General features: G+C 46.2%; 1 protein-coding gene across 3 annotated transcripts; it reads left to right on the top strand.

Moving 5' to 3' along the window:
• The first annotated feature begins 840 nt into the window (after window positions 1-840).
• LOC126534455 (uncharacterized) lies at window positions 841-74,908 on the top strand. 3 transcript variants are annotated; one of them, XM_072289190.1, is made up of 12 exons: window positions 848-930; window positions 5,689-5,784; window positions 8,916-9,037; window positions 23,085-23,150; window positions 28,623-28,768; window positions 28,861-28,898; window positions 45,878-45,983; window positions 46,993-47,127; window positions 54,291-54,405; window positions 72,586-72,624; window positions 73,489-73,596; window positions 74,746-74,908. In XM_072289190.1, the coding sequence occupies exons 2-12, from the start codon at window positions 5,712-5,714 to the stop codon at window positions 74,779-74,781; spliced, it is 984 nt and encodes a 327-aa protein (XP_072145291.1). In that variant the 5' UTR covers window positions 848-930; window positions 5,689-5,711; the 3' UTR covers window positions 74,782-74,908. The 3 variants fall into 3 exon arrangements, with proteins under 3 accessions (XP_072145293.1, XP_072145291.1, XP_072145292.1); XM_072289192.1 differs by lacking the exon at window positions 73,489-73,596 and having other exon boundaries at window positions 841-930; XM_072289191.1 differs by lacking the exon at window positions 23,085-23,150 and having other exon boundaries at window positions 849-930.
• Window positions 74,909-144,179: the final 69,271 nt, after the last annotated feature.

The raw sequence follows: 144,179 nt of genomic DNA on the forward strand, positions 1-144,179 counted from the left end.
GTGCAACCATACCGTTAAGACGTGGTTAGAGCATAAGACACCTTTGTCACTAGCGTTAACTGTCATCATTGTAGTGTACCAAAGACAATTAAACATTGTTTTATCAGCTGCGAAGGCGCAATAATATCTTGGGAGTGCGTCCAACGGACATTGAAGAAAAACTTTCAAATCAGTGCTCATACTGTTCGATACCTGGTGCCGACCCCTTATTATAATACACCTTTCGACAGGCATTTTCTTCGTGGGAATACACAGATTGTGGAAAGCACGAATGGTGCACCTCAAGGCCGAACACGTAGTACCTACAAGCGTGCATTTTATTCAGATGCCTGTGCAGCTAAAACATGCTGATGATGGGCTTGATATTTAACGGATCTGGTACCCCACCTTGGTGAAGTGCCAATCCTTACAACATTTGTAATGTGGCACCAACATTTCCACCCAAAGTATAAACGCTGCGTCTTGTGTGTGTGACTATCATTTTGCCCGTAATCCTAAGACTATTCACAACTGGTGAATGTTTTATCGGGCTATATGCTACTGTAATAAATATCATGAATGAAAGAAAGAAAGAAAATCACTTCTTTAGCCCCGTGACTGACTCACTCGAGTTCTGAACGTGGGGTCTTAAGTTCGGAACCCACTACCGACAACGTTTTTCTTTTTCCTTTTATTCAGTTCTTTTGTACTTCATTTTCTTGTACTTCATCTTTGCAGAGGCCAAACTAGAACGTAAGCGAGAGCCTGCGCGGACAAGGAAAGTGCGGATAACAAAGGCTACCGAAAGCGAGAGCAAGGCGGACGTGGCCTTGCGGCAAACCCTCTCCTTTATGGAACACCTGTCGCGCCAGCGAGGCATCAGGTGTTCCCTTTTGCTGTGCGTACACAGCTCGGCTCGTTGGCTGTGAATAGCATTGTGAAACATCGCCGGTGAGTGACAAGCCGGCATTCTTGTTGCTTGCTCTGCTCGTCCGTGTTTACTTGTGCACTGAAACATTGTTTCTTATTGCTGTGCCCTTTCGCCCGTTCTGCTCCGACGAGGCGCGCACGTGACGTGGCCTCATGACCAAAGGAAATTCAAGTGTCCTTTCATTCGCGTAGATGCCGGCTTTTCATCTCACTGGGCCATGTGAGGGTTTGGCATCAATAAACATGACTTCAGAAATTTGATGTTTTGCTACACTGGTCGAACGCTAACTGCATTACGATCAACATTTATCGTGAGATGAGTTCTTGCATTGGTTTCGCCCACAAGGACACCCTTTTATTTTGAAATGCTGTCTATAGGACCAAATACGCATTGACTTAGGTTTTCATATCGTACAATCTGACATTCCTTCTAAAAGCGATGTTGTGCATTGTGACATGCTACCAGTTCATTCACTGCGGCATTTACACAATACTATCATGATAGATCAGGACGTAGAACCAATTGTTCCTTCACAGTATGCTTCATTTACATCATTTGGAAGCTTTTACCACAATTTATTATGTATGTCATTCGACCCGTCGGTTTATCCCCGGCTTCTCGCTGGCTTTTCCAATTGACTCCACCGTATAAGTACCATAAACACAATTCCCACAAATACAGTGTTTTCTATGGAATCCAAGCGGCTCTTGGTAGCTCTCAATGAGTATGTGTAGTTGAAAAGGAAGGCGCTTTTCGTTATGTAACGAGTGCACACAATTGTCGTTCAATTGTCGTTCAACTGCCTATGGCAGTTCCGTGTGAGAGAAAATAAACTTTAGTATAAAACAGCCTATATTCCAAACGTCTTTCACATGGAATGCCGGCCACTTACGAACGTGTGATTTCTGCTATATCTCAAAACTTATTTTATTATGCCCACTAGAGACCATCATCCAAGCTTAGGCTGTGAACCATCTTCGTTTTTGAAGTTTCTTTTCAAGTATATATATATATATATATATATATATATATATAAGAAAAATAACGTTTCTGCATCCAGGCAAATATATGCAGTGAAGTAGACACGCGTATGGAGAGATTTATTGACGTTTCGGCCGGGGTGCGGCCATCGTCAGAATCATATTATCATATTATTCATCATATTATCGATCCTAATATTCCTCACGGCTCTCTTTTGGTTACACTCGATGTGGCATCCTTGCACACCAACATGCCCCATGAAGATCGCACCAGGGCAGTCGTCAATTCTTACGAAGCAGCATTACCCAAGAAACTAATCTACAGCAATATGCTGGTCACTTTGCTGACTCCTAATTTAGAACTAAACAGCTTCCACTTTCAAGATCAACACTATGAACAAGCTAGTGGAACGTCAATGGGTACGCGGACTGGCCTAAACTACACCAATATATTTATGGTTGAGCTAGAAAGTAAATTTTTGATAACACGGGCACTAAAACCTTTGAATTACAAGCGTTACATCAACGATGTTTTTATGATTTGGTCACATGGTGAACAGAAGCTGCTTCCCTTCATTTATGACTTTAACAATGCCCATCCATCCATATCGTTTTCTCAGATGCATTCTGCATCTACAATTCACTTCCTTGATGCCAGCGTTTCAGTGCTAAATGATAAATTTGTGACCCCTACAGTACATAGCTCCACCGGTGGTGCTACAGGCGAGCCTGCTGAGCACCGCCGCAATGTAGTAGACATATCCCAGAGTCTAAGCCCGGATGAAGTTGATCTCCTTAAACGCGGTATGCCTATGGTCCCATCAATAACGCAGTAAACGAGCATGAACTCCACAAAGATATAACAGAGGTTTCAAGAAGCATGCTCATCAACGAGTTCTTTATCGATAGACCAGATGTAGGAAAACAAGATTGAGACTTTCTTAGACCACCTAGCGCGTGGACACCGGAAGCCGAACAGCGTGCATACTTGGATTTATAAATAAAGCTAACCTCAAAGGAAATTGTAGAGTCAGCGTGGCATTGGTGGAAATGCAAAAGTTTGTCCCCCACTCAGCACCAAATCCTTGGAAAACTCGCGGGAAGGAATAACACTGTAGTAAAAGGAGCACACTAAGGTGGTCGTATCGTAATTTGGCGTATAGAAAAGTACACGCATGAGGCCTCCAAACAACTGAGCTACCACGCTCATTATAAAAAACTCGACTCTAACTCGCCTTCATATTACACCAGTACTATACAAAGCACAATAGTGGAGTTCCTGTCCAGGGAACTAATCACACAGTCGAATATCGCTTTAGGATGCCCAAGGACAAAAAAACAGGCTGCTTTTATCTTCTTCCTAAAATACATAAATTTCAGTCAAAGAAATATTTACGGCAGAAATCCCAAGCCAACCAACTGTGTCTAATAAAAGGACACCTACCGAGTCACTACATAAATTCTTATATCACCACCTGTCAAACATCCCCACCACACTCCCATAATTTGTTCAAGACACGCCGTACTTTCTTCGAATTATCGACGGCACCAACGCCAACCAAATTCTTTCCGACCGTGCTATTCTAGTCAATTTGGCTGCTTCTGCCCTTTACACTGACGTACCCATGAGTGAAGGAATTCGTGCCGCATCCAAATCTCTCGCAATTAACACCCAAGCGCAAGCTCCTGAAGATTACCGGTCGCTACTTACATTAGTTCTCCCACTCACCTATTTCAAATTCGATTCTGTTCACTACCTGCAAACTTTCGGCACTAGCATGGCAACACCATTCGCTCCCACGTATACGAACATTTTCATGGAACACCTGCAAACTTTCGGCACTAGCATGGCAACACCATTCGCTCCCACGTATAAGAACATTTTCATGGAACACCTGCAAACTTTCGGCACTAGCATGGCAACACCATTCGCTCCCACGTATACGAACATTTTCATGGAACAGCTTGAGGTATACTTGTTGAAATCCTACCCTTTAAACCCCGACACCTATCTTCGTTACATTGACGACATATTTATAATGTGGGAACGTGGCACAAGCGCGTTAAACAAGTGAATTAGCCATTTCAATAGCTTTCACCCGAGTAAGAAATTTACTGCTCACCACTCACCTAGTTAAATCAACTTCCTCGACCCGACGGTCTACATAGAAAACGGAAAACTGAGAACGACTCTTTGCCGGAAGGCTACGGAGAGCCAACAATATTTAGACTACAACAGCCATCACCAGCGACACTGCCAGCAAGATATATTTTTTGTCGGACAAGCGAAGTGAATAAGAAGAATGTACAGCGAAGAGAACGATGATGTCCCCCACCCAAGTGACCTTGAAATAGCGTGAGCAAAAAGAAACTATCTCCCCAGGTTGCGCCAAGATTGGAGAAACAGTCGGAATTTGGTACAGCAGAATCTGACAGACCGGCAGCCTTTACAACAAAATATTGTAATGCACTCCCAAATCTAAGCAACATCCCACGAAAATACCACTCAATATTAAAAATTAACGAAGGTTGACATAAAGCGTTCCTGGATGTACCAAGGGTGACCAGTCGCCGCAACAGAAACTTTGAAGATATCTTTGTGGACACAAAAGTCAGCCAACACCATTCCCCCGTAATAAAACCATGTCGTCGCCCCAGATGCAAGACCTGCAGGCACCTTCAACGTGACATTAAAATTAAAAGCAGCACAAATAGTTGTACACACGAAGCCAACACAAGCTTTACTTGTACAAGTTCCGATGTGATATTATGTGCTTGAATCTTTCTCTAAGAAATATTATGCGGGTGAAATCGGACTGTCAATGAACATCAGATTGAACGAACATCACGCGGTCACAGCTAAAAATCGTCCCAAAGCCGTCGCCGAGCATTTCAACCAAGCAGGTCGCAACGTTGATGAACATAAAGTCTACATACTCCAGTCAAATTTTAGTTCTGAACGACAAAGAAAATACAGAGGACCATAACTTATCTGTAAGTTCAAGACATTGTAACTAATAGGAATAAACATTTCAAGGGGACCTTTAGAATCTATTCGGTATGCTAAATTTCTACCTGCAGGCAACCACACATAGTTTGGTTGCTTAGTGTCTTTTGTCCTCTTTCCTTTCTTTCTTTCCTATCATTTATTTATTCATTTCATTTCAATAGTTTTGAAATAAAATTAATTTCATTTGAATAGTTTTAGCATATTTTTTCCCAGCACCGGTTTCTGTCGCTCTTTCTATTATCTCATTCAGACACACGATAGCCGACGACCACCAGCAACGCAAGTCATAGAGAGGTGCTGTGCACGCCGTTGACAGGTGGCTGACAGATGGCCGTGTCAACCACCGTGTGTACTGCACTCCTTTATTCTCAATTCTACACTTTCGCCGCTAACACACCTTCCCTCGTTGGTGCTACCCTTTAGGAGAACCCTACCTATATAAACTGTGCTGAGGTAACCATTTGTCGCCTTGAAAAAGACAAGTCCACTTGTCAAAACGTTGGCTCCGGCTTTCACCTTGTTCTTGTTTTGCTCATGGTCTTGAATTTCCATCTGCCGCCTTCCGCCTGTTTTGCTTGAATATTGCGTGCAGCATTCGCGCTATCAATGTAGAAAAAATAGTACTGGTTAGTTTTAAGTGCGGAGAGGCCTGACTTAAACGAAAAGTCTGTATGACTCTCTTTGTACCATCAAAGAAGATTGATGAGGATAAGTGTTGTTTTATTACGAAAACGAATACAAAACACAAAAGACACCATCCACATGCACGCTCTGTTCTGTATGCGCAGAATCACCTAAGGTTTAAGGCAGCATGGCTTCAACACTGTGTTTCTTAAGCTTCCTATCTGTGTTCGTGACATTCTGTGTCCTTGCTCCAGCGACACGTGAGTACAATACGCAAGTTCACTTGTGCTTAGGTTACTCGGTAACTAACCACATGGTTAGCAGCCTCCAAAATGGAGTGATAGGGCCACTGACATTTACGTTACGGTGTGCGTGGGCAAATGTGCAAACTTATTTGCTCAATAGTTTCTTTTTCTTAACTCCTCGTCGTCTCTCATTCTGCCGTTTCATTTAATAAGACAATCTTCTCCGCTCTTGTCTATCAACGGCTTGATGAACACGCTTCGTGTACACCCGTTGAAAGAGTACGCGCAGGCAGGAACAAGAAAACGGAAAATGTTTACTTTTACAAAATGGCGAGCTTCTCGTAAATGTAAAACTCTTTGTTATATGACTTCTCAGAAAATAATATTGCAGAAAATGAATATCATAGTTATGGTAGTCGGCGCATCTACAATTTTATTTATGCTTCAATGTATATGGTATTAAATATTTACCTTAGAAGATCGCATAAAGTAAGAAACGCCATATAGAACCCACATTCTATGCGTCGTCGTGTCGGTGCTTGTGCCTTGTTGTACTGTTTGATATTCTATATGTTAAATCCTAAGCCCAAATTCTGATGGCTTTCTTTATATAGCTATGGATGTATAACAAGACGAATATATCGTAAACATTAACTTTGTTTATGTGAACTTTTTATGGTGCCTTTCAATGAACAGGCGGAAACCAAATATTAAAATCTAACGGCGAGCTTTCATCCAGTAGCTGTACATTTGTGGATAAGTAGGAATACAGGTGGCTTTCAGATACACTGCTGTGCCACTGATTTTTCATTATGGGTGTTATATTTGTTATTAGCAGAGGTCTACATTCAGAACAGTGAAAGATCTAATGCGTCCTATAGTACTTCATATCAAGATCATCACGCCATATACCCCTGTTTTACATCTCCTTCCTTGCCCTACGATTAGAGTATCAGGACGGAGCATACAACTTGAAACAAACATCTCTACGTTTTCTCAATAAATTCTCTCCTCTCTCTCACGTAGTACAATACGCAAGGGATTTGCATAACGAGTCAACGAGTGCTGATTGAGGACGTTCAGATGTGAAACAGAAAATTATCGTTCAAGATTGAGTAAAATTATATGAAACAGTGGTAGCAGTACGAATATGCCGCCGCAATAGGGGGAAAGTCCATTTCGTGCTTTGCTGGTTGATTGTTGCACCATTTTATCTTTGTACACCAAAACATATTAAGCGAACACATGTATGAGGATGCACCAGAAACTTAGGGTAGGTAAATGAAGAGTCACTAGAAACATTTCTCGCAATAGCAAACAGTGCACTTCGATGTGGCATAGTTGCACGGCGCGGGATCGATGGTAACTGCGCGGTGCCACAATTGCGTTTACAGTAAGATATATATAACAAACTGGAGGAATGATTCCGTATTGTTGTGGAGTTTATTCCAAGCGACCGAGACATATGCAAGGTCTGGCGCTGCAGATCGCGCAAAGGCGTTTTATTCAAGTTAATTGCATTAGGCAAATAGTAAAACTTTTCTTGCACAGTCTAGTCAGCCTCCAATAGAGAAATTTGTAAAAATAAGTGTTTCCAATCTTGGAAGCGATGGAAATTTGTTTAGCCATCAGGACGGGCATGACAAATGATGCGCGATTTCGAAACACTTCGAAGTTTCCCCGTTTAAAGAAAGATTGCCTAGGTGATTATCGCTTCAGCGGCAGGGAACTGCTTGAGACATGTGTGCGCATGCAATTATACAAACATGGGGCCTGAGTTCGCGTGATTTATTGTTCGTGTATGACTCGACAAGCGCGCGTCCATTGAATCGACAATGATGAACTAGCTAGCCTATTATAGCACCTGAGGGAATATTTGGGCGTCCGTGTCAAAATGTGAATGCATGGGTTGGGCATTGTTGAACCTCCAAAGGCATCGCTTATATATTGTGCTGCGTGCGCTCCCATTTGCAAATTAGAAGCAGATATTAAAATAATGCGACATTCCTCCTCAGCCTAAATGAATTATTTGCTAATACAGGTATATTATGCATAAATATTGAATAACCAAGTTCAATATTTGTTACAGCGTCGATCGCACAACATTCAGTCCACTATTAAAAGAAACAATATTAGTTACCTTATCTATTTGATTCAAATATGATAGGGCTGATAGGTGCGCTTGGACATTTACTTTAATTTTTCGTTATTAATGAGATATCAATAAATACCCTGGCCAGATGTACCTAACGGTGTTATCCAGTTATTTATTTGATTTCAGCAAATGAAGATGTCTTTGAGTGCCTGTGCTGGTACTCTCAAATTCATACGGCGACATCATTGATATAAATGAAATTTTGTAACCTGCCTAGGAGATGTATTGTGTGACTAAGCATTTTGTGCCACACAGAACGTTAGCTGAATTCCCATTTCATAGATTAAGACGCGCATAAAATATCGTAGAAAGTCAACTAACTTCTCTGATGGATGACGTCGACAAGGTTCCTCGCAGGGTATATTTATTTACAAAACACACACACGTGCAATGAAATTCCGTTTGTAGGCCCGTAGGAAGCTCTGCAACAGTAGGTACCAAAATATTAGGCCTTCTGCTTATTTTTCCTATGCGGCAGTTGCATCATTTTGGCTTTATATTGCGAAAACGAAGTTATGGGTTTAATAACTGGCCCTACAGGGGAATTGTGGCAGTATGACGTCAAAAAAAAAGCGCTCGTGTAGCTTCGTTTTACAAGTCAAGAATAAAGAATGGGTTTTAGCCACATATACTCACTATAGCGACTCTCTCTATTTGCGTCGCTCTCAACCCACGTCTTCCGTGAAACGTAGATGCATTTAAACACTTGAATGGGCAAGATGAGAAACGTAATCTGACAAGCTCCAGTTTTTCTAAATATGAAACACCTGAATCTTTAATATTACATAAGCATAAGTTGCCTTCATTTTTTTTTTTGCTTCATTGTATCTTTTCTGGTATGGTCGTGTTCATCACATCACAGATCTAATCTACATTGGCCAGTAAAGCAGTGTCTTTTTAGAAAATTTGTCTTATAAGTTGCATTTGTTCAATATAGAAGTTCTCTATGCCGGAACAGTAATCAAATGGCGCGGTTGTTTCGATGTTCCAGTGACTGTGCCAAGCCACCATGATTGGGAGGTTAACATAGTTCTCATCGAGGATGGAATAGATCAACACCCGGGAACTAGCGTACATTCGAAAGAAGCATACTACCAGGAGGTGTTTCTATCCGTAAGATCTGAACTGCGTATTGTGTATTGTTCGGTGCTAAGTTCGGGACCATTAGTTTTGATGGGGTAAGGACATCGTGTTGCTGTAATGCTATATATATATATATATATATATATATATATATATATATATATATATATATATATATATATATATATATATATGTATATATATATATACACATGTATGTGTATTCCACGACAGTGCTAGAGTCTATATTAGGCGGAGCTTCAGGGAATCATTTAACTAAAGAATGTGTAATTTACGACTTATGTTTCTCTTCCAATAGGCTCGGCTTTATTGTTCCTGAACTTCCTCTATGCTCTACACAACTCACTGCAGACATCAAACCAGGCAGATAAATGATGTTAGTAATCTGCACAGCAATGCAACAAATACGGATGAAGATGTATGAAGCACCCTGAGGGAACAACGTTGATGGCAGGTTTATTCAGAGACATGCATTAGGGGGCTACACTTCAGAATTGCGTACATCTTGTGCCACAGTGGCACGTAAGTAAAGCGGAGGATTGCGGAAGAAAGGACATACACCCAGCGACACATCGCGAAAGGTTAAGCCAAAGAATATTAGGAATGTAAATTATCCGTTGATAGTATTCCACACTTCAATTAACAGGGCGGTATATTGTAGAAATAACTGTTAGCCCGCATGATAAGTTGAGTTTTTTTTTTTTGTAGGAATCTTTTTGGTTACCCAGTTCAAATGTGCGGTTACTGATACTAATTTGTCGGTCACCATGAAATTTATGAAAAGAAATGCCTATTCATACTTGACTTCGGAGCACATATAATGTTCATACGAAACCTTCACTTATAACCTTCAATCACAAACTTATTGGCCGAGATAATTACCAATGCAGCCGCAGCATTTGCCGTGCCCAACTTAGGAATATTGACTATAAAGCTTTAGCTCAAGATCACAGCGCAGCTGATACGATTCGCTAGTGTTACACTCGCTGTGTAATTTCCAACACAGGAAGCGATCCAACAGTTGGCGAGAACGAGGCTTCTTCTAGAACTTTAGCAGCATGGAGCGTAAACTAGGCATGCTCCGCATCTATACCAAAAAATTTGGCCATACTGAGCACACTTACAGAGAAGAAGAATTTTTTGGTTCATTGTTCTTACTCTGTGCTGGCCCAACATGAGTAGAAGCTAGAACGCCATTCGTTCGCCAATGCTCATAGCAAATCGTCTTTCGTTTTCCGAATGTTCTTCCATTGCATGCTTGCCCTCTTAAGCTAGAAAATTTGGCTCTTAATCCTGGCGTCACCTTGAACGTTCCACGCATGCGTGACGTGGCGCCAACGCACACACTAGAATTTGTATGGTAGTGCTTTCGTTACAGCAGGCATGACAGGCGTGCCAAGTGAAGTAAATAACATTGCTTCATAGTGGTATACAAAATATTGTGTGAGGCCGCGCTGCGTCATTCCTTCATGCGACCAGAATATACTGAAGCCGCATACACCATGGACGCGAAGCAAGAAATACAACGTGCCGTCCACCTGTTGCTCGGAAACACAACATACAAGAACAACGAGATGAAAGAAACCGGCTGTTTTCGAAACAACCACAAGCTGAAAAGCTACAAAAATCGTGCATCAGATAGACAATTCGTCACAGACAATATCTATTCATTTCAAAGCGCCAAGCTGCAAATCGCATATATGAGTCAGAACAATGTGGAACTTCAAGACATATGGAAGATGCGAGGAACATGGTAGATAAAATCTATTCTTGAATCTTTACATAACATGTAGAAAGAGAAAACGCGAACAGGACGGAGAAAGCATCAAAATTATTTTCTTTGCCTTAGCCAAAGCGTTATTCTTTTTTTTTTTGCATTTGCTGCAGGTCAACTTGAAAAACAAGCAATACTTGTACCACTGTTATTATATTACTCTTTTTATTACAAAAGTGTGTTTTTCCTGCGAGCGCTACATTTGTTTGCGTAATATACAATGGTGCACTAAAAACAAAAACAGCTCTGGAATGGGACCTCGAATAAAACACTGCTAAGCTTGAACGGGCTTGTCTTCCGCAGACGAGCGCTGTGAAAATGTTACGTGGCAACTTTCTACTGACAGCTGGAAATTGAACTAACAAGTTACACGGTACAAATTGCAGTCTTACTTCTATCCTTGCGGTCCTGCCTTTTTTGAAGGCTTGTCATTCACAATGACATGGCTAAATAGGGACAGCAGCAGAAAAGAACATGTGAGCCGTATCCTATGCAGATTGTCCTTTTGGAGAAGCTCCGTGCGTACAGTTTTTAATTGGCGATGACGGTGGTGACTAATGAATAATAATTAGTCACCACAGTGCGAGATATACGGAAGAGCAGGCAAACACATACTTTTTGTGTTTCAAGTTCGGGCTGTTTTTATAAATCATGGAATATATTTTTTTACCATAGTAAAAGCCCACTTTCAAATTCTATTATTGTCCATCTCTTCCGTGCTTGTGAGGTACAACTACACCAGCGGCGCTTGTAAGTGCGGTAAAAGCGATGTTGCAGATGAAAGTGAAACTTGTAATGTGCACAAACCTTCGAAATGAAGTGGGTTTAAATAAACCATTTCTGTGTACACCCTCCCTAGGTCCGCATGATTCTACATGTATCGTCCGCCGAATGGCTCGATGTTTTAGCTGAAGAAGCAGACAAAATTATGAAAGTTGGCGACCGAGGCATCGCTGCCGTCCACCTGTTGCCGCCGACACACCATCTCTTGATGACTATCTTGAGAGCATCATTGAGTCGAACGCAAACGTTTCCCGACAGGTCGACAAGCTTGCGACTAAGCTGGCTGGATTTCGTCGACAAGCTGCTCCTTCATTACTCGAGCCGCCATTATATGGGCGCCACTACCGAGTTTCTCCTTCACCACCTCTGTCGTCTTGAATCTGTTGGTACCACGCTCATGACAGCACCCGCGCCAGACAGTGCCGACTGCCTGGCCGTTTCGCGGGAAGCTACTGGGCCTTGGGCTGAGGACGGCTATTGTTGTCGGCCGCGGGACCACTCGTCTCTTCCACGTGACCGCTCGGGTGACGATGGTTAGCTACTTTGCAGACAAAGGTGTCGAAATTTGCGGTATCCCGCCTACGTTGTCAGACCATCGCCGGCGTGACAATTTTACGGCTTCACTCCCCGACGTCAATACCTCAACCGTAAAAACTTAGGCTCAACGATTGGTTACTGTCGACATTGCACTGAAGCAGAAATTTCACTGGTGATTTCTTGTAGCTGACGCCCGAGTACCCCATCACAGGCGCCGCCTTTTTTGGCATATGAAGCTCATCGTCTAGGTCAGAACACATGATCTCATCGAGAAGGAAACTCACTCGATTGTCGAAGGCACCTTATGGCATGTTTCCCCACTACAGCTTCGCCACCGCACTCCAGTATTCCGCCTCGCTAATCAGCAATTCTTGCGGAGTTTCCGGACCTGTTCCTTCCGCACTTCACTGATATACCTGTCGTTAATAAAATAACCCACCATATCGTAGCATCAGACCGCATCAAGATTACTTTCAAAGAATTCGAGCATATACTCGAACTTTGTTTTGTGCGGCCCTCATCCAGCCCATGGTCTTCAGCGCTCGAAATGGTGCCCAAAATGAGTGGCGATTGGGGACATTGCAGTGATCATCGCGCTTTGAATTAGGTAACCATTCCTGACCAATACCCGATTCTGCATATACAGGATTGCACTGCCGCACTCCATGGCTGCACATGTTGCAGTAAAATTAACTGTTTAAAAGCGTATCATGATATCCCGGTCCAGCCATACCGCATACCGAAGATTGCTATCGTCACTCCTTTTGGCATGTTCGGGCACCTGCGTATGCCGTTCGGACTCCGCGACGTGGCCCTGACGTTTCAGCGTTTTGTTGAAGAAGTACATCGGGGCCTCTAATGTTGCTTCATCTGTTTAGCTGATATCATTGTCTTCAGCTGCATTACTTCTGAACACATGACTCACCTGCTTCAAGTTTTCGCGCGAGTGCGGCAGTATGGTCTCGTTGCCAGTGCCACAAACAGCGAGTTCGGTGCGTCTGAGTCATAGATTTCCTTGGCTGTTGTCGACCGTCATGGTACTATTTCTCACTTCTCAGTTGTGTCACTGCCACTCTGTAATTTCCGCCTTTGACAAGAGTGAGAAAACTTTGCGAGTATTTAGGACTCGTGAATTATTACCGCAGGAAGGCTTCGGCCACGCTGCGCCACCATCTTGCACCAACTTCATGACTTGTTGGGCAGGAATATAAGAACAAATCTTCCTTTACCTTGGAAAAAACAGCCACCACAATTTTCAAAAACATTAAAGTGGGACTTGCCAAGGCGGCAATCCTTGCTATTCATATACCCAACGGCCTCACCACCCTTGTGGTCGACGCTTCGAGTGTGGCTGTTCATGCTGTCCTCCAGCAGTTCGTTCTTGGCACATGGTAGCCGCTTTACTTTTTCTCTAAGATGGCAGCACATCAGCGACGCTACAGCACTTTTGGCCCCGAGTTGCTGGCTTTATACCTTGCCGCCAAACACTTCCGCCACTACCTCCAAGGACGTCAGTTGTTCATACTGACAGCCTGTAACGTACGCCCTGAACTTAGCACCTCCTTCACTCCCCATGAGTTTCAGCCCCTGGCGTAAATATCTGAGTTTACGAACGACATTCGCCATGTCAACGAAAAGGACCACGCAGTCGCCGATGCGCTATCCCTGCTGAACGTCGGCTCGACCTCCGCCATCACACCCCGCATCAATTTCACACGCTTGGCCGCAGCACAGCTCGATGACGACTATCTGCGCAAGCTCCGCGCCACTGGTACTTTACTAGTACTTGAAGACGTTTTCAACCCTGGCAGTGACGTACCTATTATCTGTGATACTTCAAATAACCACTGGCGTCCATCTGTGCCACCAGCTTCTTGCCGAACAGTCTGTGTAGCCCAACACTCCATGTCACACCCGCGAACGAGAGAGACGAAACGCCTACTAACCTCTAAATATGTGTGGCCCCGCTTAAAAGCCGATGTTCCGAGATGGACACATGGTTGCTTGAAATGCCAACTGGCTCAACTTTCTAGACATAGAGTTGGCCCAATAAAGGTTTGCCACCTCATCGTGCCCGCTTCAGGCATATCCACATAGCAGAAATTGTTGGCCCTTCTATACATATTCACGTGCGTCGATGGTTTTACTAATTGGCCCGAAGCTGTTGTGCTTACGAACATTACCGCAGAAGCAGTCACACAGGCTGCTGGCGATGTATGAATAAGCCGATGTGGCGAACCCTCCACAATAACAACCGACCGCGGTCGTCAGTTTGAGTTCCCACTTTTCGGTGACATGTCGAAAACATTCGATATCACACACATTAAGGCAATCGCCTTCCAGGCGGCACCTAACGGAATGGTCCGATGTTTTCATCGAAAGTTAAAGGCTGCTCTAATGTGTTCAGACAATACCGTGTCATGGACGGAACGACTTTCTATTGTCCTCCTCAGCCTCCGGATTTCACTGAAAGCTACATGCAGTGCTCTACGTCAGAACTTGTTTTCGGCACAGGTTTTTGTTATGCAGTGATCACCTGTACGCTTTGAAATTACCAAATACGCAAGCCGGCTCCTTGAAGTGATGGACACCATTGTTGCGCCACCGGTTCGCCCCACTCGTCAAAACAGGTTTGTCAATCCGCACCTCACCGACTGAAAACACGTCTACATACGCCGAGACACGATGAGCGCTCCACTACAACCACCCATAGGACGGCCCCTTCAGGCTACTCAACGGTACGCCCAAATACTTTCCAGGGGTGGTAGAGGGCGTAAAGACATTCTATCTACTGACCGTCTTAAACCAGCTCAACCAGACACTGAATCGATAAGCCTATACACCATCGCAAACGCCTTCGAACCTACATATAGCAATTCTAACAGCCGTTTTGCTACAGATAAGACATTCATTTTTTTCCTTACGCACCACTCAGCAGGCCCATAGCTTTAATAAAGGGACAATGAGACGCCCATCCAAACATAGCAATTGCTATAAAGGAACCCCATACGTATTCCTCGAAAGGAAAGCCTCGCAGTTCAAGAAAAAAAATATTTTTTTCTTCAACTGCGAGGTTTTTCTTCCGAGGAACCCGTATGGGTTTCCTTTGTAGCAATACCGACCTTTGGGTTGGTGTTCTCATTTTTCCTTTCTTAATTCTTCTCTCTCCCTTGCGGGTTTCCGCAGAACTATTACGTCAGCCACTTACGTTCCTCACTAGGTGGAGGGTCCTGTCGTGTCTACTTCTTTTTGGTGTGCCGGCACCAAGGGACAAGAGGAAGATGAAGCCGCATGCGCTTAGTGTGCCGCTTGTTCCCCTATCGCCATGTGTTAGGCAGGGTAAGCGGTAAAATATATTACTATGTACCGGGACTGAATGCGTCACTCCATTACCTACACGCTTTTTTACGCCAACTTCAGCAACTATCTATGTGCCATCAGGAATGTTCAAATGTATAATGCAGAAAGATCGCTTAAATTTCCGTAATGCTGAGCGGGATCGAACCCGTCACAAGTGTTCCTCAATGAATAGGCAACCCGACGCTTTCGCAGGCTGCGCCATATATTCACGTGGTAGTCGCAGTGCCTCGAGTTGATGATTAATTCGCCCTCGCTCTGTGATCGGCTAACCTCCTGTTCTGCCCAGATGGTAAAGCGACTGCCCGGGGTAGGTGTTGGTCCCTGGTTCAAGTTACGGACTAAGAAGAATTTTTCATTCAACTGCGAGGCTTTCTTTCTGAGAGACGCACATGGGTTTCCTCGGTAGCTTCGTGCTACAATTCGGATGCATGCCAATTTTTCTTTTTCAAGTAGTTTCCTCCGCCTTGCGGGCTTCCGCAGAACTGATTTGCTATATTCAAGGTCCCAGTGCCTTCAGTTGGCGCCTAGTTCAGCCTCGCTCTGTGATAGACAAGCCTCCTGGATAGCTCAGATGGTAAAGCTGAACTGATTTGCCATATTCAAGTGGTATATGTAGCTGTTCAATGAACGACTTTCATGTCAATGCTTTAGCGTGCTGCGCAATGAATAAACTGGGTATATGGAGCTCGTCAATGAATCTCTCGACGACTTGATTCACTGCTACATAAAAGTCTTTTTTCGAGTGTGAAAGAAACCCGCAAATGCATACTAAATTGCCGCGCGACTGGCCGCTCGAGGCACTTTGCGTGTCTTCGCGGGCTGCTATCACGCAGCGAAAAACACTTTTATGTAGCATGTATTGGCCAACAGAAAGGTGTATCGGGAGTTTTTCATGTTGCTATACAATTTTCTCATTGACTCTTTTCATCTAAATATAATATTCGAGAAGTACATTAATTAATTAGGGCTAGTTACGCAAATATGCAGGGTGAAACAGTGATCTCACTTGATCAAAGCGCTGAAAAACAACATTACATTGGTCTGTCCAGCTACGTGGCATTCGAATATCTTAAATTATGGCTAAAGCTACCTGGGACACCTGGTAGATGAACCGTAAGGCCCGGTTTATGTGCAGGCTATTTGCAGAAAGTATGCATACAAGATTTCCTACTGGAAAAGACGCCCTCAAGAACGAGATGTAGCCTTGAGAAAGACAAGGGACACGGGAGAAAAGGAGATGTGTTGGTCGTTGGGATCACAGTGGTCCGTCCGAGGCCCGTACTTCACAAATGTACGATGAGGAGGTAAATAGACTAGGGGTAATGCGTATTTTGTAGGAACTATTTCCAGGAAAAGGTACCCATAATTACCGCAGAAAAATCACTTCCTCCATCATTGCGACCTTTTTCTGCTTTGTTACTACGTCGAAACGGCTAGAAACGATATCCTTGCTGACAAAAAATCCTCTATAAATAAATTTGAACTTTGGTTCGTGATGTAAGGTATACCGCCGTCCCTGGTTTGATATCGCCAAAATGAAAGCTAATCAGAGATGTGGGACACCTGCAGAATCACTTACAATGAACAATACACGACACTCGGAGAGCAGTCCAACTGCCGAACACATCAGTCATCTAAGCTGCGATCGTTTCATTTAGAATTTGTTTTGCAGCTCTCAGAATGAACAAGAGCTTCTTTCTTTTTGTCTGTGGTGCAGCACGTATTTTAGTCACATCCCTTAGAAGATAGCAATCCCTTGGCATGTGCTTTATTGGCTATTGGCACTGCTTTTATTGGCAGAATATTGAGCCAGTACCATTGTTGCCCCAAACGCGTTTAAAAAGTAATGTATATATAGCGCCTCTGCCTCGGATGAACCAACGTCTTTAACTAGCATTCCGATCAACAAGCCTTTTACTATAATTTTGCGTTGGAGGAGTTATATCGGTGCCACTGTTCTCCAAATATAATAATAACGCTAGCCTCCGTTGAATATAGTCAGTTTAGCTAGCTGATCACACCTGCTTATACCGAATCCCTTTTCGCAGATGATTGCCTTATTTATTGTCCGGTAACATGCAGGGAAGATCAATTTAAAATCAACCAGTGCTTTCAAAACTTAAGCTCATGGTGTCAGAAATGGGGTATGGAAATTAATAAAAAAAAAACCACTTACACACACATAACAAAAAGAAAGGAAGTGATCTCGTTCGCATATAATATTGCTGATACTATACTGGTAAAAGTATGCAGCTTCAAATATTTCAGTATAACCATAACAGATAAATTTAACTGGCGTCCTCATGTTGAAAATATTTGTCAATCAACATGCAAGAAGTTGTGCTACCTGCAAGGGAAATTACGCCAGGTGACGAAAGAAGTCAAGTTGATTGCATACAAGACATATATCCGTCCGAGCCTAGAATACGCTGGTGCTGTGTGGCGCCCCCATCAAAAGGTTTTAAAACATAAACTAGAACAAATTCAAAGAATGTCAGTTCGCTTTATGTGCTCTAAATATCGACGACCTGACTCGGTAACTTAAATGTTAAAAATATGTAACTTGGAATCACTGCAATCAAGAAGGCAGAAGCAGCGATTGAAATTGCTTTTTCAAATACTACACGCAGATGTGAAAATAAGGATGATTATCTGACGCTCTTTCACAAAAGGTTACCACGAACAACACGCAGTACATTCGTGCAACCAATAATAAATAAACCAATAAACAGAACGACGCCTTGAGTGAGCCAAGGCCTGGCGCCTTAACTCGGCTGAGTTGAGAAGAAGCGTTAGGTACGGGAACGCTTAAGAATGCAGTTTTAAGACGCAAATAGTGGCATCGAGTGCACTCTGTATATTAGGCACGTGTGAACGACATGCGTGGTTCTGTAACAGTTTTTGAAGAAAACCGTTGCACTATCAGGATGCGTTACTTTTCTTCAGATAGGTGAAAAAAGCTGCTGATATATTGAGAAAACAGCGCACTCGAGTGCACCCAGTGCCCATATTTGACAATGTTTGCGTTCATAATAACGCTATTTTTTGTGAATAGGGGTGCTCTCACGGGCAAATAGAATTTCTTTAAGAAAAATTGTGTGCACAAATCTTAGGCTACTCTAAATTGTGTTGTGAGGTATTTCTCAAAGTTTCAAATTTACTTATGCCATCAAATAAGTAAATTTATCAAGTTGGCTTGTAGAGGAACTCTTGCACAAGGGAAAACAATCTTCATAATAGTCACCATGAACAACACCCATTAAAGTAAAGTCATGCCTTCTGCTAATTTCTATTTCTTCGCGACCCTCAGTTCGAATACTAGGATACCGAAGAATAAATGTAAGGTTTCTTCTCGCCTCAGTGGGCGTCTGCCACTATTCGACATTTTGCGCGAAAACAGAAACTGATATTTCAAGGGAATTTAAAAAAATGCAGGCTGACTTACCTCTCGCTGTTGTCGCACAATATCTGGTAGATATCGTCAGATGCCCTTCAGGGGCGACACCGGCGATTTTTGACCCTGTCAAGAAGATGAACTATTTAGGCTTCCGTTGCCTCCCGTTACGATTATCATAGTAGAATTGTTCCGAAAACTTGAACATAACTTTAAATGAGCAAAAAAAAGTGCAGAAACAAAACCGAAACCTTGCCAAGCAGCTGAGCGACCGTCTTCCGGTGTCGTCGCGAGTGTCCTCAACGCAGAACGCACGCAAGACATGCCCGTGTAGCCCGCTGGGTGAATGAAACCAGCGAAGAGCAGACGCTCAGCTGATTTGTGACCGCGCCGGACCTTCGTGTGACAACGTCCGCTGCACCAACTCTTCAGATCTGTCAAATATTGACACTTATGATATTGTCGAGTTCAATAGCCACGAATTGCCGCTCGCATTTGACCCGCACCACGAGAGCCAGCGCCCAAGCGCTACATATTGGGGCGCAACACGAAGACTAAGGGTAGCCGTAACGGCTGATTTCATATATGCCGCTGGGTTTGTTAGGTGTTTTGCAAGCTCACTGTGAGATGTGGCCGACGACTTTCCGCAGTTCTACGCCCCAAAAACACCGCTAACAGCCCAAAGCTCCGACCGGTGCATTCGTTTACATCGGCTGGTAGAGCGACCACTCCTCGTTCGCTTGAGATGAAATGCTAGCCGCTCATAGGTGACCTCAATTATTGTCAGAACATATAAATACAGGCATATTTTCTGCAAGTAAGCACCGTTGCATCATTCTGAATCGTGCTGTTATGAGCGACCACACACATTCGAAAACAGCGAGCGAGAGACCCTAGTACGCCATCGTTTCTGTGCTATTTAATATTCTTTGTATTTTCTTCATGTACACACTGTTTTCCGTAGACATAAATTAGGACTTTGCGCGTATGATAGTTTAGTTAGAGAATGTCTAGTTTCCTCGCGGGAACGCCGGTGCCAGTATTGACACCGTTGGTCGCTGAACGAGGTGCTTGTTTTGTAGTTCAGTACAAGGCGTTGGCGGGCTAGTTGGTGCGAATCCATGAATACTTAGTTTACCGCAAAACAACAGACATAAGAAAGACGACTGGACAAGGCGCTGCTCTCAACTGACATCATTTTATTGCATCACTCCTGTATAGACAGCTGAAACTAGAGGAACATGGGCAGTGAGCACCATGTGGTGGAGCCACCTACATCCAATCATAAGAGCGCACTCATGCGACAGAATCCAAAAAATCACATTCAGCGCTGTACAAGGCTAAGGAAGGCACACTAATGCACTGTGACCCCATTGACTTAGTGAAGAATGCTTCCGATAAATCTCGGGCACTGGTCTCACGGCTCTTTTTCAAAATCGTGGTATCACGAAACATGGGTTTGCACTTGCATATTTTTCAATGCTGAGACAAATGGGAACCTGTGCCTGTTGTTATGGATCGCTCATATTCTCTAAGGCGCTCGTTAACACAGCGGCCTGACTGCCCTACATACACTTTGCCACATGACAAGGGAATCTTATATAGCACACCGACGCTGCAATCTACAAACTTCGCATGGTTCTTTTCACAATCTGTTTTTTTTTTAACTGCTTTTTCTGTGTGCACTGGATGGAATGAGGAATGGTTTATTTCAAATCCGTATGGTCAAAAATGAACAGAAGGAGCTTTCTTCGTACTGATGGCGTAAATAGCTCCACGTCTATCGCTCAGGTTCGCACACAGTAGACGCATGAACTACTCGACTGTGACATATAGGCTTAAACTCGGCTCAACTCGATCGACATCGGCTCACATTGTGTTTGCGGATGGCGAGGCCTGAAGTCCTTTGAGTCAACAACGCAACACCACTTGCCTCCCATCTCTTACGTGTCTTCAGGGTACGCACCTTTTCACGGCAGCAACTTCTCACGCCATGCACTATCTCATGGTCGTCGAATTCTCGACGCTTTCGTCGCTGTCGTCTGCGTGATACCGGCATGCTCTGCATGGAACACTCCTAACGTCATAGACAATGTGGTCGGTAACTGAGGAGGACGTAAGGTAGGGTGTTCGAGGCCATAAATTAGGTGAATATCTAAATATATGCGAAACTCTGAAACTTGCTTTATTGAGAAGATAAAAAAAGCGTTCAGATTAACTTACCACGCGAATTTAATTGAGAAAACACCGGAGTTGCCCTTTAAACCTAAAACAAAATGACGAAGAATATTTTGAACGCCAAATGACGGTTTATTAAAAGTTTTGGACTCGATCTGCTCAAGTCACGTCGTCAACATCGTTGTCACGAATGAAATATCGCTCGTTTGCGATTTGCTTAACTTTTACTACCGTAATTTGGTCGCTAACGTTGAGTAAAAAAATTTCGGGTCAAACCATTTATGTGGTGGCGGATTGGGCAGCGAAGCTGTGGATAGCAGACCGATAAACTACGGTCAGACTCCGCATCCAGAAACGTTCTCATCAATTTGGAATTCGCCCCGATTAAACTCGAAGGAGGTGGCAACTAACGCCTCTGCCGCTGGGGCACAGACTCGAACGACCTAGCGTGACGCTTATGAGCTGTCTCCGGTGCGCGATATTCATCGGGAGCTTGTGCTCGACGCTGACGATAAGACTCTCGCATCTGCTCTCGCTGACGTTCTTCGGAGGCTAAGTCACTGGCCGCATTCTCCGCTTTCGCACGGGCACATTGTCGTTGGTTATAGTCGCGTCTATGCTGTCGACACTTCTCCTTCCGTCGTGCGCACAATGCGTGGTCTTCCTATTTTCCCCATTTTTGTTGGAGTTGCAAGTGTTGCTATGCGCTAGCCCTGAAATGCACAAATCGGTTCCTACACACCACGGAGGCTACCACGGCACACATCCCCGTGTTTTCTCGCCACAACTGCTGTGCCATTGCATCGAGGGCACAAGGCAGCAGACGCAGCTGGTAGCAACGGCGGCCAGTGCGAGTGCAGCCCCCCCCCCCCCCGCCACTCTCTTTCAGGTGAGGCGCGCAGTGCAAATCACGTGAACTTTCTTTCTTCCCAGCCGTAATATCGTTTGCCCTCCCCTACTCGGCGTTCGCGCCGCAATCTTTATTATTCACTTTACAGACATTGACCAGCGCAAATACACCCTTCAGAAGACCTCGCACACGGCTCACTTACACAGGTGCGTGAGGCAAACAGCTATACTGTTAAAGCAAGAAAAAAAATTGCTCCTTAGATTGAACACTATGGCGAAAAAGTCTTATTTTTTGTGTGGTCCTATCTACTACGAGAACCTTAGTAAAGAATCGCTGTCCTATGTAATGAAAGGAAACAGAAAGCAACACAATATTTCATAGATAACGGTAGGCATAAATAAGCACTTTTAAATATGTTCTTGGGGTACTACTTGTTGGACTACGTGCTGACACGTAGCTATTAGAGAAGGAGCGAAAATTGACAACACATATACGAAGCAAGAAGACAGGGCGAGGACCGGCCTAATGTTCTTAGAGTGATCAACCGTGGCCGAACAAGCAATGTAAACCATGTATTTTAGAATGGGACTTGTCAAAGGCAAGTCATTGTGTAGAAACATTGGCGAAATCAATATTCCTTGTTCTAGCAGTGTTGATTACTAGAAACCACCATCCTCCTAATAGAATTTACCACAGAATAGCCATGAGCTCCTTCGTAATGTACGATATAAGTGAGTGACCTTTTCATTCTGCGAATTGGCGAGACATCCACACGGTCTGCCTCGGCCGAATAATTTCATCAAGTAGTCGGCCGTAATTGCAGAGGAGGACGTGTGTCTGTGGAAGCTGAAGCGCAGGTTGGGTGACCTTTAGTAAACGAGTTCAAACTGTCTTTTTAAGGGCACGAATCTGCTTGCTTTAATGAGTAGGTGCCGCATAAATTATATCAGAAGGTCAATATAGGAAAATGTTGCATACACACAAAGTTTTAATCAAACAGTCATGTTAAATCAGATTATTTACGTTTTCAGCAAGGTCAGCAGCTGGCAGCCAGCCAGACAATGAGTTGAATACCTTTGCTAAAAACATAACATGTTTGTACGTGCAAACATCATTACATGGCCTTCTTACTTTTTCAGTTCAGGGGTTACGTTCTGTAGTAATGGAATGTTCTATGTAGGTGTCCCGGCGCCTCGAACTCCTTCGTGCCGGAACATTCTATTTCATGAGAAAAAGATTCTTAACGGTGAGTGCCTATAATTGTAAACTTTTCACCTTGTACACATCGTGCTTCAACATGCAACTCCTCATGAAGATCATTCCTACATCGTGTGCCAACGTGTGTCCAATGTATACAGTGGAGACTGTAGCCGCATGCGTTGAAATTGAAATTGAAGTTTATTCAAAGTAGGAAAGTACACAGGAAATGTTGTACGGGACAGGAGTCCACCGTTTTAATCAACCGCTTTCATGAGTTGTTTCAACTGTGATCAAATGTTGAGTGTGAAAGAATGAGGCCATGCCGCAAGAAAGTATTCTTTTGTTTAGGCTAGTGTTTTGGCAAGTTTCCACCTGCCACTGCTATATTTTTCTTTTCTAAATACAATGTCCTTAATTATCTGTTTGCTGTGTGCCTGCAAACGGTTTTGTGTGAGCAGATGTGAGGGAGAGTGTCGTGAAAACATTTTGATAAGGCTTTCCCAGCAGTTTATAGTTGCTCAAGCACCACAAAACGAAAGATGTCTTGGAAGTGATCGTGCATCAGAAATAAAGACAACTTACGGACAAATTTCGGCGCAAGAAAAATCCTACGAAAGAAGCGCAGTCAGAAAGCTGAAGATGTGCGTAAGATCAGCAATGTTGTTATGCCTCCCGCTATAAAGAGGAGCACCGTAGTCAAATATATATATATATATATATATATATATATATATATATATATATATATATATATACATATATATATATATATATATATATATATATATATATATATATATATATATATATATATATACGAGCAGCACAGGTGCGAAATTGAGTACGTCCACCAATAGTAAGCTTAAGTCGATTCACACAGCATCAACTAAAGAAGCAATTTATATTTTAGGGGTGTTGCAGTCTTGGGAACACAATTATTTCCAGCTGCGCTGCTGGAGCTGAAGCCGGCAACCGTTTGGGACACGTCATTGCGGCTGATCGGCCGGAGGCCACATCTGATAGTTGATGATGGTGCCGCTTATGTCATCGTGGCCCACTCAGTATCGCCATTTTTAAATGAATCGAACTGTTTCACTGCATGATGGCATTGAGAGTGCGCTGCTGTGGAATGCAGGAACATTAATGGCCTGCGGCGAACTGCTGCCTAATGTCTCATAGGCTCTGTTTCTGTGTGCGCGCAATAGCCTGAATTTTCATACTCTTCGCGATAGCTCATTGGCTGTTAGCGAACAGAAGTGTAGTGTCCGTCCCTGACAACCGTCAAATTGGTCATTGACGTGGCTTGCGCACATCTGTCATTTATCTTTCTTTATGGTTTCAGCTTTCTCTTGCTCATGGGGCTGCAGATTATTATCTTTTCACAACGCTTTCAGGCTTTAATTCTCCATGCGATGTGAAACAATGAAAAAACGCCTAAACATTTCAAATGATCAGAACTTCTTGCTGTTGCACAATTCGCTGTCGTCTTCTGGGCTGTTAGCCTGAGCCTTCTATTCTATAGCCGACAGTTTCAATTCAGTTACGCTGTGAAGTAAAATATACCTGAAGAACGAGGCGAACAATTCTCGTATGAGTGCACACACGCACAGGCGCGCACACAGACGCACACACGAACGCACATTCATACCGATACAGGGTGTAATACGTAACTTATGCCAAGCATTGAAAAAAAGTGGTTAGTCGCAGCTCAATGACACCAGAGGCATATAGTTTGCCGTCATGTTTGCTTCATATGGTTGTTTGATTTTTTTTTGTTTGCTTTAAATTGGTTGCGTTTGGTTTGCCGTCAATTTTTATATTCTGCTTAGTTAGTGAAATAACTAAGGTGAATTCGCCAACATTTATATTCATTTTAGCATCAAGTGCGTTTCGTTGAATTTTTTGTGGCAACGTACACTCTGCGTAGCGATTTCTTTCGGCGTGTAATGAAAGGCCAAAAATAGGAAATAAAACCACGTGGCTGTGCTCTTGCGTTATCCTACTGGAGCGCTCCCAACTATGCATCGAGCCTATCGCTCATCAGGGACGACGGCGCTTCCTTCCGTGTGCCTCCAGCAAAGATGCTGACGCACTGTGAAGCCGATGCCTATAGCCGCCGCCGCTAACTTCGCCACGGTCCACGCGCATGGTTCCTTCTCGCGAACCACTATTGAGAGCTCTGCAATACAATAGAGCATGGGCGCATCCCCTTGGTTGTATTTCTAATATCACGGGATTCCTTTAAACGCCGTAAAAGATCACCACGCAGCATGTCATTGCCACAAAAAATTGGATCGGTTGTTTCTGACTCCCATTTGCAACTCAACGAAATGTACTTCGCCCTCAAGTTAATATTAAAACTTTGGATAATTCATTTTACTGAATTATCGAATAAAGAGGAATCTAAAAAAAGGTTATTTTAAGGAGCGCCACATGACGGCAAACCATTTTGCGTTGGTTTCATTCATCTTCGGCTTACCACTTTCTTTTCAATCCTTAGCACAAGTTACGTGATACATCCTGTATAGCCACATTGACTACTATCACTGGAGGTGCTCCATTATTGTGGAAGTGCCCAGCATAACGTTCATAAAGAGGCCGCGGAGTTTTTCAGCGGAGCCGCATTAGGCTAGTTTCTAGCGTTTCGTGATGGGTGAGGGGAAAAACGATGGCGGCGTCTATATAGGTAAAATAGCTTAAGCACGACGCAAAATCGTACCTACGTACGTGTCCCAGCTGCATTTGAGGCCAGACGTGTCAAAACGGGTAATGGATGAGGGTATATGCGTTGCGACCTACTCGAACAACGACAGTGTGGCCGTTGTGCCTTATGCCTTGCCGATTACGTGCGAGAGCCTTGGCGTTGATTGTGCCAATTCGTGCACCGCACAGACTGGGGACGGAATCGTTCTCACCACCGTATACGTTTATCCCGGAATGTCAACGCGAGACCTTGAAGACCTTATGATCGACATATTGCGGTGGATCTTCCCGGTGGACTTCAATCACATCGTCATTGTGGTTGACTTTAACGTCGATATGTCTCGTCCCGACCAAAAGTGGATCTTGGCATTGCTCTTGGAAAGGTTCGGCCTTTAGTTTGTCACCAAGGTCAATGCCTCCACGACGCACCATCGGTCGTACATAGACGTAACGTTCCTTAAAAACACCTGCAGTGTCGTCACAAAGCCCATGGTCATACTGGATTACCGTGGCACATACTGAGTTACATAAGCTGCAAGTTGTTCACTGAAGAGCCGCTCATACCCAGCGCAATCGAGGTGCTTCCAGCTAAAAAGACGTTCATTGAAAAAAAAAGTGGAGGAACCGATATCACGATGGCAGTTAACGGCATTGAGTTTAGATTGCATCAACCTAGCAGCACAGCATATTGCCGCTGTTTAAACGAGGCATGTATCGGACAGGTACTGCAGCGGAATTTCTATTTGGTGCTTCCCTAAGAACACTCGCCCGCATATAGCGCCGCCGCCTCGAAGCCTGCGCTGGTCTTCGAAACTCATGACACCCCGGTGCGTGCGAGCGCTACGAAAAGCGTGCGCTCCTCGCTCGCGCTTCTTTCTGGACACGCTACCGAGTAGGTCGTGCGCGGCCGTCCACGCGAGAAGCGTGCCGCGGCGATGGTGGCACAATGCTAATGGTAATCGCACCAACGTCCACATTCACTGCAACATCTCCGCCACATTTATATTGCAATTAGTGCTCTAGAATGCATCACGCACATTCTCAGGGCTAACTGAGTCTCTATCGGTTTATCTAACCGTATTCGAAGTAACCTTGGGGAGGGGTGACGCTGACCTTGCGCATAGTGTGTGAGTCAAACGACCTGTGTTGTTCTTCAATCAGCCTCTTTGATACCAACTTTGGTAGCTAGGTAATGTCCACTGGGAATGTGCCACTCTTATCCGCAAGAACAATAATTTAACTAATCGAACAAGCGCGGAAATTATGGTGGGGGATAGACTGCTTGATTTACCATCAGCATGTCATGGCAGTATGAGATAACATTGTATAAACTGGAGCATTTCATTCATGTTTTTGTACTACCAATTGTATCACTGTTTTTGTAATACCGGAACACTGTATTACTGCACTGCGTGCACCGTAGTTCATTCTATTAACCAGCACTCCAAGAACACTCAGATAACATTGTATAACCAAGAGCCATCTATGTCTGTACTAATAACCATTTTGCTGCACTGTACTTTCTTTTCTTTATTTGATGTAACCACTCCCCTCTTTAATGCCCCTGGCCCTGAGGCACGTGCCCTGAGGGCACACGAAATAAATAAATAAATAAAGCGCATGTAGTCGGAAGCAGCCTGCAGTACCAGCAGCGTAGCTGGAGATGCCAGCAGCAGTATTTGCTCCTGCACGGGAACATACCAACAGTGCACAGTGGACTGTATTCACTGCCGAGAGCAATCTTAGGTAGCGTCAGCTACGTTTTCATGGCTGAGGCCGTAGCCTACCCAGATGAGCTCAGCAGGGACGCTAATGTGCATAAATTGTCTGCGTTTAACCTTCGTGCAAGCAGCGGAGAACAGAACGTGGGCCTTGCTCCCTCATTGAGGCTATTGAGCATGGTGTTGACGGTGCGCCCAGTTCTCTTTGCCGTCCGTTCTTTAGAGAACCTCTAAACCTCCGCGCACGAATCGTGCACACGACGTCCACGAGAGAGCACTACAACGGTTACAGCGGCGACGATTCACTCAATGTGCCTCATGCATGCGTATAATTTCCGTCCGAATAATATTTGTACATGTTTCGTTCACACACAATATAGGGGCGGTAATAAACGCAAATGTTTTTTCTCTAAATAAGGTACATTCTAAATACGCGTGCTTTTCAGTCCCTTAATTACAAACGTATTCTATATGCTACATGGTATCTTGAACTGGAAAACGATGATTTAGGCCTGGAAACTGAAGTGAAAGTTCCCATAGCGTTCTTGATAAGCTTAACGAATTTTTGTTTGTGGACAACTCCCAACACTGAGGTACAAAAATTACAGTTATTAACTTAAAATATCGCTTTATTGTGCTCGTACAAGTGTAGTCTATGTCGCCAAAATGACGCGCACAAGTTGAAATTTTCGTACATGTGGCGATGTATGTGAGCGCTTTATGCTTAACAAGCCAACATTTACTTTTAAGTTATTTATAGTGCTCATATCGAATGAACCGCAACAGGTCACGCATCCATCTTTTTATCAGTCATTTCATTCAAATGTATTTTGTTTTTATATGCTTCGATCAATGTTCGCGTTCGAATTAGGTAATTACTAATGTGAAAAAATTGAGTTTTCTATCACTTTAATAAAGCCTTGTATAGTAATTGACAAATGTTTCACCGAACCAAGCACATTGTATCCTGAATTTTTATTTCGTTTACCTGTAAAGCTGAACCGACACCAATTTAACTATTGGGAATACTTGGAATTATGTCTAAATTGTCTCAATTACTTATGAAAGTCAATGTCTTCTCCTTCATTTGAAAGTTATCACATGATGAAAGTCAAGCTCTGTTTGTGAGAAATGGGAGGCTAGCGAATATAAACCAAGTATTTCTCCAATGGAAGTCAACATTAGCTACGAAGTATAGAAGACATACAGCTGGCAAAGATCTGGTTATATTGCTAACGAGGTAAGCAAACAGTGTCTTTGTATATATCTGCTCACTCATGCTTTTTCTTAACTTCTAGTTAGTGGAAATTGTGATCGTGCATGTTTTTGCAGACGTATGATCACAGCACCTAACGGAGAAGGGGGCTCTGGCAAGTATTGCATGCATAATATTTAAATGTGAAATGTGTTTGTTTCAGACGATCAGTATGCATAGTCGCCTAGGGGATCGGCTTAAAGGCACACAAAGCCTGACAGAGTGCCGATAACTAAAGCAATCATCACAAAGTAATGCAGTGAACACAAGGGCTAATATTAGAGGATGATTTTGTGGCGCTTTTTTTTTAATTTCTTCTCGTTTTGTGCACAGACTGTCTGTAGAATTAAAATTCGCGCTTCGTGGGAACAGCGCTATTTGCAAAACATATCGTGAGTGCGTGTTTATGGCGCTGCAAACCACATCCATCCTACAATTTAACACGCGCCCCCAAAATAACGACGATACCGATGTCGAGGACCGTTGAAGATATATAGAATTGTAAGCGCGGAGTACCAATGTGACGATCCCACCAAACCGATCTACGTTCTCTTCTATCTCGCGGTGTCACAAGTCTCTGGTACAACAACCATCAGACCGGCTTTCCGACGTAGTCCTCCTTCAAGACCTCTATGGTCGCAGTTTTTGGTCGCCCTGCTGTGCGCAAGCTTCGAGCGGCATCGCGTTTGCGAGAGCATGCACAGCAGAAGGGTGAATCATTTACCATCTGCATAAAATATGTGCTGGATTTGTGTAAGTCAATGGGACGGTGTCGGAGTGCGACAAAATCAGAAATGTCCTAAAATAGACAGAAGACGATGAGTTCAACATGCTACTTGCCAAGATGCTCAGTGAGTGACAGACGTAATCAAACTATAACAATACTGCGAGGAGCTACGCAGGCAGCGCTCTTTGACACGTCCCCCTTCCTCGCACGACAACCTCATTGCTAGTTTGGCTACCATCTCCAACCAGTCAACGTTGCTTGTTGAAATGAAAGCGTTCGTTCGGGAGGAAGTTGCACGCCAGGTCTCCTTGATATCCTTCACTCAGCCGCCAAATTTCCTTCAGCATGTATCTAATTTGATGCATCCGCTCCGTCACGCGACCTACCAGGAAATCGATGAAGTCTTGCCAGATCTGACCCAACATCTTCTTGCGGCTGCACCACTAAGCTACGCTGGCGTCGTTGCGCCACGCCAACAGGTCGCGGCGGCTGTAACACAAAGCTTCGTTGCGCCACCCCAACACGTCGGGGCGGCTTCAACACTCAGCTAAGCTGAAGTCGTCGCGAGGAGCCTGCCACTCACTTCAAGTATGGCTCTCTGTTCTGCCGACTTCGTGCCTAGGCCTCGATTGCCGCCCACCGTGCAGTCATGTCATCAGCCGCCCCTAAAACGCGTCCTGTGGCATGGATGGGAGCTGCCCCGGCGAGAACGTGGCGTACTCCCGAACACCTGCCAATATGCTTTGCTTGCGGCTACGCTGGTGGCGTCACACGTTTTAGCAATTGCGGACAGCCACCTGGCGCCGCAGAACCCGTGACAACCCAGTCCAACCGTCCTTATTGCGGCTGCCTGTCGACTAGGTCGCCGACATTGCGCGTGGCCGCAAGCACCCGCCGTTCACCTGCTCCACGACGTCGCTCACTGTCGCCGATGCAACCTCGCCCCGTAAGTCAGGAGAGGAAAACTAATCGTAGCAGTCCAAGAGGCGAGGGCTGCGACAAGGCCAAAATGTGCAACATCTCACCGCAGTCCTTCGAACGTAATCGAAGTTTTTCTTGAAGGTGTTCACGCATATGCACTAGTGCGCGCTGGTGCCGCCGTATGTCTTATGAACACTAAGCTTTGCCGCTTACTTCAGAAAGTAACGACGCCCCTTTGTGGACTGGCCCTCCGCACAGCCAGTGCTCAGCATGTTCACCCCTTGGTGGCTTGCGCTGCTCGTGTTGTCGTTGCCGACGTCCTGTCCTTTCCTCGTGCTCTCATGACTTTATCCTCGGCTGGAATGTTCTCTCGCTTCACAATGCCGTTATCCAATGTTCAAGGGCCGCAATAGAACCCTCGCCGCTGTTAGATTTTCCGCTCACCTACAATTATTCACATTCGAGGAAACTACTTTTCCAAGCCGACACACCCACATTCATCCGAATGCCTCAACGATCGTGCCCATATCCTGCAGCGTAATCTCAGACCCTGTTGAACTACTGCCTCCATCTGACCGCTATATCACACGGAAAGGTCTACTGCTGCCTTATACGACAGTCGACATCACACAGGGCTGCTGCATCATTTTTGCTTTGCAAGCCCTTTCCATACTCTGTGTTGCTGCTCCGAGGGGAACGTCTTGGCAATGTAGCAGTGATCGAAGACGTGCAAGTTATGGACGTGCCCAAAAATAATGACTGTGCTAGTTCCAGTGCCTTCTGTCGTTTCTATGTGTCAGCTGTCGCTCAGTGGTGTGTTCTGTTTTTATATTGCCTCATGAGCTTACACCAGCCCAGCGGCCTCAGGTTTTGTGGCTTCATGAAGAATTACTTTCTTCTTTCGATGTAGGCCAATCTTCCCTGGGACGGACGCCTAGTCTTACACATGGCATCAATATTGTCCCGCAACTGCCATTGCGGCACAGTTCTATCGTTTATCTCCTGCTGAACGTCGTGTAATCAACGAACAAGTCGATGATCTGCTTCGCCTCGAGATGATTACCTTCGAACAGCCCCGGTCGTCCTAGTTACGAAGAAAGATGGTTCTGTACGGTTTTCTGTTTACTACCGCCACCTGAACAAGATCGCTCGCAAGGAAGTCTACTCTCTCCCGCGCATAGACGACGAGACTGACATTATACCATGTGCAGAGTTCTTCACTTCTCTAGATTTGCCCTCAGGTCCTTGCCAAATACCCATGGCAGACACCGATCACCGATCGGCCGAAGACAGCTTTTGTCAGACCTGACGGCTTATACGAATTTTAGGTAAAGCCTTTTCGATTTTGTAATGCGCCAGCAACGATTGAATGCATGATGGACACAGTTCTGCTCGTCTTGATGTGGCACACGTGCTCGTACTATCTTGACGACGTTGCTGTTTTTCCTCCTGACTTTCCCACGTACCTCCAACGGCTCCGGTCTGTTTTAACGTGTTTGACAAGCGCAGGGCTACAACTAAACCGGAAGAAGAGTCGATTTTCTGCTTGGCAGCTGACAGTTCTAGGTTACGTCGTCTCCAAGGATGGAATTCTCCCCGATCCAGCCAAACTGCGGACCATTGCCGAGTTACCTAAACCTATGTTCTTGAAGGACCTGTGCAGTTTGTAGGTGTAGTTTCATATTTTAGACGTTTCAGCTGAAATTTCACCACCATCATATCGCCCTGACGAAGCTTTTTGGAAGCAGCGGCGGCGACGGCATGTAACTGAAGCCTAAGAATGACGCTAAAACGGATCTTCAGCAAAGAAGAGTTGGCAGAACGAGGTTGTAAACATGCCGAAAGTGCTCCAAAACGTTACACGGCCACGCAAGAAGCTTTATTATACGCAAATAAACGCATGGTCTCCGGCAGGTGCGAATAGCCAGCATCTGAGCGATCGGCGGCAGCCATCTTTTATTCCTTTCGGAACGGGGCAGCCTGCGACAATTCAGAAAAAAATTCAACTTTGTTCGGCATAGTAAGGCATTTTTGATGCGTACACGTCAGTTTGGCTTGGTGGGCTTTTGTGGTTTTGTGACGTCGCGTGACAGGCAGGGGAAGTGAGTGCCGCCTGAAAACTTTTGACCAATAGGCTGGGGCTGATGGCGAAAAGATATCGAATCAGAAATAACATTTTTTTCTTTTTTCGGCCAAATCATGCATAATTAGTGTGTCCACATCATATCAGATAGGGAGCTATCGCTGTTTTTCGTGACGTCCCGTGAGAGACAGGTGAAGTGGGGGTGGTCCCAAAAAGTTTTTGGCCAATCGCGGAGAGCTGATTATAGAATTGGAATAGAAAAGTTTGGAAACGTTTTGCGTTATAGCGCCCATGGTCGCAATGTACGTAGTCTCCAACCACATAAATTGGCATGCCATTCTGCCCTTCGCAAACTAGGCCTACATTACCGCCAGTCACAGCACCATGGGCATTTCACCCTTTATCTTATTGTACTGCTAGCACCCGTCCCAGATGATCGCCACAATCCTTCCGTACAAGCAAGATGCATCTGGGTGTGCACCTATTTATGCTACAGCCAGACATGCCTAAGAATGTCGTGATCTCGCATGGGCCTTTGCTTCAAATGCCCATGACTGCCAGAAGAGCGTTCGCCATGACACAACTTCTGCGCCCCCATTCCTCCCCGGAGCCCTTGTGTGGCTATCGGTCCCTTCCACTGCGCCCGGGCTCTCGTCGAAACTACTGCCGAAGTATGAAGGCCTGTACCGCATCTTCGAACGCACATCTCGCATCACTAACGTGATGGAGCCCGTTGAACCGTCTCCGGACATGCATCATCGTGGACGAGACACTGTCAACGTCGACCGCCTCAACACCTACCGTTTTCTACTCATAGTGACAAGCTGTTAGGTCGCTGGGTGGCTCCCTTTTCGTCCCCAGTGGCAAGTATAGAGAAGGATTGAAACGATATTGCAGGTCGCCCTCTCCTGCGCTTCCTCATCTGTCATCCTCTTCAGTGCTTTTGCTCATGAGTACTGCCCGTGCTGAGAATCCCCGCCCTCTGCTAACGATCGGTCCCAAATGCCGGTGACTAATGAGCGCCTTCACATGACAATAACTTAAGCATGCCAACATTTTCATCTAGGAATCGAATGTAGATAATGATACTTGTGCAATTGGCGTGAATCTGAAGTAGTACCAATTCGACACAGCGGGCTTCATTGGTAGAACACTTTTTTATGCACTTCATAGAAAAGCATTCCTTGAACTATAGAAGAGTCCATGAGCTTCAAATGTCATTCACATGATACGGACAATTCTGAAACAACCCTGTTAGCAGCTAGCTAAATACCGGGATAGCAGATAGCAGCACGCTAAATACCGGGAAAGCCAAAAGTAAACGTCAGAATCACTTTGAAATGGTCTTGTGGAAATGTTGAAATAGTTGTTATACAAGGGTGGCTGTGTTGGTCACAATATAGTGCAAACTATATTAATGCCAGTGGTCTATCAAGGAGACGCCTTTGCTAAAGACGTGGATCAGTGGTTTCGCAAATTGGAGTATAAGTAGCTGCTTTAATGTGACTCGTAGTGAAGTTTCTTCATCTCTGAATTGGTTAACCAGTTACACCATGTGTTCTACAACACTTTGTCATAGTGGGAAGCTTGACTAAACGTCACACAGGTGAACGAGACTGGTGTCCGCACGGTGATGGTGAGCGGCTATACCACGTGTTCCGAGCAGAATTGTCGGCGCTCTTAGACTCGGCCGTGGGCGAAACATTGCGGGTATTTCCATCAGAACGGCTTAGGTTGGTCGGGTGCGAGGTGTTGAGGGCCACAAGTTGCGACAGAGTCGGGCGACATGACCAACGCGGCGACAGGTGAAAGATGTCGGCTGGTCGTCCGCAGTTCTCCACTCAGTCGGGTTGCGATAACGCGGAGCGAAGCGTCGGGGTGGAGCGAAAATAGTAGAAGGGCGTCCGTTAACTCTGGGATTCGCGACAGCACAGAGAGAATGTAAATCAATGTTTTCAAGTTCCTGGCGAACAATAGCTTCTACGAGGGGAACTGAAAAACTGGTAGCATCAAGGCTACGTGAACAGAAAGCTGCGGGCACCTTCGCATTCAGTTCACGTCGAACGATTCGCACCACGTGCGCTGATGGCGACGCATGCTACTGTGCGGGTTGTTCTTCACACGCCGACGTTGTGGCACTACTGGGAAGTCTCGTGAATGGTTGCAAGACGCGTCGACTTTTGGCCTGCTCGAATTGTCGGCACTCTTTAATGATAGCATCAACTGTAGAACTTCTTTTGCACATGAGCAGCTTAACGACGTCGTCAGAAATGCCCAAGCACGTGCCCGACCTTGTTAGCTTCTGTCATGTCGTTATCGGCTTTACGACATAGTACCAGCACGTCCTGGGGGTACGAGACATAAGACTCTGTGCCGGATTCGGCACGGCAGGGCAGTGCCTGCTTTGCAGCAGTTTTACGGCGCGCTGGTTTTCCAAACAACTCTGTCAACTTCTATGTGCATTGGTCCCAGCTGGTTAGGTTCTCGTCGTGGTTTTCGTACCACACTTTACCGCGCCTCTTAGGTAGAACAACAGGTTAGCTAGCATAACCGTAGGATACTATCTGTTGATTCCACTCAGGCGTTCGTACATAGCCATCCATTCTTCAACGTTGGCGCCATCAGTCCCGCCGAAATTTCCAGGATCCTTGGCTAGCGCAACGACAACTGAAGGTGACAGCGACGCAGCTGGCGCCGATGACTTTGGAAGCGGTAACGATGTTGATCCTGCGTGCTCACCGACATTCATTGTGCGGACGGAGATTCGACGTCCACTGTGAAGCTCCGTTTCCAGCCGTGGTACCCCAAACCTCCCCCAATATGTTACGGGGATGTAGTGAGTATAAAGGACTGTATTTACAATATATGCATACAAGATATGTCAGAGTAGTTAAGATGGCTGACCACCGGAAACACGCCGCAGCCAGCGTCTCGCGATCTTCCTGTTCCTTTTTCTCCTTTCATCCTTTCGTCACACTATCATGCACCCGTTATTTGACTGGTGGTCGAGCCTTGATCATCAATTCAGCTTCATGGTCCTACTGTCGTCATACCGTTCTCGTCACGCCATCGTCGTCGTGCACTGAGTTGGAAAGCTGGGCGGGTGAGAATCAATGCATTCTTTGAATCGGCGCGTACGCAGAACGACAGCACTTGTCCTGTGTTCTGTTTTTCTATTGCTTTCGTTTTCTGCGCCCATCCGAAGAAACCCTCGTCGTCATACATATTTCATAATACAGTCATGGTCACGTCATTTTTATCATACACTCGTCGACATCCATAGTCATATTTCCGTTGTCATGGTGTCAGCATGTCGTTGTTATGCATCTGTTGTCATAGAGCCGTGAAGTCGTCGCGGTCGTAGCCCGTGCAGTGAATAGAATATTGGCCGCCAGAACTTATGGGTCAAGAACGGGTAAGGAGCCGCCTACGTTGGGTCCGACGCAACCAATGTTGTGTTCGGAAGCAGCAGCTCCTCAAGCTGGAGCGACAAGCCTTTCTCGTGCCATTGGTGGCTCGGGGTCGTTTTGCTGGGCAGAGGCTAGATCTTGGAAATCCACAGGGCCAGCAGACACACCGCCGATCCACAACAGTGCGTGAGCTGCCTCATTTTTGGTCCCACATATCTGGCGGATGTCCGTAGACAATTCGGAGATAAAATAAATTTGCGAAGCTTACCTTCTGAGAAGGAAATGTTCTTATAAATGAAGCTTAACGGCTTTCGGTCGTTAAGAATGTAAAAGCTACAGCCTTCAAGAAAAAAAAATTAAATGCTTTACAGTGCAATAGATGGCCAAAATCTGTCTACCTACAATGCTGTAGCAAGATTTCTTAGGTTTGAGACGCTTTGAGAAGAAGCCCAGCTGACTCTAATCTGTGCCATTGTGCTGCTGTTGTATTACACCCACTGCTGTGGACGACGCGTCTACCATAAGTCAAATTGGCTCGTCAGGTAACAGAAGAATCAGCAACACTGCAGTCGGCAACAGTGCTTTGTATTCTTGGAAGGAGTGTTCGTGCTCCGAGCACCAGTGGCTGGTAGGCGTTTTTTTTTCTTTGAAGTCACGACGCAGCAGGTCGGTAAGCGGCTGATGAACTTGCGCACATGATGGTATGAAGCACCTGTGAATGTTTGTGAGTCCCGCAAAATCGCGCAACTTGCGGAATGAGGTTATAGAGGAGAAGTACTTGATTGCCCCCACCTGTGATTCATGTGGATGGATGCTTTGGGGTGAAATGCGATGAACGAGAAAATCCAGGGTTTCAACTCCGAAAATGCATTTCTGGGTCCTAAAGGCCAGGCCGTGTTCATCCAGCCGCTCAAATCGAAGGCGAAGGTGGTCTTTGTGGTCGTCGTCTGTGCGAGTTGCGATGCCAATATCATCAAGGTAGACAAAAATGAACGGGAGTTCGCGCGTAACCTATTCCATGAACCTTTGAAATGTTGACACGATTCTTCAAACCGTAAGGCGTACGGGCAAAATGGAATAGGCGAAATGGAGTAGTAATTGATGTCTTCAGGGTGTGGCTGCGTTCTACAGGAATTTGGTGGTAGGCGCTCATCAAATCGACCATGCTGTATATTTTTGTTCGTGCGAGATGGGCGCCGAAGTCATGTATGTGGGAAAGGAAATATTGACCCGGAGTAGTGACCACATTGCAAGCTAAGTAATCACCACAATGCCTCCAGTCACCATTGTCCAGCTTTAGAACTAGGTGGAGGTGAAGGCTAATTGATGGAGGAAGGACAAATAACGCCGAGCTGAAGCATGTGTTCTAGCTCATGGCGGGCGACTTCCAACTTTCGTCCAGCGAGAATAGATGGCTCGGCAGCGACAGGTGGGGTGGAGGTGGTGATATCATGCCTCACGTTGTGTTTCCCTGGCCGCTCACTGTTTCCGGGCTCCGTTATTTTCTGGTACTCAGCAAGTATTTTGTCGTACGCTGAGACCGGCTGAAACATACCGATACCAAATGAAGTGGAGTGGGACTGCAGGTCACGTACTGCAGGTCACGTTATCCTTCTGTTGCCGATAGTGGACGCTCACATCTAAGTTGGAATGACTGAGGAAGTCCACCCCCAGTACGGCAAACCCGACGTCGGCGATCACACTCATCTATGCTACCTACGCGGTCCGATATCTAACCTTATGGACCGGAGCCCATACGACGCCATGTCAGTGTTGTTTACTGCGTGGAGTGTAGGTCTCGACTTGCGGCGTTGGCGGTCTGCGGCCATGGCGGGATAAATAGACAGCTCGGCTCCTGTGTCGACGAGGAGGCGGATGCCGGCGAGGCGGTCGACTATGAAGAATGGGTGGATTGCTTGAGGGCCGATTTTGCATGCCGCCGTAAGCGACTGGCCGGTGCGTTTCCCGTCCATGAAGATAGCTGAGGGCCGGGAGTTGCTTGCTCGTGAAAGCAACGGTGGTACTAGCACAGCTCCCGAGGCGAGTCTCTACGTTCACTGAAGGTAGGGCAGGCGGAATTCCTGCCGGAAACAGTGAGTGTCTCAATCTACACCGACGACATCTGCCTCTCATCATCAGCTATCATTTGCCTGCAGGTTCGTGCAAGGCTACAGAAAGCAGCAACACAAGCATCTGACTGTTTTCACACACAAGGCCTTACCATCTCAACAGAAAAATGTGCATTAGTCGCTTTTACGTGAAAAGCGATGTCTCGTTATCTAGTATGTATCAATGATCAGCCTCTCTCCTACAAGTAAAATCACCGGTTTCTGGGTGTCAGTATTGACCGGGACCTCCCTTGGAGCCCTCAGGTCGCCCACTTGAAGAAGCTCACATGTATTGTTCATGTCTTCAAGTTTATCATCAGCATCAGCATCATCATCATCAGTCTGGTTACGCCCACTGCAGGGCAAGGGCCTCTCCCATACTTCTCCAACAACCCCGGTCAGGTACTAATTGTGGCCATGTTGTCCCTGCAAACTTCTTCATCTCATCCGCCCACCTAACTTTCTGCCGTCCCCTGTTACGCTTCCGTTCCCATGGAGTCCAGTCCGTAACCATTAATGACCATCGGTTATCTTCCCTCCTCATTACATGCCCTGCCCATGCCCAATTCTTTTTCTTGATTTCAACTAAGGCGTTCTCTGCTCTGTTCTTATCCCTTAACGTCACACCCATCATTCTTCTTTCCATAGCTCGCTGCGTCGTCCTCAATTTAAGCAGAACGCTTCTCGTAAGCCTCCAGGTTGCTGCCCCGTAGGGGATTACTGGTAAGACACAGCTGTTATACACTCTTCTCTTGAGGGAAGATGCCTGCCAAACGCACCCTAGCCCAATCTTATTCTGCTGATTATTTCAATCTCATGATCACGATCTGCGGTCACTACCTGTCCTAAGTAGATGTATTCCCCTACCACTTCCAGTGCCTCGCTACCTATCGTAAACTGTTCTCTTCGGAGACCGAAACATTACTTTAGGTTTCTGTAGAATAATTTTTAGACGCACCTTTCTTCTTTGCCTCACCAGGTCAGTGAGCATGCATTGCAATTGGTCTCCTGAGTCACTAAGCAAGGCGATATCATCAGCGAATCGCAAATTGCTAAGGTATTCTTCATTTACTTTTATCCCGAATCCTTCCCAATTCAGGTCTCTGAATACCTCCTGTAAACACGCTGTGAATAGCATTGGAGAAATCGTATCTCCCTGGCTGACGCCTTTCTTTATTGGGATTTTGTTGCTTTCTTTATGGAGGACTACCGTGGCTGTGGAGCTGCTATAGACATCTTTCAGTATTTTTACATACGGCTCGTCTACACCATGATTCCGTAATGCCTCCATGACTGCTGAGGTTACGACTTAATCAAACGCTTTCTCGTAATAAATGAACGCTATATATAAGGGTTGGTTATATTCTGCACATTCCTCTATCACCTGACTGATAGTGTGAATATGGTCTATTTTTGAGTAGCCTTTACGGAATTCTGCCTGATTCTTTGCTTGACAGAAGTCTAAGGTGTTCCTCTTTCTATTTGCGATTACCTTAGTAAATACTTTGTGGGCAACGGACAGTACGCTGATGAGTCTATAATTTTTCAAGTCTTTTGCGTCCCCTTTCTTAAGGATTAGGATTATATTAGCGTTCTTCCAAGAATCCGGTACGCTCGAGGTCATGAGGCATTGCGTATACAGGGTGGCCAGTTTTTCTAGAACAATCTGCCCAACATCCTTCCACAAATCTGCTGTTATCTGATCCTCCCTAGCTGCCTTCCCCCTTTGCATACCTCCCAAGGGTTTCTTTACTTCTTCCGGCGTTACTTGTGGGATTTCAAATTCCTCTAAACTATTCTCTCTTGCATTATCGTCGTGGGTGCCACTGGTGGGGTACAAATCTCTATGGAACTCCTCAACCACTTCAACTATCTCATTAATATTAGTAATGTTATTGCCGGCTTTGTCTCCTAACGCACACATCTGATTCTTGCCTATTCCTAGTACCTTCTTCACTGCTTTTAGGCTTCCTCCGTTTCAGAGAGCATGTTCAATTCTATCCACATTATACTTCCTTATGTCAGCTGTGTTACGCTTGTTCATTAACTTGGAAAGTTTCGCCAGTTCTATTCTAGCTGTAGGGTTAGAGGCTTTCATATATTGGTGCTTCTTGATCCGATCTTTCGTTTCCTGCGATTGCTCACTGCCATCCTGTCTAACGGAGTTACCACCGACTTCTATTGCACACTCGTTAATGATGCCCATAATATTGTCGTTCATATTTTCAACACTAAGATGCTCTTCCCGAATTAAAGCCGAATACCTTTTCTGAAACATGATCCTGAATTTCTCTATTTTCCCTTTTACCGCTAACTCATTGACCGGCTTCTTTGTACTAGTTTCTTCTGTTCCATCCTCAAGTCTAGGCTAATTCGAGTTCTTACCATCCTATGGTCACTGCAGCGCACTTCGCCGAGCACGTCCACATCTTGTATGATGCGATGGTTAGCGCATATTATAATGTCTAATACATTTATAGTTTCGGCATTCGGACTCCTCCACGTTCACTTTCGGCTATCCTGCTTGCCGAAGAAGGTATTAATTATCCGCATAATATTCTGTTCTACCAACTCTACTAATAACTCTCCCCTGCTATTCCTAGAGCCTATGCCATATGCCCCCACTGACTTGTCTCCAGCCTGCTTCTTGACTACCCTGGCATTGTAGTCGCCCATCATTATATTCTGTTTTGTTTTGACTTTACCCATCGCCGATTCCACGTCTTCGTTGAAGCTTTTGACTTCCTGGTCATCATGACTGGATGCAGGAGCGTAGACCTGTACGACCTTCAATTGGTACCTCTTATTAAGTTGCACAACAAGGCTTACCACCCTCTCGTTAATGCTATAGTATTCCTGTATGTTACCAGCTATATACTTATTAATCAGGAATGCGACTTCTAGTTCTCGTCTCTCCGCTAGGCCCCGGTAGCACAGGACGTGCCCGCTTTTTAGCCCTCTATATGTTCTTTTGTCCTCCTAACTTCACTTAGCCGTATTTTATCCCATTTACTGCCCTCTAATTCCTGCAATAGCACTTATAGAGTCGCCTCACTAGATAACGTTCTAGCGTAACTGTTGCCAAGTTCAGATTCCAATGGCGACCTGTCCGGAACCAGGGATCCTTAGCACCCTCTGCTGCATCGCAGGTCTGACCACTGCCATGGTCAGTTGCTTCGCAGCTGCTGGGGACTGAGGGCCGGGGTTTCATTGTTGTATTCATATAGGAGGTTGTGGCTAAGTACTACACCAGGGTGGTCAATCCTGCTCTGGTGAGGGAGTGCGTTACCGGTTCTGGTCACCGGGATCAGGCCGCACTGCAGGCCTGGACCGGGTTTGAGCGGTCCCAGCTGTCATTTATTATATTAACTAGCAACCCGCTAGTCGTTGGGCAAGATTCTGCGATTCGAAGGCGACATTGTAATGTCTTCTGTCATCTCTTCGTCGCGGGTCCTGTGAACAACTAGTGTCGGAGATACGAGAAAGCACCATCGTATAATCGCGAAAGGACACGACGTCGTCTTTCAGTGGCTGCATGGCGATTGTGGTATCTCCGGCAACGACCTCGCTGAAGAAGCTGCTAGGAAAGCACAGGAAGGAGCAACCCTTGTTTCTGTACCTTTATCGCGGACTGACGCAGCCCAAATCTTAAGAAAGCTACCGCACTGTATGACATTAGAGAAGTGGTGCACACCTGAATTCACCCAAGATCGATTGCATTCCCTCGACCCCTCTTGCAACGGCGGCTGTTACCAGGGCTTCCTCGAAATGAGAAAACAATGCTGTGCCGCTTACGCATAGGCGTCGCATTCCCCAATGCATATATGTTTTTGATTGGAATGGCTGATAGCGCCGACTGCAATGCCTGCGGTGTCGAGGAAATTATAGATCATCTACTGTGCTACTGCCCATCTTTTGAAAACAAAAGACATGACCCCTGCACAGCTCTGAATTAGCTAGATAGGACATCCTTCACCTTCAACAAGCTATTGGGACCATAGCCTCGCATATTGCAGCTACAGAAAGCCACAAAAGCGTTGCTGGAATTTTCGAAAGCTACCGGATTGAGTCACCATCTGTGATCCGGACTGAGTGACCGAATGATATCCCCAGTCAGGCACGTAATCAAGGGGGGGCCCGGGCCCCCCCCCCGAAATCAAATGGCATACTTAGAAACTTCTAAAATAGTAGAGACTTCTAGTTCAGCGGGTTTATGTTTCGCTCCGCTCGCGGTCTCCACCGTTGCGCCAGCGGAGCGGCTCGCGAAAAAAGAATTTTAGCTCGGCGGATCACTCACCCGCTCGAGCGGGGTAAAGAGCAGGGCGCTCTGCTGCCCCACCTAGTGGCCCGAATAGGAGTTACTGAGAAATGAATTTTAATTACGCTTGCTTTTATTATTCAAGAAATGTTGAATAAAGATATATTACATGTTCTCAGTACATTATTTGTTAATAATGTGCTGAGTACTAATGTACAGGTCAGCGCTGCACTCGCCGTCGTCGATGCAGAACTGCCGGCGTTCATGTTCGCAGCTGCCATCTTGCATTTCCCATACACGCCCGCGCGCGCTAACGCACGCTCGCGCGCTGCGTATACCCTCCGCTGGGGAGTGCTTTCCAGCGGGCGTAAACGCTGCTCCGTAAAACTGCTGGCCGCCTCAGCGTGGTGCGCATGCGCAGTCGCATCTCCGCTCGCCCGCTCCGCTCCGCTGGCCGTAAACCCGCTGGGCTAAAGCTCTCTATTGCTACATGCGTGTGGTATTTGTTTTTGAACGAGGCGCGTAAGTTCCATCACTCCAGAAAAGAGGAGGAAGAACTAACTGGGCTCGCTCTGTGAATCTAACCGGTCAACGCTGCAACCGTTGTTGTAAATATAATCTGTAAATAGTTTCTCGTCTTACTGACTCGTCTTTCGCGTAAGAATATCTACAGAGGTTCTACAGCTACCTTAATTCCACACAAGAAAAGCAGGGAGATACCTATAGAGAAAGGGGTCAGACAGGGAGACACAATTTCTCCAAAGCTATTCACTCCGTGCTTAGAATTCAAGCTATTAAACTGGGAAGGCTTAGGAGTAAAGATCGACGGCAAATATCTCAGCAACCTTCGGTTTGCCGATGACATTGTTCTATTCAACAACAATGCAGACGAGTTACAACAAATGATTGGCGACCTTAACAGAGAGAGTGTAAGAGTGGGGTTGAATATTATTATGCAGAAGATTAAGATAATGATAAATAGCCGGGCAAAGGAACAAGAGATCAGGATCGCCAGTCGGCCACTAGAGACTGTGAAGGAGCACGTTTACCTAGCTCAAATAATCACAGGGAACCCTGATCATGACAAGGAAATTCACAGAAGAATAGAAATAGGTTGGATCGCACACGGCAGACATTGCCAGCTCCTGACTGGAAGCTTACCATTATTATTGAAAAGTAAGGTGTGCAATCAGTGCATTTTGCTAGTGCTGACATATGGGGGAGAGACTACAGAGCAAGTTAAGGACCGCGCAAAGAACGATCGAACGAAGATTGCTAGACATAACGTTGAGACAGAAAGAGAGCGGTTTGGATCAGACAGCGAACGGGTATAGACGATATTCTAATTGGCATCAAGAAGAAAAATTGTAGCCGGGCAGGTCATGCAATGCGCCGGTTAGATAACCGTTCGACTATTAGGGTTACAGAATGGGTACCAAGAGAAGGGAAACGCAATCGAGGACGACAAAACGCTAGGTGGAGTGATGAAGTTAGGAAATTCGCGGGCGCTAGTTGGAATCGGTTGGCGCAGGACAGGGGTAATTGGAGATCGCAGGGAGAGGCCTACGTCCTGCAGTGGACAAAGAACAGGCTGATGATGCTGATGATGATGATGACGACGATGATGGAGGTGGTGGGCCCCCCCCGAAAAAAAATCCTGGGTACGTGCCTGTCCCCAGTAGACTTTCTCATCTTCCTTTAATCTTTCCATCCACTTTTTCCTTTCCCCAGTGTAGGGTAGCAAACCGGGCTCAGTCATGGTTAACCTCCCTACCTTTCATTTATCATTTGCTCTCTCTGAAAGAAGGCGAACCGTTGCGCCGAAGTTGGTGGCCATTGTTGCAACCCGTCGTCAGCTTCTCCAGTGCACTGGAAAACGGTTGTCTGTTTCATCCAGGCGCGACAGTCAGTCTCCTCGCTCTGGAACTGTCACAGTGGCGATAGGTTAATAGGCAAACGATTAATCGCCTACGGAGTCAGCTAGTGCAGCTAGCCGTCTCGTTTAAACCCACCAGCGCAACGCATGCGTTCTGCGGGAGGCGTTGGAAGAACAAATCGCGCAATATTTCAAGCTGGCTCTTGTTTGCGGAGTGTTCACCCAATGAATGACGCAACTGGTGCAGGATTTGTGAAAGTCGTTGGTCGCCGAGTTCCTCGGAGTGGAACTCTTGGAAACCTCTCTTTTGCAGTGGCTCGAGGCGCTGCGTGGCCATGTGTCTCAAGTTGTCGTATGCTGTGGCCAAAGGCGTACCCACTTGCAAGTCATCTATGACATTGGCGATGTCGGAGGGTCTGTGCAGGGATGCGCTGGAGGTGAACAGAGCCCTCCAGTCCCATAAACCAAACTGGGGGATTCTTGGGCCAAAATGTGCGAAGCTGAAGACCTGCGGCGATGACAGGAGACGTTATCATGGCGTCGTCTCTATCAGATCGAGTAGGAGCAGTGTCGTGCATGTATAGTTCTCGAAAAAGAAAACGTAGACGTCCTGGGTCACCACTTGTTGGTAGCTCGGTTTAGCGGAGGAAATGAATACGCGTTTTGACAGGTTGAGAATGGACAGTCGACTGGCTATATTTAAAAGTAACTGTAGGTTTGCCCAGTGGCAGTGGTGAACCCCCAGTCGGGCCGCCACCTGGTTTTCAAGAAATAGCAGGGGGAAATGACCTCCACGGAGAGGCAAGGCGCAGTGATGGTCGGTCGCTACACCATCATTATAACTTGGAAAACCGGCTCTCGTGATTCCGTCCTCATCACGCTGTTGTTTTGCCATCGTAATGGCTTCAGTTACGTCATCCTTTTGTCGTCATGCCGTCGTCATAATATGCTTTCGTCATGTCTACAGCTTCGCTTTAAGGCAATAACGCTGTATTCTTTCAATCGCGATTAAGGCAGCATTATCATGCAATTGTCATCATTGCGTCGTCGCCAGACAGCCTATGAGGCATGCATTGTCATTTATTGTCTCCATGCTGTCATAGCTTTGCCATCGTCGCCATTCAAGATTTTCAGTCGGCTGTCGTCATATCGCTAACCTCACACCATCGTTGTCATGCACTCGTCATCATTTCATTATCCTGAAGTTGCTGTCCTCCTCACACTGTCATATTTAAAACAAATCGTCCTCCCATTGTGAACATGGCGGCGTCGTTATATCACTTTGTCTTCGGCTCGACATTCCTTCATCGTTACTACATGTTCTTCAGTACGTCGGCATCATACAGTGTTCGTCCCGCCACTAAGTTCATGGGCGACCTTGGCAAGCGTATGCCATCACAATGTGGGGCAATACAGTGATATGTCACATATAAACGAACCAAGGCATGTCGTACCACTACGCTGACCACTACGCAATGACCACTACGCTTGGTAAATAAATCTTACTACATGAATAAGGATCGCCAGTACATTGGTTGAAAGTATGTCGCCTCACAAGCGACAGTCGTCGTTAATTGACTTCTGGCGTAATTTGATTTGTGCAAATAAGTCGAAAGTTTTTGGACTATCGCTTTCATAATTTTTGGTAAGCAGTCTCACTTCATTGCATATTGTATTTTGTATCCGTTTTAAGACACAATTTCTATTTTAGGCTTTGCTCTGAAGGGAAGTTTGTGCACGCCTGACAGCTTTGTGTTGGTGAAAGATGATGGAAGCTTTTTAGCCGTGAACAACTTTGTGAAGGTTTTCCTGAATTCGTAAGTTATGCTCTTTAATTATTCAGTCTAGTAAACTAACCGCAAATGCAGGATATTGACTTATTTCATCATTACCAAAATAATGACTAAGTAAACAATAAAATTTCATGGGCAGCTAATTATCCCTACGTGCATGAATGCGAAAGTATTGCGGCCGCGTCAGCAGAAGTGTATGACGCCCGATGGCGTAACTGGTGCAGTTAGGCGACTCGAGCGGCCACTTCCGAAGAAGCACGGCAACATCGCGTGACCAACATGTTAGACCAGCACGCTCTTCAATTTGGTGAGATAGTGCAGCCGTTAGCGCTTCTGCAGAGCACCGCTTTGTCGGGTCAGAGGAGGGTAGTGGGGACACCACTACGTTACATTCATTGTAAGCAAACAAATCAATCTTCTGGGACGCAAAAATTTCATTATTGTATTTGAAAATTGTCGTAGTTCACTTTGTTGTACAGGTGTTCACAATGGATGGGAAGTAGAAGAATTTGGCAAGGACAAAATGAATGCTTTGTTATACCAGTAATTTAACTCTAGAGGCGTTAACCATATAAGTGTTCCACTGCTCTTGTCTCCCAATAGGATGAACAATTTTAAAAATTTCTAAGATTTACTTAACATTTTAAGGCATTGCTAAGTTTAAGTAGATTTTATATTCAAAGCTTACTCTTTCCCCGAGAGCTGTCCTCAAAGGCTATACGAAACTCATTTACTAGCAAGTTGCTCCCAGAACACTGAACTACCACACCGATGTCGTCATGGACAGACACGAACACCGATATAAACGTACCATTTCTACAGCGTTATTGTGTCACTGATATTATATCAATACATTTCCAAATAGACTATTCTATATGTCTCGTGATAGAAGGAGTTTGTCGAAAAGTACGCGCGTAGAGACTATGATATGAGAGTATGGGATAAGATAGCACAAAAAAAAAACTTTTCAAGAACATCATTCGGTTGCCTTTCTGTGTTACCTTACCATGTCTTCATGTTTCAATCGATACAGGATGGGCATAGATGTAGACGGCGTAGGCGCTGCTGGCTGCTGTCAGAATGATGAAGGACACCTCATGGGAACAGACCTCCACCTCCCTTTGACTTTCTCGGACTGTACAATGCGTCAGCTGCCGGACGCAATAAGGTGACAACTAAAACACACGACATTCATTTAAAAGCGCATTGCGACTGATGATATTAGAAAAGGCACGCACCATCTCGAGTTGCCAGATGTGCATTAGCGCACCCTTTCTGAAGAAAACATATGAAACTTTTTGGTTTGTGTTGAGCCGTGTGTGAATTTAGTGACAAGGTAAATTGGATCTCCGACTACCGTGATCTTACAAAGATGCTGCACCAGTATGGACACTAAATAACGCACCCGCACCAAATGTGCACCAAGAGAGAACGGCGCAGAAAACTCATGCAGCCGTGCAACCGACAGTACAAGCTACCCCGCACCTTAATCACCCGCGCAGCTCGCACCACCACGAGCCACTTGCTCATAAATGCACAATGTTCACCCCATGCTTACATCAAACCTCAAATATTGCACAGATTGTAAGCCAGTAAGCAGCAAATTATTCGGATTAAACTTATACGACTGACTGGGAAATTACCAGCATATGGGGGTTAGTTGCATCAAGGCCGACTTCGATTCTAGGCCTACATTCGATGTTCCGAGGATCATACAAGATAAAGAAGCCTTGTCTTTTTATACAGTCAGAACCACTAAAAAATGAAATGAAACCAGGGAAAGCATGAAGAAAGCTCATTCTTTCATTTATTTGTAAAGGGTTTATTGTGAAATAAGAGGAAATGACTGTGGATGGAAAGCTGACCTGCCAGATTGGGGAGACGAACTCAAACCTTTCGTATACGCGTGCGGTGCTTTAACAATAAAGCCTTACTTCCATTCACTTATACCGGTATTTTTATATGTGTACAAGAACACCCCTGGCAGTTTTACAGAAGGTTGTTACGGCCAAGGTGCTGGATGTGGAACACACTCTTAGCCACATGCGTTCGCTAGTACGTTAGTTTAGGAGGAGGCCAGTGACTCATAAATCCTCGTGTTACCTGAAGGAAACAAGACTGGCAAGTTTTTACCCGATCTATGCATTGAACGAGAACATTGAGAACTGAAGATTTCTCTCTTTTTTTCTTGATAGTTAGAGCCGTACGAATGAACATATACTGAAGGCATGGAGGAACTAATCTATTATTTGAAGCATAGGAAATAAGCGCAAATAATAAAAGATATCCAAAAGCCTCCCGCATTATTGGTTGCAGAAATGCAAGAACAGTTTATACTTGTGTACACATATATTCAACATCCAAATAAACAAAATAATTCAGCGTTTCATTTTGTATCTACGGTATAAGCGCCAAGTACTTTCCTTGTTTACTGCTTGTAAAACGTTCCAAGGCAGTGGCGGCGGATGCTGTTGCTGCAGTGTTTCGTATCGCACACTGTCCATGAGTACTGCTCAAGAGCCAGTCAGTCATTAGCTGAGTGAATTTTGCTTTCAGAATGTTGCGCGACTATTATTTCTAGTAAAGCTGCATTGCACAGAATAGGAAATGAATGCTGACTCATGGACAGTGAATAACTGTGCTCTGGCAAGCATTTGGTGAATTTGGCAGGTTATGCGAAAGCAGTACAGTACAGGTGTCAGCTGAAATACGTTCCCTGTCTTTATGTGTGTTTGGCAATTGTCGGCTCTTTGCGCCAATTCCTTGCAGTGATAAGTAGAAAGGATCGTAACCTGTACTTATAAAGAACTATCAGTACCTAAAGAAGGTGATACAATTGGCCAACGCTTTTATTTTCCGCGCCTCGTTCATAAAGATTCCACAATTATGTTTAGCAAAATGCTTCAATAACCACCTTATCAATCATCAGTACAAGCTAACATATTAGCGCAAGAGCGAGTCAAAAATGACATGTTCCATTTCGTGCCGTAGCTAATGAGGTTCTCAGTGTTTCCAAAATGGCACCACCAATGTCTAGATCCAGTGTTGTACCAAGAAGTTTTAAAAGGAAAACATAATGAGACATCAAAGTGCTGGAACTTGAGATTGGTAGCGTTCTGCGTTTTTCCTTATCAAAGGTATCATCATCATCAGCAGCAGCATCAGCCTGGTTACGCCCACAGCAGGACAAAGGCATCTCCCATACTTCTCCAACAACCCCAGTCATGTACTAATTGTGGCCATGTCGTCCCTGCAAACTTCTTAATCTCATCCGCCCACCTAACTTTTTGCCGCCCCCTGCTACACTTCCCTTCCCTTGCAATCCAGTCCGTAACCCTTAATGACCATCGGCTATCTTCCCTCCTCATTACATGTCCTGCCCATGCCCATTTCTTTTCCTTGATTTCAACTAAGATGTCAATTAACCCTCCCATGCATGAATTAAATCCAGAGGATAAAAAAATTATTTTCTGCCTGAAAGTGTTACTAGAGGCCACAAAGATTATGATAACATTTTATTGCAAGTAATGAATAGTCTCTTATCACATTTCTGATCTCTCTCCAAATGAGGACAACATTCTGTAAGCCGACATTAGTCTCTGGTTTAAGTACACAATAAATATATGTAACTAAACCTTATTTAGCGTTCATACTAGAACAATGAAAGAAACAATTACAATTCAAATTGAAATGCTCACGATCGGTCTTGCACATTCCACTTATGCACTGTGGAAGGACTCGAAGCACTCAGCGCAAAGAGGGACGTTGCAGCGACCGCAGAGGTACTTTGTCTTGCTGCGGCAGGCGAGACTTGGACAGCGGCTGGCGTACTTTTGGTCGCTATTCTTTGGGAAATGGCGCCCGCCGTCCAACCTCTTTTCTAGGGACAAATGGTGGAGCACTCTCTTTTTTATAGGCGCTTGCGAAGAATCGTTGGATGACTGGCCTCGCCGCTTCGAGCTCTGTGCTGCTTCGCAGCGAAATATGAGTGCCTTGGCAACGCGACTTCGGAACTCAAGTTGGTCCATATAATGCTCCGCACCTTTGTCCCACCGCCACAGAATCCAGGCGTTCACAAATGCTGCATTTAGTAGGCGGAATAACATACCCAAGTAGCCCCTTTTGCTCCGGACGTCATTTCTGAACCTTGCAATCGAGGAATCCATGTGTTTGTTGTAAACTTCCACGGAGTACGGCCTGGTGACATCCATTATTTTGCTCTCTAGTGCCTTCGGGCTGCCGTCCTGCATAGCTGGAAACAATGTGAACAAGCGAGTTGTCCAGCCACCTTGTCACAGTGATGTTGGCTGCTGAGGTGCAAATTGATGTGCTTCCCCTTCCGTCCGCTTTGAGCTCCTTCAAGGGCTTTAGCTTTTTATCCGTTCCTTGCAGACGGTTCTCACGGCATGTCCCAACAAAGAATATTTCATCCCCTCTGAGTTTTCCGACCAGGGCCATAGATGTAAACAAGTTATCGGCATAAAGTTTATGATTTTTCCCATCAAGTCCCTCGGACAACCTGATGACAACGCCTCCGGCCATACCAAATTCGCTTGAAGCTTTGGCTCGCTCACCAGTTGCCCCTTGGTATACCTCAAATCGATAAATATAGCCAGACACTTCTGCTCTCACCCACACCTTGAAGCCCCAGCGCTTCGGCTTACTTGGTAGGTATTGCTTTATGGAGGAGCGCCCCTTGAATGGAATCACCATCTCATTCACGGATTGGTATTTCTCAGAATCAACTGCCGAGCCAAATGCTTCGTTGAGTGCATCAATGATTGGCCTCATCCCAGCCACGTGGACATTCTGGTAGCTTAGAGTGTCGGTCCTATCTTTGAAGTGAAAGAATCTTCGAATCTCCTCAAAACGGTTTACAGACATTGAATCGGCGACAATGTCCATTCTAAGGCCGGATATTCTGGACCAGTAATTCCTGATTCTTGGGTATTTGATGTAAGTCATTACCAAGCACATGCCAAGAAAGACTTTTAGCTCTGGCAAAGTGAACCGTAGGTTATTTTGCCTTCTTCGACTGCATACAAGTTTGTTGAAAAACAATGTGCTCCAGCAATGAGTCTAGAAATTCGGCGAGGAAGTAGTCAATCGGAAGTGTGCCGTGCACGTTGACCCTACGCTCACCAAGAAAATCAGGAGGCTTTCCTGCATAGTCGTTGTCTTTGTCGTCGATCCACACTGTGCTGTCCATTCTCGCGGCAGAGGTTGTTGAAGCGCCGTTAACACGCAGAGGCTCACGGTCATCACTCTATTCTTCTAAGCTGCTTGAAGTGTCAAGGTCGGTGAGTAGTTGCTCCCAATCATCCGCCTCGGAATCGTCATCAGTCAGATGAGAGGTCCAAAAGAGCATCGATTTCCTCTCTGGACAGTCCTCGCTTTGAAGACATCTTGCAAAAGTATCGTTTTTCCCACGGTCTACGGAAATGCGGAACTTATACACAGCCAAAAACTCCCGCAAAAGCTGCCTCAACCATGCAACCAAACATGCGCTTTCAACCCAGGTCTGGCTTTCTGCGGGTACATTTTTGTTGGTGACGCTGCAGCTAAGGCTACACTTCTCATGCATAATGTCCCCAATTGGCGACACCTGTTCTTTTCCTTGTACCGAGCCCATAGCCAAGAAAAAAAAGACGGCAAAAAAGCAGATAATATGGATCAAAAGTTGTTCTTTGCGCACATGTTTCTTAAAGTCTAAGAGCACCATAGCCTGTCGAGCAATTATTTTTTTCTTTTCTACGAACATTCAGTGACCTCGAACAAGCCTACTCTCCTTTAGAGCCTGGCGCTTCCAAAAACATGGACACCTAGCGCCATCTGTATAACAGTTTAGAAACCTTGGCATGTCCTCAAATGAGGATACCATGCAGCTAGTGACTCGCTACAAGCAACTGGACGACATTTATAGGAGGATAAATATGTGTCCTCATATGAGGCCCGTATGCACGAGAGGGTTCACTCGCGTTTGTTGCCTCACCCAATCTGCTTTCTTCTTATCCCTTAACGTCACACCCATCATTCTTCTTTCCATAACTCGCTGCGTCGTCCTCAATTTAAGTAGAACCCTTTTCGTAAGCCTCCAGGTTTCTGCCCCGTAAGTGAGTACTGGTAAGACACAGCTATTATACACTTTTTCTCTTGAGGGACAATGGTAACCTGCTGTTCATGATCTGAGAATGCCTGCCAAACGCACCCCAGCCCATTCTTATTCTTCTGATTATTTCCGTCTCATGATCCGGATCTGCCGTCACTATCTGCTCTAAGTAGATGTATTCCCTTACTACTTCCAGTGCCTCGCTACCTATTGTAAATTGCTGTTCTCTTCCAAGACCATTAAACATTAGTATAGTTTTCAGCAGATTAATTTTTAGACCCACTCTTCTGCTTTTCCTCTCCAGGCCAGTGAGCATGCATTGCAATTGGTCCCCTGAGTTACTAAGCAAGGCAATATCATCAACGAATCACAAGTTACTAAGGTATTCTTCATTAACTTTTATCCCCAATTCTTCCCAATCCAGGTCTCTGAATACCTCCTGTAAACACTCTGTGAATAGCATTGGACAGATCGTATCTCCGTGCCTGACGCCTTTCTTTATGGGGATTTTGTTGCTTTCTTTATGGAGGACTACGGTGGCTGTGGAACCGCTATAAATATCTTTAAGTATATTTACATACGGCTCGTCTATACCCTGATTCCGTAATGCCTCCATGACTGCTGAGGTTTCGACAGAATCAAATGCTTTCTCGTAATAAATGACAGCTATATATAAGGGTTGGTTACATTCCGCACATTTCTCTATCACCTGATTGATAGTGTGAATATGGCCTATTGTTGAGTAGCCTTTCCGGAATCTCGCCTGGTCTTTTGCTTAACAGAAGTCTAAGGTGTTCCTGATTCTATTTGCGATTACCTTAGTAAATAGTTTGCAGGCAACTGACAGTAAGCTGATCGGTCAATAATTTTTCAAGTCTTTGGTGTCCCCTTTCTTATGGATTAGGATTATGTTAGCGTTCTTACAAGATTTCGGTACGCTCAAGGTCATGAAGCATTGCGTATACAGGGTGGCCAGTTTCTCTAGAACAATGTGCCCACCATTCTTCAACAAATCTGCTGTTATCTGATCCTCCCTAGCTGCCTTCCCCCTTTACATAGCTCCCAAGGCTTTCTTTACTTCTTCTGCCGTTACCTGTGGGATTTCGAATTCTTCTAGACTTTTCTCGCTTCCATTGTCCTCGTGGGTGCCACTGGTACTGTATAAATCTCTATAGAACTCCTCCGCCACATGAACTTTCTCATCGATATTAGTAATGATATTGCCGGCTTTGTCTTTTAACGCATACATCTGATTCTTGCCTATTCCTAGTATCTTCACTGCTTTTAGGCTTCCTCCGTTCCTGAGAGCATGTTCAATTCTATCCATATTATACTTCCTAATGTCAGCTGTCTTACGCTTGTTGATTAAGTTCGAAAGTTCTGCCAGTTCTATTCTAGCTGTAGGGTTAGAGGCTTTCATACATTGGCGTTTCTTGATCAGAGCGTTCGTCTCCTGCGATAGCTTACTGGTATCCTGTCTAACGGAGTTACCACCGACTTCTATTGCACACTCCTTAATGATGCCCACATGATTGTCGTTCATTGCTTCAACACTAAGGTCCTCTTCCTGAGTTAAAGTCGAATACCTGTTCTGTAGCTTAATCTGGAATTCCTCTATTTTCCCGTTCACGCCGTACTCATAATGTATCATATTTTGTCCACAAATTTCTACGCATACTCCCTCCCCGCGCAGACAATGCTTCTTTAGAGTAAACATCTTGGTGGGTAAGATGGGAGTGGAACCAATTGAGAAATTGGTGCTTACGTTAGAACGCATTTGCACCATCCGCATTAGCTCTCATTGTTTAAAGTATTCGTGTAATATTAGAGCTTATTCCTTTAGAAAAAATATATTTAGGTATTTACATGTTCTCATGAAGGTTGGAGGCTGGTACGTACTTTCAGTGCATACTGTGGACTGCCTGCAACGCTATGGACTTGGAATCTAAATACTTCCGCCTTGAAATAATTGCCCATTGGTGTCCTGGGGCTCCTAATAAATGTGAGCAACTGCTATAAAAGTTTCAACAGCCAATTTTGGCGTTGTCATACTATTTGCGAAGGCAGCCGGCCAAAACATAGAGCACTTAAGAATGAGAAGCTTTCTGAATTTGTCTCTTACATACGGTGTATGCGGTAGGTACTTCACATAGCACACAACCAGCTTATTATATTGTCTACATCTAGTTCAGCGGCTTTTATATTCGCTATGTTCTTTACAGGAATCTGACATGCCTAAGGAAGGTTGCTTCTTCAAAGTCAGCCAAGACTCTTCCAATACCTCCGTTGATTTCAAGACTGGCATATTGTTCAGCATTGAGCTTAGGACACTGTGACGTAAGCATTTAGGGTCACATGGTTTTGAGCATTCTTACGCATGTTTTTCCATACTTGACGCATGTGAATATTTTGGAGCTGAGGTATATGGAAGGAGACTAGAAAAGTTGGGCCGGACCGCTTCATAGGCAAGTAACACCAGGCCGTAATTGTGGTGAATGGTTCCCGTTTGCTCAAGTGCATTTAGCCATGTGTGAGAAATGTTTAGGACAAATAATTACTGCCTTTATTTGAATATTCCTACTAACTAATTCGATGAGCTCATTATTTTTTTTACGTTTTCTCGTTTAACTACTCTATGTATTGTGAACTAGATATATGACACCGGATTTACTGCGGTTACAAACTTACATGCCCTTGGAATACCGGTAGTCTTAGGTAGTGCAACTAAGTGTGCAGTTTCACCCTCATGCCATTGCCATCGTCAATATGCAATGACATATTGGTTCTCAACTCTTCATTCCACCAATGCAAATGTTGTGCTGCAAAGCTGCATATGCCAGTAAAGAATCATTTTTCTCACCAGTGCTGTCGCGTCTATCGTCAAAGCGCTTTCTACACGCATGAAGAAGCCCTGCAGCGCTGTTTCAAAACGGTAAATAATATTATGGTTTATTGTACTATACGTGAGTTAATGCTGCTGTGGACACCCAGTACAAATAGTTCTAGCTCCTATGCTGTTGGAAATGCAAAATATCACTGTAAAGCTTCCTAATGCTATCCTTCAGCTTCGACAAACCTCGTCTTATCAACTAACTATGATTATTCAATGGCGCCCTGAAATATATAATGCCGGGGATTGCGGAAATCTCACCAACACTTATAGCTTAATGAAAAGTCGCAACAGTGTTTATATTATTATCGCTTCCCATATAGCTTGACAAACTGAAATATCAGAAGATTCCATTGCGTTCAAAGCCTCTATAAAAACTGTTTCGCACTTCTGCAGTTCCAAGGCCGCGGGCTGCTCGAGTCAGGCTAGCTACTCCGGAGGTACAAGCAATGCTCCACCAGAGGGGATGCGTCGCTTTGACCACTCACGAAGGCGATAAGCTCCGAAAGGCCTTACTATCGGGAAAAGGCAAAGCTACAAAATTCCAGCATAGTTTGAGTGACTCTTATGAGCCGGCACCGGAACTAGAGGTGTTCATATCAATAGAAATACAACGTGCACTACGACATGCACTTGGCGGAGCGTTACGGGTAGCGCCCGTCTCAAACGTAGCCTCCGCTGAGGTTGCGTAGTCCCGTATCTCCGCAGTGTCCGGCTTTGAAGACGGAGTGCTAGCAGCAAAAAGTATATGAAGAGCGGTAGTCGAATGCCATTGACTGCACTTCTGTGGGACGCAATCTTATACTTCTTGTCCGAAAATATTTGGAAAATGGTAGTCTATAACGGCAACTACAAAACATGGGGCTCCAATACACGCTGGTTGGCAAGCGAAGCTGTGGTATCACCTGATGCGGTAGACCACTGTAACATGCTGAGCCTGAGCACGACGCCGTCTTGCACATCGCCGTGGCTGTTACTGTCTCGGTGCATCGTGTTCACGCTGCTCTTCAGGGCTTATGCGTGGCCTTCCTATAGCACCATCAAAACACAAATGAAATCTTTTACTAGGTAAGTTCGTCTTTTGAATATGAAAGTGTAGTGACGCCACTCCCTTCTCTGTGTGCTGCATTTGCCGCTTCCCGGCAATGCAGCGCATGCAAGCGTAATCTTTACCGGGAAATGCATGTGGCAAACGCTACTTGCTTCGCGCTGTTCGTACGCGCCATATTTTTCTGCATGCGTTTTTGGCATTTGTTTGGTGCTTTTATTTATTGAAACTAATTATGAGGCCCTTGAATTCAAAACTATTCAAACCTGTTTCTATTACAATATCCTGACGTCAAATTTACGTAAGCACCGACGCCAGCATCGGGCGGTAAACCGCAGCGTTATTTGAAAGGACAATCGAACGCACTGCTCATTTATAGAAAGTCACTTGTTTCCTTTCAAAGCGAAAGGAGCTGCTTCAGATTGAGAAGATTTTCTGATGGAATTGGCTGACAAAATGAGAGGAGCACGCACAAGTGGAGAGGGTTTGAATGGATCGAAGCCAGCAGAGTGAAAGCACAGAACCTGATGAAGAGGGTGGTGCCGGCGTGTGCGATTGATCCGCTTCCCCTTATTTGCGGTGGCTGGTCGAAAATTGCGGCGGCGTGCACCTGATCGTTAAAAGTGCCACCAGAACAGATCCTCAGCAAAGAATAGTTGGCAAGGTAATGTCGTATACGCGCCCAAATGGCATCATAACGTTATAGCGCCACGGAAGAATGTTTATTGTACCCAAATATGTCCATGTTCTGTGACCGCTGTGAGTGGGTAGTGCCAGAGCTACCGGCGGGCAGCCATTTTCTCTTCTTTTCGGAACACGGCAGTCTCCGGTTATTTAGCAAATAAAATTGGTTTTGTTAGGCTTATTAAAGTGTCTTTAACGCGTACACGTCACTTTGTCGCGGTGACTTCTTGCGGATTTGAGATGTCGCGTGAAAGACAGGCGAAGTGAGTCCAGCCCGAATACTTTTGATCAATGACAGAGTATTAGTAGGGTAAAAGGCGTCGCATCAGAAACAATTATGTTGCCTTTGTTTGGTATAATCATGCATTAATAGTGTTCACACATCATATCAATAGCTTTGGAATTTGGAATTTCAAGATACAAGTAAAACAACTAGCCCAGGTTTCCATTCTGTTATAGTAAGTTAACTGTTTGTCCTACGCAAACTAGGACCGAAAGTATTCTTTCTTATACTCCTCGTTTCTAACATAGACGCTGAGCCGACTAACGTTCAATGGCCATACTCAGTCCTATGTGACAGGACGCCACATGGTACCAAGGTCTAAGTAATTGTTTACACTCAATAAATCAATCCTGCCTATATTAGCACCAGTAACAAATAACCCCAAATCTTTAATTACATTCACTTACTCAATACTGCCATATATTACTGGCTCCACTCTTTTCATAACGGCTGTTGATGCCTGAAATGTAAACAGTGAAGTGTCGCTGTGTTAGGGCAAATTATGGTGTTAAATACTTGTAGCCCCATTGAAGCTTCAACGTACTCACCTCGATTGGGATTTCTTTGAAGAAAAAAAGAGGTTCTTGCTACTGGCAATGAAGAAGAACAGAGAGATAGAAAAAAATAGAAGACAAGAATGGCTGGAAGTTTAAGCACGCGCACGTCCGGTTTGCTGCCCTGCAGTAGGAGAAGAGGTATGAGAACGAAGAGAGGCAAAGAGAGCAGATAGAGAGAGAATAACATTCTAAGGAATGTGTAGAGCAGCTACTCAGGCACCAAATATCTTCCCACACGTTCGTTGGGTTTTCTGACGAGGTTCAGCTCAAATAATGGAGGAGTTAATGGTGCATATAGATTGCCTTCTTTTCTAGTATGCCTAATTGCAGACCAACGCTATATTTTCCTGGAATCTGCATGTTACTGCTGTAAGGGCGACCTGGAATAATGAGAGAGGCATCAACTGTTTTTTTGTGCTCTGCTGAAAGCTGTAGAACTGCAGTAAAATGGAAATGTGTGTGGCCAATACTTCGCACCACCAAGCACGCTCGTTGTGCAGGCAAACATTCAATTTATTACAATCGCAACGCGTCAGCGCATTTCCTAACCCTGCAGTTCACTCTCAAAGGAGCCTACATAAGGTAATATTGCCACATGGCAGTATTAGGCAAGCGTAGGCGTATGTATAAGGTATGCACAATTTGCAGCAACTGCGTACACAAGATGGCTGCCCAAACTAGCCTAATGCTCTTCTCGCGAAATCATCGATTTTGTTCCTGGGCAAATTATGCCCCACTGCTAAGAAAATTACACCCCAGTTGAAACGCAGTAGTGTCGGCGGTAATGTTTATGGAGGCGAAGTCGCGGCGAAGTAGGGTTTCAGCCTAGACACGTGGGCAACATCAATAGGCACAGGGGCGGACAATGAACCTAAGCTGAGCGGCGATACTTCGCTATTTGCATCACCGAGCTGAAGCAGGGTCTTGTAAGGCCCTCTGTAGAGCGGGAAATGTTTTTAAGACAATTTTATGCGGTGGCATGGTGTCCATATAAAAGCTGTGGATTCAGGGGAGAAAAGAACGTCCAGGTGGCGGCTGTCGTACCTTCTCCTCGGTGCAACCTGTGACGCAGTGAGCCGTGAATGGGCAAATCGAGCGAGTTTTACGAGCGTGGCCGAAAATGTCACGGGCACACTCAATTCGAATATTTGTCATGAGGGGAAGGAGTGTATCGAAGGGAAAGTTTGTTGGCGGACGAACAGCAGATAAAATGGAGAAAAACAAGCGATGTTTTGACGGAAGGAATTATATGCAAATGTTATGTAGGATAACGTGTCGTACCACTCATGGTTACATGGATAGCATCTCCGTCAACGACCGCTTGAGCTACTGCGTTAGTCCATTAGATTTCGGGTGATATACGGTGGAGAGTTTGAGCACGGCAGAATAGCAACTATAAAGATCTACGACAACGCGGGACAAGAAGGTGCACGCGCGATCACTGAGCAGCTGCCTCGGTGCATCGTGCCGTACTATGACGTCATACAGACGGAAATATGCAACATTGACAGCGCAGCTTGTCGGCAATGCTCGCGTGATGGTATAATACATCGTGTCGTCAGTCGTGACAGCAACCTACTTGTTGCCGATTTTACACGCTGGAAAAGGGCCTATGAGATCGATATCGACGCGAAAGAACGGTTCGGAAGGGGCATCACTGGGGTTTAGCCGTCCAGCGGGTAATGCAGCAGGTCGTTTGTCGCGTTGACGGAGTGAACAAGCAGCAACTTAGTGGCGCACGGAGCGATACAAGCCGGGCCAGGTTAAGTGGCGTCGTACAGGATCGTACGTACGTGATACACCGAGGTGGCATGCTGTGGGTGCGTCACGCAGCTGCTCAAGAACTTTTACCAAAAGATGGCGAGTGCGGACGTGCCAAAGTTCGGGGTCGTCATGGCGAAAATTGCGTTGGTACAGAATGCCGTCACGGTGTAGGAATGCGCTGACAGCCGGTTCAGGATGCACATAAGCTAAGCGATCGAGGAGGCGTAGAGTTATCACGACATTGTTCATTACAATGTCACGCAAGTCTAAAATGGCTAGGACGCAAGCATCGCAGTCGCCGGCATCATGGTCTGGACTGTCGATTGGGGTACGGGGGAGGCAGTCGGCGTCCTCATGTAAACAGCGAGATTTGCACAGAACTTTCAAATGTATTCTTGTAGCTTCATCGCCCACCAACCCAGTCATCCAGTCAGGTCTTTCAGCGATAATAGCCAGCACGGGGCATGGTAATCAGTTATAACGAAAAATGGGTGACCAAAAACCTAAGGCAGGAACTTGGCTATGGGCCGAACCATCACAAGGCACTCGCCGTCCATGATACAAAACTTCCGTGGCGTGGGCGGGAGAAGGCGGCTAGCATATGTAATTATGCACTATGCGTTGTTCTGATGTTGAAGGAGAACAGCGTCTGTCCTATGGTCGCGGGCATCCGTGTGGATTTCACAAGTACCTGATGATTCGTATTGAGCAAGCAATGGGCGAGCTGTTCGGAAGCGGACGACGGCAGTGAAGGCGCCTGCATGCACAGGGCCCCATCAGAAGAAAACATCATTTTCGAGTACGTCAGTGAGCGGTCTGGTGGTGTCGGCAACGTTCCTGACTAATCGATGGAAATTGGAGTGTAGCCCAACAAAGTTTATGGTATCTGCTATGGATGACGGTAGAGGAAAGTGCTCGATGGCGCGAACCTTGTCAGGGTGGGGTAGAACTCATGTGGCACGGACAAGGTAGCACAGAACATCAATCTGGCGACAGCCAGAGGGGCACTTGGATGAGTTGAGTTTCAAGCTAGTACGTAGCAAGAGTGGACGAAAGACGCGTAAGACGACTCTCAAATGTGGGCCAAAAATCATTCATATAGTCTAAATACCATAAGAAAAGTGCACCACTTATTGCAGCCAAGTCGAGTCCAGCATTCGCTCAAAGGGGCATCTCAAAGACCAAACGGCATAACCTTGAGTTGATAAGGGCTACCCTGTGTTACGTAAGCGCTCTCTCGCGGTTCCTGTCATCTACAGAGATCTGCGAATATTCAGAGCAAAGGTTCAGGGCAAAGCACGAGAGGTACTTGGCTCCATGCAGTCAGTCCAAGGCGAAATCAATACGTGGCCGCGGGTAGACGTCGTTAAGCGTGATCCTATTAAGATGTCGGTAATCGACGCAAAAGCGCCAGCTGCAGCCCTTCTTCTGAATAATAGCAACTGGGGACGCCACGGACTAGACGAATGTTCGATGACGCCTTTAGTCAGCATTTTGTCTACCTCATGCTTCATAGCTTGACGTTCGGCATGTGAAAAGTAGCAAGGACATCGGCGTATGGAATTATCGTCTCCGGTATACAGACGGTGAGTTACCACTGGCGTCAGACCTAAGGAATGATCACCAAAATAAAGAAAATGTCGTGATACCCTTATTTTGTAGCGCTTCTGTGAAGAAACTTGAGCGCAGTTCCCCATTGTATTGTATTTTTTCTGTACTTATTCCGTGTACCACGCGGGTAAGATATTGTTACGTGTATGAGATCGTAGTGTATGCGTATGAGATCACAGTGGATGAGTTAGTGTACGATATTGCAGTATTTATAAATAAATAAAAAAAATAAATAAATAAATGAAAATAAATAAATAAATAAATAAAAAAGACGTGACATGCCAGCAGCCTACGTAGAAAGAACGCCAGGTGCGATCATCTTGCTCAGGCCGTCTGGTTCAGGATTTAACTGAGCAAACTTGCCTAGGGGTAATGATCGAATTTGCGCGTCTAATACGATTATTTCACAATTATCAATAGGTGGGGTATCCGCAAGAGGCATATGACGGTAGAAGATGACAGCCACTCTGGATAACCTTCGCGCAGTAGTTGAAGTTGAGATTAGGGAGTGCGGTACGGCTCTCTTCAACAGAGAGTAGGGTGCGCGGAAAGGTGACGTTCCTTTCCAGCATTATTTGAGTGCTCGAACACGCCATATAAACGCCATCAGTAGCAGGTACAAATGAGGTCACATTTATCTACGTGGTGGCTTGCGGTGGCAGGTGGATGTCACCGAGGAACCATAATTACGGCTACGACTTTTGTAAAATGCTGCAGCCCTTGGCCAAGTGCACTTGAATCACGACGGACGCACAGTCAAAGAGGGCTGCATAAGATGATAAGAAGTCCACTCCTAGGAAAATGTAGTGAACACACAGTTCTAAAGCTGCAATAAAAACAGTGGCAAGGTGCCCTGCGATGCTGACGCGAACAGTGCTCATTCCGAGCCGGTTAGGCGTTAATCCATCGCCAACCCGGAGGGTTCGTGATGCGGCAGGTGCGAGGCCTTTGTTCAGGCGGCGGCGCCATCGGAAACTGATCACAGCTCGTTGCGCAGCAGTGTCGTTTAATGCGGGAATGTTTGCGCCGTTGACTATAACCTCAATGAAGTTTTGTCCTGGCGGTAAAGTGAGCAGTGAATTTTTAGGACAAATCATCAATGCAGCAACCCCTACGGGAGCTGCAGAAGTTAGCTTTCCTGGGAAGAGTGTCGCAGGTTTATTGCGGACGGTGGGCGAGTAGCCTGAGGCGATAAGAACGACGGCTGACGAGGTCGTGGCGAATGAGACCGGTGACGGCGGAATGACGGTGATGAACTGCTGCTTGTAGCAGTAGCGTTGGCTCTGGGCCGTTGTGGGCAAATGAAGATTCGAAACGGCGTAGGCTCAGTGCCGAACGGTACTAACCTTAAGTCAGTTGTGGAAACGAATATGCTGAACTGCTGAAGGTTGAACTGGCTGGGCGCTTGCTGTGCGAAGAGAAAACCCACAAAGCGGCGTCTTATCTTTTCGTAAAGCGCGAGCGAGGCGTTCGTTTAGGGCAGACACGGCTGCTCCAGTATCAGTTAGCGCAACGGTAGGGACGGCGTCAACAGCAAGGTCGACAACGCTCGAAGGCGACAATGGAAGACTTGTACAGATCGATTGCGATGCAGTTCCTGCCTCCTGAACTGCGGCGCTTAGTTTTCCTTTTGGTGTGTGAAGGGCACCGGCGTATTGGGACAACGAGCGGCGACGCGGGGAAGGTGAACAACGTGTAAGGACCGGGCGCTCGGCTGGTGGCCTGTTGGACTGCGGACTAAAATAAGTGTCGTGGAAAGGCTGCACGTCGGCGTAGGGAGGTGACTGCACAAACCTATCAGAGTGGAGCATGCAGCGGCGGCAGAGTCGTACAAAATGGCCGGGAATACCGCAGGCACAACATGTGGGCCTGTTGTCATGCGTGCGCCAAGGATTAACAAAGGCAGGAGCAGGTCGATGAACAGCTTGTAGCGGCCGTGGATGTAGCGCAACGAGTGGTTGACGACGAGGCTGCGCGGCGACGGATGCGTAAGTGGCGCGGCGACTGATGCTGCATTGGTAGAGCCTCAGCAAATGACTCGGCCGAACGTAGGGGCGACTCATTAGTTAAGTTTGGGTTTGCTCGCTGTTCGGCGAAGTAGTCGGCGCATATTTTTCCCAGGAAGGTGTACTCGTATTTGTCATCTAACAGTGGCGGATTCATGGTCGTGCTTGAGAAGAAATCGGCATCAGTCTTTCCGTCGGGAGTAGTAGACAACGGTGATCTAAATTATTGCAATCTAAGGCACCACGCTAGGCGTCCTAAAGGATCCTCTAAATTTGCCAGCCAGCACAATACATGATGTGCGCTGATAAATTAGAAAGGCCTACGATATAGGTAATGATGAAATTTTCAGTAGCTCAAATGATGGATAGGCTTTTTTTGGGCCTAGAAAATTTGGCTTCGGCTTTCGATGGTGAGCGGCTAGCGTAATCTATTATTTTTCCAAGCCTGTTTCTTTTTTTTTGTAGCTCCATCACACCGAGGCCTCTGCTGCTTGCGTTGGTATTGACTTCCGTATCAACGTTTTCGTCGAAGTGGTTGACTACTGATGGCAACTGCGGGCATCGTTTTAGATATTTGAATGTTTCTGGTTGCGGAGCTTGCCACTTGTACTCGACGTATGCTTACGTGAAATGGGTCAATGGTTCGGCGATCCGAGAAAAGTCATTAACAATAGCGCCAATTCTAGGCAAAGAGGCCAATGAATCTGCGCACTGCTTTCTTGAGGATGGGCTGCGTGAATTTCGCTTCCGCAGCTGTTTTCTGTGGACCAGTACGGACTCCGATCTTTCTAATGACTCCCGGCCCAGGAACATGAGTTCTCTATACGCAGAGGCATTTTTCTAGCTACACGGTGGGCCCGGATGATTCGATTACATCGAGTATGGTTCAAAGCCGCCTGATATGATCGTCAATGTTTCTGGCAAAGACGACGACGTCATTCAAGCAGGTGAGACATGTCTGCCAATTTAAACCTGCCACGATCGTATCCGTCATGCGTTGGAATTTTGCAGGTGCGGAGCAAAGTCTGAATGACTTGATCTTGAACTTGTAGAGGCCGTCCGGCATGATGAAGGAGGTCTTTTCGCGATCCCTATCATCGACTTCCATTTGTCAGTAACCGTTCTTAAGGTCTATCGTTGAAGAGCGCTTAGCAAAGCAGAAACGGTCTAATGCATCGTCTAGACGTTGAAAAGGGTATACTTTCTTCGTAAGTTTCTTCAAGCGGCGATAATTGACGCAGAAGCACAGAGTTGCATCGATCTTCTTCGCTAAGGCCACAAGACACGCTTGACGACTCGTTGATGGCTTGATAATTTAGCTGCTTTGTGGTTTCTCGTTCCGGCGTCCAAACTCGGAGGGGCACTGATGGAGTGGCCGAGTGCATCCTTCGGTAACCATGCGATGTTTAGCGGCTGGTGTTTCTTGAATTCGTAATGATTACGAATAACAAAGCTTGTATTGCTGGAGTAAACCCTTGAACTGTTCTTGCTTATCCCTGGGAAGACTTGGATTAGCATCAAAATTTTCATCAGGAACATGCGCTGCCATTGTAGTTCCGCAGAATCTTAGAGGACAAATGCATCACTGACAGCTGCAGCTTCCTCCACATATGCAATGCTCGTACACTTGTGTTGATATTTATGCTCGTGGATGAAGTTTATCACCATTACCCGCGCTTTTCTTCCGTGTAAGTGAACGTTACCATTCGCGCTGCCGATTTCAGAGCCGAGTAACAGGTGCTTGTCGTTCTCGAAGATGGCTTCCATCTCTTCGGCTGCTTCTGCGCGAAGAGAAATCATGATGCTAGCACGCGGCGGAATGCTGACTTCGTCTTCAATTACACTTTAGGCACGCTGGTGGGAAGTCCTCTCCGGCAATATCGCTTGGTCTGTGGACAGCATCATGGACTTCGATTTTAGGCCAAAGACAAAACCGCGCTGATTGAGAAAGTTCACGCCGATAATTACATCGCGTGCACACTCTTGCAGTATATTGGACATCACGGTGTAAGTGCGATCATGCACTGGAACTCTTGCTGTACGAATTCCAGTAGGCGTTATTAGGTGTCCTCCCGCTGTCCGTCTATGTGGGCCGTCCCATGTAGCGAAGGCTCTACTGACGACGGATTAGTCGGCTCCTGCGTACACTAAGGCGGTGACGATGTGACCGTTGAGAAGCTCGTCGAAGTCGGTGTTTTGTTGTCTCTTGCATTGCAATTGACTCCTGGCATCGCACCACGGCTGCATCGCGTTTTTCAATAGATGATAGATTGCGTAGTCTGGTATTCTTTTGTCGGTGTATCTTTGGCTTCGAGGCTTCGTCGGGTTGGCGACCTGTCGTTCCTACGTCATTGAGATATATCTTCAAGAGTCTTCATCCTCGGCGTTGGGTCTTTAGTATTTCAACTTACAGTAACTGCACATCCATCAGTTGCTAACTTTGGTTTTCCTGATGTGGGCTTAAGGACCGGCCACTGGCTGGTCCTGTGTATGGTCGGCGCTTTGACCACAGGTAGCTAGCGTCCTGCTGACGGCAAATGCGAAGGATGTCGGGGTTTGCACTGCGTTGCTGCGATGTAGTCCGCGATATCATGAGGTCGTTCGCCAAACTGTGGATGCGGGAAGTTTAGGGCAAAACTCCGTAGTCCCATTTTATAATGTGGGCGCCGGCGGTAGAAATCTCACGCTTCTCCGCAGTGGTAGCAGAGCGGACGGTGGTCTGGAGGGTGCTATACATCTGTCTTCCTTGGGCCGCTGAGCTCGGTGACCGGTGGGCGAGCTGGTGGCTTTAACGGCGGACGACGGAACAACAGCCGCGTTAGCACGCCCTGGCGCGGGCGCGGAGGGAGAAAGTGACAGTTTGAAAAAAAATTAAATTATAGGGTTTTATGCGCCAAAACCACTTTCTGATTATGAGGCACGCCGGAAATTTTGACCACCTAGGGTTCTTTAACATGGACCTAAATTTAAGTAGACGGGTGTTTTCGCATTTCGCCCCCATCGAAATGCGGCCGCCATGACCGGGATTCGATCCCACGACCTCGTGCTCAGCAGCCTAACACCATAGCCACTGAGAAACCACGGCGGGTAAACTGACAGTTTGCTACGCCGGGGTAGGTAATTACTTCCGGCTGAGAACTCCGTGATTCTGGGACTCCAAGTGAGGGCGGAATCTCCTCTCGGATGATATCAAGAATGGATGCTACTTGAAGCTGCGTAGACAAGAACATCCTGCACAGTTCTTCGTGCACAACGCATCTGATGGCCTCTCTGACAACGTCGGAGCCATGTGTTTGAATTTCGATTTTTGTCGAAAGCACTTGGCAATTGTATTGCCCGGTACGCATTTCCAGCATCGTCTCGATGGCAGCGACATCGCTGCGAATTAGTACAGAAAATAGGTCTTGCTTCATTCCGTGCACGAGGAAACGAACTTTCCTCTCCTCAGACATATTCGGGTCGGCATGGTGGGACAGACGGACCATATATTACGTGTAAATAGCAACGTTTTCGTTCAGAAGGTGCACTTGGGCTTCCAGCATCTCCCTTTTCTTTCACAGAAGATTCGTAAAGGTCCGCAGGAACTTCTCAACAAATTGGTCCCACGTCACTAGGGTGGTATCACTGTTTTCAAACCAGGTGCGAGCTATCAAAAAAACCTAGTGCACTAGCCCTCGCTGCTTCAGTTGTCGAATACCTCGGTTGGCTTTTATGTATCCAGCCAGATTTCCGGGTCTTCAAATTATGATCCACAGGAAGTCGGTGGCTCAGTGGGCTGTCAACGTACGATGACTGCTGACGATGCTGATTGCGTCATCGTGGCTATGGACTTCATATTTACTTTCTGATCTTCCCTGGTTCAGGTTTCGGTCTAGGGTCACGGCGTTGCGGGAGTTTTCGGTATTAGCGCACAACCACTTCCTCCTCATGTAACGCTGTAGTGAGAGGCAGTAACACAGTAGCAAAACTGTTAATAACGAAAATAACTTTTTATTGGGCAAACGTGTGCCTGTGGAAGCAAGCGAGAATCAAAGCACAACGATAGCTGTGAACACAGTGGTCGGTCCTCGAGGTCTCATCTGCGGGTCAAACACGTCGGCTTTAATACATGAATTATTCCAAGCTATCAAATAATCGCTGGTGCTTGCGTGTCTTCAAGAAGTTACTACACAATTCAGGTCTGGCATAAATTCACATTACACAATATTTGTTGACAACAGACGACGGATAGAACCATCGGTAACATTCGAGACTAGTACTTGTATCCTGCGTTGCGTAAAACGTTTACCATTTGTTAGCCGGCGAAATGCGATCACCCAAGAAAGAAAACAAGTACACGTGTAAGTGTTTCGAAATGAAATTGTGCAATTTTGCATAATAATTACGCACATAGAGATGTTTTCAATGGACTATGACGAAAGGAATTCATGCAATGTGTTTGAATATACAGCTAATGTGCAAATTTTCTCCAAATGGTTTTTTTTTCAGTTTGCTTATTTTTTCAAACATTACTTCCTTAACATGGCCGCATGGTGTGGCACAGCGGGGCACTGAAGAAGAGGAGAACGAAGTTATTTTAGCACCGCGTGTCGATGTTTACGTGCAGTAAAGAACTAACGCATCAAGACCAGCGTACCGGGTATATACGATAATTTTAGGGGAGGCGCTCGATAAGTCACACTTATCGAGTAGTCCCCACTGGGCAGCAAGAACGCCAACCCACAATTGAAGCTGACTCTAGTTCACCGCACAAACTGGCGAATCAGAGGCGTCGCCCCAGACTTTGGTAACCTTCAAGAAAAAGTAATGGCTTCGATCAATGCTACCGCTACCGAATGGGTGACGCTGAATTACTTTACGCTGCTAAACCCCCGAGTGGTAGCAGCTTTTCATCGCCACACCTTTGAAGACTTGGAAGATTGATTGGCTTAGTTAGCACGTAGCTGCATTTGACGAGTGGGGCAACAGCACCAAACATAGCAGCGGCTACTTAAGCCTGGAAACTGGTGCTCGCACCTCATTTATGAACCGTGAATGCACCCTGTCTTCATAGCTTGAGTTCCAGCTCAAGCTACTGGGGGCACTACAGCTCCGATTGGTGGGAATAAGCGGAACGATCCGTTCAGACACGCGTTGACAAGCCTAACCAGAGGGTCGCGATACATGTGGAGGACAAGATGCGTCTATTGCAGCCTGCTCATCTGAGAATCTCGGAAGTGAAGAAGGTGCTTATCTGGTTACAGATGTAAGAAAATGACTATTCGGGGCGGCCTTTTTCAATATCGCCCGAAGACTTTTGCGAAGTTTCTTACCGACGCCACCGCTATAGAGAAGGCACTTCAGGAGCAGCCCTACATGTACAACCGATAACTTAATGCCGTGTCCTCTCCTGATATGCCAGTACGCTTCGGGATTGACGTCACCTTGCTTTCTGAGCTGATTCGTTCGCGATGACCTGCAGATGCAAGACGGTAGGTCGCTTTTTCCAGCCAGCTCCCTCGCCAGCGTCGTACTCAACGAAGTACAGCACGCGCTTGGGGCATGTCTTTCCAGCAGAGAAGCGCCGCATCTGCCAAGCGAGTCCCGGCGTAAGATGTGCTCAGAAGATTTGCTGCGCCCCGCCCAAGCTTTCGCACCTACTTATTCTGCTTAAGTAGTCGCCTTGCAATCGGCGCAGGCCGCTCCGACAGGCACACTACCGACAGGCACACTACCGGTAGGCACACTACCGAACACCCACGAGAAAATCAAAGGTTTATTGAGCACCCGATTGACGACGGCTGCCCACCACTACGGGGAAGCTGGTCATGTCTATCGACAGTGCTCCTACCTGCGACTTGGACTGCGGGGATTTGCTAACGATTTGCCCCGACCCAGGTTCGTTCAGAGGCGTCCCGACATCGCCTAATTCCTCTACCAGCAGTGCAGGTCGGGCACATCGTAGGGGTTTGTCTCGCTTACCCTCACCGCGACCATATTTCCTTGTCATGGGTACCACCTCGAGGGCAGCGAAAGGGTCATCCCCAAGTACGACCTATATTTGAACCCCTAGAAGGAGAAAAAGACGATCGATACCCTAGCATATCGCTCAAGGATTGTCTTTTTTCTTCATGGCATGGAGTCTGCTAGAAGAACTCCGCAACCAGCAACCAGACGCTTTCTTCGCTAGTCATGATGAGCCTCCGTCTGGCCATTTGGGATTAAAGCTTCACTTGCTCGAGTCCGCAAATCCTACTACTGGCGGAAACTTGCGGCGTCTGTTAAGCGGTGCGTCCAGCCCTGCCGTGAGTACCAGCGCCCGAATTCGCCAGGGGTGAAGGCTGCGGGATTGCTGAATTCGATTGATCACCTGCCAAACCTTTAGACCAGGGTGCCAGAGATTACCAGAGCCCGTTACCACTGTCATCTGCGCACAAGTGAGTAATGTAGCCACACACTATTTAACGCAATATCTTCAGACAAAGGCGCGTCCTCGAGGCACAGCTTCCGAGGTTGACGAGTTTTTCACACGAAGCATCGAACTGCGGCATGGGCCTCCATCGTAGTACATCATCACAGACCAAGGCAAAGCCTTTACAGCACAACTCATTGAAGACATTTTTGAACTCAGCTACACGACCCACCGAAAGACAGCTGCCTATCATCCGCAGACAAACGGCTAGTCCGAACGACTGAAGGAAATCATGACTGACATGCTGTATATCTACTTAGACGTTCAGCACAAGACGTGGGATGAGATACTTCCTTAGGTAACCTTTGGATATAACAGTGCTATGCAGGAAACCACACGCCTCGCCCATATTTTCCTTCGTTTGCAGCCCTGAAGTGGAGACTATACGAGAAACAATGCTGCCACGCTACAATATCGATTATCTCGATCTCGCCCAAAATGCCGAACTTTTCGTCCAACGAGCGGGAGAAGCGTGTCAGCTTGCCCGAGTGAACATACAGAAACAGCAGATCATCGATGTTCACCATTGCAATCTCCACCATCCCCAAGTGTAGTTCTAGCCCAGTGATATTTTTTTTTTATCTGCACCACAGTCCGCAGAAAAGGATTGTCCAAGAAACTTTTTAGCTTCTACTTGAGACTCTAGCGAGTGTTGCAGCGAATTAGTGACGCGAATTTCGAACCACCGCCTGACGGAAGCCAGCTTCCCCAGCGTCGACACCCGCTTATAACTGTGCACGTTGTGTGGTTAAAACTGTATTACAGCACGTAGTAGCTGGCGTTTTCCGCAGCTCATTTCAATTTTTTTATTATGTTCTCTTAGTCACTTGCGAGTATATACACTACACACCACAGCGATTGTGAATATATAATTTGCGTTCATCCTAGGCGATCTCGGCCTTCTCACATCAAGCCTGTGCCCTGTTTTTTTTTTCAATATATGCTGGAGGAGCCGGTAAGGCCGCGTGGTGTAGCATAGCAGGAGACAGAATAAAGGAAGAACGAGTATCATCTTTCCAGCGCGCATCGATGCTTACGCTTTTTGCTAACACCTGAAGACCATCGTGTACTTCAACAGGCTATACGCGAGAGTGTTGTATTATATTTAATTGTTCATTGCATAAGTCCAACAATATGCTACATAAATTCCATAGGCTTACTCAATACAGCAATTCTTTACTCACCTATTGTTGCTTTCACAATATTTTATGAAAAATTTACTAGCCAAAACATAAAATTAGGTATCTTTTTGCCCTTTAAATGGTTGCGTAATGTAAATGAGGTATGAATATTCAGGAAAATAGTGATTTCAATTATACTTTAAGACTTAAGAATTTGTGTGTGTGTGTGTGTGTTTGTAACTTCCTATTTTAATTCCTGTGAAGGAAAATCTTCCAAAGCAGAGCTCGTGCACGTGTGTTATCCCGCGATGCGGTCCGGCAGCGTTCGATAGCTGTTTAAGTTTCTTTGAACAGATAATAAGCAGGCGTACTTCCACGTCCAACGGTTTATCATTTGGCAAACGCAGACGAGAACATCTGAAAAACAGGTCACATTTGACATCCACTGTTGCTTTTGGTACAGTTCTCTGTTAACCAGTTTGAGATAACACAGACAAAAATGTGGGGATTCCTTAAGACTCGCTCTTACTTATGCATGCTTCACGTGCGTAATTTGCTCATTAAGGTCGCAGAGAGTTGTTTGCGAGTATAGCAACCATTTAGAAATTATGGCTGTCCAGATGTGCTAAATTATATCCACAGATGCTCCCTGTTTAGAATTTTTCAGAAATTTATCGTGCTTCAATCATTTTGTTAAAGGCCGACAGACTACAAGTTGCACATGAAGTTAGTTCTTTCGCTTTGATTTCATTTCAAGAGGATGCTATACGCTACGTGATAAAGTTCAGTAACATTTACAAGCTTATGAACAGTTTTTCACATTTGAAGTGGGCTACGACAAGGATGTCGGAACGAAATGTATTTCGTTTTGGTTTTAGTTTCGTTCAATAGAAACAAGCTAAGTTTGGTTCAGCTCCGGAACCTGGAAAAAAATGTATTTCTAGCGATTCATAACAATTTTTGTTTGCATGCAAAGGTTTTCGGAAAATATTAACCACGAAACAATAGTAATCCTTGTTCTAAATAATTGAATTACGAAATAATGCTCCGGAAAGGCAGTGAGCACGATCTCAGAATTAAGAATTCAGATTTATACCATTAGGCATGACCTCTGAGCAGCACGTTATCGAGTCTGCTAGCCGAAATGCGAGACCGCTGTTCCGATAAAACAGGCACAAGATGAATGGTAATACATCGGGAAGAAAGCGTTGTAAACGTTGTAATCGTCATAAGTTTGTAATATTTGCTAGCTTATGAACAGTTTTTCAAATTTCAGGTGCGCTACGACCATGATATAGGAAGGAATCGTATTTCGCTGTGGCTTTTGTTTAGTTCCATAGAAAGAAGCTCAGTTTCAGTTAAGCTCCTGAAACAGCAAAAAAAAATATTATCTGTAGCAGTTCATAACGGTTTTTGTTTGCATGCAAAAAATTTCGAAGCACAGTAACCATGCAAAGGTAGTCATTCTTCTACTCAATAATTGAATTACGAAATATTGCTCAGGAAAGGCACTGAGCAAGATCTCAGAATTCTTAATTCAGATTCGTTGCATTAGGCATGACCTTTAAGCAGCACGTCCTCGAATCTAGTCGCCGAAATGCGAGACCGCTGTTCCGATAAAACAGACATAAAATTAACGATAACACATCGGGAAGAAAGCGTTGTACCTACAGAAAACAAAACGATAAGCTCTTCAGGCCCGGAGCCCTGGGTTTTTGCTACGATACGGATAAGCTAGTGCCCCAATCAGCAGGCTTAGGTCAGTGGAGCGCTCTACCGGTTATCGCTCGCACTGTCCTTCCCTGAGACTAGCACAAATGTTAACGTTGTCGGGCGACAGTTGTTTAAGAGCCTGATTTTCCCTTTAAATCGAAAAACGATATAAGATATTTCCGCTTTGCTCCAAAACAAAATAATCAATAACGTTTCAGTTACATTTTTGTTTTGGTCAAAAATACAGTTTTTTCGTATTTGATTTAGTTTCCTTGTGGCCTACTTGCTACGGCACCGTAAAAGGCGCCTTTATTTTCGTAGTCAATGTAATGCAAATTTCTGCAGGTATTACGGTTGCAATATCGATTGTTTCTCTTTTGTGCCTTCAGAAATTGGGAATGGGCACCCTAACTGGCCTAACTTATCCGGTAAGTAAACGTTTTTTTGGATTTCACTTGTAAGGGGTCGATTTTTTTAAAGAGCAGTGGCATGCTGTAGCAATAGAGCAGAACGAGAATATTATCTGATTTAGACAGACATGCACGGACGTTTTACCTCAAGCATTTCAATGGTACACTGGCAAATATCACGATAAAAACCTGATCACTGCTGATTGAGATTTAGATATGAAGCTGTAAATTCCTGCAGCCTATCGAATTTTGGTCGAAATCACACAAAAGGCCTACACTGAGCTTTGGAAAAGCGCGACTTCCATGCCATTGGCAAACGTTCATGGGTGACCTGATGTAACCGGATTGGCAGGCGAGCGTAAAGCGACTGAGATCGCAAGTCTTTAGTAGCGCTTGCTTTCCGCTCGCTTATCATTTCGGCCCACATAGGCACTTTGTTCACGGACGTCTATTGTGGACCCGATAGTTTGGCTCTTCCGCAGCTGAATTTCAGTTTCGGAGGAAGTTTGGCGGAATTCATTACGCTGCATAAACCAGCAGCCAAAGCTCTTTGCGGTTGTGCAACTGGTTATGATCTTCCTAAATAACACGGTTAATCGAGGCACCACCGTTCTTCTCGCTCTTCCTGTTCGAAATCCTCTGAAAAATAAGTATTCTTTTTTATTCCTGCATGGTGTCACATTAAAGTGTGTGTTTCGTTTTCTATAGGAACACCAGAACAACACGCTTATTATCCCACCTTGCGTATGGTTAAGGAATCTTCAACGTATTCTCTGAAAGACCCTGCACGCATAGCATGGGGCTCGTTGCAATTTACTTAAACCTCTCCTTACTAAACGACATAGGCTAACTTTCCTGACATTCTTAAAATTTCTGCGACAGGAAAAGTTTTGCTTCGTCTTCTGCTGCAGAGGCTTTGGGCCTCTTAACAAGATGGTCGCACCTGATGGCCTACAGTGCGGCAAAGATGTCACTGGTTTCGTGGACAGGGTAAGGGTACCAATTTGAACTGTGCGCAGTATTTTTCAGGCAACATACAGAAAGTTTCAATTTGTATACTTAATGAAGTAGCACAAGCAGTTATTCCGCAAACTTTATATTTCTGTACATGTCTAAAGGGATGTGGCAGAAAATAAATTACCTTCATGAAAATTACGCAAATGCTTACTTTAAATATAAGTAAATTTTCTCGTCGGGTTTATTACATACCAATGGTCCAGTCATATTGAGAGTTGTTCGTATGACAAGTAGGGACATTAGCCTATGTGGACCAAAAAGATGATATAGAAATTGCTTTCTTGAAATGTTACACCTTCGAATTTCCTAGGTTATTTTTGTTGAGCACTTGTTCCACTTGCAGCCTGGCACACTTTCGTAATTTAGAAATTTCCTAAGCAACGATGCATCTGGACACTATAGTTCAGCACAATACTCGATAGCGTTTCTCACTGCAATATCGTGGCCCCTGCGAGAACTCTATCAATGACATTACAGGCCACAATACATATTTCTGTGCCACACAACTCGAACTACTGCGGTATGTTACAGAGAGGGCAAGAGTACAATGCAAGCAGTGTGCTCCTGGCAATGTAACAGGACGAATACAAAAAAGAACAGACGAACACAGGTGCCCTGCGTTTTCGTCTTTGCCTAATTGATGCACCGCCAGACCATGAACATATTTCAACTCGCTCTGTTCTCACTATTTGTTCAGTATAATTAGTAAGTATACGGGCTGTTATCAGTGGCCTTCGATAGGCAGCCGCTCTTGGATGCAGGAGGCACAATAGCATAAAAAAGAAAGGAAAACAAAGTAATTACGGAGCAACTCAAACCAAGACACTCGGTGAATTAACGGGAGCTAATGCCGCAAGGTGCATGTTGCGCATGAAAGAATTGCATGTTAAAGGTAAACGAGACGTTCATGGAAGAAAACGGGCAAGGGGAGTGACTTTTTTATGCCTGTCTCTCGTCTGGACGGTATCTTGTAAAGCAATATTCTCGCTTACTGTTCTGTTTTATGAATGAATGAAAAATCTTTGTCATTTCAATGCTGTAAAACACATAAAAATGTCAGAGCACATCGTGAATTTCAGAGTGTTTATTTATTTCAGAATCCGCCTTTTTCTTTCATTTCAGAGATGTATAAATGGCGAATGTGTTCAAGTGAAATAGCCAAAGAACACTTCGTGGAACCTAGAGATAAACTTGGTAATGAATAAACCGCCGATTGAAGCTTGCAGTCCGCCTAAAAGCACCGGAGTGCTTATGTTATTAGCAATAATATGGTACCTGGCACGCTCTTCTTGGGCTGACTATCTACATATCTATCTCTCTAGCAACTTTCCCGCCTGCGCGCGTCATCGGGTAGCGTATGGTCTACAGGGTAGCGCATCGGAATGCGGTGCTGGTGGAATAGGGTTTGACGGCAACGGCTAGACCAATTCGGGTCACTGGGCATGTGGCATTCTGGCGTCCTGTATGCCGCTTTTCAAAGAACGTCTGTGAGGCCGACATGGGTCGCTGCAGATTGCGTTACTTCACATGTGGCCCTGGTTATATATCACACTTCAGTGAATTTCTTTGACCCGAACTTGGGTAAATAGATACGCGCCACTGAGAATGTGCCCGTGTACAACGACAAAAGAGGATTCTTTAAATTTATCCGATGCTCGGCCGAATTGAACCAGTGTCGCACGCGTTGCTTAATGGCCACCGCTTGAAGCCTTAGCAAGCTGCGTGAAAATGCACTGGATGTGTGCCGCCTTTCAATCAACGTGTTTCACGCCAATGCTTTATCGAATTGCTTCTTGAATACATTTCAGTATGTGGCCCTCATTAATAAAGCTCTAACCAACTTGGGTCGCTGAGCGAGTGACACTAGGTTTTGGGCCAGGTAAGTACCCATTTTAAGTGTTCGCACGCGCCGGCACGCCACACGTTTCGTCCCAGAGGTCATGCGCGGGCTTCTGGGCAACGCCATTACATGGCGCGACATGTCAAGAAAGGAGCGCGATAAAGGAGCTCTACTGCCGCATGGCTTGTTGCCAAACCTTCGCATGCACTGGCGCGTCATTCCGTTTGAAGGCGAGGCACAGCTTCACGGCGGCCCCACTAGATTTCATATTATTCATAGGGAACCGTGACACAGGAATCCCGGTGCTGTACCCCCATCATATATAACGCGTTACGACTGCGGCAGCAGCTTGTTTCGCCAAATTTTTTTGCATGCTAAACGCACTACTGTCGACAGCCTTCGGAAGATGGTTTATATCGATTCTGTATGCTTTTTCTCTTCGTTGCCTTCATCTAGAGTGCCATTTGTCTCCGTAATGAACCATGCGGAAGCTGAGCTTCATTCGTTCGCACTATCAAGAACTAAACATGCTTAGTGATCAAGACAGCATGAATTTTGCAACCTACGAGCGCTAGATACATGTTTAATATTTGGAACTGGAATGAAGAGGAATATAAAGTCGACCTTTAGTAGTAGATGACGCTTCTGCCAATTAAGGATGTCCTCTCTTATCACAAGAACATGCTTCGAAGGCCAGAAAATCCGCTAAAGTGAAAGAATGGAGGCCCAGCAATGGTCTTAGTTGTTTACCACTTGCACTGTATGGCAGTAATTATCGCATCGTCTGCGCAGCCGTTCTCTGTTTCATCCATAGCATGAAACGCTACTGAGGCTCTAAGGGCACCTGCTTGTGCTTACATTCGCGACAGAAACATCTTGCGTCACATATCAAAAAAGAGGCGCCATAGAAGTCGATGTAATATATAGTCGCATACATGGATGCCGCAAAATATAACGTGACAGACTGGAAGATAGGCCCGTAATAACAAAAGCCCTTATGCTAAAATTCAAGCCAATCATCGTGCTGCACATATATGGGGGTAAACCCGTAAAGCAATGGCAAAAGCACTTCCAAACGAATAGTTTGTGCATTCAGCCCCTATTTATCAGCCAACGAGCGAAGTAACAAACAGCGGCGACTAGCGCTCACAACCGCTAGCGCTCGCCAATGCATACTGTATCGCATATTGTAAGTACAAAGGAGGATAAATAGTCAGCGATTTCACGTAGCTTGATAGTAAAAAGTTGTAGTTTGAATAATACAGTATTTATCACAAACAGATCGTCGCAAATCAAAAACGACTGCACTGTCACACACGCGGAGTGAGACTTCTGTGACAGCGCTGTCTGGTAATTACGAAGTGGAGTGTTGTTGTTGTTGATCAATAAAAAGAATACACTGCATTCTAAACATCGCAGAGGTAAGGCAGTGAGCTTAGACAGCATCTGCTGAGCGAAAACAACCCGAATACGAGAAAATAGTTATAAGCTCACATCCTCGCATTGACGTTATGAAAGAGTGGTTTCAGCAGAAAATTCAAGTAAGAAAAGTTTGGAATAAGTTGAACCAGTAATAAAGAAGAGTTCATTTCTCGAGCCAATGAAAATAAATAATGGAAAGCTTAGTTCGCTACCAGAATGTACTTACAGTATTTGTTCTTCCTCAGGTTCCATTTTAAAGCATGCAGGAGCCTTCGCCCGTTTAGCGTTCACCTACATACCACTTTGGAATTATAGAGCAGACGCTCTAAATGGAGGGATAGCGGCAATATCAATTATTTAGAAAGCGCATGTCTTTGAGCATGAAATGCCTTTAGCTCCCATTGTCGGCGACTTTCCAGTTACCTTGAGCCAACAGTCAGAGCCGTTATCCAGAGACTCAAACAAGAACATCCGGGCAATTTGCGAGAACAAAACGAGATCATACCAGTCAAAACTTAAAGAAATTGGTATAGGGCCCCCAACTATATATATATACATATATATATATATATATATATATATATATATATATATATATATATATATATATAAGGCGGCTCCTAACCGCCTTATATAGGCTAGTTTTTGGCTACGCAACTTATTATAATATTGCATTCGAGTCCTTAGTAATGTTTGTTCACACTGTCACTCAGGCTGAAACTTCTAGAACGATGATATTTTATTAGTCTTTCCTATCATGACGTCCAAAAGGCAGATACAGGGCACCATGCACTTGGTTGTCATCTTTGGCGCTTAGACAGCGTCGTCTGTGCTCTGTTGAACGCCAGCGGTGCGTGATTCCGCGCCGTCGGTTTTGCGTCGCCTCGAGAGAATACGCCAGCAAGCGTGGCGCCTCCTTCGGGTACTTTTCTTCTTCTAGCTGGGCAGTGCGCTCGGTCTCCCTGGCGCCTTTCGCTGCCTGTCGTCTCACCTTCAGCCCGTTTTCTTTTTTAGCTGGACAGCGTCCATATGGACCCGTGTACAGTATGGCGTGGTGGTGTGTGCCGTCGCGAAAATGGACTACACCAATTTTAAATTTCTGGCTAGTATCACCCCCAACCAATCTGCGTTGCCGGTGGCCAGGTCATGCTTACAATTACTCTCGATTACGGGATAGCCAGAATTTTTTTTTTTACGTTTGCTTTTTCGCTAACAGCAGAACACCCCTACGAACATACGTCCTGACTAAATGTACCAGCTGTTATACACTGCTGCTGAACTGAAATCATACCCTTAGGAATATATGCAGAATCCAACAACGATAATTGTAAATGTGAGGAAATAACCCGCGCTTGATATAAAAGGCTTTCTGTTTTAAAGAAAAAAGGAATGCTGCCTTTGAAGGCTGTAACCATCCGTAACCATCAGAATATTTAGGTAGCGTTCGTTGTTTATTTGGGTAATTCTGTGGAGAACATATCCGGTAACCAACATATCTGTAGCGATCGTTTAGGCAGACATCGAGTCCATCTGGAACATCTATAAGTTGTTTCCCGTTTAGCGACGAACACTCCCCGCGAAAGCTACACGCTCTTAGAGTACACGTGAAACACCGAACACCAAGCACAAAAACGGGCGAAAGAACAAAATCAGCATTACGAAGGTCTGGCAGATATAACATGTTCTGGCGCTGCGATGAATGCGTCTCACAACCAGAGCGTGCCAGCGGCGTAGCAGGCGTCCCATCTTAATGCCGCGCGACATGATACTTAAACAAAACCATCGATGTTTGTCAGCTTCCCAACCAAGGACAACGTGTTCTAGGTGGATGTTCATTGGCTGTTTCGCGCAGACCTGTGTAAGCACTACGTTGCGGTAGGCGATAGCAGGAACAGTGACGCGTGAGCGACACCAGCCGGCGAAGTCAGAATACTGCCCTAGTACCGACACGGTTGATTGAGCCGAGGAGGACCGTCGACCCACCTGGCTTCATCGCTTTGGCAGCAAAACACACTTAGTATTGCTGGACAACTAAACATGCATGTGCCGGCCGCACTTGTAGCGTAATAGCAGGACCACACAATGACACCGGCAGGGATGCCAACATCGATGGCGACAAAAGACTCCAGTGGCACGTTATGTTAGACCTAGTTATACCTGGGAGCAGCCCACAGTAACGGCGGAGTGAGGTACATTCGTGGACGTACATTAGTTAGACAACATAAAGCGGCAACCTGGAGTTTCTAAAGCGAAGCTTTCTTTGCTTCTTCTCCCGACTTTCTGGGCTCTGGTGCTGGGGTCTTGGTCGCGTGCACCACTGGTTTTCTTGCATTGCTACCAGATGGTGCTCGCCTGCAGGCCTTGCTCGAACGCGCCATGGGTCTCTCACAACACCTCTAGACGCCGCTCACCATTGCGGATCACGGCTGGCGCCGCCGCGGGCCGGGATGCGCAGTTCGTGCATATGGCACGTGATGTGCTTGCTTCTTATGCGATAAAAATACAGACGCTGGGCTGCGGCGATCGTGTGCTGGCCTGTAATAGTGCCAACATTGCAGTGCTCCTTAATCTGAAGAAAACACTTGGAGCTGGCGTCTCAACAGCGTGCTGGTAACTTATGCAGAAGGATCACGTAAATGCGTGCCAGCAAAATGGCTCCGAAGCGTGAACTCAGCGTCGCGGACACCGAGGCCCGAAAGGAGCGTCGCACGGAACGGGAGCTCCTTCGCTGCGCAGCAAAACGTCGCGCAGAGGGCTGCTGGCACAATGCGATGTGCTATGTTAAGCAATGATAATGTTCAATCGCCTCCAAGATTATGAACCATAATGCAGAGTATAGGCTTTACCAAACACGTCTCCCTCTGTTTTATGTGGACTACGTGGACAAACAGCAGTGGTGCACGCAAATTAACGTATGACATCAACTCATCACTCTGATATTCTAGTAAACGCTGAAGAAATTCCATATTCGCCTTCAACGTCACCACTAATCATCGTGAATGAAAGTGAAGAGATTACAAAGCTTCGCCTACATCGATTCCCACATTGCGTGTGATTTGCAGCTTTTTAGAGCGCGGCTCTTAGGTGCCCGTTCCTGCGGCGAGCGTCCAGACCGGCCTGCCTAAGCGAGCGAACGAGCACATCGAATGATGAAAGAGTGAATGCGGTGCGCAGCACAGGATGAAAGACGGCGATTGCGAAGAGAGCGCGAGGAGGAATGCGGAGGAGGAGGGAATGGTAAAAGCGCCTGTAGTGTGTGGTGCTTCGCAAGACGGGCTCTGTGCCGACGATAGCTACTAGATTTCACCAAAGTAGTGTGCATCGTCTGTTCGCCCATTACGACATCGATACCATATATGGAGACAAAGCACTGCATGAACAAAAGTCTCGAGGTTTGTCTGTGGCGGCTGTTGTGATTCATGCTTACGCGTCACTCACGCGCTGCGTCACGGGATCTCCCGATTAGCGGGGCAGTCGCGCCACTTTTCACTCCGTTTGCAACGTGCCGCACGAGACAGATGGTTGGCGCCAGCGAGTATACCGAGAAATAAGAAGACGTATAGACCTTTGCTCAAATTTTGCATTAGGGACTACCGTAATTGTCTGTGAATTTTTTTTGCCTCTTTCTGCAGACTTTGTCTCCTTTATGCGCCTTTTCATGTACGTCACCTGTGTCATTGATGAACGCGACGTCTCCAATATTTCGGTTGCTGCCTGCGCGTGCAGTTTAAAGCCCCGCTTGGGCCACTCCTGTTTGGGTGCGACGTCCCCTGGTTTTGTCCCAAACATAGTAGAGTTGATAACATTACTTGTTTATGATTAAAATTCCTCGTATACGCTCATTCATCGACTTTCCAGTGGGCGCGGGAGCTGCATGCCTGGCAGCTGCATTTTTCCTTCGTGAATGGGCCGTAATCATATGCCTAACTTCCACGGAACGACACTTAACAGACAAGCTGACTTCCTTGTTATGTATTCTAGCCTCAAACATGTACCGTGCATAGTCTATTGATATTGCTTTACATTAGGTCACCGTAGATGCTTAGTAATTCTCGCTGAACAGATGGTGAAGAAGACCATTCAGAGCAAAATAGAACGAAGCGAATTTAGAACGCCATATATGCTCGTATAAGTCACAGAAAAAAAATGTATGGAGTTCATATTTCGTACAGCCGGCGAGAGCAACTACAAGGGTAAGTTTCCACGTTCCAAAAAGGGACGGCCGCGCCTTCGTGATGGGCTTTGTCTTGTTTGGTAAAGACGTTGTTAAGGCACCCATGAAACATATTATACCGGATCTCCTGGAAGCCTTCAGGCGCAATGTTAAATCACCAATCAGCGAGAGGCACCCTAGAAATCAACATGGAACCGGCAGGCTCTCCGGACTGGTGAATGACCCTATAATGATTTTGACGCGTCTATCGCATTCTCAGCAAGGCACAGTAAATGTTCTGGCAGATCTAACTCGCACACAGATCCAGCATGTGGAGCAACAAGCAATTCCGTAGATACTGCCGACACTGAGTTAACAGAATTGGAAGAGACGCAAAAATGTTTTCTCTTTATATGGTGTCTCAATTAGGCGAACGGCACAAAAATTACAAACAGCTGTTGCATTCGAAAATTATACGGTTATATCGTCTAACTCTAGTAAAGTAACAATGGCAAAACTTCTAATATAGTGACTCCTTCTATGAGGGTATGTAGATAGGTAAAAATCCCTATTAATTACGCGTCATTCTCGCGCTCAGAATAGCCCGTTAGATTTTACAAGGCATTGTGTCGCTCTATCCCAAATGAATAACATGACCTGGACCCGTATTATTCTCACATTCTGCAATGTTGGAAGATTTCGAAGACGAAGATTTTGGGCTATCGCTTCTCTACGCATGTTGGCATGTTGCCTCCACCGTTAAAAGCCACCTGTATACAGAAGGTACCCTTCTTCCTTCCCGTAACACCATTGCTGGAGGTGTGGGTTAGTAAATTGCGCAAGACAGACCACCACAGCGCCTGTAGCCTGGCCGCAATGTTATCTTCAACCGTGGCCCTATCTACGCCACTGCTGGTCATCCTCCCCAGCCTCACGAAGCTGGCATGTTTTTCAGTATTGACAACATTGATGTCGATGACTTGTTGTAGAATTACGAACGGTTCAGCGCATACAAGTGGGATAACACGCTTATGCTGGCGAACATATTATTACACCTAAAGAAAACAACACGGGTCTGGTTCGAGACACATTAAGAGGAGATTACAAGCTTGAACCAGTACAAAAGAAGGTACGATATTTGTTTGGCAAGCCCGATGGCCACCAACGGGCTGCTAACAAGGACTTGGCACACTTGCCTGACATCCAATAAATCTTATGTGACGTCGATCCAGGACGCCCTAGCTCTTTGCCGCACAGTGGGTAATAATGTGGTAGAGGCAAATAAGGTCAACCATGCTTTAAAAGGAATCGCGGATGATGCGTTTAACCTTCTTGGTTACAAGAATATTACAATGGTCAATGACATCATTAAAGAATGTCGGCGCTTTGAAAATGCGAACAGCGGCCGCATAGTTCAGCCGTTCGTGCGTATACCCAACACCGCAGCTTCATCGACGGGCGAAGGAATTTGTGCTTCACGTGAGCTCACCTCCTCCGAGAACGTCATACGTATCGTTCGGAGAGCAATTAAAGCAGCGTCACCTGCCACGGAAGTGAAGTAGTGGTTTGACGACTCCCGGCCTCTTGTGTACCTTATTCAATTGGTCATTCGGCAAGAACTTGCAAATGTGGAACTGCTGTTCACCTACTCCTCCATTCATCCCTACTTTGCTTCGTGTGCTGTCTCTTCCCCTGTGCACCGGATCTAGTGCGGACCCTGCCCGAGTTATCACAAGCCGCCCTAATAGTGTACACATGATGATAGACACATCTGCTTTTATTGGGGACGTGTTGGCCTCATCTTTCACCACTCTCGAAGTTCCTTGCAACCCAACTCTCGGAGAAGGTTTCCCGCATACTGCCGCTCCCCACTAAACTTGCGCCTGCCCGCACTTTCAACTGAGTTTTTACACGCCCTGGAAAAAGCTCGAGCCACTGCGAATAGCCAGTCGCCGTCACTACACATTCACCGCTTCCGTTCACCCCAGCTTCGTCGTTCCCCGTCCCATGCTTACCGTCGCCACTCTCCGATGGGAAATAACTGGGGCAGCTCCTGGAGGTGAAGCTGCTCTAGAACGCCTGCCTGAAATTACTCTTCTGAACTTGTCTACTGATTGGAAACCTCGGGATGTGGACGTGGATAATTTAATCATTACAGCACTCATCGACAATGTAGCGCGTTTTCTTCATGAGGGCCGGGCTTCGAACGCGCTTGAAGAAAATACTTACTCCTGTTCCGACTCCACTGCTCCAGGTCACCGATGGTGGAACCCTGGCGGTGCCTGGAATGTGCACTGCATCTGTCAGTGTCACCGGCCGCCAAACGCCCGCTTTGTTTATTGATCTCGAAGGCTGCTTTCACGATGTGATCCTCGGACTCTACTTTTGGACGCCCATTCTGTTCTGATTGGCTGATTAGTCGGTGATGTACACGTTAAACTATCCTTTCCCGTTGACCTTCCGGCTGAAGCTCCAAGTGAGCCTTGTTCTGCGCATTTATTCGTCTCCCACTTCTTTTAATAACCTGCATCACTGTTTCAGCCTCCCCGCCTGTACCTGACAGCGACTGTGTACTTACTCCCACAACTTGAGTCCTACTTTTCCAGAATGTCTCCTTCCCACACACCATCGTTTGTGTAGCCGCCACCCAGACATGTATTCCTATCCTAAATTTCGGACAGTGCCCTCAAGTTCTCCCCGGAGACATGTCTCTAACGACGTTGCCACCATCACGCGAGTGCCATATTTCCACTCTGTCTATTGCGACCTCTGCGACCAGTGCTTGTTGTGCGGCTTCTGTATCTGCCCCACCCGACGGCTTTGCAAAGACGATTGCACCGGAACACTCGTTGCAACATGCCGCAGAGCTCCGTGGCCTCTTCGAGCCTTACTTTAACATTTTTTCGCTTTGGGCCAAACTACGGTTATGAAGCATCTTATAAATACTGGCGATGCAGCAGCTATTCGCCGACGCCCATACCAAGTGTCGCCCTCTGAGCAAAAAGTTATGCAGACCGAAGATGACAGAAGTGCTTGCCTAAGGAGTTATTGAATACTCTTCCTGCACGCTAGCTTCCGCTGTTCTCCTCATAAAAGATAACAGCTGATGATTCATCGTGAACTATCATTATGTAAGCATGGTCACGAAGAAAGATGTAGATGCCCTTCGACGCATTGACTATGCTCTGGAATGTCTCCGCTGTGTCACCTATTTTTTGACAAAAGACCTTCTCTCTGGATATTGGCAAATAGCCGTAGATGAGCTGGACCTTGAGAAGACCGCATTCTTCGCACCTAATGGTTTATATAATTTCAGGGTAATGCCGGCTAGCTTGTGGAATGCCACGACGACCTTTGAACGGATGATGGGCATTCTCTTGCGGGGATTTAAATGATCCATCTGTTTCTGGCAGTTCGTAGACGTAATGGTCTCCTCTCCAACTCTTACGACTCATATTAAACGACTTTAATCTGTATTTTTTAATTTTTTTTGTGCCGCTCGCCTGCAGTTCAACATGTCCATGCTCCACTTCGGTCGCCGCCAAATAACCATGATCTGACATCTCGTCGATTCGCCCCGACGCCCCTAAAGTTTGTGCAGTGCAGAATTTGTCCTTACCAAAATTGGCCAAGAATGTTTCACGCTTTATTGGCCTCTGCTGTGACTTCCACCGGTTGCTGAAAACTTCACGGATGTTGCGCGTCCCCTGACTGACCTCAAAAGAGCCGTTTCTTTCTGCTGGGGCAGTTAAGTGATATATTTCTCGCATTGCCTCAGGCTACTCACCACGCCTCTTACCCTCGCCCATTCTGACGCCTCCGCTGCGACAGAAAGCCGCACTGACGCCCGTGGCTGTATACCTTGGGGCTCACAGCATATCTTCGGGGTCACAAGAAACTGTACACCTTGGGGGTCACAGAACAAGTGAAAATATAGAAAACTCGGCAAGTAAGCTTTCGCAACAAGTTTCAAATATGCGAATTTGAGTTCTGGGGCAGCGTTGTGTTTTTAAAACTATAAAGGGGGCAATTTCAAAGAAAATAATTTTCGCAAGGAACGCCTACTGCAGTTATGGAACCACGCGCCTATAGGTTTCTCCATAAAGACACCCTTTATACGAGGAATCGAGTAAAAACCAAGAAACAAGTCAAGATTACATCACCATGATCTACAGAAGAGCTTCCTTAGGGCGCAAACTATATCGTGCAATACATTGCCCAACCCCACTGTAATAAGCGAGGCAAAACCTATATAGAAAAGGCGATGGTGAGAGGACTTATGCGAAATATACCAGTGCCATCAGTTTTTATATGCCAGGTCAAAGTGAACCCGCTTAGAGTGCGTTCCAGAAGGCTGCGAATGGCTCAACACGTCATATACAGGACACAAGGCTCCCTGTAAAATCAAACATACTGTGTATCAATGCCTAGGTTGTTGCCTAGGTATCAATGCCTAGGTATCAATGCCTGGTAGTTTATGCCTAGTCTGGGTGAAAGCGATACGATTATAAGCATAGGTGACCGAGCGTTTTTTCATATCTAGTTCATTTTTTCAATGGTACGACAGTTGTAAGAGAATTGAGCTGCAGCTAACACGATCTTGTTAGGAGCATAGGCACCAACTATGGGGCCCGAGCCTCTTCTAGAGTTTACCGGGGGTGGCTGAGCCCACCCTCCGTGGCGATGCCGAAGCCTACGCCCCTTACCGAACCTGTAATTGCAGGAGTTTTGTCACCCACATCGTTTGAGGTTCATTTTGTCTTGCCTTGACTTTTTCATTTGGAATTTTATTGTGGCACATAGCTTACTGCATCGTTGTTGTAGCGGACGTGCATGAATTTTAATTGATACTATGTTTGTTTCTGCAAGCCCTGACAATAGGAGAACAAGCGCGTTAGAAGTATCAGACGCGGCTGCCTCATCACTATTTCATCCCTTCCACATTGCTTTAACTTTCCACTTTAAACACCATCCCCGCGCGGAATATATTTAAGCATATACACCGAACTAATTTTATCATATTTTAAAAGAGAAGGAGGTAGCGAAGTAAGTATTATTCCTTAAAGTCTGCATAGCTTATGCATACCGAATGAATATGTTACTGCCCGGTCACCTCACTTCAATATGCTTTGCGTGCTTTTTGACCCTGAAAGAACCTGTAGAATTTAGTGACCCTTTCGGCAGAGTCTTTTATGAATGTTAAATGCTTTTTGTGGTAAATGCACGTGAAATATATGTCTCAGTATCGCTTCTTTCTTCAGTACGCAAAGCCTGCGATAAATCAAAAACACTTCAAATAATTTGCTTCATTTGTTAGAGATGCAAATATGGTCACTTATGTGCAGACGTTATAAATATTTACAGGCTGCCCCAATTGAATATCACGCACTAAGATAAAAAACAAGCAACGCGTTACTCGAAGAAAATCTAGTGCATGTTGTTTTCAGTACACTGGCGTAGCTGCCAGTAATTCTTACGTTACTGATATTTATTTAGGCAATTGTATATAAATATCTAAGTTGAGATGTACTATCCTAATTATCAAAGTATCAATGGGGCATTAGCAGGCACCGCCAAGGGGCCTCTAACCACGGTGTTTTTAGCAACTCACTAATTGCGCACTTATTTTTCCGGCTTATAAATGAACCCTGTGAAATATGGCGAATACCACCTGACTGCACTACCACCTAAAGCAGCACCCTCGAACAGGCTCCGTCTGGGTTAACAAGCACAAACTCAAGGAAATAAAGAAATACCGTCCAAGCACTCCATATAGTAGGTAAATCAATGAAGCTGAAGTATGCGGCCCCTGTGTTTATGATTAGGTTAATCCCGACGGCTCAATGAACGACGGCTGGGTAGCCTCCCGGATCCTGGGTACGCCGATGCTGCTTCTGCTCGGCTGCAGAAGCCTGTTTTGTGTCCGGGCTGCAGCATCGGGACAGCGCATACAAGCTGGTTGCCGGTTCTGCTCTCGGCGTTGCTGATCGAAAGCTGTCTGCTCCTCAGGAGCACGTATGACGCGTGGCCTACCCATTTCGGAGCCGGAGAGATACTGCTGCTCAACCTTTCGGCTGCGACGGAGAGCAACGACATCACTACTGACGCAACCAATCTCACGTCTCTTTCTTGCTTTTTTCGTATATTCGCATGGCTTACGCTGGAAGAGCTTTTGGCGTACAGGCGACCGACGGCCGGACGGACAAATCCGCTAGCCATACACAGCTTCGCTGAGAAATATCGTGATAGAGCTAGTGCCTTATCTGCTGTGCCTCGCCCAATGTTACACGCCGCGTTTGATGTTAGTTAGAAACAAGCTGCAATAGCTGTTGGCTTAGCGTAGGTAAAGTGCACGCATGGTTCTTTTCTTTTGCCACAATACCTATCCCCAGAAAAGCGGATTGACCACGTCAATGCAAATGTTTAAAGGTGCACTTTGTGTCGTCGCAGTCGCCATATGTTTCTCCAATGAGCAGAAGGTAAACATGGTCCTTGCCTTGGGAGCTGCCAATGACAACAAGAGGAAGGCCACAAATATATGTCAGTCGTGGAAGTGTGGGGGGAGACCAAACGCATCGACTATTATCATAAATTATGAAAAGCTGAGACAAAGCAGCAGCTTCAAGAAGCAGTGGCGCAGGACTCCATCTTTGAGTCCTAGCCTGCGCACGGATCTTCGAGCATTTATGGCATCAAACCATCATGCTACCGCACGGGGCGTGGCCGCCCAGGTACCAATTCCCAAGTCATCAGTTTGGAGGATTCTGAACGACGGCCTGTCACCCATACTGCCGTAACCAGCACCAGTGCTTGGAAGATAGGTACCTGTAGAATCGTCTAGATTTCTCAAAGTGGGTCCTCACAAAAGCGGATGAGTGACCGGACTTTTTGCGCAAAATCATGTGCACCGAGGAAGGCAATTTTCAAAGAAAGGCCCTGGTAAATTTGCATAATGCACACTGAGAGATTGACGACCAGGAAGTCGAAAGCTCCTATGAAGACGTGGAATGGGCGTTGGGTAAAGTCAAAACAAAATACAGTATACTGATGGACGACTTCAATGCCAAGGTAGGCAAGAAGCAGGCTGGAGACAAGGCAGTGAGGGAATATGGCATACGCACTAGGAATAGCAGGGGAGAGCTATTAGTAGAGTTTGCGGAACAGAATAACATGCGGATAATGAATACCTTCTTCCGCAAGCGAGATAGCCGATAGTGGACGTAGAGGAGCCCCAACGGCGAGACCAGAAATGAAATAGACTTCATACTCTGCGCTAACCCTTGCATCATACAAGATCTGGACGTGCTCAGCAAGGTACCCTGCAGTGACCATACCATGGTAAGAACGCGAATTAGCCTAGACCTGAGGAGGGAACGGAAGAAACTGGTACATAAGAAGTCGATCAATGAGTTAGCGGTAAGAGGCAAAATAGAGGAATTCCAGATCAAGCTACAGAACATGTATTCGGCTTTAACTCAGGAAGAGGACCTTAGTGTTGAAGCAATGAACGGTAAGCTTGTGGGCATCATTAAGGAGTGTGCAATAGAAGTCGGTGGTAGCTCCGTTAGACAGAATACCAGTAAGCTATCGCAGGAGACGAAAGATCCGATCAAGAAACACCAATGTATGAAAGTCTCTAACCCTACAGCTAGAATAGAACTGGCAGATCTTTCGGAGTTAATCAACAAGCGTAAGACAGCTGACATAAGGAAGTAAAATATGGGTAGAATTGAACATGCTCTCAAGAACGCAGGAAGTCTAAAAGCAGTGAAGAAGAAACTAGGAATTGGCAAGAATCAGATGTATGCGTTAAGAGAAAAAGCCGGCAATATCATTAGTAATATGGATGAGATAGTTGAAGTGGCTGAGGCGTTCTATAGAGATTTATACAGTACCAGTGGCACCCACGACGGTAATGGAAGAGACACCGGAAGAAGTAAAGAAAGCCTTGGGAGCTATGCAAAGGGGGAAGGCAGCTGGGGAGGATCAGATAACAGCAGATTTGTTGAAGGATGGTGGGCAGACTGTTCTAGAGAAACTGGCCACCCTGTATACCCAATGCCTCATGACTTCGAGCGAACCGGAATCTTGGAAAAACGTCCTCCGTAAAGAAAGCAACAAAATCTCAATAAAGAAAGGCGTCAGGCAGGGAGACACAATCTCTCCGATGCTATTCACAGCGTGTTTACAGCAGCTATTCAGAGACCTGGATTGGGAAGAATTGGGGATAAGAGTTAATGGAGAATACCTGTGTAACTTGCGATTCGCTGATGATATTGCCGTGCTTAGTAACTCAAGGGACCAACTGCAATGCATGCTCACTGACCTGGAGAGGCAAAGCCGAAGGGTAGGTCTAAAAATTAATCTGCAGGAAACTAAAGTAATGTTTAACAGTCTCGGTAGGGAACAGCAGTTTACAATAGGTAGTGAGGCACTGGAAGTGGTAAGGGAATACATCTACTTAGGACAGGTAGTGACTGCGGATCCGGATCATGAGACTGAAATAATCAGAAGAATAAGAATGGGCTGGGGTGCGTTTGGCAGGCATTCTCAGATCATGAACAGCTGGTTGCCATTATCCCTCAAGAGAGAAGTTTATAACAGCTGCGTCTTACCAGTACTCACGTACGGGGCAGATACTTGGAGGCTTACGAAAAGGGTTCTACTTAAATTGAGGACGACGCAACGAGCTATGGAAAGAAGAATGATTGGTATAACGTTAAGGGATAAGAAAAGAGCAGATTGGGTGAGGGAACAAACGTGAGTTAATGATATCTTAGTTGAAATCAAGAAAAAGAAATGGGCATGGGCAGGACAAGTAATGAGGAGGGAAGATAACCGATGGTCATTAAGGGTTACGGAATGGATTCCAAGGGAAGGAAAGCGTAGCCGAGGGCGGCAGAAAGTTAGGTGGGCGGATGAGATTAAGAAGTTTGCAGGGACAACATGGCCACAATTAGTAAATGACCGGGGTAGTTGGCGAAGTATGGGAGAGGCCTTTGCCCTGCAGTGGGCATAACCAGGCTGATGATGATGATGATGATGATGATGACACTATTGGAGTCACGAAAATGCACCCCGGGTAAAGCGAAATTGTCAGCATTACCAGTAGTCGTTCAATGCAGGGTACGGAATCCACGGCGGTGCTATAATCGGTCCCGTCTACTTCGATCACACACTGACTGGAAAGCGTTAAGTGAACAAAATACTTGAATGAGTGGTGGATGACTCTCTCGGCGAAATCGCGCTTTCACATCTTGCACTTCTGAGGTACCAGCAATGTGGAGCACCAGCACACAGCAGAAGCCGAGCGCGAAACTGGCTGCATGCTACTTTTCATGCACAATAGACTGGAAGGAACGGGCCTGTATATTGGCCGGCTAGGTCACCTGACCTCTATCCGCTCGATTTCTTTCTTTGGGATTATGTGGAAGATCGTGCTTACATGTTCGAGGGGGAGGTCATATTAGCTCAAGGCAAGGATGACAGATGTTTGCCGTAGAGAACGAGCGTCGGTCATAAAGAATGCCATTGAAGATGTGATAAAGTGGACTCAGTACTGCGTAGCCATAGATGAAGACCTATTGGAACGCTCTAGGCAGCAGCTGGCATTTAACGGCGCTTACGAATTTATAGATAATAAGGGCCCACTGAAATCTGACGTATATTTGCTGGTTTTTTGTGTAGGTGTCCCGATTACCAACTCGGCTCATTTAGAAGTCGGTATTTACTTCCTTTAACACATCTGTTTTGCCTTTTCTCAACACGTGGGTCGCTTCTCAGTCGGTTTATTTAGCGTTTATTGTTTGCAATGAACTTCTTTTTGCGGCACGTATACATTCTAGTGAAAAACAAACCGTCACTTTAATTTGGTATTGGCCCGAAGCAAGTTTCTGGCGCGAAATATAGCTGCGCGCGCACTCTGCCGATATGGTGCGAGCAATGCCGGGATTTTGAAACATCCTATGCTTATCATATTGCTTTTCGCGTTTCGCGCGTGATCAGAGCAGCACTTCGGCCGCATTATCAGGGGCATTTGTTATCAATGTGATCAGTCGGCTTTGAGAGACGGACAAAAAGAATGGCGTAGAGAGGAAGGAACACCTGCAAAGCCGCGAAACCTGCTTTTGGTGCTCCTTCCTGGTGCGCCTTTGGTACCATGGTCAAGGTGATGCGCTGTCTCTTCGAGTTTGCGACAAGCAATGCAGTTGCTTTCAAGCAGCCTATATGTGGGCGCTGCATTATGCGGGTGGGAGCTGAGTTATGCGCTATTTTTATATTTCGTGTGGTTTGTTTGCCAGACAGAAAAGTTTGCATGCAATTAGTGCGTCACTGAAAACCCAGCAGATAGGTGTCATTTGGGTGTGCTTGCGGGTGCATACAAATGTCTGATTGACAATTAGGACAGTGCTTCTCGAATTAGATAATTAATTGCAATTGTTGAAATAAATTTCAGGAACGAATAAATTGCGGGTATCTACTCCACTTTATTAGGAACCATATTCAGTAGGTGTCCTTCGAGTAACGCAACTGCCCTTTTTTTAACTCCTGGTGCATGATAGTTAAGGCATACTGTATAATTCACTCAGTAAACCAAATAAGCCCAAGCCGGATTCACTCGTAATCAAAATCAAAAGCAGTCTTGCGCAAGAAAGCTTCTACTAGGGCTCACAGAAAAAGAAAGGAAGCTAGAGAGAGGCTGCAGTGTCGCCGGAAAGGAGAAGCAGTATTAGTGATAGCGAAATATAACAATTACACGAAGAAACATTACACCACCGAGAGGTGCCAGATTTTTGGTGGTGGGAGAGGACTCAGGCTGTCAAACTGAACTGCCTCCTGTCTTCTACTATGAGGTCTTGTAAATCGTCATATAAGGCCGTCATATGTGTGAAAAATTCTTTGAGGTCACACGATGTGTCGCAAGTGCAAGAAACACACAAACGCACGCACACACACACACACACACATATATATATATATATATATATATATATATATATATATATATATATATATATATATATATATATATATATATATGAATAAAGCACGACGCACATTGAGTTAGCACAGTATATTTCACTAACATTTCGGCTGGCGGGTCAGTCTTTGCCAAAATAGCAAGTACATGCCTTTGGTTTTCCTTCAAACCCGCGATACATGAGATAAAGATACGCGCAATAATAGCAAAAAGAAAAACAACATAAATATAGCGATATCACACACGCGGCACACAGCGCAGAAACGAACTGTTAGTTTACTCAATATACAAGGTAAACCACTTGAAATAAAAAAAAACAAATAAAAAGAAACATGGACAGAATAAGGCACCGGGCCGCAGTACATTCAGAGTGCAGGGGAAGCGCACTGCTCAGTGCGCATACTATGGACGTTATGTGATACAGAATTGACGTAAGACCGAAAGAAAGAGGAAAATAATAATGGAGGGTTCTTCAAAAAAAGCTGCCTCTCATAGCATACATAACGAGTCACGGCTAATGTCATGGACGCTTAGTAGACACGCTGGTTATTGTGCTTGTACTTTCGTTAATGCCAGATGACACAATGTTAAACATATAGATTAGGTAAGACTCGCGGACTTCGCGATCGAGATGAGAATGAAAGCCTGATTCAAGTATAGTGGCCCTGAATTTTTCGAACGGTTGCCCTGGTAAGCGAATATGTCTTGATAATGGTAGGTTAGGAAGTGTATTAGCATGCGATCTGTGGTTATTAAAGTGTATTCAAAACGAGCTTTATGCTTGGCCAATATGCTGTTTTCTGCAGACTGTGCACTTAAGCATGTATACAACATTCGAGGTATCGCAATTAAAAGATCCGCGAAGTTTTACGGTAAAGTCTGAGGACGTACTAATCACTCTCTCTTTGGTTTACACGTGCACACACAACTTGCAACGTGCTTTGTTGCATGGAGCACCGCCACAGGTCTTGTTGTGTTCATTTAATGTTGAGGATGTGAACATATCGCGCAGGTCCTTTCACCGTTGGTAGACGACGCGAGGGGGTTCAGGAAAGATATCTAGAAGATGTTCAGTTTGGGAAAGAATACTATCATGGCGTTTTAACATAAAAACGTTTAGCGATGATGCCAAAAGTGTTAGTACAAAATCGGTGCTGTTACGACTTGGGGTACCCGGCTTCCTCTAAGAATATCGGCTCTGTTTAATTGACCTGCTCGGAATATGGCGCTGACAATTAAATTTGGTGGATGGTGCCGTTGCGCGAGAGTACTATTGAGTTGTTTGCAATTAGAAATGAAATCTTCGATCTGAACACAATCGCTTAAAGTGGTGAGCCTGACTGTAGGGGATACCGGTTTTTCAATGTCGCATATTGCTGCTCCGGAAATATAGAAGCTGGTTTCTATCGGTAGATTTGCGATAAAGCTTTGTCAATAGTTTATCTTGGGGTAGCGTTCGTCTTGGGAAAGCTTTTTTTTTGTTGATTTCAAGTTGTTTACATTGTAATATTGAGTAAACTAAAGATTCATTTCTGCACTGTGCGTCACGTGTGTGGTATCGCTATCGCCAGTGATATCGATGTATTTATGTTGTTTTTCTTGTTGTTAATATTGCGTACAATTTTATTTCGTGTATCGCGGATTTGTAAGAAAACCCAAACGCATGTACTTGTTACATTGACAAAGGCTGGTCCACCAGCGGAAACGTCAGTGAAATATACTGTCGTAAGTCAAAGTGCGTCGTACTCTATTTCTCTTCATCTTACCGCGGGGGCCAACGTGATTTCCTCAGCCACAACTGTATATACGTGTATATATATATATATATATATATATATATATATATATATATATATATATATATATATATATATATATATATATATATACATTGCAACGGGGGTGTTCACCTAGCAGAAGGGTCACTAGTTATAGGTTGTAGCGCTCGGCTTAAAACAGGTCGGCGCTATATCGTAACAGGGAAGCAAGCACTTCTCGTCGTCTTCTTTTTCACAAGCACACCAGGGGCCGTATTCTGTAGCGGTTCCTTTTGGAACCGGTTCCTTTGGGCTGTTGCCATTGGTCGGCGCTTCGTTGTCGTCATCCCTGGTGGGCGAGACGACAAATTTTGATGACGTCACACAGGTTGCCAATCTTCTGGAAAGGAAACCGTTCCCTGCTAGGAGAGGAACCGCGGAGAAGTGGTTCGCTCGAGGGTCGCGCGCGGGGGCGAGCATGATGTCGAGGGTTGCTAGGGCAACCGTGGCTGCCGGCTAACCTCGCGCCAGCTGACGAGCCGGCACCTAGACGAGACGAGACAGAGACGGCAATGGCGGCTCTTTTGGTTGTGTTGCTGGCGAGTGCCGAAAGACAACGACGCGACGAGAGGCAACGACGCGACGCGTTTCGGAGGCATTTTAGGCTCTCCAAAGACATAGTGCGACGTCTTTGCGATGAGCTGGAAGGACATCTCGGACCTCAAAGATTTCGCGGTGTCGACACTACAATGAAAGTGCTGTGCGCGCTGCGGTTTTTTGCCACCGGGAGCTTTCAGCAGTGCGTCGGGAATGAAGAAGCGATTGCACTGTCGCAGCCTTCGGTCAGCCGGATCATCACAGCCGTCGCCAAGGCCATTACGGTTGTGGGCAAGGAAAAAGGATGGGTTAGATTCCCATCGACGGCGCAACAGAAAGCCGCCGTCAAGGAAGGCTTTCTTAGCCGTGGAAAAATTCCAGGAGTTCTAGGATGTGTGGACTGGAGTCTGATAGCCATCGTTCGTCCTAAGAAGCTCGGCCCCGGCGAAACGGAATCCTACTGGAGCCGTTAAGGGTATTACGCCCTCAACTGCATGGTCGTGAGTATTGTTCATTGACAAATATTTTCGATATGTGTTTGCGCGAGTGCACGTTGTAAAAAATTTCGTTTCGTTATTTTTCATCAATTGCCGGTAATACTTGCGCTCCTATTAGAGAAAGTCGCGTTTGTGTTGTATGTGTAATGACGGCTTTGATCTTTGCATAGAACATGGCCGCACTTTTTCAGTGCTCTCCAATCGCAGTTGAATAGCCTTTTCGATGCTACAATGTAAACACATTACGCGCGACTTAAACCGGAATAGACGCCGTAGCAGTGAAGGGAGTCTTCGTCTGCGAGCGATCCTAACAGAAGACGAGCCCTTGTGAATCTTATTCGACGTAAAACTAAAGCATTGTGGCCAACAGACAGTGAACGTGAAAAGGAGCATCCCATCAATGAAAATGGTGTGAGGGAGAATGAGAATGTGTGGACACCCATTTGCTCTAGCGGTTAATACGGCACATGCTGTTTCCGCGTTCTTTCGCTTGTAATAGGCACTTTGTCTGAAAAAAAAAAAAAACAGGTGGCACTCTTTAGCAGAATCTTATACAATATGGACGGAAGAAACCAAAGGAATTATTTTGCACATTATGTTGTGACCGCACGCCATACATGAGCATGTGTACACATGCCAACATTGCATTTGTAGGTTAAGATGACATTGTTATCATGCTGATCATTAGTTCAACTGCCTACTGCGTATGTTGATATCTCCTTTTCTGTAATTGTGTTCGCTGACTGAACAGTAACTGATTGGCAAGTAGTGTTGTAAGCAAAAGGTTGTGCCAGATATTTGTTGCAGTGGCACTGACACCTTCTCTTTGCTTTCCCTTATGAGGTGTGCGACGCGAAGCTGAAAATCCTGGCAATTGACCCACGGTTTCCGGGATCGTGCCACGATTCTTTCGTCTGGAGGCATTCAGCATTTCGCCGCCGCCTCACTCGTGGCCTGTTACTTCATGGAGAAGTCTTGCTTGGTAAGTGCACCTAAAGTAGCAGTGCTTCTTCCACACGTAAAACATGCACAGTCAAATAGTTTTGCATCCTAGCAAGCTTTAAGAAAGCGTGATTTGCTAGAAATGTGTTATGAATGCAGCAGTACCTAATGAACCTGCTGCGACTATCGAGAGAAACAAGTCTCTCCTAAAAGGCAGATATTTGTACCAGCATGTATACAACAGCTGACATGTTATGCTGTTTATTAATTTCAATACACTGAATGCCACGTGGAGCGCTACAGGCAGGGGTGGAATTCTACAGAACACGTCGAAATGGCAGTTTTCAAGTATGGTGGAAAAGGGTTGGTGACAATGGACTCGGGGACCTGGTCCCTGGTTACTGTCCTTGGAACAAAGGAATAAGCGTGTGCGTGAAACTTTCGGCATCGACGTTAGTGATCGGTGTAGTATATATTGTAGAATGGTGCAAGTTGCGCTATTTTTCTTTGTGTTGCAATGTGTGCGATTTTTTTTTTTGTTGCAGCGACATGTGGTGCTGGAGTGATTAGAAAGGATCAAATGGGTAGCTCAATTTTGGGTACCTTCATGAGAAGAGGTACGAAAGGTAGAGCAAGGATCCCAGATACTGGCAGCATATTCGAGAGTAGACCTTAGAAGTGTTTTATAAAATAACACTTCTGAAGAGAGAAGAGCTAATAAGCTTTAGTGGAGGATGTACATTTAGGGAGGGGCAAATGGGATGAACGGAGCAGAAAACCACGAGTATAAAATAAATATTACATGTCCAACTTAACCTGAGAATGAGATTTGCAGCCAAGACAACAGGTGAAATTGGGCTTTTCTTTAAAATGAGTCGAACTTTCTTTACAACTTTCAGGGAAGGTCAATGTTTGATAGATATCGCAACAATAAATCCAAGACCTGCTCCTGTTGTAAAAGGGCCCTGGCGTAGACTGTGTTCTTGCATTGTGCCCTAATGTATCCATTTCGTTCACTGACATGCAACACTTTACAGGGGACTCTGGGTACCCGCTAGAGCCATGGCTCATGACTCCTGTGCCTGGTCTACCAAATCGCCTCACGGCAGAGGGGCGCTATAATGAGGCACACGCATCAATTCGAAATGTCGTTGAGCGGTGCATTGGAGTCCTCAAGAGCCGCTTCCGATGCCTGCAGAGGTATCGGGTGCTCCACTACTCGCCTCAGAAAGCAGCCACTATTGTTGCAGCTTGTGCAGCGCTGCATAACCTCTGCCTTGCAGCAGGCGTGCCTCTGCCAGACGACCCAGATGACGACGGTGCACATGACGACAGCGCACAGGGGCCAGCCCAGGCACAAGTGCCGCTTCAAGTACAGGTGCCACCGCAGGCGCACCCTGTACAGCCTTCTCGAGTTTTGTTTCAAGGAGGCCGTGCGGTGCGCGAATCCATAGTTGGTGTGTTTCGGCTGCCCAGAAATTTGCGCATTGCCTACCTGCAAAGTGTGCGCCGGCGCATTCGCTGGCAAATGAGGCGGAGACATGTGCTGGTGTAACATGTTTTATTTTTCTTTTCATGAAGTAAATAGGCCGTGCACTTCAACATAACACATTGCGTGTGCTCACATGTGGCTAATCGTAGTATGCCGGATAGAAAGAGGGATAGTATCGTAGTATCGGATAGAAAGAGGGGGTGGAGTGGCAATAATGGTCAAAAGCGGTATAGTATTTTCTGTTTTAGATGGTCCAAGTAACATTGAATCAGTATGGATAAAAGTTAGGTTAAATAACCGCTCGGAGATAGTAGGTGGTGTGTACAGAGCCCCAAACTCCCCTGTAGACATGCTTGTTAGCTTAAGAAATTTCATGGACAGGAATTTAAAACAGGATGACTCAATCCTACTTTTAGGTGATTTTAACTTGCCCGGAATCGACTGGAATACGCTCTCCTTTAGTCAAACGGATATGCCTAGCTGTGAAGAACTAATTGAGCTTGCATTTTGTTATAACCTAACTCAAGTTGTAGAAGGTTACACCAGAGTGTGCGAAACAACGTCATCACTTCTAAACCCAGTCTTTATATTCTCAGAACTGCTACCACATCTTTGTGATTGCGAACCCTGCGAAGGTATATCAGATCACAAAATTGTAATAATGGTTTTAGATATGGCGCCAGATCGTTCGCATAGTAAACGTAAGACATTTCTAAACTTTGCTGCCGCTGACGACGTTGGCGTGTTGGAATGCCTCGAGGGTTCATTTGATGATTTTATGCATCTTGCTGATAATGGTGCTACCGTAGACAAATTATGGGCCTACTTTTCAAACATGGTGGAACATTGTATTACACACTTTATTCCCAAGCTTTCAGAATCTACAAGGAAGAAGAATCCCTGGATAACAAGAGAAATCATACACATGAAGCGGAAATTAAAAAGAAAACGGAGGGCAAACAGGATTAAGTTTGTTCCTGGCAATAGCAGTGCCATTAGCCAAATGAGTAAGCAACTCAAGCATCTTGACAAGGTGGCTAAGGACAAGTTCTACAATGTAACAGTAAAAAATTTTTTAATAGAAGCACCTACCAAATTTTGGCACTATGTTATTCCTTCGAAGCCTCGAAAAAATGGAGACAAAAATAATGCAGAAAGAGCTGAAAACCTCAACTCGTTTTTTCATCCGTCTTCGCTTCTGACGACGGCTTGTCACCAAAAGTAGCAGACGCGCCTGGCTGCCCTCCAGTTCAAGACTTAGAAGTCACAGAGCAAGGAGTGCTTGACTTGGTGCTTCAAATGTCTGTAAAGAAAAGCCCAGGCCCTGATGGAATCCCCAATGAATCCCTGCTTAGATATGCAGAGTGGGTTGCCAAATACCTCACAAAAATTTTTCAAATATCCATTACCTCGAGTTCTTTCCCGTCCACTTGGAGATATGCCAAAGTTATTCCGGTCCATAAGAGTGGTTCTACATCGGTTGTCAATAATTTCCGACCAATTTCTCTCCTTTGTACATGTTCTAAGTTGCTTGAGCATATTGTATTTGAATGCCTTATGGAATATCTTGAACACAGTAACGTACTTCATCCTTCTCAACATGGGTTCCGAAAAGGCCTTTCTACAATTACCCAGCACATAGAAACCGTTCACGATCTTTCTGAGGGAATAAACAGCCGTGGCCAAACTGACATATTATTCTTGGACTTTTCAAAAGCATTCGATAAGGTATCCCATCCAAATTGCTGCTAAAGATTAATGCTATATTCAGGAATTCCAAAATAACACACTGGTTTTCTTCCTATCTCTCCTCCCGTGAACAGTTTGTACACCTCGAAGGTTTTCAATCGTCGTCTTCCCCTGTGGTTTCAGGTGTTCCACAGGGAAGTGTCTTGGGCCCCCTTTTATTTTTGGTTTTCATAAATGACCTCCCAAAAGCTACCTCGGTCCCAATCAGACTTTTTGCTGACAACTGAGTCGTATACAAAACAATTAGGACCCCAACTGATCAAGAAGAACTGAACGCTAATCTGCATGCAATAGAACATTGGTGCGCTAAGTGGCAAATGGTGCTTAACTCTGACAAATCCGTAATTATGTCTGTTACTAGAAAGAAAAATATAATGATATACCCTTATTCCATTGCAGGTAAGCCAGTTAATAGAGTACATCAGCATAAGTATCTAGGCTTAGCCTTCACTTCTGACCTATACTGGAATACATACTTAGAAAATGTATGCTCCAAGGCACGCAAAGCAATTTGGGCACTAAGACGCAAAATCCGTAATGCAACTCCCGATGTAAAAACACTCACTAATAGCACCCTTGTAAAACCTGTAATTGAATATGGCAAAATTGTTTGGGATCCTTACACTGCGTCTAACAAATTAAAAATTGAGAAAGTTCAGAAACTTGCTTCCCGTTTTATTTTCAATAAATATCGCTGAACTGATTCACCAACCGAATTATGTAAATTAGCAAACCTTAAAAGTTTAGAATACTGCACTAAGGTAGATAGGCTGAAGTTTCTTTACCTTTTAATTCATGGCCACTTGAATATGAACACATCACCATATTTTACAATACACCCTAATGAGACATCAAGACATCGCCATTCCATGTACATTCCTGTGCCGCATTCTTATAACGATTGTTGCAAGTACAGTTTTTTACCTCGTGTTATTAAAGAATGGAACATGCTGCCTGATTCCATTGTAAATATTAACTCCCTCGATGCTTTTCTAGAATGTCTGAAATCTTACCTGGACCGTAGTACACCAATGTAATAGTTGTGCCTCAGCACTTGCATGCGTTTTCTTATCTACTGTTTGATTTTTCCTTTGTCTTTTGTGTTAATATCGTAGTTTTGAAATGTACCTTGTTTAGAATGTGAATTTATTAGATTTTCCACTCCTGTAATAGCCTGAGAAAGGCTGACAGCATCAATAAATGAATGAATGAATGCTGCATACTGCAGTAGTGAAAAGCACATGATTTGTCTATGTTGAGCATGACAGATGCAGTGACAAATAACCATGTGCCATTATGTTACTCATTTGCTTTGTTCACTGTGCTTTTGAATATTGTCTCGCCAGGGAATTTTCTTTAAATAAAGGTTATTTCCAAGGTGAATGGCAACCAATCTTGCATTGTTGAATATTGCTTTGCGATGCCTATTTTACTGTGCAGTATGCATTGTTCCAAAGCTGAAGATGTCTGTTCATGTGTGACACGCAAGCACAGCACGAGTTACACAGCAACTGAAATGTCGTTCAGAGCAATCTGTATAGCACATATTGAAACGTATAGCAACAAACGAGACATGCCAAGCACTTTTTGGAGCAGGATTTCTTTAAATAGCAGACACTCATGCTTACTACTGCTTCGTTTAAACTCAAGAGTTGCTTCAACATTGCATTTCTTGCACGCATGATTTCACATAATGCTCGTAATTGCTGCTTAACAAGGTGCAACTACGCTATAACACAATAACCAAAATCATGACAATGAAACATTTCTTTATTTTATTCATTGGGTACCTGCTTCGCCATTCAGGCATTACAGCTGGGAGGGTACAACTCATATAAATGAACACTCAGAATTACATTCATAAAGCATGGAAGAAATCATCATTTGAACAAATACAGACAGTGTCAGGTGGTAGAGTATTTCAATCTCTTATAGTACGAACATAGAAAGAGTAGCGGAAAGCGTCGCTTTTAACCCTCTATTGCATGGCGTCCCATATTTGGCACATACTGGTTACCATTCTTTTTCGCGTGTGTGAGATTCCCAGTTGAGAATGTGATACCGTCAGAATAAATCTCATAGTTATGCGCACTTATTATGGGCAAGTGCTGCCATCTCTTGAGCGATACGCAAAACAAAAGTGAAGTAGATTTTGGGATGCGACGTGAAACTCGGAGGGGGCAAACACGAGCAATTGGTTTTTTTTTTCTCTGAAAATTTAGACCGCAGAAACATAGAAAAATTATTTTGGCACATTTTTGGTCTCATCAATTCAAGGCAGTTACTAGTTTTCTCAATTTTGCCTGCAACTACAGCAGAGAAACCGAAATCGGTGTGTGCCATATTTGGCACAGTATGAACTTAAAATACAAAATATGGTAACGTGCTGCCATCTGTTCAATAGCCAGAAGCTGCAGGTCACTCTATCACAAGATGGAATTTTGACGATCGGTACGGTAAGGGCGAATTGTCTACCAAACAGCTGCCTGAAAAGCGAAAAGGAACTGAAATGCAAAGGACGTGGTGCTTCAGAGGCACTCACAAGTGCGATAGATGATGTGGAGTTACCGTGTGTGCATTGATACGATAACCGCGCCGTGACATTTCTGTCGAGCTTTGTTGGGAGAGATCCAGTCCAAAAGACTTAAGCGCTGGTTTACCTCCGCCAAGGTGTTTCGCGAAATTGATTGCCCCAGCGTACTAAAGGTCCATAACAGGCACATGGGTGGTGTTTACCTGCTGCACTCACTGTTTGGACTTTACTGCATACATATCAGAGGTCGAAGAAATGGCACTTTCGAATTTTTACGCCTATGCTAGACTTATCGGTAGTAACACCATGGGTATTGTAGAGGAGGGTGCAGGAGCAGCTTAGGAGGCGACAAGTACTACCGCTGGCTCATTTAAAAGCAGAAATTGCAGAATGCCTTACCTCGCATAACAAGTGCCTACCCAACTAGCGACCAGGAAGGACTTCTAGTCAGGACATCGAATTCCAGGTTGAAGTAAAAAAAGCACAGGGACGAGCGGCCGCAATGCCACCCAAAGACGACCGATCTGACCAAGTCGGCCACTGGCCAGAATTTGACGAGAAGAAACAAAGATGTAAGCGGCCACCTTGCACAAACAAGTCGTTGGTAAGATAGAGGAAGTGCAACATTCATCTGTGCCTGAACGCAGCAAACAACTGTTTCATTTCATTCCCCACATTGCACTAGAAAGACCACCGTTCGTGAAGCTTTGTTTTCCGCCCATGGCAGCAAGAGCGCTCAGCCATCTTCATGGTGTGCCATATTTGGCACAAAGTTTTATCTTTATTATTACAGTCGTGTTTGTTCATTCAATCAATAATGAAAGCTGAAAAAAATGACTTTTCATAATTCATGCAATGGAGGGTCAAAAGGAATCTCACATTTTTAATTTGTGATCTCGCCTTTTAGAAACATATGTGGGCAGCTGAAGAAAAATTACGGGGCTATCCCCGTATTAGAGTGGTATATGTTATGAAGAAATTTTTTTAGAAGATGCCAATTTAATGCTTTTTTGCTTTCTGCCATGCTAAGCATCCTGTCATAATTGCCAAGGACAAACCGAACTGCCCTGTTCTGCACTTTTTGTAGTTTATCTACAAGTTCTGTAGTATATGGATCCCAGCAAACACACGCATACTCCAGTGTACTGCGCACATGTGTGAAATACAGTTGCTCCCTAAGTTTCTGTGGCAAGCTACTAAAGTTACGTTTCAAGAAACCTAATTCTCCGACAGCCTTGTTCCTAACATGAGTAACGTGTCTGTTCCACCTTAGAGCAGCAGAAAAAAATACACCTAAGTATTTATATTCTGACACTTGTTCAAGAGTAGCACTATTTATAGTGTTACGATTGCTGTCGTATGAGCGCTTCCCGGTAAAGGTGACGTGGACACTCTTTTCCTCATTCAGTGACATTTTCCATTTTTCACACCATGTGGCAATCAAATCCAAATCATGTTGTAGTGCTTGTTGGTCAGGTTCGCTGTTGATGACCCTATATACTATACAGTCATCTGCAAACATTCTAAATATTTATTTATTTATATACATGTACCTTACAGGCCTTCAAGAAGGCATAGTGTAAGGGGGAAATACGGTAACATATTAGTATGGAATCGGGAAAGAAATAAACATCAGCATAATGAAAGGAGTGCACACAGAACATGGAAAATTAATACATTAGCAAATACAATATGTAGATCAATAACAATAAATGGTAAACAACAACATAACAGCATAATAACATTGTAAACGTTTTTACATGTTATACAGTAGTAAGTATTGTAAAAAAATTGGGAGTGTTGAAATTCTTTAACTTGTAGAAAAAATGCAAGAAAGTTACAAAAGACATGACGTGTTTAGACGGTTGAAATGGCATATTGATCGTTTAGCAGATTGCGAAATGCAGTGTGTTTAGATTGGCATGCAATGGTATCTGGTAGTGCGTTCCATAAACGGACCGCACGGGGCAAAGTTGAAGAATTAAAAGCGTGTGTGTTGCTGTAAATTCGGGTGTAGCTGAACTGATTGTTCAGTCGTTGTGACGTCGAGGATGCTTCTTTCAGGCTTGATAAGGTTAGGCCAACTGTGTGAACAAGTCTGTGAAATAATCATCGTACAGAAGATGATATATTGTTCGGCAAGTCATTAATGTAAATTACAAAGAGATGAGGCCCAAGTACACTGCCTTGAGGTACACCAGAGGTGACGTCAGAGAGGCGAGAGGAAAAGTTAGCAACAACAGTGAACTGTTCGCGATTAGTAAAAAAATTACGAATCCATGATAAAGTTAGTGAGTCGAGTTTAATTGCTGAGAGCTTTGATATCGGGCGACTATGGGCTGCACGATCGAATGCTTTCGAGAAATCCAAAAAGAAGCAGTCAATTCGTTTATTACTGTTCATATGAAAGTGCAAGTCTGACGTGAATTCTAGTAGTTGTGTTTCGCAAGAAAATCCTTTTCCGAAACCATGCTGTAAATGATGATGTAATGCCCGAAAAGGTGCCATTAATGAACAACAAGAATGTGACTTCTGGGGTACCCCAGAAGTCACAGGTACGTATTCAGAGGAACATCCGTTGAGAGCCACAGACATCTGTCTTGAGCGAAGATACTCGGCAAGCCATGCGATAACCTTCTCATCCAATTTGTAAAGTCGAAGTTTAGCGATCGGGACTATGCATAACGACGTCAAAAGCTTTTTTGAAATCCAGAAATATACAATCAACAATTCGTTTCTTGTCGACTGCTGAGACTAGCTCATGAGTGAATGCAACCAATTGTGTCGTACACGAAAAACCCTGCCGAAACCCATGCTGACTAGGATGAAGAAAGTTATTGTTATCAAGATGAGACATCATGCAGGTATACACATGTGCCATAACCTTACATACATACAATGCTAGTTAAGGATACTGGTCCATAATTCTCAACTCTGTCCCTCTGTCCACTCTTATGAATTGGCACCACTCGCGCTAGTTTCCAGTCACCAGGAACAACGCTGTTATTTAAGGAATTTTGAAATAAGCGACAGAAGTACAAAGATGCCCGAGCAATTTATAAAGAATGATGTAGGGATATCATCCGGACCACAGACTTTTGTTCGTTTCAAACTCTGTAATAATCGCTCGATGCTCGTCACACTAAATACAACCTCAGACATTTCGCCGGCTCCGACCGGAAAATCAACTCTATTAACCCCACTAATGTTTGAATGAGTAGACTGAAATATTGATGAAAAGTCTTTAACAAAAATGTCGACCTTACTTGAGTCGTCATTAACAATTCTGTCGGACCAGTGCAAGTGTGGAACAGAAGTGTCATCCTTACCGTTTCCCTTAACATATTTCCAAAATTCCTTAGGATCGTCCACTAATCTCTGCCCCAAGTTCGCAAAATATGTGCGTTTAGCAGATCCAGTGAGCTCTCTAAAACTACGTTTTAACTCAACTGTATGTGACGACTATTCGATTTCTTAGTTTTAATCTGCCGATAGATTCTTCTAATTTTTCGTAATAAGGAACGGAGTCAACGGTGAAACCATGGCTTATCTTTTGCACGTTTGGAAGACAGAGTTCGAAGGGGAACAAAGTCATCTCGCACTTCCAAAAGCTTGTTTTTAAGTACCCCCCATAACTCTGCCACGTTTAATTCATCAGCCAATGTGTCAAAAGTAGGAAAATAAGATTCAAGTGCCGATTTTAGTGCAGCGTAGTTAGCCCTGTTATATGCATACACAGTTCTAGGAGGTTTTTTTGATACACACACATTTCGAAAGATAGTGCCGGCTACAATAACATTATGATCGCTTATACCAGGCAAAACACGTACATTTGATACAATGCTTGGTGCATCACAAAGCAACAGATCAAGCACATTACCAGTGCTATCATTACGCAAAGGGTCTCTTACGAACTGATGGAGCATATCTTCGTGCACAACCTCAAGGAAAGCTGTATATTGACTGCCCGTTCTGTTCACAGATGCAAAACCAGCAAATATATTGTTACGGGGTTAAAAACAGTCAGATGTGTATTTACAGAATATTTACAATGATTATAGCAGCTGACAAGATGGTAGACAGCGCGCGAAGACCAGAACATCGTCGTCTTCCGACGATGATTAAAACATCTTCTTCGTCAGCGTGTGACATGACCCCCGGCGGCTGAAGCACCAGCTCGGTGCTGGTTAGGAGGCGGGCGAGTGTGATACTAAAGACGGGTGATGTGGACCACGTCGGAGCGATGGTGAGCCACGGTTGGCTCGAGAGGAGCGATTTCGTGTGCGACGTCAGTTACTTGACGCAAGACACAGTAAGGGCCGGAGTAGCATGAAAGTAACTTATCCGAGAGGCCAACGCGTCGCGACGGCGACCAAAGGAGAACCAGGGCACCCGGTGTGCAATGGACGTCACGATGGCGGCCGTCATATAAGCGCCGCTGATTGTCCTGCGACTCCACAAGTCGGCGTCGAACAATATGGCGTGCTTCTTGCGCTTTGAGGATGGCTTCACGGGCGTATTCGGGTGTGGAATTTCGACTAGCAGGCATAATGGTGTCGAAAGGCAACGTAGGGTCACGGCCAAACAAGAGGAAGAATGGAGAGAAGCCTGCGGTATCATGGCGAGATGAATTATAGACAAAATAACGAACGGCAGCGCAACGTCCCAGTCGCGATGGTCATCGGAGACATACATGGACAGCATGTCAGTAAGCGTGCGGTTAAGGCTCTCGGTTAGACTGTTCGTTTGTGGATGCAAGTAGCAAGTTTGTGTTTAGTCCCGCACGAGTGTAGAATGTCATTGACAACTTTAGAAAGAAAGTAGCGACCTCGGTCGGTGAGAAGCTGCCGAGGGGCGCCGTGGTGAAGGATGACGTTTTCTAGAAGGAAGTCGGCAACATCGGTTGCACAGCTCGTCGGAAGAGCCCGTGTGATTGCATTCGGGTGGCGTAGTTTGTTGCTACAGACATCCACTTGTTTCCCAAAGCAGACGTAGGAAAAGGGCCTACAAGATCAACACCTACACGGAGCAATGGTTCTGATGGTACGTCAAGTGGTTGAAGGCGACCAGCAGAGAGTGTGGTCGGCTTTTTGCGTCGTTGACAAAGATCACAGACAGTGACATAACGGCAGACGTCACGGTATAGACCAGGCCAAAAGAAGCTCCGACGAACGCGGTCATAAGTCCGTGACACGCCAAGGTGACCTGCAGTCCGTACACCATGAAGCTGGGCGAGAACAGTCTGACGCAGATGCTCAGGCACAACGAAGAGTCGGGCAGGGCCGTCCGGGTGCATGTTAGAGCGGTACAATACACCATCTTGAAGTTCAAACATGCGAAGGGAAGGATCGGGCGTCGTTGAAGTGAGCCGTTGAATAAGGTGTTGCAAGGAGGCGTCCCGACGTTGTTTGGCTCCAATGTCGCGAAACGCAGCCAGAGAGAGAACGGTGACAGGTATGCCGGCCGCAGAAACGTCAGGAGGGTCGACAGGATGGCGCGACAATTCTGGATCTTGATGTAACCGGCCGGTCTTGTATACAACTGAATAGTTGTATTCTTGGAGGCTCAAAGCCCAGCGGCCAAGGCGCCCTGAAGGATCTTTGAGGGACGAAAAGCAACACAGAGCATGGTCAGCGATGACTGTGAATTGGCGGCCGTACAAATAGGGGCGGAATTTAACCACTGCCCAAACGAGAGCCAGACACTCGCATTCGGTGACAGAATAATTGCTCTCCGCAGAGGAGAGAAGGCAGCTGGCGCAGGCAATAACACATTCTCGTCCTTGTTGTTTCTGTGCCAAGATAGCTCCAATACCATGGCCACTGGCATCGGTACGGACTTCGGTTGGAGCTGATGCATCAAAGTGAGCGAGAATGGGAGGGGACGTAAGCAGCCCAATCAGCTCGGTGAAAGCACAAGCTTGCTCAGGGCCCCAAAGGAATGCAGTGTCTTTCTTGAGGAGCTGATTGAGAGGGCGTGCAAGGTTCGCAAAATTTCGGACAAACTGACGGAAGTAGGAGCAAAGGCCCAAGAAGCTGCGAACATTCTTGGCACATGTTGGCACGGGAAAGTCTTTGACTGCCCATGTTTTATCGTGATCAGCGCGTACACCAGAAGAATCGACGAGATGCCCGAGCACAGAAATTTCACGACGACCGAAGTGGCATTTGGACGAATTTAGTTGTAGCCCCGCCTGACCAAAAACAGATAGGATCATCAACAGGCACTCGAGGTGTGTCGCAAAAGTCGGAGAAAAAACGATCATGTCGTCCAGGTAACAGAGGCAGATGGACCACTTGAAACCGTGTAGGAGGGCTTCCATCATTCATTCAAATGTGGCCGGGGCATTACATAAACCGAAAGGCATCACTTTGAACTGATACAGGCCATCGGGAGTAATAAAAGCTGTCTCCTCGCGGTCCGTGTCATCGACGGCAATTTGCCAGTAGCCGGAGCGAAGGTCGATGGACGAAAAATATTGTGCTCCATGCAGGCAATCCAGGGCATCGTCAACGCGTGGTAGCGGATAGACGTCTTTCTTCGTTACCTTGTTGAGGTGCCGATAATCGACACAAAATCGCCAACTATTGTCCTTTTCAACTAGTACAACAGGGGATGCCCATGGGCTGCAAGAAGGTATGACGATGTCTCGAGAAAGCAGCTTGTCAACTTCTTGTTGGATGATATGTCGCTCAGTAGGCGGGACGCCGTAGGGTCGCCGATGGATCGGGCTCGCATCACCAGTGTTTATTCGATGTTTTACGACAGATGTTTGTCCTAGAGGGCGTTCTCCAAAGTCGAATATGTCCCAGTATGAGGCAAGGAGGCAATGTAGTTCTTGAGCACGCTGGGGAGGAAGGTCGGGAACAATCATTTTTGTTAGGGCCTTCAGGTCTGAAGGGATAGGGGGCGAAGCAGGAGTTGAACACGAGGAGCTGTCACAAGTGGTAGTCTCTGGCTGGCGTTTTTGCGCCAGGGATATTCCGCGCGGAAGTACTTGTGTACAGAATCAAAAGTTCACAAGCGGAAGGCATGAAGTGTTGCCCGAAATGGTAACGACGTTATGCGAGAGCAGGACATCCGGATGATGAGATACGATGCAGTCACCGTCTGGTACAGGTGGAACGGGGGAGACACCTATGTAGGTAACGGCATGGTGAGGGAGGCGAATATGCTCTGTGGAACATAGCCGTATCGGAGCAATATTGGGAGGGTCAATAGCAGCAGGTAGAGCGAGTTGCACAACACCAGCAGAACAGTCTATCAAAGCGGAATGTGTAGGCAGAAAGTCAAGGACCAGCATGAGGTCGCGAGGGCAGTGCTCTAGTGCATAAAACAAAACAGAAGTATGATGGCCGGCGACACTCGCGCGGGCCGGACACATGCCAATAATGGCTGGTGTTCCACCCTCGGCGACCTGGACGACAGGCGAAGGGGCAGGAGTACGGACTTTCTTGAGATGATTCCGAAGCTGAGCATTCATCACAGATACGTGCGCACCAGTGTCAATCAGAGCCGCAACAGGTACACCATCTACGCACACTGAATTAATCCACATACAAGGTTCTCACATATGAAATTTACAGAAGTGCAATATCTGTTTTCTGAAAAGAACCGGCCGTGGTTGCTTAGTGGCTATGGTGTTAGGCTGCTGAGCACGAGGGAGCGGGATCGAATCCCGTCCACGGCGGCCGCATTTCGATGGGGGCGAAATGCGAAAACACCCGTGTACTTAGATTTAGGTGCACGTTAAAGAACCCCAGGTGGTCGAAATTCCCGGAGTCCCCCACTACGAATGCTGGCCGTAGTGGGGGACTCCGGAAGCTTCCTCTTCAGAGGAATCTTTAACTCGGGTGCTCCTATCCAAATACATGTAAAATGAGACTTCGTGTTTCTCGGCAAACACTGCACCAAATTTCACAAGGTTTGTTGCATTGAAAATAAAAACTTAAAATCTAGTGACTGTTGGTTTCGAATTTTTGAGTCAAGTCGTCAATTTGTTATCAAAAATTGGCAAAATTCGAAAATCTTCAAGAAACGAAACTGTCAAGTTTACAACTCTGTAACTCAACAACAAAAAATGATAAAACAATTCTGTGAATTGAATCTAACAGTACATCTAAAGCGGACAAAATTTATATGTTACACATGAAAATAAAAAACTTTGTAATACGGAAATAAAGCTCTTGCAGAACCCTTGTAACCAACGTAACAAATTCATGTAAGATGTAAAATGACATATCAAATTTGTCCCCTTTGAATGATCTAATGGATGCAATTCACAGAACCACGATAACTATTCTTGATGCAGAGCTATGAATTTGTAAACTTCATGCTTCTATATTTTTCAAATGGTCGAATATTTGGAAATTCTTTTAAGACAAATCAGAACATAAATCGAAATTCCGCTTCAAACAGTCGCTACAACTTCACTTTCTCTCTGAAATGCAACAAATTTCATTAAAATCGGCCCAAGGGTTATCTCAGAAAAACGTTTTTGCGTTTTACATGTATTTGAATAGGCCGCGTCGGAGTTGGGCCCCAGCTAAAGCTTCCTCTTAAGAGGGTGGTCCACCTGGTGGGGCTTGTGGTGGCATCCCCATGCTGAATGCACAGCAGCAGTGCTGGCGCCATCCGTGTCAGGCTCCGCAGCTCCTGCAGCAGCTGAGTGTTCTGCTGCACTTGTTGCTCAGCAGCAGAAGCAAGACGCTCGGTGGCTACTGCTTGGCGCAACGTCGTCGCGCCTTGACTTTCCACTGCCGTTCTCAGCTGCTCCGCCGACCGGAGGAGGTCCTGTATTTGCTGTATAGGGACAGGTTACAACCATACAATTATTAAGAACGTTTTAACCCTTTATTGTGCAGTGTACCTTCTATGCAATAATGAGGTTCAATCTTCAACACACTCACTTAAGATTTAAACTCAACCACAATGAACAAGATGGCACAAGTCCTTAAGAAATTTCCTCTGAAGAAGCACTTTAAGCGGTACATGCATGCACTTTTAGACGCAGTGCACAAGAAAAATCCACACTTTGAACAGTGAAGACTGGTAAGCAAAAGATTCTCTCTAGATTGCGCGAACTTTTACAGGGACCTTACAGTTGCCCTTTTTGGCTGCTTCAAGTACTGCACCGAAAAACTTCGTCAAAGGTAATAACCCCCCATCATATACGGCATCTTACAAAGCCACAAGCAAATGGTGCGAGAGGCACCCCAATTTTCTTGCAATGTTGTGTAACGCCATTATACAATACAATGGCCAAATCGGCAGGTATGCAGAGGTTCTACGACATATGTCACCTGCTAATATCACGTGAGCATAGGTAATCTAACGAGTAATATTTATGGAACAGTACTATCAGAAGTAGTGCAGTAACATAAATCAGCTAAGTGCTGTAAGAAATACTAAGCATTTTCATTCACTCAGGAATGCCTTTCGTGTATAGGGTGAAATCATGAGAATGATAACCTAGTTGGAATGCTTACGTTGTTGTGCTGTTGCGAGAGTGCAACAGACTCAGCATATTTCGCAACGACAGAGGACAGCAGGTCGTCCGCTCCCTGCTCTGGCCTTCGGCCCCGCCCTGTCTGCCGTGGCTCTAAAAGTAGGGCAAAAGGGGCACCATTACTGATTTCCTCACATGCAACGCAAAACTTGTTTTTGTGCGTTATTGCGAATTGTTTACCACTGCTCATTGCAACTAGTTTGTATTAGAGATCACATATACCAAAATGTTTTCTTTAAGGAAAATCAAGAAAATGCCGTGTTAATGAGTGAGGCATTTCACATGGGGCCACTATTCTTTAAAGCAATCCCAGGCATTATTGTGCCTTTTGGCACCAAACAAAACTACACTGCTTGCGGCATTGCATAATTTCCTCTTTTAAATAGCACCACGAATGTAGTGCCATTTGTTGCCTAGCCATTCTGTTCGCTCTCACAACCCTTCTTGCGTAACGATGAAAAATACTTTTTCCCTCTCTGCAACTTCTTTATTACCAAAGTTACTTGAAGTACGTAACATACGACGGTGAGCCCATTCACTAATCATACAGCAAATACATACACATACACATTCATTGTTCCCATTGTACAATTACGTCCTCGTGTTGTCCATCAGCAAGCATGATCCAAATTAAGTCCTTGCAGTCAACGCGTAATACAGCTCATTTACATGTTCAACACGACTTGTGTTTGTGCTCCTAAGCCTCTGCTTCTTTACTGTTCTGGGGAATTCTGAATGTGTTTGCGTGTTTGTTCTTTAGTTTTGTGAATTTAGTACGCTACTTAAGGCTATGATTTTACAATGCACGTTCTGTAATGACAATGTTTCTGAAAAGTATGTGTTCACAATAAGTAAGTAAAAAATTGTGAAGACGTCTGTTGTACACTTACGTGTCTGCCGACTAGGCCCACGTGCATCCTTCCGATGCCTCTCCGCTGTCGCGGGCTGGAGTGGTCTCGCTAAGAATGAATACGACGCATAAGGAAAATAAGTACATGTCATACGTTTGGAAAAATACTGTAGAGATGTGTACAACAAATGAATGAAAGAAATGCCTTCCAACTTACCTCTTATGCCGCTTGTCCCAGGCGCTGTGCCGGCAGACACATGGGACTCAGCACTTGCCGCGTCACCAGCGCTTTCCCCCTGCATATAGGCAATTGGCATCATTAATGATAACAGTTTTGTTGTTGTGATACCTCTCATGTACAGGAAATATTGTAGTCATATTTCAATGGCCTCCAGACCGTTGCATTTCGAAATGGCTACACTAATAAAAGCCTGTGCTATGTCCTTTTATATGACCATCAATGACAAATGGTTGGTGCACGTCTGCTCAATAAATGAAGCTCTTTTGTTCCTGTTGCAAACCACTCTAAGTGTTTGCTTACCTATTGAGTAAAAAGGTGGCATGCTACTGGTGTTTCTACACTAAGAAGTTATCTATTATGTCACTTTTATAAATCTGCATCGGCTCAACCCCAATTATTTACAAAACATATCACTGCATGCGGACATGCATAAGCTAACTATAGAATGATTAAACGGACTACACCAACATGGCTTATATGCCCAATTAAAAAGCAGAGAACATTGCCTTTACATAAAAACACAGGCACTGAGCAAGCATTTGTGTGCATGTTTCAGAGAAAGACGCAAGCTCAGCCATAACGGCGGTGACTGAGCGAATCGCAACAGCGCGTCGACTTGGCGTTGACCTATTGAAACCCATGCGCTGATGTTCACCTCTTCGTCGGGCTCGAAGAACGGCGGGCAGACTCCGATGGCGCTCGCCCTTCCAACTAGGGAGAGGATGCGCCCTCGCTGTCCGGACAGGCTGCCTCCTCCGGTTCCTCTGTTATTAACACGTTTGTTAGAATATGGTGCGCAAAAGCTCCGTCAACGAGTGTGCTTACCTGCTTTCGGCGTGCAAGGCGGCCGCATCACGGCGGGCCTTATAGACGTCCTTTTTCCACACGCCGCGCCATTGGGCTGCAGTTTTCACTGCCGGGCCCTCAGTGTTCAGCAAGGCAGTCACTTGCTGCCAGAGCTCCTCCTTGCGCGCCGCCGTCAGCTGTTGACCCAGCACATACGACGCCTTAGCAAGGTAGGGGTGCTCTTCAAAAATTACACGAGTATCTCGCGCTGCCTCTCTGAAACATGAGGACCCAGCCGCCGAACCTGCTGCGAGGACATCGTTTCGGATTCGGCGCGCAAACTGGCAAGTCCAAAATGTAAACAAAGCGAGGCAACTTGTTTGCATAACGTATGGCATACCCCCTAGCGACTAAATAAGAAAACAACACAAATAAAATTACAACTCCCAGTAGCGGTCTGCGCCGCAAGCTCACATTTATTACTGAAAATATATTTGCAAGTGTTCTATACAAACCAATGTTTTTTTTTATCAAACCAGCAACATCCTTCAATTGCTATACCGTCCCCCAAGTACAAACAAAAATGATGACGTGATCTTCCGGCAGGCCGCCGCTCGTTGATTGGTTCCCCTCACGCCGCCCCGTTCCACTCTTTCTCCGAGTGACGTAATCCAGACGTAACAGCCAAAAGGAACCGGTTCCCAAAGGAACCGCTACAGAATACGGCCCCAGCACCATGCCCACTGCCCAGTGCCTTCAGTACAATCACTCCCCACCGAAAGAGTAGCCATCCTGGTGACCTAAGGACAGGGGAACACAGGGGGGTCATGGCACTGCTTGAGCCGGGAGACATGGACAATTTCCTGGCCCCGACGACGCTGGTCGGAAGGCGTTTCAATTGGCTCGATGAGGTAGTTCAACGCGGATGTTTGTTTCAGTACCCGATAAGGACCGTGGTACTTGGAGGAAAGGCCCGAAGGAGTAGAGGGCACCCACAACCAGACCAGCGAGCCAGGCGTAAAGCACGTAGCCGTAGTGGATGAATCGTGGCGAAGCTTTTGGCGCCACTGGTCCTGGTATGTGAACGAACGAGCGAGCTGGCGACATTCTTCGGCGTAAGCAGCCGCTATAGAAACAGACGTCCACTCCGAAGCATCTGGTCGGTAAGGTAGAATCGTGTTCATAGTGCATGAAGGTTAGTGTCCGTAGAGGAGAAAGAAAGGGGAGAACCCAGTGGTGCTTTGCGTGGCGGTATTGTAAGCGTAGGTGACGAAAGGTAGAATGCGATCCCAATTCGAGTGGTCAGATGAAGCATACATGGCCATCATGTCACCAAGGGTGCGGTTGAAACGTTCTGTCATCCGATTAGTTTGAGGATGATATGCCGTGGTAGTGCGGTGAATGATGCGACACTCCTTTAGCAATGCTGCAATGACGTCTGAGAGGAAAACGCGGCCGCGGTCGCTCAGTAATTCGCGAGGTGCTCCATGGCGTAAAATCAGGTTTTGAAGGATAAAACTGGCGACGTCTTTTGCTGTGGCAGATGCTAGGGCTGAAGTTTCACCGTACCGCGTGAGGTGGTCGATAGCAACAATAACCCAGCGGTTGCCGCTTGGAGTATTGGGAAGCGGACCGTATAAGTCAATGCCGATGCGGTCTAACGCGCGCGCGGGGCATGGTAAAGGTTGCAAGGGGCCGGTGGCATGTTGAGGTGGCGTCTTGCGTCGTTGGCATAGGTGGCATGACCGGACATACTGGCGAACGAAACGGTACATACCGCGCCAGTAGTACCGAAGCTGGAGGCGAGAGTATGTCTTTAATACACCAGCGTGGCCGCATTGTGGGTCGTCGTGGAACGTGGCGCAGATGTCGGAGCGGAGGTGTCGGGGTATAACAAACAACCACTTACGGCCGCTGGAATTGTAGTTGCGGCGGTACAGCAGGTTATCTCGAATGATGAAGTGCGTGGTTTGGCGACGAAGCGTCCGAGAGGTCGGTGCTGGCGACTGGCTGGACAGTTGGTCAATAAGCGAAGAGATCCATGGGTCTTTGCGCTGCTCTGACGGCATGTCGGAAATGTTGAGGGCGAAGGCGCCGCAGGTAGAAATAGACGAGTGGACAGGACCAGAGGGCAGGGGTGACCGGGATAGAGCGTCTGCGTCTGAATGCTTTCGGCCTGAGCAATAAACAACGCGGATGTCGTATTCTTGTAGGCGCAATGCCCAACGGGCAAGGCGACCAGTTGGATCTTTTAGTGAAGATAACCAGCATAGGGCATGATGGTAGGTCACGATGTCAAATGGACGCCCGTACACATAAGGACGGAATTTGCCGATAGCCCAAATGATGGCCAGATATTCCTTTTCAGTAACCGAGTAGTTCGCCTCGGCTTTGGTAAGGGTGCGGCTGGCATACGCGACGACGTACTCTTTGAAGCCATCCTTGCGTTGTGCAAGAACAGCGCCGAGTCCGACACCACTAGCGTCCGTATGCATCTCAGTTGGAGCAGAGGGATCGAAGTGTCGCAGTACTAGAGGCGAGGTGAGAACGCGTTGCAGTTCTTGGAATCCGTCGTCGCACGCCGAGGACCAGGCTGATAGGTCAGAACTGCCGGTGAGAAGCTGCGTCAAGGGGGCAGTGATAGAGGCAAAGTTACGGATGAAGCGTCGGAAATATGAGCACAGGCCGATGAAGCTGCGGAGCTCTTTCATGGTGGTTGGTTTAGGGAACTCGGATACTGCGCTAAGTTTTGTGGGGTCCGGAAGGATACCGTCTTTTGACACTACATGGCCGAGAATAGTAAGCGTACGAGCGCCGAAGTGGCATTTCTACAAATTTAGTTGCAGTCCTGCAGTGGAGAGGCACGCAAGTACATGCTCGAGGCGGTTGAGGTGCGACGCAAAGTCGGTGGAAAAAACCACAATGTCATCCAAATAGCAGAGGCACGTTTTCCACTTCAGCCCTCGAAGAATGGCGTCCATCATTCGCTCGAAAGTGGCAGGCGCGTTGCAGAGGCCGAACGGCCTGACAGTAAATTCATATAGCCCATCAGGCGTTACGATGGCTGTCTTTTGACGATCGGCCTCTGCCATTGGCACTTGCCAGTACCCGGAGCGCAAATCCAGCGAGGAAAAGAATTCCGCTCCCTGCAGACAGTCCAAGGCATCGTCGATGCGCGGCAGAGGATAGACATCTTTGCACGCTATTCGGTTAAGGCGGCGATAGTCGACGCAGAACCGAACGAGGACAACCGGAGATGCCCAGGGACTGTTAGAGGGCTGGATGATGCCACGCTCCAGCATGTCGTCAACGTGCTGGTCGATGATACGGCGTTCAGCAGCCGACACACAATACGGACGCTGGCGCGATGGTGTTTGTGGGCCGGTGTCGATAAGGTGAACGACTGCGGACGCTCGGCCCAAGGATGGTTGGTCAATGTCAAATGAGGAACGAAAGCGTTGGAAGAGCTTGATAATTTCTGTGTGCTGCGCAGGTGTGAGTTCTGCGTCGACGGCACGAGCGAAGACGTCTACATGGGCATCAGTCGCGGCGGGAGGAGTGACGGAACAAATCGGAAGTGATGCCGTATCACCAAACGTGGTGGCCAGGAGAAAGCTATCGAAAGCTTCAGCGGTACCCAGGCGCTCGCCGCGGAGTAGGGATGATGGGCAGGCGGACGGATTGCACACGTAAAGGGCACCAGAACCGTCGCAAAAAGTGACGACAGCAAACGCAAGCAGAAAGTTCCGGCGACGCGCACAAGTAGCCGACGGTGTAAACAGAACAGATGAGTTTGCAGCAGAGTTACATGACACAGGAACCAGAGCGGCGGAGAAAGGTGCGATATCGATGTCAGAGGCGGCAACAACTTTAGGAGAAGAATGGTCGTCAGGGTCGAAGCACGGCACTGATAATGTAAGTTCGGCACGAGCGCAGTCGATAAGTGCTTGATTGATAGATAGGAAATTCCATCCAAGAATAACGTCGTGTGAGGAGCGAGGTAGGACGACAAATTCTATAACATACATAACGCTTTGAATGACAACCCACGCTGTGCACGACGCTGAAGGCTGAATGCGATGCGAGGTTGCCGTACGCAGAGAAAGAGAGGTAAGGGGAATGGTGACTTTGTTAAAATTGCGGCAAAGCTTCTCACTAATAATAGAAACGGCGGCTCCGGTGTCGATAAGTGCGTGTACAGTGACGCCGTCTACGGACAGTTCAATTTCATTCGCCGGGTTAGAATGAGGCCTTGAAATGTTCGATGTAAACGCAGTTCTTGTCGCCTCTGGAAGCGACTGTTAGTTTTCCTCTCGGGCTGGGCTGGGTCAGCGAACCATCGGGGAAATGGATCGGCGATGTGGGGAAGGTGACCAACGGGCATCGAAAGGGAGGCGACTGTAAGATGAGTCCGGAGGAAGGCTAGATGGGTCCTGACGCGGAAGATGGGTCCTGACGCGGCCTGTAGCTTGAGGCGCCCCCACTGTCAGGTAAACGGGGGCTGCGATGGCGGCAGAATCGTGCTACGTGGCCCGGAAGATGGCAGTAATAGCATATTGGCCGGTTGTCAGATGTACGCCACGGGTTGATGACAGGGGCTCCAGCGGCCGAGTAAGGGACGACCTTCAGGCGTGAAGGTGGTGGCGGCACATGGAAGGCGGCAGTGGCCCGGTAGGCATCAGTAGCCGGCCCGGAGCGTAAGGCCGGGCGACAACGTCAGCGTACGTTAGCGGCCCAGCTGCAGGCTGCGGAGGAGGGGCAGATGGCAGCGCCGCGGCAACTTGGGTCTGAATGACGGGGCGAAGTGAAGGAGCCAAGGTTGTCGACGGCCCGGGTGTGCTGTTCGCCAGAGAGAGTTGGCGGGCAACTTCCTGACGGATAAACTGCTTTATCTCCGGCATTAAAGCAGAGATGTCGGCAGCGTCGCGGCCGAAATCCAACGGAGACAGATCCGTGGTGTCCTGCTGAGCAGCGCGTGTTGATGCACGCTGCTTGCGCAGCTCGTCGTACTGCTGACATAGCTGTATGACTTCGGCAATCGTCCGCGGACTCTTCGCGACGAGCATCTGGAAGGCATGGTCATCGATGCCTTTCATGACGTGCTTGATCTTGTCAGCTTCGTCCATAGATGAGTTCACGCGCTTGCATAGCGAGAGGACGTCTTCAATATAAATGGTGAAGGTCTCGTCCTGGCGTTGAGCTCGACCACGCAAGCGCTGCTCAGCGCGAAGCCGGCGAACGGCGGGACGGCCGAAGACGGCCTCTGCCAAAGTCGCCGTGAAAGCCGACCAGGTGGTAAAAACGGCTTCATGATTGCGGAACCATAGGTTTGACACGTCAGTCAAGTAAAAGATGACATTTGTGAGCTTGGCGCGGTCGTCCCACTTATTATAGGCGCTTACACGGTCATATTCGGCGAGCCAGTCTTCCACGTCGTGGTCGTCTGTGCCGCTAAATATAGGCGGATCGCGCTGCCGGATCATGCCAGAACAGACGATGGTGGGGGGCACGGGAGCAGCAGCCTGGGACGGTCCTGGGTCATCCATTGCAACAGCTGGTGGTAGCGTTCGGCTGCGGAGCTCCAGGATGTAGAGGAGAAACCCAGCAGTTCCACCAAATGCAACGGGGGTGTTCACCTAGCAGAAGGGTCATTAGTTATAGGTTGTAGCGCTAGGCTTAAAACAGGTCGGCGCTATATTGTAACAGGGAAGCAAGCACTTCTCGTCGTCTTCTTTTTCACAAGCACACCAGCACCATGCCCACTGCCCAGTGCCTTCAGTACAATATATATATATATATATATATATTGACACGTGTGGTTATCTTTATCGGGCAACCACGTTTCGCCGCCTAACAAATGTAATGATGACACAGCGTGGGACGCGCCTGCGTGTATCTGAAGTTTCTGGAACGTTATCCCACACCAAACAAGGGGACACCCCAAGGTTCAGTAATTTCCCCGATACTCTTTAACATCGCAATGATTGGCCTAGGGCATAAACTAAGCAAAATCGAAGGCATAAAACACGCCATTTATGCAGATGACATCACCATCTGGGCCACTAAAGGCTCGCTGTGCCAAAAAGAAAGCTATCTGCAAGAAGCAGCCACTTGCGTGGAAGAATACGTCGGGGAAAGAGGCCTTGAGTGCTCCACGGAGAAATCCGAGCTTCTGAGAATTACACGGGGCAAGAAAAGCAAAGAAAGCCTTAACATATGGCTAAAGGGGCAGCCGATACCCGAAAGCCAACAAATCAGGATCCTTGGAATGTGGGTGCAATCCAACCAGCGCTGCACCCACACGCTGAAAACACTCAAGCAGTCAACAACCCAAATAGTACGCATGATCACGCGGGTGTCACAAAAGAGATATGGGATGAAAGAAGGAGACACACTTGAGCTGGTTGGCAACCTGGTGGTCAGCAGGGTCGCATACTCACTCCCGTACTTCAACTGCACCAAACAGGAAATACAAGAAGTGGACACAATTTTACGCAAAGCGTACAAAACAGCACTTCACCTGCCGAACAATACATCGACAGAGAAACTAATGGCACTTGGTTTAAGCACACCTTCGAAGAACTAAAAGAAGCCCAAAGTATCGCACAGCTCATGAGACTTCAGCAGACCAAAACGGGCAGGGAACTGCTAATAAGGCTGGGCTTCGCGGAATCAATCAAAGAAACCCAAAGAATGGAGGGGATTCCTGATGAATATCGGAAAACATACACTGTTAGCCCCCTACCCAAAAACATGGACCCAAACCTCCCCACGGCGCGAAGGGACGCGAGGGCGAAATACGTCGAAAAGTACCTGGCCACAAAAAACACAACAGTATACACAGATGCTGCAGTATACACCAAGCAAAGAGGCACAAACATAGTAAAGACAGCTGCGATAGTAATAAGCCAGGACTACAAAGAGATCAGCAGCGCGTCAATGAAGGACTGCTCGGTAACGGAAGCTGAGGAAATAGCCGTAGCTCTAGCGGCAGTGGAGGGCTACCGATCCGAAAGGTCTTTAACAATACTCACCGACTCGCAAACTACGTGTCGGAATTACATGAACGGCAGAATAGGACGCAGAGCGCTTCACATCCTCCGCTCCTGCAGGGCTAACAACAAAGTCAGGTATACAATATTCTGGGTACCGGGACAGGCTGGAATAGAAGGGAACCTAAGGGCGGACAAGGCAGCTCGAGAGCACACAAACCGAGCGGCCACAAGCACCGACCCTGCGGAACCCATACCAGTCAACCCAAGCTACTCAGACATTTTGAAATACTATAAGGGGGTCCGAATCAAATACCCTCCACCCCACAACAGCCTAAATCAGCATGAAGCAACCTCTTGGAGGAGGCTGCAAACAGGAACATATCCAAACCTAAACACACTAAGCAAGATGTTTCCCACCCAGTATAGAGACATTTGCCCCTGGTGCGGCGCCAAGCCCACCTTATATCACATTACATGGGAATGCGTTCAGAATCAACAATTCCTTCAAATAAAAGACCCGAGTGCGGAGCAGTGGGAGAGGGTGCTCTCCAGCAGCGACCCGAAAGTCCAGCATGGACTAGTAAGGCACGCTCGCCGAGTAGCCACCCTCAGTGGTGCCCTGGAATAGGGGCGTCGACCCTGCGCATATGGGGAAGAAGACCTTGAAGACGGCCGACCGCATCTGCCACCGCTAATTTCTAACCAATTAGTAGAGCAAATAAAGTTTTTCCTGCTCCTATCGATGCTCCGCTGTCTATTGTCGCCGAACTTTATGTTATCTGATTTCGTCACCTGACGCGAATGGTGTAGAACTTTGTGGAAGGCACGCGGGTCCGAACGATTAGTCTGGAACATTCGACGACTGTTCTTTAAAAGCCGACGCGCTTGACCCGCAGATCAGATTTCCGACGATAACCGACTGTGTTCGCCGCTTTGTGCTATAAGTGTAGCCTGTTTTTGTGGGTGCAGGTTCGCCCAATAAAAGCTAGTTTTGTATTCCACCGTATTGCTGCTTTCTTCACCGTCACTACCAAGTGACATCTGGTGGAGGTGCTTGTGCGTTCATGTACCGAATGCCCCCGCAAAGCCGCGATCCAAGCCCGAAGTCCGAGGACAGAACCAACATCGCCCAAGACCAGCGTGCTAGCCGCAGACTGCAAGGACTGCCCCCAGAGCACGGACGTCTACCTGAGACAACAAAGAAGATCGTGGTCAAGACAACTCCAATGGCTGCCCCAGCGTCCCCCGTTATTCCACAACAACCTCGGGACCCACCAACCTTCCATGGAGCAGCGACTGAAGACGCAGAATCATGGCTGGAGACCGACGAACGAATCGCGACTTTCAACAACTGGGACTCCACCGACAAGCTGCGGCATGTCTACTTCGCCTTAGAAGACGCCGCCAGAACGTGGTTTGAGAACAGGGAGTCCACCTTGACAACGTGGTACCTGTTCCGTAGCGGCTTCCTGCGCACCTTTACAAGCGTCGTGCGCAAGGAAAAGACCGAAGCTATGCTGGACGCCGGAGTGCAGCTACCAAACGAGAACGTTGCCATCTTTACGGAAGAAATGAGCCGTTTGTTCCGCCACGTCGACCCGGATATGACCGAGGAGAAGAAAGTCCGCCTACTGATGCGTGGTGTAAAGGAGGAACTTTTCGCCGGAATGGTAAGAAGCCCACCGAAGACCGTCGAAGAGTTTCTTCGTGAGGCGACGAACATTGAGAAGACACACGAGATCCGAAACCGGTAATTCGATCGCCGCACGATCTCTACAAACTACGCCGGGGTTCAATCACTGGCTACCGACGATCTAGGCGAGACTATCAGAGCGGTCGTACGGGAGGAGCTGCAGAAGTTCTACCCAAGGACGCAGTCCCAAGTGGATCCAATCGCTGAAATCGTCAAAGAAGGGCTTCAGCGATCACTTGGTGTCCCTGAGGTGCAACCACGATTACCGCAACCTCAGCCGGAAGCGATGACCTCCGCCGCCGTCGCCCGCCGTCAAGGTCCCCCTCCGCGACGACGCCAGGGCCCTGTAATGCCGCAATTCCGTCGTCCACCGCCGCCGCCGCCAGCACGCCCACCCGTCGCCCAGCGCAGCTACGCGAGGAAGACGGACATTTGGCGAGCCCCCGACCACCGCCCGCTCTGCTACCACTGCGGCGAAGCCGGCCATGTGTTCCGCCGATGCCCATACCGGGACCTGGGATTGCGAGGGTTCGCCATCGATGAACCGCGCGCTCGGGAAGGTGAACGCCCTCGTGACATCGCCGACTACTTCGCCGCTACTCAGTGGAGCCCTCGACGACCACCCCGTTTGCCGTCACCAGGCCGCTACCTGTCGCCGCAGCGCCGACCATACACTGGCCCAGCCCGGGGCCGGTCAGCGAGCCCATATCCGAAAAACTAAAAGCAGCAACCGATTGATGTGCGGTTGCTGTTCGTCCAACTGACGAAGATCCTCCGCCGCCGACGAAGACGACGAAGAGACCATCTCGACGACATAATAACGACACGCCGCCGTCCCGACGAAGTCACGAAGCCAAGCCTACACCGACGACAGACGACTTGACGACGCGACGTTCCAGCTTCAGTTCAACACGACGCAGCCGTGATCCGACGCCGAGACCTAACTGGAACGCCAGACAAAGAACCACCGACCTCGACGTGCTTCTCGACGGCCACGCAGTCACCGCTTTAGTGGACACAGGAGCCGATTACTCCGTCATTAGTGGACACATCGCCGCCCAGATGAATAAGGTTAAGGCTACGTGGGAAGGCCCTCAAATTCGGACCGCTGGAGGACACCTCATCACGCCCACTGGAATCTGCATGGCAAGAATAACCATTCATGACCGGACTTACCCTGCCACCTTCGTTATCCTCCAACAGTGTTCACGAGACGTCATTCTCGGTATGGACTTCCTGGACCAACACGGCGCAATCATCGACCTGAAATCGAAGTCAATAAAGCTGTCGGAAGATAAAGCGATGCAGCCGGAGAGCCCTCGTAGTCGCCACGCCTTGAGTGTGCTCGAAGATCAAGTGAGCATCCCGCCTCGCTCCAGTATTGTTATTTCGGTCGGCACCAAAACACCCGCTCACGTAGAAGGTGTCATCGAAGGCGACCCCACGTCTACTGCTAGACCATGAAATTTGCGTCGCAAGAGAGATCGCTCGACTGCATAGGGGGAAAACCGAAGTGTTGCTGACAAACTTCAGCCGGGAGTTCAAGCACATCAACAAGGGCATGACGATCGCGCACATCGAGGAAATTCTGGAAACCAGTAACGCGTTTGTCCTCTCGGATTCCGCCGCATCGACCCCGACGACCATGGTTCCCGAACCAGACTACGACATTAATCCAAGTCTCCCCGTGATTAAGCAACAGCAGCTCAGAAGTCTGCTCCGACGATACAAATGCTGCTTTTCGACGTCATCGAGGATTCCACAAACACCAGTCGCCAAGCATCGCATAATCACTGAGGAGTACGCTCGACCACTCCGCCAGAGCCCTTACCGAGTTTCGCCGGGAGAACGCGAAGCTATAAGAGAACAAGTCGACGAAATGCTGCGCGACGACATCATACAGCCGTCGAAAAGCCCGTGGGCATCCCCTGTTGTCCTCGTAAGGAAAAAAGGACGGAACCCTACGTTTCTGCGTCGATTATCGTCGTCTGAACAAGATCACGAAGAAGGACGTATACCCCCTCCCACGGATAGACGACGCATTGGATCGGCTCTGCAACGCTAAATACTTCTCGTCAATGGACCTCAAGTATGGCGATTGGCAAATAGAAGTCGACGAAAGAGATCGCGAGCAGACGGCCTTCATCACCCGAGACGGCCTCTACGAGTTCAAGGTTATGCCATTCGGACTGTGCTCGGCGCCTGCAACGTTCGAGCGCGTGATGGACACGGTTTTAGCAGGATTGAAGTGGCAGACCTGTCTCGTTTACTTGGTTGACGTCGTCGTCTTCGCCGGAAATTTCGACGATCACCTAAGGCGGCTTGCGACAGTACTAGAGGCTATCAAGTCATCAGGGCTTACTCTGAAGCCAGAAAAGTGGCGCTTCACTTACGATGAGCTTCTGTTCCTAGGCCACGTCATCAGCATGTCTGGAGTCCGCCCCGGCCCACAGAAGACAGCTGCCATTGGAAAGTTCCCGCAGCCCATCGACAAGAAGGCACTGCGTAGATTTCTTGGCATGTGTGGCTACTACAGGCGATTTGTCAAGGAATTTTCACGCATCGCTGAGCCGCTGTCAAAGCTAACTAAATGTGACGTGTAGTTCAAGTGGGAAACGCCGCAGGCCGACGCATTTCAAGAACTCAAACGACGCATGCAGTCGCCGCCCGTACTTGCGCACTTCGACGAGCACGCCGATACCGAAATACACACTGATGCCAGTAGCGTAGGCCTCGGTGCCGTCCTAGTAAAGTGAAAAGATGGACATGAACACGTGATAGCTTACGCTAGCCGGTCGTTGTCAAAAGAGGAAGGCAATTATTCTACAACCGAGAAGGAATGCCTCGCCATCGTTTGGGCTACAGCGAAATTTCGCCCTTACCTCTATGGCAGGCCATTCAAAGTGGTCAGCGACCATCACGCGTTGTGTTGGCTTGCTAACTTAAAGGACCCATCAGGATGGCTAGCACGGTGGAGCCTCAGACTACAAGAATACGACATCAATGTAACATACAAGTCCGGACGAAAACACTCAGATGCCGATTGCCTATCACGCGCCCCCATTGACCCACCGCCGCAAGATGACGAGGATGACGACGCCTTCCTTGGCATAAGCCCGGAAGACTTCGCGGAACAACAGCGAGGGGACCCGGAGCTAAGAGCCCTAGTCAAGTATTTGGAAGGGCACACCGACGTTGTCCCTAGGGCTTTTAAGCGTGGATAATCTTCGTTCACGCTTCAAAACAACCTACTCGTGAAGAAGAACTTCGCACCAGTCGGCGCCAACTACCTTCTTGTTGTTCCATCGGCACTGCGTCCAGAAGTATTGCACGCCCTACATGACGATCCGACCGCTGGGCACCTCGGTTTCTCCCGGACGCTATCGAGAATACAAGACAGGTATTACTGGCCGCACCTAACCGCTGATGTCGCCCGTTACGTCAAGACATGCCGAGACTGTCAGTGACGCAAGACACCACCGACAAGGCCAGCGGGATTACTACAGCCGATCAAGCCTCCTTACCGACCTTTTCAGCAGATCGGGATGGACTTGTTAGGACCGTTTCCGACATCAACATCCAGAAATAATTGGATCGTCGTGGCGACGGACTATCTCACACGCTTCCCTGAAACTAAAGCTCTACGGAAAGGCAGCGCAGCCGAAGTGGCGAAATTTTTCTTCGAGAACATCCTGCTGCGACATGGTGCGCCATAAGTCCCCATCACCAACAGAGGAACGGCTTTTACAGCAGAGCTCGCCCAAGCCATTCTGCAGTACAGCCAGATAATTCACAGGAGGACGACTGCATACCATCCGCAGACGAATGGTCTCACGGAGCGCCTGAACAAGACCCTCGCCGACATGCTAGCAATGTACGTCGACGTCGAGCACAAGACGTGGGATGCGGTCCTGCCATACGTAACATTCGCTTACAACACGGCGGTGCAAGAAACAACACAGATCACGCCATTTAAGCTGGTTTACGGGAGGAACCCGACGACGACGCTCGACGCCATGCTGCCGCACGTTACTGACGAGGAAAATCTTGACGTCGCTACCTATCTCCAGCATGCCGAAGAAGCCCGACAGCTAGCCCGCCTGCGAATCAAGAACCAGCAGAGGACCGACAGCCGACACTACAACCTCCGCCGACGCTTCGTCGAGTACCAGCCCGGTGACCGTGTTTGGGTTTGGACCCCTATACGCCGACGAGGACTGAGCAAGCAGCTTTTGCGTCGCTATTTCGGACCGTACAAGATCATCCGACGTATTGGCGCACTGGACTATGAGGTCGTGCCAGACGGCATTTCGCTATCACAGCGGCGCCGCTCACGACCTGAAATAGTCCACGTTGTGCGACTCAAGCCGTACTACCAGCGTTAATGAACTTCGGGGCTTCGCGTGTAACTGACCTTTGGACTTTGTTTCTTTTCGTTGTTTTGTTACTTATGTTTAATAAGTGTCCTCTTCTGTTTCACTCTCTTATATTTGTAGCATCGGGACGATGCTTTTTAAGAGGGGGGTATTGAAACGTGTCCTTATCTTTATCGGGCAACCGCGTTTCGCCGCCTAACAAATGTAATCGCACAGCGTGGGACGCGCCTGCATGTATCCGAAGTTTCTGCAAAGTTATCGATGCTTCTATCCGCTGTCTGTTGTCGCCGAACCTTATGTTATCGGATTTCATCACCTGACGCGAATTGTGTAGAACTTTGTGGAAGGCACGCGGGTCCGAACGATTAGTCTGGAACATTCGACGACTGTTCTTTAAAAGCCGATGCGCTTGACCCGCTGATCAGATTTCCGACGATCGCCGACCGTGTTCGTCGCTATCGTTGTGCTATAAGTGTAGCCTGTTTTTGTGGGCACAGGTTCGCCCAATAAAAGCTAGTTTTGTATTCCACCGTATTGCTGCTTTCTTCGCCGTCACTACCACGTGACAATATATATATATATATATATGTATATATATATATATATATATATATATATGTATGTATATACAGGGTTCGGAAAGCTGGTGGGGCCCACGCCCCCCTTCCCCCGGAAACATGAAAACTTGCCGCCAATGGCTAGGAGCTACAAGTGTCTGGTGCACATTTGTGCTATTAAGAATATTCGTGAGCAAAAACAAGCTGCCAGAGTGAAACACCTGCAGGAATGCTAGAGCCTCAAGAACCTATGTGACTTTGTATGCGCATCTGTGCTGCAGGCTGTGTTCGAGATTACAGTCATCCTTTTTCTCCTGTTGTATTGCTACCCCCCTCTTTACTCATTCATTATGCCTGACAGGCCAATGCAGCTGCCCTTGCTCCGCTGTGTCACAATTGAATGTTCCTGCTAAATATGGAGACACCTGCAAAAGCATAGCTGTCCAGGGAGAGCAAGAAAGAAAAAGCAAATAGTTTGCCGTTGTGCAAACAACTGTGACATGCTACTCTGCAGAGGGACGGGGAAGTATATATAAATATTCCAAACTGGACAAAAATTATAAATAAATATTACGGGATGTTTTAAACCTGGCAATGACGTTTATAGGTGAAACAAGTGGTGAATTTTATTCCATGAAAGGAATCTTCTTTTAACCGCTACGGGAAGCACAGATTTCCCAGAGAGGTATCGCAACAATACATCCAAGACCCACTTCTCTTCCTATGTACAAGGCTTAGAACCTGAAATGTCATGTAACATTTGCGGAGCGTGAGAAATCAAATCCTTCTGACGCTCTAAACAAAATATTGCGTCGTGATGAGCGTGTAACCTAAGTGCGTATTACTTGTTCCCCTGGCTCTACACTGCAACAGTTATCAAAGTAGGATAGTGGTACGCCTCATGCGATACGAATAACTGCTAATAAATGCTACGTTTTGTTGAAGCAGATGGTACGATGTTTCTGACGGCGAGGAAACAGTCACATAATTAACGTTGTTACTCCAGGGTCTTCTGATCATAGGAAGCTTCATTTGTGAAGCGGCAGATGCCACAAACTATCCATTTCGTCACATGTACATTTTTGCCGGACGCAAAGCTGCGGCATTCTTTAAAAAAGTTCGAGCCGAACCATTCATGTGCTTACGGTTTACCCAGAGGAGTGTCTGCCATTTGGACGCAGATTCGAATAGCTTAGCCTGGCGCATACGAGCGGCTTCAAAAGCGCGATTTTCATCGGTAGCTTGCACTCGACGGCTACGATTAGACTCTCGCATCTGTTCTCGCTGACATTCTTCCAAGGCGAAGCCATATGCCACAGTCTCCACTTTCGCACGGGCACGTTGTCGTTGGTTATAGTCGCGTCTGTGCTGTTCACGTGTCTGCTCGTATTCATATTGTCCTTCGGCCATGCTCACAATGCGTGGTCTTCCCACTTTTGGCATTCTTATTGGAGTTGGAACCTCCGCAATGGACAATGCGCTTCTTACACACGAAGGCGGCTACACTTGGCATTATTGCCACGCCGATGTGAGACGATAGCAGGCACCGCGTGTCACGTGTCTTTTCTTCCTTTCTTTGCCGCCGTACTCTCGTTCGTTCTCATCTATTCGGTGGTCGGGCCGCCATCTATTTTGTTCACTTTAAGGGTGATAGCCAGCCCATATATCCCCCTACGAGACCATGCATACGGCTCGTTCATACAGGTCTGTCAGCCGAACAGCTTCACTTTAAAAACTATCCTAATATATCGCATTGCAGCTCATTTAGAGTAGCTACTTCCGCTTTTTTGTTTCCGAAGCAAGCGCAGTGTCTACCATGTAGGTAAACAATACTGCAGCACAATTCCAGAATTACTGACAGTTGATGCAACCTTCAGCAATGTTGGCCTAGCAGCGAAGCTCAGCAGTGGCTGTCGGCAATCTCAAAGACTGCTGGTTTATTATTGCAGGGCCTAGTGCTTGTATGACACACACTTGCTGGGTTGCTTTTCAATTCGTGAGTATAACGAAGCGCCTCGGTAGCTGTCGAAGCACATAAGGAAATCCTTACTAACTATAGCTCGGATCACGTAGATGATGTAGCGAGCTTGAACTGGATCAGGAAGCACTGTCTGATGATGGCATAAAAATTCTGCACGAAGACCGATGACGATTTATAGAGCTATCCGCGAAAATGTTGGTTACGGCTGCCTATTTGTTTCAAGAATATTTTACAACAGTACGACGCATCGCTGCTCGAGTTTCCTTTTTCTGCTCATTCAGGGACATATATAGGGTCTCCCAACTATCATGCCTAGAGTGGCAAGTCACGTTGTAATTTTGCGTGTATTCGAGGGCTTGTTTCACGCCCGGAACATACTTTTCTGTAGAGCGTATTGAACAAAAAAGCTCTATCGGGAGTTTTCATGTTACTTTACAGCTTTCTCATTTACACTTTTCATCGACCTATGATATTGCTGAAGTTGATGAATAATTAAGACTAATTATGAAATTAGGTGCAATGCAAAAAAACTAATCTCAGTATCTCCAAGTGACGGCGGCAAACAACACTAGTTTGATTCTGTCCAGCTACGTGCCATAGGCATATTTTTGAATATTGGTCTATGATCGTTGGGGCATCCGGTGTACCAATTCAGTTGGATGACATTATCCCGGATTGAAGGCTTCGTGGAATAATCCATGACGCCTCAGCAGGAATCTAGATAGACAGGCATCCAACTGCCTGGCCAAAGGTAAACTTAGTGCAGTTCCTGAAAATACTTTCAAAGATGTGTCTTCGCATTTATGGGCTGTCGCAGATGAATCCCAAGTGGCTGTTACGACAACAGCTCAAAAAAAAAGGACGGCAACCTATTCCGATGCTGGTCCAAAGTTGTATCACCACCTCTCAACGACAAGGCATGGTATAAGGCAATTCTATCGTGCTACTCAAATCTTGCTCGTCCGATACAATATGTGCTGGATGAAAAGAATAATGTCCTTGAAGGTTAACGTAAGACTTACGGAGAACAATGTTGATAGGCAGTTACTCTGATCCAGCTAAGTATCGATATACATGTGACGGCGAGAAAAGTTTCTGACAGTGCTCCGCGTTAGGCGACCAGCTGATGCTTCTATGGTATGTATATAAGTGCAAGGAATATTTTTGTATAGCGATTTATAAGGGTGCGATAGCATTGCACCAATAGGTAGCTGTGTTTAAGCCATGGCGACGTCTCTTGTCGGGGAACACACCTAGAACATGTTCGGTCATTTTACGTTTTTTGTGCATTCTTTTGAAACAGGCCCCGTTAGGTATGGGAAGAATAATGCACAATTTATCAGATATTACGTGAGCGGTGATTACACTGCAATTAATAATGAGTTTGCAGCATTCATTGCCGACTGCAAACCAGGATTTTTCAGCCGTACCGTGGAAGAAAATTGGAACTTGTTTAAAACCGAAGCCACGTCACTTGTCGCTAAATATGTGCCACTGTGCAGTGTTTCCGGAAAGAAACGCTCTCCATGGTTTTCCACTACATTAAAAAGACTGTCAAGCAAAAAAAACGCTATTCCGTGTTGCAAAACTTAGTCGAACATATACTCGTTTGAATGGTTATTCTAATGCGCTGCATGCTTATCATACCGCATTAAAAGAAGCAAAGAATGTTTTTAGTACCCATCTACCCTCACTTCTTTCTACAAATCCATCAAAATTTTGGAGCACTGTTCAAATAAAAAGGAAAAATATTATATCCCTTGCAGATACGGATGCAACACCATGAGCAATGCCGAATGTTGCAATGTCCTAAATGATACTTTCGCGAAATCATTTTCTGTTCGCTGTGATGATACAGTGCCACACATGCGCACAGAAGATTTCTTTCCCTTGGATCGGCTTGTTGTCGATGTTGCGGGGAATTTGAAGTTAATTCATGATTTGGTGCCGACGAAATTAATTCCAAATTTTTGAGGAATACTGCTGTGTACTCTTCTATACTTTATGTACCTTTTCACGCAATCTATTGAGTGCTCAACTCTGCCCGCAGACTGGAAGGTGGCGAAGGTGGTCCCTCTGTTGAAATCAGGTGACACGCATTCTCCTCTCAACAGACTCATTTCACTTACCAGCGTGCATTGCAAAATTGTTCAAGACGTCATATTTTCCAAGCTTGCCTCATTTCTTGAATCCAATTCTCTTTTCTCTTCATTTAAGCATGGGTTTCGCCAAAACTGCTCCTGCGAAACAGAACTAATATTTTATATACACAAAATTTCTTCCTGTTTAGAAAAAAGCCAAGACATTGACTGTATCTTTCTAGATTTTGCGAAAGCATTTGACAAGGTATCTCATCACTTACTCCTTCTTAAACTTTGTACTCGAAATATTGGCCCTAATCTTGACCCTAATAGAATGTTTTCTAAACAACCGTACCCAATTTGTAACTGCTGCAATGAAGGAAGGAAGATAATGACATCCCGATCATCATCAAGAGCGGAGGGCCAAAGATCAGCGCTCGAACATCACCATCTTGTTCTCCCTCCGTACTGTTCCGAGCTACCGCCCGTTTGTTGAACTCGTCCAATAAACCTCCTTACATTTGGTGGATAGTACTGGGTGCGCCAATCACCGACGCCCTGGATCTCCGATCCCGCACGTTGTACTCGACCATGCAAGCTGACGCATCCCAACCACCGCCACGTCTCAGTGTCGCCGTTTGCCTAGGCCCGGTTCGCCAGCGAGACCCCCCGGTATTTTCGGGTTTGGAAGACCAGGACGTCGAGGACTGGCTGTCATCCTACGAAACAGTTAGTGGACCCAACAAGTGGGATGACGCTGCTAAGTTGAGTACCGCGAACTTTTACTTGGTTGGCGTGGTGAAGCTGTGGTACACGAACCACGAATCAGAATTTGAGAACTGGTCCGCTTTCAAGGAGGCAATATCTGCCGTTTTTGATCGCCCTGCCGTGCAGAAGTTACGCGCCAAGCTACGGCTGAGCACACGGGCACAGGAGCCGAATGAAACTTTTACCGCCTATATTGAGGACATAATCGATCTCTCCAGGCGCACCCACGCCTCAACAAGCGAAAGGGCCAAAATACAGCATATTATGAAGGGTGTCGATGACGATGTCTTTTAAACTCTTATTACGAAGTCTCCTGGCACTGTGTCTGCAGTGGTAACTCTGTGCCACAGCTATGACGAATTCAGCAGGCAGCGGGCACTCAGCCAACGTTCATCTCACACTTACAATCAACCACTCGCTGTACTGGACATCATGCCTGACCAGTCATGCCTTCTTACACAAATGAAAGAATTTGTGCCTGAGGAGGTGGCCCGTCAGTTGTGTCTCCTGCCGTTTGCTCAGCGCCAGAAGCTCTCAAAGCAGCAGCAACTGCAGCGACCAATCCCGTTGGCTCCCATGCTTCGACACGTCATTCAAGAGCAGATTTCCGATGCTAAGCCGGGCCCCATTGAGCAGCAACCTGTTGCGCGCCTCTTAGTTACGCTGAGGTAGTAAAGCGGCGGCAGCTTCAACAGCCCTTATCGCCCCATGGTGTGTCGTATGCTGCAGCCTCGATTCAGCCGTCCGTGACACGGGCTGCTCCGATCACCGCAAATTCCTGGTGAACGCGCGACAACCGGCCGATCTGTTTTGCATGCGGTGGCCCTGGTCATATCGCCCGATTCTGGCACCGTCACGCGCCAGGATACTCAGACGCCCATTCACCGAATTCCACGGATCGGCCCCACTCTCGTTATGAATGTCCGGGTCCCCAAACAAGCACGTCTTCACGTGACTATCCACCACCCACGTCTCGTCGCTCACCTTCACACCGTCGCCGCTCCTTGTCGCCCATGCGTGGTCGACCAGCCCCTGAAAATTAGGGAAACTAGCCCCCGCAGTTTGTGAGGCAAGAAATGCGATGTCCAAATGCTCAAGTCCTCAAACTTTGCCGCCGAATATTGTGGAACTTTTTGTAGAAGGCACCCGTGCATATGCTGTCGTCGATACCGGTGCTGCCGTTTCTGTTATAGGCGCCACACTTTGCCGCAAGCTTTGGAATGTGACCACGCCTCTTGAGATGATGCCCTTAGGTACAGCGAATGGAAACCCTGTTCGGCCTAAAGCGGCCTGCACTGCTCGACTTATTATCGCTAAAGAGCACTACCTTGTTGAGTTTACCGTCCTTTCATCCTGATCGCACGACATCATACTTGGCTGGTACTTTCTATCTTATGATCACGTCGTTATTGATTGTGCCAGATCTGAACTTGAGCTCTTCCCGTTGTATGACAATCCTACAACCCCGCTCATCAAGCCGCACACAAGATAGTCGTAACAGAAGACACAGAAATTACGCCGACAGCAGCTGTTTTGCTCCCCGTGTTCTGCAACAGCATATGTGATGAAGCTGCATTTTTTTAACCATCACGCCTCCTTTTAAGTCGGAAGCCACTTCTTTTGACTTATTCGACCCTCTCTATTCCGAATGGAACAAGCGCTCTCGGCCTCACAAATCTTCTTCTGTATCCCATCTAACTGCTTAAAGGTGAATCTCTTGGATGCGTGCAACCCATTGATATCGGCCGAACGGTTTCTGTGCAGCAAGATTCAGCTCGACGCGACCTTGACGTCGTCAGTTCTCTTAATCCTTCTGGTGTACCAGCTTCCGACCTATTCGATTCGTCGATCGCAGACGGACTGTCACCATTTTAACGCTCTGCTCTTCTCCAGCTGTTCTACCAGTTCCGCGAATCTTCCAATGTTGCCTAATGTGCCCTTGGCCGAACTTCTACCATGTCTCACTACATCGGCACCGGCTCCAACTCGCCAGTGCAACGGCACCCTTACCGTCAAGTTATTTCCGACCAGGTTGACGATATGCATAAATGCGACCTTATTCGCCCTTCACAAAGTCCGTGGGCATCCCCTGTGGGTCTCGTTCGAAAAAAAAAAAGGATGGATCGATTCGCTTCTTCGTGGATTACCGGCGGCTAAACCAGGTCACTCCAAAAGACGTGTACCCTTTACCCACAATTGACCCTTACCCTTGATTGCCTGCGAGGTGCCGAGTTTTTTTCGTCGTTAGATTTCCGTTGCGGGTATTGGCAGGTGCCTTTAGCAGAGGCCGACCGTTCAGAGGCAGCCCTCGTCACGCCTGACGGTCTATAAGAATTCAAGGTCATGCCCTTCGGCCTCTGCAATGCGCCTGCCACCTTCGAGCGCATGATGGACTCGGTTCTGCAGCGTTTGAAGGGACACATGTTTCTCTGCTCTCTCAACGACATTGTTGTCTTTGCGCCAGATTTCGCAACCCATCTCGAACGCTTCAACCATGTCCTGACGTGTCTGAAGACCGCTCAGCTGCAACTAAATCTAAAGAAGTGCCGGTTTGCTGCGGCAAAACTTGCAATTCTTGGTCACGTCCTATCAAACGACAGTGTGCTTCCGGACCCAGCTAAACTACGTGCCGTGACCGAGTTCCCCAAACCGACGACTCCAAAGCAGTTACGAAGCTTCATAGGGTTATGCTCCTACTTTAGTCGGTTTGTGCGCAACTTCTCCCCTATAATTGCGCCTTTGACCCAACTTTTAAGCAGCGCCTCCAATCTCTCGTCATGGTCATCTGAGTGTGACCAAGCCTTCTTCACCCTCCGCCGTCCACTGCAATCTCCACCTATACTGCGCCACTACGATCCTACGGCCGCAACTGAGGCGCACACAGACGCCAGAGGTATCGCCCTCGGTGCTGTTCTCGCACAACGAAAGCCTGGGTTCGCAGAGTATGTCGTCGCATACGCCAGCAGAACGCTCGCCAAGGCTGAGTCAAACTATAGCGTCACCGAGAAAGAATGCTTGGCAATAGTCTGGGCGCTTGTCAAGATCCGCCCTTACTTATATGGCCGCACGTTAGATGTAGTTACGGACCATCATGCATTATGTTGGTTGTCTTCGTTGAAGGATCCGTCAGGTCGCCTTGCCCACTGGGCTCTTCGACTTTAAGAGTTTGACATCCGCGTTAAATATCGTTCCAGGCGCAAGCATGCCCATGCTGAGGCACTGTCGCGGTCACCACAATCCACCGAAACTGCGTCCATATCCACTATAGACCACCCATTGTCGGCTCTTGACGTAGCCACCATCTCCTCTGGACAGCGCCACGATCCCTGGATCGCTTCGTTTCTTGACGTTTTATCCGAGGCACCCAACCTTCCAACCACTCGAACACTGCGACGTCAAGCTCCGCACTTCAGCACCGTGATGGCCTCTTGTACCGGCGCAACTACTCGCCAGATGGTAGGAAGTGGCTTCTAGTTATCCGCCGAACGCTACGCTCTACAATCTGCGCTTCCTTTCACTCCGACCCGCAGTGTGCTCACGACGGTGTCTTCAATACCTATGAACGCTTATGGAAAAGGTACTACTGGCGCGGAATGTTTCGCTTTGACCGCAACTTCATTCGCGGCTGCCACGAGTGTCAGCGACGAAAAATACCAACGCATTCTGCCGCAGGCTAATTACAGCTCCTTCCGTGCCCAGACCGCCCATTCGACCGCGTTGGAATTTGCCTTTATGGATCTTTAGCTTTGACCACGGCGAGAAATCGATGGGCTATCATTGCTGTCGACCACCTTACACGGTGCGCCGAAACCGCTGCTCTTCCCACTGCGACCGCACAGGACGTCGCCTCTTTAATCCTCAAGCGTTTTGTGCTTCGACACGGTCCTCCTCGCGAACTCCTCAGTGACCGTAGCCGCGTAATTCTCTCCGATGTAATTCAAGCACTTCTTCACCAGTGCAACATTGTACACCGGACGTGTACTGCCTACCACCCTCATACGAACGGTCTCACTGAGTGGTTTAATCCGCCACTGGGCACATGCTTGCAACACTTGTTGCATCTGATCAATCAAATTGGGACCTGGTTCTTCCATTTGCGACATACGCGTATAACACCACTATGCAAGTCACAACCGGGTTTTCTCCCTTCTTCCTTCTGTATGGTCGCCAGCCGACGCACACTATCGACACGTTGCTGCCATACGCACCAGATGCCTCAGAGTGCACTCCCGTGTCGGAAGCCGTCCATTACCCTGAAGATTGCTGACTACTAACCAACCGCTTAACTACAGCCGACCGACAACGCCAGCAAAACGCCCACGCTGATGACCCCTCTCCTGCCGCAACATTCGCTCCTGGAGCACTTGTGTGGCTGCTTGTACCACCCTGCGCCCCTGGCTTGTCGTCCAAACTCCTCCCAAATTATCATGGTCCCGGCCGCGTCGTCGAGCGTGCTTACCCCGTAAACTACGTCATTGAACCTCTTACACTGCAAGGCGACCATCGTCGATGTGGACGTGATGTTGTTCACGTAGACCGCCTCAAGCCGTACTTCGACCCTCTTGATCCCACCTGTCAGATCGCCAGATGGCTCCACCTGAAGAAAGTGAAGAAAGGAAGTGAAGAAATGAAGAAAGGAAGAGGAGGACATCCCAATCATCATCAAACGCGGAGGGCACGAGATCTACGCTCGAACACCACCGTCTTGATCTCCCTGCATAAAGGTCTGAGCTACCGCCCGTTTGTTAGACTCACCCAATTAACCTCCTTACACACCTAACGATTCTGCATCCCCGCACTGCGCCGTAAAGTCAGGTGCACCTCAAGCCTCCGTCTTGGGTCCGTTATTATTCCTAATTTATATAAACGCCTTAACTGCCGTAGGTAATAGTTCCATTAAACTTTTTGCCGACGATTGCGTTCTATACCGTGAAACATCTAATCAGCATTGTAATATTATGCTTCAGACAGATCTAGATAACTATTCAAGGTAGTGCTCATGATGGCTAATTTTCTTAAATCAGACTAAATGCACACTTACCAACTCCTTTCGGCTATATTATGAATGAAACCAACCTTGAGCACGTGACTTCCTATGAATATCTTGCAATCCAGCGAACAGTAACATTTCGTGGCATTCGCACATTGAAACTATCACGAACAATGCAAAATAGATCTCGTGGCTACATTCGCAGGAATTTTTCGATAGCCCCACCCCATTTAAAGTTACTGCTCTACAAAACACTATTTAGACCAAAGTTAGGGTATGCGTCATCTGGCTGGGACCCTGGTCAAAAACTTAAGCAGACACCATTGAGTCAGTTCAGAACAGGTTAGCACGTTTCATCCTTTCAAATTATTCCCGCGCAGCTAGCATTTTTTTAATGAAGTCAAACCTTGGCCTTATTAATTTGCAGCTTCGAAGAAAAATTTCCCGTCTCTGCCTTTTTCAAGATATCGTTTGCCAGAATAACTCGCTTAAACAAGAATTCATTTCAGAGCCTTCGTACATGTCGTCGCGTCTTGATCATCGGTTTAAAGTGTTCATTCCTTTCTGTCGCACAAAAGTTTTCTCTGATTTACTTCTGCCAAAAACCAGTGCCGAGTAAAACCGCATACCCGCTTCCATCGCCTGCATCGAGGAGGCATCATCTTTAAAGATTGCAAGAACTGATTATGCTTTGAGTTTATCTCCTAAATGCTAATAATTGTTTCAATGTGCTGTATTTTTTTCATTATTGTACCTACCTGCTCTATAACGCCCTTATGGGCCGTGAGGGTACTGTAAATAATAAATAAATGTTGTCGGGGAACACGCCTAGAACATTTCAGGTCGGGTAAACTGACGCATATCGGGCACTATCTGTCGCCATCGTTAGGCAGTACACAGGGAACGGGCCGCATTCTAAATACTACATTCATGCCCATGTAGTCTCGTGCTAACGCCACGGGGCTAAGTTCCGGAACGGCAATATTTCCCTTGTTGTTGAATTCCTCATCACAATGGCAGCGGTGGTGCTCTTTATCGCGCCAGAGTTTTGGGAGGCCTGATATGTGCCAGGGCGCTGTCTCTTGTGCCTAGAAGCCGTTTCTTTGCGTGCTGCATCGCGCCAACATCTCACACACGCGTACAGTTAAAACAGTGTCTGAATAATTAAATTGGAACGCGAAACCTTGCAGTAACACTTCATGTCGTTCTATTGCTCAATTGTATATTAGCCACCTAAAAATTATGTCTAATAAAGAACTGTCTCTATGGACTTGCGAAAAACTTGTCATCCAGCGTGCGATGGAAAAAACTCTCGAGTCAGATAATGATGCCTGTGTGTCTGCCCTCAACAAGTTAAAACTATCTTCGTGCAACACACGCTGCCATCTATGCTAAATGATAACCGACGCATATCTTGATGCCTTATCAATACGAACTGTGACATCACATTCACAATAGTCGATACTAAGAGTACTGCTATTTCTGATCTCGTATGCACCGGTACACTAGACAGCGCTTTCTGTAACAGTTTTATCTGATCCTCAGACGCAATACGTACTTGCACGAAATAATACGAATACCATAGCACTTTGTGGCATTTTTAAAGAAATTGAATCGCTAAAAGCATGTATAAGCCCACGTTATGATTTGAAACTTAGTTTTTTTGAAAAGTGCCAGTCGAATGAATTGTTTTTTTTTACTGTCGAAAATTTTCGGAAGTCCAATACTGAAGGTGTACTCTCTCATGGCTATCAATTTTGCAATGTTGTTGCAGTGCACGAATCAGTTAATTCACTTCAAAACTGTTGCCCTGTATCTTTAACCAGCATTACTTGTAAGATCCTCAAGCATATTAATTGCACTATCTTTGCCCCCTTTTCAGAAAAAGAATCCTCATTTTCAGATGCGCAACATAGACTCCGCCAGAATCTGTCGCGTGAAACAAAGGTGGCGTCGTTGACTCGCCATCTTCATGTCAGTTTAGACCGTCGATCACCAACTGTTACTGTTTTTATGTACTTTTCGAAAGCCTTCGAGAAAGTCAGTCGTACATTGCTGCTCATAAAGCTAAAAAAACTAAAGTTTAATTGTAACCTCAATATATCGCTTTAATATTTTCGGTTTACCGACGGCATTCTGTAACCGCTAATGAATATAAATCTTCACCACGTGCTGTTCATTCTGGTGTACCACAAGGTTCTTTTGCTGGTACCCCTTCATTTCCAATTTACGTTAATGACATACTTCTCTGCGTCTCTTCTAACATAAGAATATTTGCGGACGACAGTGTTATCTTCCGGGAAATTAACATAATAAAGGACATTAAAAACCTTCAAATGAGAACCACTCTATTTATACCCGGTGCATAACTTGGTTAATGGAATTAAATGCTACCAAATATATGGTTGTACGTGTTTCCGAAAAATCATCTTGCCCTACTGCCTGCTTACTTAACCACAGTCCCCTGAAATCCGTAAGCTCTTACTGTAATCTAGACGTACACATCACTACCTCTTTAACCTGGTCTCTCCATATCAGTTTCATAATTAGTGAGATCAATCGCATGCATGGGTACATCCGCTGTTATCTCTCATTCGCACCTTTGTCACTAAACCTGCTCATGTGCAAAGCGTTAATTTGTAGGAAGCTAGAATATGGTGCTGCAGTAAGGTATCCCGGCTTCGAGAATCTAATTCATTCTCGAAAATTTATTCAAAACTTTTCTGCTCGCTTCATTCCTGATGACTACAGCCACCAATGAAGCGTAGACACCATGATGGACTCAGTCCGATTGCTACCTCTTGCTTCTCGTCGTACGCTTTCTGCCTTTGTATATTCCTCAAAATCTATATATTTCAACTTTTCGTGACACGCTTACTCCTCCCCTTCATTACTTACCGGCTAGGATTGACTGTTATGATAAAGTTTGCGTTATGTCCTGTCTACCCAAAACGTGCAGCGATTATTTCGTTCCCAGTATATTGCTTCCCTGGAACCACTTTACTAGGTCTGCAGTCACCATCGCGAATCATCAGGCGTTTTGTACCGCACTAGATAACAATGTATATACAATTGATGAACCTTATGGGAGTTCCTGAAGGACGTCTGTCTTTGTTTATGTACTACGCAGTTAGCTAACATTGCATGTGTTGTTATATGATGTAACAGCTCCTCGCCATAATGCCTTTGGCCCGAAGGCTATTACTAAGCAAAGTATGACTAAATTTTTCGCCCTGCGAGCAGAAGTGCTCACCTTTTTGCTTCAATCCCATCGCACTATTTTCCAAAACTGCTCCATATTAGCGCCCCTGGAGCACGTAAATAATAATGAAGAAAATTGCGGTTCAGGTACAGCGTAGCATGCCAAGTGATTCATTCAGTGCCTCCCTTAAGGTTCCCGAGAGCCGTCCCCTTTTTTGAGGTTGGGTTTTATTCATTCACTTAATATCAAGGTGCATTGAGGCACTAAGCATGAAGAAGTACACCTAGCGTTAGCACAAGTCAACGACAACCAAATCACCAAAATTCGACTACAAAATTTTTGTACGACAGTTGAGTGTCTCGTGTATGCAGCAAGGTGGAACGCCGAAGCTCTGGACCAGAGGAAATGAACACATGTGTCCGGTTTGCTGCTACGCGTCATATCTTTAAACCTACTAAGATACTGCCGCCCCGTTTGGCTCTCAAGGTACCTAGCACTCCATATACGGAAGCGTTAATTGTAGTTTCTGATTTGCTTCACCAACCGTACCATGCATGATGAGGTATCTGAAGGCTCCTTCGAGGTGCTTGCGTCGCTGTTTAAATTAGTCGGCCGCGACCGCATGAAGCTACTGCTTCACATTTTTAACACATTTTAATTGAAAAAGATTATATAATAAATTTAAACAGTAACCTAGCAGAGCAATCCGCCAAGTGTTGGGATGAAGCAGAATGGGATGCTGTGTCAAATTGTTTCGTTGCATTGCATATTCTTAACAGGAAAGAGAGTTACAGAGAAGCACAAGGTGTCTTATTCCTTCATAAAGGACTTGCTTATTGACCAGCCAAGAGAAGTAAAAAAACTAATACCTTTTATTCAGCATAATTGTCGGCGAAGTCGCCCGCACTACCTTATACGAATATTACAAGATACTCCAGAAGGAAAGTCACAGGACATTATTTGCAATGAGTATTGGGCTCGCGATGAACGTTCACAGACACATAATACGAACCCGCCAAGTCACTCATATGCAGATAATAAAACGTTCCACAAAACCCCCGGCAATATATATATATATATATATAGAGAGAGAGAGAGAGAGAGAGAGAAAACGATATTTCTTGTAAACAGGAGAACATATCCTATTGCAAGCACTTGGTGGTGATGGTGACCGCTGGAGAGCCCAATCACGCGCCAATGTCCACGTGCTCTTTCGGAAACAAATTGAACACCCCCAAGGTGTCCTTTTCGCATTATCCAACAAGGGATGTACAAAAGACAGCGAGCATGAATCTTTGTGATATCCTACGACGGATATCACAAAATGTTTTCACGTGCACTTCTTTCTGGAAAGCTTGAAGCTATTCCTCGAATATAGGCTTTGTGTTTGTGTTTCTTCGTAACGCAATGATGCGTTGTCCCATGTTTGTAAAATATATTCGAGACTATAGTGTCTACAGCTTGTTTGCACGTTCTAATATTATTATTTTTCTGACGCATTTTACTCTGAAAACATCAGTTACTTCAATAAAGATCTTGAGCTTCGACAAATGTCTAGCAAACCTCTGAGTATACTACACAGCCGCACCCATGCATAAGAACGTAATGTGCGCCCGCAGTGTAGGTTTATCATTTCTTGTAGCTCTGGCGGGAAAGCAGGTGAGCTCGAGCGCAAACGTGAGTGGGCTGCGCGGTTCACGCTACTCAAGTAGGCCCGCTATTGTGCCCGATCTGCGTGCGTTCAGCGGAACTCCCGAAACGCTAAAGCGCTGTAACGTATCTCTTCTTGATGCCTGAGCGCTCTGGTCATTGCAATAATCACACAGCGTGGGCTGTGACCGTAATTTATAATAATAGTAATAATCATCGCAATAATAATAATAATAATAATATTAATTTGTTATCATATCTGCGAGTATAAATACAGAAATAGGTTTCGCCTAATCCATCACAGTGGCTTGTCACGCGAAACCCAGCAGTCAGTAACAAGACTCAGCCAGAAACTGACTTTTCTTTCTTTTGCAAGAAATAAAATTAAAAGGACATTGAAAACTAAGGTAGCGAGTGATAAAGTACAAGGCAAAGAGAAAAAAAGAGAGAATCACGAAAAAAAAAACTAAGATAACACAAAAAAGCTAAGAAGCGACAAGAGAGCGGAGATATGTTTGAACATTGACAGGAAAAACAAAAATATGATGCCTATAATCATTCCGTGTACAATGCCCCTAAATGTTTCCGAATTTCGTGCACAGACTTACAGGAAGAAATTTCAGAAGGAAGGGCATTGAATATAGCTGGAACATAAAAGGCTCGGGTATATCTGCCAAATCTGGTACGTGTTTGAGGAACTGAAAAAGGAGGTGCACGCCGTAAATGACGACAAGGCCCAGTGGAGATATTAAAGGTATCCGTCCAGAAGTGTTTCAGTATCGCTGTTAGAACAAACAGTGAGCGCATGTTCGGCATTTTTAGCATATGAAAAAGGTTCATCTCTTATGGTCTTTATACGTCTTAAGTAACACTTTTTAACATACACTTTAGCAACCTATTTACACGTTGATGCCAGGTACTAGAACAATGTACCAACTTTGTAATCCCATATCTGGCCACACTGTAGGCTAACGAGTGGACCAAAAGTTTCCTAACATACAAGGGTAAAAACACTTTGATGCGGTACAGTAAACAGACGATTTTACGAAGTTTGGCACATATGTAAGATAAGTGAGTAGAAAAAAGAAGACTAGAATCAAACCATATGTCCAAATACTTCACAGAGCCGGAAAAATTTATTGGAGGGCAAGAACAATTAATACATCGAGAGCTGTGTAGATAAAGTGAAGAAGAAAGTGAAACACGCTTGAGTAGGCTATGGAAGCAAACCAACTTTGATTTAGAATGATTGATGTCAATTACATTTGCACCAAAATAATCCATTAATTTCCCGACGTCATATTGAAGGACTGAGAATGCGTCTGGAAAATTCATGTGTGGCTAAAATTGCAGTGTCGTCTGCATATTTAAATAACTTGCAGACAGATAACGTATATATTAAATAGTAAGGGAGGCAGTATGGAACCTTGTGGCACACCGGCCTTCAGAAAAACACGGGAACTGCAAATGTCGGAAATAGAAACAATCTGGGAGCGATCTGTAAGGAAACTGCATAGCAATCCGAAGAAAGGTCCTCGAAAACCTAAATTGTAGAGTTTCTCTAGCATAATCGAATGGCAAATCGTGTCAAAGGCTTTTGCCACATCTAAAAAAAGTGCGCAACATACAAGATTTTTTTCATGTGAAGAAAATAAATGGTCACTCAATTCTTCTAATAGAGCTTGAGTGCCCCTTTTTTTAATAAAACCGTATTGACAGTCGGGGAACCCTCCCCCCCGCTTTCTTAATAAAGCTCTTCATTACTAAGAATATATGTTTTTTTAGAACTTTTGCTGTACTAGGCAGGATAGAAATGGGGCGATAATTATGCACACTTACCATCACCGACTTGTAGAAGTGGTTGAACTACGGCCGTTTTTAACCGCATAGGAATACTTCGGCTTGTAATTATCCCATTTGGTATTTCTAGCAAGACATTTTTCAGAACGCCGAAGTTCCTGTATAGATTAAACATGCGAATTTTATTGATACCTGGTGATTGATGCCTCCCAAAGCTGCCCAATAACGAGTAAAGCTCTTCTTCCGTCATAGTGGGTAGGAAAGCGGATTCAATTACAAGAGTAGCAGTGCTACCAGTGTAGCATGATTGCTTAGACACCCCAGAAACTGAGAGAAAAATTGGTTAAAATTGCCAACGACTGTTAATAAATCTGAATTAAAGTGATTCTGAATATCTTTAGCCGAATTTGAAGGTAGTCCTCTCACCTCGTTTATCAGATGCCTTGTTTTCTTAGGATTTCTACTAGATTCATAAAAACGGTTTCTGTTGTACGAACGCTTGGCTGCACGAATAAGGGCATTTACATAATTTCGAGAAGTTTTAAATTGTGTACGCAGAATGCAATCACTAGGCGAACGTCTGCACCGTTGCCTAAGCAGGTCTTCTTCTTTGATAGCGGATAATATCACGCTGTTCAACCAGGGGTGGTTCGGGCGGCGTTGGCGAACGTAAATTGTCCTTTCACTGGATTTATATATAATGTCCATCGAACGTGAAAATTCATTATATAGCTCGAGCTTCTCGCTATTTTCAAGCAGGCCTGGCCAGTCGAACAAGGCGACCAGTTTATCAAATGTAGCCGTATCGATAACAGCGTGGCAAGTGTTGGGGCTAGAACATGATAACGACCGAGAAGGAAAGCGTAACTGACAAGTTATGAAGTAATGGTCGGCAACTTTCTGTTGTAACAATGCACCATGAACTGAAGCAGACTCCCTGTGGATGTTGAAGTGATCAATACAACACTTTACTAAATTATTATGAAGCAATTCTTCCCTAGTTAGAATATCAATAATGCTTTCAAGGCCATGTTTTGCAATGATATCTAAGTAATCGCATACCGAGGTTACAGTGGTAGTGAAAATATCTATATTGAAATCGCCTACTAGGCATA

Source organism: Dermacentor andersoni, chromosome 7 (genome assembly GCF_023375885.2).
Source record: "Dermacentor andersoni chromosome 7, qqDerAnde1_hic_scaffold, whole genome shotgun sequence".
Lineage (NCBI taxonomy): Eukaryota > Metazoa > Arthropoda > Arachnida > Ixodida > Ixodidae > Dermacentor > Dermacentor andersoni.

Bases quoted from the DNA above. Each gene is read 5' to 3' on its own strand.
- LOC126534455 (XM_072289190.1), top strand. From the start codon at position 5,712: ATGGCTTCAACACTGTGTTTCTTAAGCTTCCTATCTGTGTTCGTGACA. The intron at 28,769-28,860 runs GTAAGCAAACAG...ATGTTTTTGCAG, and splicing joins CTGGTTATATTGCTAACGAG to ACGTATGATCACAGCACCTA. The intron at 73,597-74,745 runs GTAAGGGTACCA...CTTTCATTTCAG, and splicing joins TCACTGGTTTCGTGGACAGG to AGATGTATAAATGGCGAATG.